The sequence below is a fragment of the Catharus ustulatus genome, chromosome 1 (assembly GCF_009819885.2).
Source record: "Catharus ustulatus isolate bCatUst1 chromosome 1, bCatUst1.pri.v2, whole genome shotgun sequence".
NCBI classification, from domain to species: domain Eukaryota; kingdom Metazoa; phylum Chordata; class Aves; order Passeriformes; family Turdidae; genus Catharus; species Catharus ustulatus.
The window spans coordinates 92,846,414-92,968,309 of NC_046221.1; the positions used below are offsets into that span (position 1 = coordinate 92,846,414).

The following is a 121,896-nucleotide window of genomic DNA, read 5'->3' on the forward strand; positions in this document are numbered from 1 at the left end:
AATATTATCAAAGTCAAATCTTATTTCCACCTTCACATACCTCCTCCTTCACAATGTATAGGAAATCAAGGCTGTAAGACAGTAATTAACCTCACTTCACTTATTTATTCTGAGAAACTAAGTCTGTCAAGCTGAATATATTTAAATTGATGGACTCCTATCTGGTTTTAATATTTTAAAATTTGCTAAATTGTTCTTAAATGGTAGATGAATTACTTACTTCAATCTTTATACAAATTCCTGTCTGACAAGAATGTGTTCACTGTGTGTCACAGGTGCTGTCACAGTCTCTAACTTGGTTAAAATTTGCAGAATTTCATGTCCCTATGTTTTATGGTAGGGCAGTTAATGGCACTTTTTGGGGGGTGGGGTTAAATATTCTTGTACATTATTACATTACCTAAATATCTCAAATCTGTTTAATGTTTCCTTATTTAAATTTTACTGAATGTTTTAAAATCAAATATGAAATAGTAATTGCACATTAGGGAAAATGCACAATCTTCTTTTACACTAAGAGAAAAAATGCCTTTTAAAAAGAAAATCTAGTTTATTTACATGGCCTTAACTATACTTTGCACTTGCATAGAAAACCTCTGAAGAAAGTTTAACTCTTCATGAAAGTCATATTTAACAGTATTTTTTCTTCCACACCCACATGTAAAAAACACATTCAATCTATTCACAAAAGTGTGACATGAAATGTTTTCAGATATTTTTTTTGGTTTTTTGCTTGGTTCGTTTTTGGGGTTGGTTTGTTGTTTGTTTGGTTTTTTTTTACTACAGTACTGCTTTTGAACCATTTCTCAGACTGAAGAACCTTGACATTTCATCAGGCAGCATGTGACTCTGTTATTTCCACAATAGCAAACTGCATTCTTATGCTCTAAAAATCTCAGCTCTTCATGACACTGATTCAGAGGGATGGTTAAAAATAACCAGTGGGAGGCACTAGCTGTGTTCACTGAAATGGAAAAATTTGCAGATGTTTGATAAACACACAGATGTAATTATCGCTTCAGATTTTTCAGCTAAAGCTAAATAAATTCTTTATTGTCTTTGCAACACAGGCACGCACAACAACTATTATATTTCTTTGGCACAGCCCTCCAGCTGCTTGCTCATCCAATACAAAAAATTACTTTCATCATTATCTTGGATTAACATAATTCATATTTATAAAATATTTTTGCATTTATTTCACTGGAAAGAATGCCCAAAAAACCCCATCTGACAACTGCTGTACTTATATCTCTTGCAGTAGGAAAGGCAAGAGGAAACCAAGACAAATTAACATGTAACTCAATGGGCTCCCCTTTCTCCTGCACCTCAGAGCACCCCCTTACAGAAGGACAGGCTGAATTCCATCTTTTCCAAAGCACTGTTGAGGCCTCAAGATTATCACACACAAAGGATGTATGCTATCAGCTCCAAGGCAGATCTCACAGGGCATAGCACACAGTTTCAGATAACAGCATCTAGCCTTCATGGGCTACGCTGAAAACAGTATTTAAAGGAGCCAGACTTTTGAAACTTTTACACTTTTAAAATAGAACTATTACAAAGTAAACCCAGTGGTTTCTTAACTTTTTTTCTTGTTAAAATAGAAATTAAAATGTCAAGTTTTAAGCATAAAACATTTATATTTCTGTGCTTTACTATGCATGAAAAAAATATTTTCCCCCTGTCTTTTCCAGAGGTGACACCTTAGGGCTTGAACACACAACTGAGTTACCTGGGTCCTATGAAACCAGCTGATGGACATGCTCTAGTACCAGGAAAAAGACAAAGGCAAGGCAACTCAGCTGGAACACATTTTATTAAATCAACTTCCCTTGCATTTCTCTGGGCTAAGTGCACAAACAGGGACAAGCAGAGCTGTAACTCAGTCCTGAGCCTGAATGTTGGCATTGACAGTACAACTATTAGAGAGCTCCATGTTAAAATTGGAGTGAGAGATTGAGGAGAATGGCAAATATCTCTGTCCCTGCACCCTCCACCTGAAACCCCACCATCAACTCCAACTAGAGCCTTTCTCTGCAGCTTAAAGTAGTTGTTAGAGACAAAAGCAGCAATCTGTAGCCTATGTCTACAGCAAAGGGCCTCACTACCTACCTGCAAAACTTCCCCTCTACTGCAAAGATCATGCCCAGGCCAGGGCTCTGCTCAGGGTTGGGAAAAGCAATGGCTGAAGAGCACTGCTGTCTCAAGGGGATCTTTCTTCAAGGATACATACATATAAACACACAGTCAGTGTTGTCTTTTATATTTCCATTTCGTAAATCCAACTGAATCACATTTAGACGTGGACAATCATGCTCTGACTTATTTATACTCTCTGGGTTCCTCACTTGTCTTCCTCAGGATGCAGCTAAGCTCTCCTAAGGTAGTCAGGTACTCAAAATGAGACTTTCCTGTACCATTTCAAAAATGTCTACATTTGTGTGCCTGCTCTCCTTTCTTTTGGCCAAAGACAAGACAGATGGTATAAAACAAAGGAGTAAAAAGTTACAGCAACACCTGAAAACTCCAGTGAAAACTTCAACAGCAAAGTACCCTTTCCTTGACAGACTTCAGAATGAAACTGGCAGCAATGTAATTTTCTATGAAAAATATGTAATTGAGGTAGAAATGTTCAGCTGTCAAGGGAACATTTATGAAAAGTTGTATAAGAGTTGCCTAAATGGCTGCCAGCTCTGTTATGTATGTAAAACCCATAGTTTGGATTTTAAAAATATTTCAAGACAAGAAATAAAAAATAATTCAAATGCATACCAGCATTAAATGTTAAATGCTAAAGCTTTTCAGTGACCTTTGCTTTCAGATGTTAATTATGCATCAGACAACACAGCCTTCCAAGGTCCTGCTAAGACAAAGCCAGTCAACAGATACCTTCCCCGAGGAAAAATAGCCTTACTGTACAACAGCGTAAATCTCTTGACAACACTGCATACAAAATTCAGAAATAATCCAATGGAAGTAGCAGTTTCTCCAGAACTGTTGGCTTAAGAGTTAGCCAGTAATTGCAGCTGATACAAAGCTGTTCCCAGGATGAAACTATTTGCTGACTCTGATGATCATGGGATTATTATTATTTATCAAGTGTCAATGAGATAAAACTGTAATATATGCAAATACCACACATCTCTCCCTAGGTATTTACAGTACATATTAGAAAGATAATACAATTTATCACACCACAGTGAGTAATTAGATAAACTCCCTGCAAATCAGGATCTCTTCCCTGGGAGTCACTGTTTTGATCCATTTAGACCAGGTTTGCAAACCACAGTTCTCCTGAACCAAAGGAACTACCTTTATTTCTTAAGGTCACCACTGAGTGCCTGTTTCACAAAATTGTTTGGATTACAGATTTCTATTGAGTATATAGTAGACTTGGAAATTTCTAACTTGGTAAACTACTGTTACAACAAAGACTACATTCTAGTCCATTTTCTTTTCCAAATAATCTATTTCTAAGCTAAGGATAGGATCAGTAGCAATGTCTTTATGCAAAAACACTCCTATTTACAAAGTTCAAAGCCTATTTGTTGCTTTGCTGATCGAGTTTCTTTTCCCTTGCAAGGATGCTGGTCTCCCCAGAAGCATTGTTCTTACAAGAAGAAAAGTATACCTCAGTTGTAAACTCGGGAACAATTTGCCAAGAAAGTGATAATATTGACTGGCAGTAATGACTGTGCATGTTAAACACAAGCCTTAAGAGAATTCTTATGACATCACTTCTATATGTTTTTATTTGCTGTAGTCTCTGCCTATTTCTCAAATACACATTTCTATAATCAAACATATTGCACTCTTTCCTATCAATTATTGCACTCATCACCTGCTGTGCCTACAAATTTACTTAAAAGTAACACATGTAACTATTCATATCTAATGTCTAATTACTGTTTTTGTTTGCCTAAATCTCTATTTAAGCTGCTGTTCCAAACTGGTCTGAAAAGGAAGGTAGTTGTGAATGAATTTGTGGGTTCACAATATGTAGGTGTTAGTTCCTGCTGCTCACCATGTTCCAGACCAGCATATTTTAACTCTTTCTTAACTTAACCACGCAGTCCAAATCACATTTATCAAGGTGGAGTAAAGGAAGCATAGAGGCTTGAAACTTCCTTCTTTCTCCAGAGTCTGCTTTAGGCTGTAATTTAAGTGTGAAGCTGCCTGCAGAGCATCTGTCTCTCCCATGGCCACCAGCCATGCAGCGATGTGCAGTAAAGCCCTGGGCTGGCATTAGGTTTTCAGGGGCATTCCACTGATGGAGTCATTGTAAGAAACACAAAGTACCTGCAGCTCAACAGACCCAACGCAATCCCTAGAGTGTTCCCTACCAGAAAGGACTTTTCAGAGCAAAATCAATGAGAGTTTTGAATTGCTGCTTCATTAAATGTGAAACAAGAAGCATACTGAGAAACATTCTTCCACATCTGTTCTTTAAGACATGATTAAATTTATATTTTAGTCTGGTGGGCCCCACAACATGCCAGCAGTAAATTTCTCTCTGCTGGACTTCTTTGGCTATTCTGCCATATCCTCTGAATCTGGGATAATCAAAATTTTTCCATAAGTAATATGCCTCTTAAAAATTTGTTAATGGATTTTTTTTTCTTTATAGGGACATGACAATTTCCAGCAAATATTTAAGATAACTGGTGAGGAATATCGCAGTGAAATGTATGGATTCAATGCAAATATTGCCCGGTATTCACCTTGGGAAAAGTAATTTGAAACTTGGTCAATGATAGATGAAAGAAACACTAAATTCAGTTTTCAGGAAAACCACATTTTAAATTTGCCATTTCAGGTGGGGAATACTTATATTTTCATTTTGTGCTATTTTCCTATGGTTTCACTTCCTGTTTTAATTGCAACTTAATTTAGAAACATCAAAATTCTTTGCAAGATAGTAATTTTTCTAAAGAACTGCAGCTTCTAAAAAGAACATGGTCATCAGCACACCTGCAAACAGTAATATCAAAACTTTCTAAACATAAAGATCTTGAGAAATTTCTATAATGTAAGCTGCCAAGTACTTCTTCACTTTTAACTCTGCAGTCTCACCCCAATCTAGGATGGTTTACTCCCCCATAAAAATGGGGTGCAGGACATAGCCAGCACTATGATGCCTTCACTTTTTGGTAAAATGCTTTTCCTTGGAAGAGCGGTGTCTGCATTTCACAAAGTTCTAATCCAATCAGGAATCTACTGAGAAGATGTTCTGGAAAAGGCAAGTTAAATGGCCAAGTCCTACAGAATTCAGAATCATACCCTTTTCCCTTCCATTTTCCTCCAACACAGACAGCCATACTCTGAGCACTGCATACTGGACATTTATGGCAAGGATATTTTGCATTCATCTTCACTGGTGCCTCTGCTGGCACTGTTGGGGCAACACATTTTGGCTTAGGACTGAAAGCTTGGTACCTCCTCCTAAAAGCATGTTTCTGATGGCCAAGAGCCGGGTATAATTCTTTTCTTAACAAGCAGCAAAAACTAAGAGGGTAGCATCCAGCCTGGTTTTTAGCCAACTTCCATGTGATTGAAAACCTCGCTGAGAGGGTTGAGCACTGTTTTCTGCCTAAGACATTGAAACATTACTCTTCCTTCCTAACTGCTTTCCCCACCTAGAGCTGGGAAGGGTTTCTTTGCTCAATTAAAGCTGTTCTGTTGCACACTGAATATTTAAGAACCTCTTAAAACGAAGTGAGCAGCAGCCTCTAGACTATGCATAAAAATAAATTCACCTACTTCACATGAAATTGTTACCGTAGCAGCAGCAAGGAATTAGCATCCCATTCTACAAAGGCTGCTTTCATGAAGAGGAGTAAGCTGATCTTGTATCCCCAATTATTGTTTAAACCACCAAGTTAACTTTAAAAATCCCATATCTAATGCTTATGTTGGCCCTGGTTTACAATACAGCATCAGTTACTTCTCTGTCGTGCCAAGCCCAAATTCAAATATGCAAAAGAGTGTGTGCAGCTACCAGAAGCAGAGGAACCACACCTAGTTACAGGTTTGGGAGAGCTCAGGTGTCTGATTCTGAACTTCACAGCTCTGCCAAGATTCATCTAAAGACAGCTTTTGGGGAACATAATAATAAAAAACAGTAATCCTACAAACGTTGGTTTCCTTGAGGATTAAAATGAACTCAGTAGTTCATCATAGCAATTGTGATACTGGGCATACAAATCCCAACTCCCTTTCCCCCACTTAGTGTCTGAGTGGATGTAGAGTAACATTCAAGTAACAGCTTCCCCTGCTTGTCTATATTTTACACAGAGAAGAAATGAGTTGCCTGGAAAGAAAAAGAAGAATGAAACCCAAAAGATAATTAACACTCTCAGTAGTCAGAATGTGAGTCCAAGAGCCTGAGGAAGCCCTGACACAGCCACACTGCCAAAACCATCAGCAGAGCCATGATTGCTTTTTAGCCTTTCAGCGGGGAAAAGGCAGCTGTAAATCCTCAGCAGGGAAAAGGCAGCTGTAAATCCAATCTGCAGCGGGCAACAAGAAGATTCAATAGCTTACAACCGGTGTGAACTTTAAACAAGTCCACAGAAGGTACAAGGGTGCCCACTGAGTCAAAGGATGGCTTCAGACCAGGTCCAGGAGGGGGGTGCCCATTGCCCTCAGGCTGCTCTTGCTTCAAAGAGCAGAATGTCACCAGGAAACAGGCAGCCACATGGTCTCACCCCTCCAGGACTTCCCTTCCTCTGGACCCCACCTGAGGCACTGGCTCTTCTAGTTACACCTGAAGGGCCCTTCCCCCCCAGCAACCCATCTCCCCACATCACTCAGTGTCACATTTACAAAACCCCGTGTTGGCTCCTGGTGAGGTAATATCCCAAAGCCTGTTTCAGATAAAGCAGCTTTGGTGGTAGCAGACACATGATGTAGTCTGAATACAGGTAGGACACATAGGAAGACAAAATCCTGATCTCTTCTACTGCTGTGCCAATGACTTTCTTCATCTTCAAAGTGAACTCTGCAGAGTGGGATTTTTCAAAATCAGTTAGTACATGGGCTTAACTCTGGTGCCTCTGAAGTATCTGATTAAACTCCTGCTGTTTGTAATGAAAGCAGTGACATCGACATTGTTTATCCCACCAAGAATTTCCCACTACCTCATTTTATCTGTGAATAATAAACACTCAACAACAGTCTCCTGCTTCTCAGTAGGCTGAGATCTGCTGTTAACAAGTTACCCAAATACCCTAATCTGGAAAGAGCTAAAGAAAAAAGAATTGTCTGGCAGTAGAAATATCCATTCTTTTTCCACAAAGGACTCCATGTATCAGCAAAAATGTTCCACTAGTTTTTTGCTTTGTTTTTTTTTTTTTTTTTTATTATGAGGGGGAAAATGTTTTTAAAGATAAAACTTAGTCATGAGGAAAACAGCACATGAAAAGGGTCTGTCTCTTTACAAAAATTGCACCACTGCCTCAGTATCACTTAGCTGTGATAAAGCAGCTGCTGCCAGCAACAGTTTACCCATTTCATCTTCTGAACTGGATTCCATGAGGATTAAAAAACAAAGCCAATGGTAAAAACAGCCAGTGCAGTGGGGCTTTCCTATACTTTTACCAACTCAGCAAATTTACAAGGTCATTCCTGTGTACCCTAGAGCACCATGGATTAGATTGATCCTTCACTAAGAAGCAATTAACACTTGGATGATAAGTACAGTAATTTCACGACTATAAGGCACACCCTTTTGACTAAAACTTTTCCCCAAACCCAGAAGTGCGCCTTATAGTCCAGTGTGCCTTATCTGATGTACAAAGTTCGGAAATTTGCGAACCCGGAAGTGCCATCTGCGAGCTGAGCCGGGACCGGAGGGAGCTGCGGCTGTGTGGGGGGAGTCGGGAACCGGCGTGGCTGCCGGCCCGGGAGAAGCGGGGGGAAGCGGCGTGGCTGTGGGGAAGCGCCAAGAAGCGCTGCGAGAAAGCGCCGAGAAGCAGTGAAAAAGCGCCCCAGGAAAGCGCTGAGAAGCAGCGAAAAAGCACCATGGAAAAGCGCCGAAAAGCGGCAAAAAAGCGCCGTGGGAAAGCGCTGAAAAGCGGCGAAAATCACTGCGGGAAAGCACTGAAAAAACGGTGAAAAAGCGCCAGGGGAAAGCATTGAGAAGTGACGAAAAAGTGCCGTGGAAAAGCGGCGAAAAAGTGCCGCGGGAATGCGCCGAAAAGTGACGAAAAAGCACCATGGGAAAGCGCTGAGAAGCAGCACCGCCACCGGCCGGGGGGAAGCCGGGACACAGCGCAGCTGTGCGGTGGGAGCCGGGAGCTGTGAGCCTTGCCAGCCGGCACCGGAGGCGGGCGGGAGTGCCGGGACCCGCTGCACGGGGAGGGTGCCTGGGGCTGCATTTAAAGGCTACACCGATCTTTGAAAAATGTTTGCAAATTGAGCACCTGCCAGTAATTCCTTACTTTGTTGCGCGCCGCACGGTTCCTCGCTGCAAAAAAACAAGTGCGCCTTATAGTCTGGTGTGCCTTATATGATCTACAAAGTTGCGAAAGTTGCCGACTCCCAGGGGGTGCGCCTTATAGTCCGTTGCGCCTTATGGTTGTGAAATTACTGTAATAACTACAGGCCATTCCAGAAAACATATTCTGAGGAAAATGAAGCAGCACCTAAACAAACCAGAAAACTTGACAGCATTTTCCAGCACTTGAAGCAGCAAATGTTGCTGTTAAGAGAGATCAAGGCAAGGCATCATTTTTTGAAAATGACAGAAAATACAGAATGCTTTTTTATTCAACATCACAGGTATTTATTTGGAAAACATGAAAGTCAACAAGCTAACATCAAAGTAAAACCATACAGAGCTGAAAAATTTATCTGGCTTCAGCATGACTCATGCAACCATTTCCATTCCTAAATCCCCAGCAAAAATGCCCTTGTGCAGCCACCATTTTTGTGTTATAATAAAAAGATACATTAAAGGACAGAGTTCAATAGCATGCAAGGAGCTATGTTGAAATTTCAGATGCTGATCTCACAGCTGCCAAGACAGCAGGCCTTGCTTATCTCTTCAGATAACTATGGACGCTTTAAATACAAGAGGGAATTTAACTGAATGAAACATTCCCTATTCTAAGCGTTCACAGAATTTTGTGATAAAGCGATTCTTCTAGGCCTTATTTTCCAGGCTACAAAACAGAGGCCATAAGACTTTGTTAATTCAGAAACTCAGTTGTCCCAGACAGTGCAATGAATGATTTTAAATCCTCAAAGATGATTAATACCTTCATTACTGAGATTTTTTTCATTGGTTAATTAGTGTTAAAACATGTGCCTTAACTTGAGTCCAAATTTGTTTGGAATCAACTTCCAGCTACATGATATTGACATTTTTTCCTACTTGAAAGGAGGCCCCTTTGATTTTTCAATTTGCTTTTCCCTAGACTTTGATCAATCCAACATCAATGACCTCTTTCTTGGCTAAACACCAAAATGAATTTTTTTTAATCTCACATTAGAAGAAAAAATTGTCAGGACTTAATCACCTTTTTTCTGATTTCAGATTATTTTTTACAATCCAACACCCTTTCCAGTGGGTGAGCCTCAGGACTAGCCTGAATATTTTCTCAGTTCCATTATTGCCATAGACATACGTGGTGCTATCTTTTTTTACACATCTATGGATCATATTTCACAGAATCAATTAGGTTGGACAAGACCTCTGAGATCACTGAGTCCAACCCATGATCCAATATCACTGTTTCCACCAGACCATGGCACTGAGTGCCATGTCCAGTCTTTCCTCAAACACCTGCAGGGATGGTGACTCCACCACCTCCTTGGGCAGTCCATTCCAGTATCTAATCAACTCTTCTGTGAAGCATTTCTTCCTAATATTCAACCTAAACTCCCTTGGTGCAGCTTAAGATTGTGTCCTCTTGCCCTGTTTTTCCTTACTGGGAGAAGAGGCTGACACCCATCTGGGTACACTCTCCTTTCAAGTGCTGGTAGAGAGCAATGAGTTCTCCTCCAGGCTAAACAACCCCAGATTCCTCAGCTGTTTTGGGCCTGTCCATCCAGCCACTTCCTAACGCAGCAAAGGTCCCACCTGTCCAAGCTGTGGGTCTCCAGCTTTTCCAGGAGTGCTGTGGGAGATGGTGTCAGAGGCTTTGCTGAACTCCAGGCGGACACATGCACAGCCTGTTCCTCATCCCCCAGGTGGGTCACCTGGTCATAAGAGGAGACCAGCTTGGTCAGGCAGGAGCCGCCTTTCCCAACCCAGTGCTGGTTGGATCTCATCCCTTGGCTGTCCTGTATGTGCTGTGGGATCAACTCAGGGGGATCTGTTCCATAGCTTTGCTGGGCACCAAGGTCAAGCTGACAGCAGCTCCCTGGATCCTCCTTTGGCCCTTCTTATGGATGGGTGTCCCATTGGCCACCCTCCAGTTATCTGGGACCTCTCCAGTGAGCCAGGGCTGATGGCAAATGACAGAGAGCAGCTTGGACAGTCCTTCCACAGCTCCCTCAGCACTCTGGGATGGATCCCCTCTGCTCCCATGGACTTGTGAGCATCTAAGGGCTCAGCAGGTCACTGCTTGCTCCCTCCTGGATTACAGGGGGTCCCTTCCCCTTCTTGTCCACCAGCTCAGTTGTTTGAGGATAAAAGTTTTACTGCTGAGAACTTAGGCAAAGAAGGTGTTAAGTACCTCAGCCTTCTCCTCATCTTTGGTGACTATATTCCCCGCCGACACTCAATAAAGAGTGGGGGTTTCCTTTGGCTCTCCTTTTGTTATTTACTGTATTTATAAAAACACTTTTTATTATCCTTTACAGAAGTGGTCAGGTTAAGTTCTAAATGACCTTTTGCCTCCCTAATTTTTTTTCTGTATGACATCCTTAAACACTTCCTGGCTTGCCTGTCCCTTTTCCTAAGGTGATACTCCATTTTATTCCCCCAAGTTTCTGCAAAAGCTCTCTACTCAGCCAGGCTGGTTTTCTTCCCTGCCAGCTCACCTTCCAGCACATAGGGACAGCCTGCTTCTGCACCTTCAAGATTTCTTTCTTGAACTACATCCAGGCTTCCTGAGCCCCTTTGTCTTTAAAGGCTCCTTCTAAAGGGCCTTTCCAAATCAATGTCCTCAATAGGCCAAAGTCCTATATCTGGAAGTCCAGAGGGTTTTGTTTACCCCTGCCCCCCAGCCCCTCTCTTCTCTAAGTATTGAAAATTTCAACATTTCATGGTCGCTGTGCCCAAGAGAGCCTCTGGCCATCACATCTCCCACCAACACTTCTCTGTCTGTAAAACACAGTTAAGGGGGGTATTTCCCCTGTAGGCTCATTTTCTACCAGCTGTGTGAGAAAGTTCTCTTCCACACCCTCCAGGAAGCTCCCAGACTGCCTCCTTGCTGCTGTGTTGAGCTTACAGGAGACATCCAGCAGGTTAAAGTATCCCACAAGAACAGGGGCTGGAGATGGTCAAACATCAGCCAGCCACCTATAGAATGATTTGTTTTAATGTAGGATGATTTGTTTTAATCATCATCCAACACCACTAGTTTTCACTCAGTTATTTATCTAAACTGAACCCTGAATGATTTAAGGGGGATGAGCTTTCAAAATATAATCCTCATAAAAGATGTGCAATTCTGAATGCATCACCCTGCATCTGGTTCTATTAATGAGATCAATTTGACAAGTAATCAAGATTTCTCAGAAATAATTTTTACCTGTCATTGCAAATCCTGAGAGTTATCACATTAAACCTTCGAGTAGTTACAATGATTCCTCCTACATCACAGTGTGTTCTAGAAGAAGTATTCCTATTTATTATTTCTATAGTCACTTGCTATTTTATAATTAAGTTTTCATGCATCTTACCAAATTTTATTCTTGATCTTATTTTGCCATGGTGTTTGTCAGGTCTCAGGGGTCCATGAGGTCAACAAAATTCTTCTCAGTCAATGCAAATGGAGCATTCCCTCAGGCAAAAGGGAAATGACTGCCCAGGAAACCCTTTAATCACTTAAATTTAGTAAAATAATTATTTTTCTATTTTATTTTATATTTATTTTCATATGAACATTTCATATGAAGATAGGACTTAGGTGTAGAAAACCAGCTGCTGTATCTAGGAAGAGGCTGGGGTCTGCTCTATGGCCATGGTGAATTTCTTACAGCTGGGAGAACTAATACTCAGAATAATTTTCTTCAAATATTTATTCCTGAGAGATAAGGAGAAGAGCAACGTTTGAAAATGCACAGGCAAATCAGATGTTGTCGTACAGATACTGAGAAAATTCTGGTTAGCTACTTAGTTGCTACCACTGCAAGGTAGTTCACTCTGGCTAGAAAATTAAATATATTGGAAGCTTTTGTCACCATAGGACATACATTTGCTCTCATAAAAGAGCAGAAGTGCATTGAAAGCAAGCTTTTAAATGCTTGTAAACCAGTGGTGATGGTAAGCAGAGAGTTCAAATTAACTGACACTTTCCCAGATAAATACGGCTAGGAAAACATATTGCACTCTATCAATTCACAGTAACTGGCAACACCTCAAAGAGAAATCAAATTTATTTCCTCTTTAATGAAAAAAAATCAGTTTAAATCTTCATGAAGAAATTGACTTTACAGTGTACAGGCAGCTTAAGTTTGTCAGGATGTATCAAAAAATGAGAGCAGAAAAACCATCACTGCAATAGTGCAGCAATGACAGTCTGGCTACACCCACCTACTAACTGTGTTTCATAAAGCAAAGAAATAACTGATTACATGTCAGTCACAGGCCACCAAGAAGCACAAGAAAAGGTTTGGCATTCCCAGAGTGTAAGTTTCTGAATTGCCCTGTCACTGACTCACTTCTTGAAAGCCTCCAGCAAAAGCAGCATTTGACAAAAGCCAGTAGCCTTTGCTCTACCCAGAACAGAATTTGTTTGAAAAACTCTGTGGAAGATTAACTTAAAAAAAAAAAAACAACACAAAACTAAAAAAAAACACAAAAACCAAAGCCACTAAAGAAAACCTGACACTGCTACCTCCTGAAGGGGATATAATAGGTTTTCCATCAGACATCTGAAGAGGACGCTGTGACTTTTACCAGGTTGAATTGAGATGAGCAGAATTGAACTGTCTTGACCAAGAAAAAGTTCCAGCACATCTCAGGGAAAGCTGACCTTTTTAGGACCTTTCTTTGACAGGCATCTAAGCAACCATTTGCTTTGATAAAAATCAGATCCAGATTCCCTTTCTGAAATGCACAGACTGGTTGGTTGGGGGTTTTTTTTGGAAATGTATCACATTTAAGCAAAATCGTATAACAAAAGTCCACACCAAAAGTCCTCCTGCAGCCTCACTTTGTTCTCACTCCAAGACTGATATCCCCATTGTCACAAAAAACCTGCAGCCACCTTTCAACCAGTAAACATAAAATAATTAATTTATCCTCTTACTGTCAATCTATATTATTCAATTGTTTCTATTTTTGGGGCTTGCAGCCAGTATGTGGATACTTAGTGAACTTGTGTCATCTTGACATTTACCATGTAAAGCCTCCAAATCACCAGTCCAGTGCCAAAATCCCTGGCTGGTGGAACTGCTATTTCCCAAGTTTGCCGTCATTAATTTGAGTTCTAAAGCTAATGAGAATAGTTCTTGAAAATACCTCTAGTTTGACACACCTACTTGGATATAAACCCTTGAATAGACATTATATATAATATATGTATTTTATATATATACACTATATATATAAACTAACTATATATAATAGTATATATATAATATCTATATAGTAATTATATATATATTCATCATTACACATCATTGTCTACACTGTCTTAGGGAAGATTAATTATTTAAACTCTGACAGGGCTGTTACTTATGTTGGTAAAATCAAGGTAGAAGAGAATTATATGGAAAAGCTTATTTTCCACAGTGCTTATTGTTAATCTGGTGATCATTAACCTGTTTCTACTATTGGTCACTGATTAATTTCTAACTCTCCATATCAAATGCTCCCAGACTTTCAATCCATAATCCCGGAGAGGGGGCAGCCAATTTAACTCAGCAGTAAAAGGGTGAATGTCCCAAGAAACTGTGGAACTGGTGAAGGGCCTTGAGGGGAAGCTGAATGAGAAGCAGCTGAGGTCACTTGGTCTGCTCAGCCTGGAGGAGACTGAAGGGAGACCTCACTGCAGTTACAAATTCCTCATGAGGGGAAGAGGAGGGGCAGACACTGATCTCTGCTCTGTGACAGGACCCAAGGGAATGGGCTGAAGTTGTGTCAGGGGAGGTTTAGGTTGGATATTAGAAAAAGGTTCTTCACCCAGAGGGTGGCTGGGCACTGGAACAGGCTCCCCAGGGAAACGGTTACAGAACCAAGCCACATAAAGTTCAAGAAGTGTTTGGACACTGATCCCAGGCAAATGTGTGACTCGGGGTGTCCTGCACAGGGGGAGGAGCTGGACTCAATGATCCTGATTCTGACACAGCATATGATATAATTCTATGGTAAGTTCAAACAAGCCAAAATTTACCAAAAGATCCCTTTCCTAAACAAGCTCAATTACATTCACGACCCTGAGAATGAATTTTTTTTAGTTTGGAAAACTGAGAAACACAATGTGCAAAGCCTTCAACCTGACTTCTCTCCAGTTCTCTGAGGAATCCAAGTGTGCAGCCAGCGGCGCTTTAAAAAGGATGTGCTCTGTTAAGTCATGCAAAGCTTCTAAACTAAACTTTTTTCTCTCCTATAAAACAAATGGAGGGCTTAAGTCAGGCCAGCCAAGATTATGTATGATTTTCCCTAAAACTTGTAAGACAACTTCAGCTGAAAGATACTTATCAACAAATTATGAAGGCACCAAAAGTTGTCCAAGTTTTATCACAATGGTCTTCTCTCTGCTGTTTGTCTTGTAAAGCAAAGAAAAGCAGGCATTCTCCCAAGATAATATTGGTTTTATTTTTATTAATAAAAAAGAACAGATTCTGGTAAGAAAGGCAAAATCAGAGCAGAGTCTATTTATCTAAGGCATCAGGATTTGATTCCACCTGTAAATCAAGAATGCAAGTATGTGCACAGCCGTAAGGCCACAAGGGAAAAAAAGGAAGAAAACCCAAGAAAACCACCCACACAGCTGTTGGTACATTCTTAGAACCCAGCCTCCACCTGTGTGTGTACCCTCAGTGTTTAAAACCAAGTTATGCTAAAGGAACAGGTGGAGATTTCTATAGTTATTATAATAACACAAAGAATGGTATAAAAATGGTGGAGGAGTCTAGCATGCCTGACCTGTTTCTTCCTTAAACTATCCTGCATCTGCCAGCTTTACCAGGACACTTGCAAGGGTGAATGCTTCAGGGAACCAGATCCTCAAAGAAGTTGTCAGGGCCCATCACAGCATGGGTAATGGCAGCATTAATACTCTAATTTCAAAGATTACCTCATATAAAACAAAGCCAAAAAAAGGAACTACTTGCAATGATGTGAAACATGACCTTCCTTGTAAAAAATAGTTTGCACAGAGTTAATTTCTGGTTTGACAAAGTAGAAGAAAGCTATGAATTGTTTGATATAAAGTTATGCCAACTGATAGAAACATCCTTCAGTCAAAAGTATGGAAGTTGAATTCTTCTTGCATTTGATATGATTACACACTATAATTCAGTGGCAGCAGGAAATTTTATACACAGCACGAGATACCATCTCAGTGCCTTTTTGAACAGCTTTCAGTTTTCTTTGTTATGATTCACCATGTGTTTGGATGTCAACTAGATGTATTTGAATGTCTAGGATATATTTTTTCTCAAAATGCCAATTGCTATTTTCTAAGTGGTAAAGCCAAAAGACTGCAATCTTTTAAATTGTATCTCTGGTCAAACTGAAAAGCACATTTTTTTCCTTGTTATCTGCCTGATAACTCCTTCATATTCCTTACCCTCCCACTCTCAAAATGTTAATTTACTATACTGGACATGTAACTCCTGAGCTATTTCAAAGAAACAGTTGAGACTGAGTAAATAGGTTGGTGCTACATCACTATAAAGCTTTATCTGAGATGGGTGTTGAACAGAACTCTTTATTTTCTTCAATAAAAACACTATTATGTACACAATAAAACGACTAGAAAGCCCATACAAGAGCTAAGGAGTTCTCACAGAAGTAGATATGTTTTGACTTGCCTGATTGCAGATGCATTTGGTTTGGCTGTAACTTAAAAGGAATTCTGAGCATTTTGGAAAATTTGCCTCAATTAAAAAAAAAATTAAATCATAACTATGTTACTAGTGTCAATTGTTAAACCCCCTCACTGTGCACTAAATAGGTTTGACCCCTTCAGAGAACTTAGCAGGTACCAGCTAAAACTGACTCTCCTGTAAGAAATACTTCAAGGCAACTGCTCCCAGAACAGTGAGAGGGATGGAAACTGGAACATCAGCCATATCTCATTTCAAAAGGTGAGCAGTCATGCACGAAGGATTTGATCACTTTTGCTTTATAGTCAATAGAATGATCTAAAACTCTGCTTAGGCACTAAACAACCATTTCCAGTTCAGAGAGCAGGCCATAATGGAAGCCATCTGAATTACCTACAGGTGCTGAGTGGGAGCTTTTGTAGGGTCTAGACATTGGCTGTGGTACTGCAGGCAGTGAAGCAACTTACCAGGTGCCAGCTGAGCCACAGTTACCCAGGAGGCTTTCCCATAGAAAATGTAAGGAAAAGTGAAGTATGGCTTCTCCCAGTGACATCAGCTACACACAGGGACTGCAGATCCAGCTTTGCCTCCAGCACACTGTTATTTCACAAGATTAACTGCTGCCTTTGTGGCTGATTCCAAAGAGCCCATCATTCAAACAAAATGCAGTTATCTTTATGTTAATGGAATTTTATTTCAAAATATATTAACCATTCTGTGCTTACAAAGGACTGCAGTGTGAATACGATACCAAGTTAAAAGCTTCTTAAACCTGCTACAAAACCCATTTTTATTAGGGTGAGGACTGGTGCATACAATCAAAATTATTTAGTTTAAATACCTCTGCAGTCTACACAAGTAGTTCTCAACCTTAACTTACACATTTTATTGGGCCACAGATGGACATAGGGGTTATATTGTCAGTATTATACATGCAAAACCAGGTACTGTACCAAACCCAATTATGATAACAAGTTTTGAACACAGTTCCATTCTGAAGATGCATCACATGTACAGACAAAATCTGTGTCAACATATAATAGAAGTTATTGCTCCAAATCCCCACAGGGCCTGGTAGGAACACACACTTTAGAGCAACCTGTGCTCTGTAATGCAAAATGTCTGCTGTTAGGTTTGAGTAGGTGTAGCCAGTCTTAGGATAGGATGACAAAAGTGTCTTTGGATTTGGTTTGGTGAAATTTCCCAAGGGGAAAAAAACCCCAACCCTCCCATATCTCCCTGTCTTTTGATCAAAACATCAAATGCTAGCTAGCACATATATATATATATAGTGCATACATAGATATATACACACATATATATATATAGGTAAGCACCTAGCTACTGATGTAAAATATTGGTTTTCAACCGTCCAACCATCACTGAAGCACAGAAAATCCATCTTTAAAGGCAACAATATGAACAAATTGAATGCTTGCTGAATACACTCATGATGACAGGTGGCAAGCTGAAAACACTGATCTACACAGACAGTAAGTTATGAACAACAACTACTACAAAAGTAGTTTTTATTGATACTTGAGAAAGATTCAGGTTTAGGTGAGACTCGCAGGAAGAGTAGCAAACACTGGGAGGTTTTTTCCCAACCTTATGGCCTAGATGCCAGTTCTTAAGCCTAATGAACTTCTGTAGCATGGCTACTTTTAGGCTTTGTGATGTTTCTTACATTTAATCTACATGAATACCATGAAACATTTCCCTGACTTTAGGTCCTCATTGTATCACTGTACATGACACTCTAGTGGGTAAAAAGTGAGGCCAGGAGAAGAAATCAACTTTTTGCTTTAAAAACATCACTCTAAAAATTCTTCATATATATATATAGATGCTAGACTTCTCACTCTGCTTTATCCATCCAGCTACAAGCAAATCTGCCCTGCTTCTCACTCAAACCTGGCACTGGTGTCACCAAATAGTATTTATATTTAAAAAACTATTCTTCAATTCAATGCAATCTGAATTATATTTGTCCATGTCCATCCATATGCAGAACAGATCAAGGATGCACTGACTTCCAATTAGCGGTTCCTTCCTGAATTTGACATAGTATTTCAGTATGGACATTCAAAGAAGGCCTTCAGGTCCTGGAATCAATTCCCAAAAGGGGATGGAAGCAATACTCCCATGTACTAAACCATATTCCAATCAAGACACCAGAGGACATGTGGATGAGTTTAAGAATCTGGGGAACTTAAGATTAATCAGACCTATTAATTTTGGCAGCTTTTTAGAGGATGTATGCAAATACTTCCAGGAACAGGAATCTCTCAGCAGTGCATTACTAGCAGCTTTTCCCTACTTTATATGAACTATGATAAAACAGTGGTAGTCACACTACCAGGATTTGCTTGGCTCTTCCTTTATCTGTATGAAGTAAACATGAATTGTAGAAATTGTTGCTTGTTTTCATTATATACAGGCACTATTTTGTTCTCAGGTATGTCAAAAAAAAAAAAAAAAGACAAAATTTCAGGTAAAGTCTGAATAGGACAGAGACTCCCAATGTTTATATAACACTACATACAAATATATACATTTACAAACCAAATGTAGAATCCCTGAACATGACTTCTAGCATTGTTTCTTGTTTCAAACCACCAAATTAATTTTCCACACTGTTGGTTTTTTTTTTTTTTTTTTGTATTTCCAATTTTATCACTTAAAAGCAATTTTAGAAAATTTTACCATAAAGCATTAAGGTACCTTAGTAAAACTGACAGATAGACAGTACCAGGTTAAAGATCAAGTCTCCCTAATACTTGTTAAGAGTTTTAAGTGATTCTAGCTCTGTACAAATAGGAATAATAACGAAATTGTCAAAGTTGGCTTCAGCAAAAAGTGCAGGAAATAATACTAAGAAGAAACTTTGAAATACAAGTCAATACAGAGTTCATAAAGATTATGCATCCATAGATTTAAGAGATGTCAGCTGGCACTCAATAAAGATTATCTGGCAAATCAATTTTCTCTTGTAAAATTGCAAACTTCAATGTAAGCAACTGCATCTGTAGAAGAATGCTACCTCTGCTATTAAACCTAATGAATGCTACCTCCAATCCCAACATCCTTCACTTCCTACAAAGGAAATCACAGCCATTTCCAGAGAAAGTATCCATGAAGGTGGCACTATCTACAGTGACAAATTTTAAATGGTAAAATATAAACACAACATTTGAATAAAGGCAGCTGTGTAAACACCCACTACCAATGATGCAAAGCTATAGAATCTCAGGAGAATAATGGTATTTTTCCATCCTCAGTGTATCAGGCCCATAGGAAAGGGAACACTGCAGTATTCCTAGTACTAAGGATCCAGCTGCTGCTTTTACTGGAGAACAATTTCACCCAGTTTTGTTTTTTCAGGCTTTCTGAAAAACAATGTTTAACATTGCAGCAATACACCTCTTTCAAAAGTTACACTTATACCCACAAGGATAATACTGGAGACAGCATCCAATTTTCCCTGAACAGTCCTTTTTTCTTATTTTAATTAAACAAATCATGGATTTCCTATTCCAATAATCACTGACAAAATACATATCCAGTACATCTTCCGACCCTGTGTGTTTAAGAGAAGCCACATAGAGCTTGAAATCAGACAAACCTAAGTGTACCACAGCTAACCCGCACACACAGAGAGCACTGGGCATGGAAGATCATATGGGTATCAACTTAACTTCTGAAAAATGTGCATCATGTGTATTATTATAACATTAAACTGTTCTTGTTTAAGCAACCTTTCAAAAGAAGTCATTTCTGCTCCCAACTGGTCACAGTGCACCTGTGCTGAAAGCCACCATATTGTAGTAAGGCTGGCAGAATGAATGTGTGCCAGATTCTTGTCCATTGCAGTTTGCTCCTTCATGGATCCAATTAAGCCAGTATTTACAGTGACCTGAAGCTAACATGCTAGGCTGTGAACTGGCATACAGCTCTGCTACAGTAGTGTTCAGCCAAGGTACAAAAAGGAAAGGCTAACTCAGACCTGAGTGCCAGAAACAATACCAGTCCTTTGGGCACTACACTTAATTGCAACAAGCCTGATTTCCCCAAGGAGAATTATAAAAACCAGCACAGCTGAATTTCACAATACCATTAAGACCACACTCTCTTGCATTACCATGAGCATTTCCTTCTGAACTCTTAAATTATTGAACACCAAATGTTTTAAATACACTTACTAAGTACCTGCTCCTGGAATGACTGGTTACAGTAAAGCTAAAGGCCATCAACTTCTTGCCTACAAGCATTACAGAAAAGATGGTCTCTCCTAAGAAAACTGCACTGCACAGAGTGGTGGGGCTTTTTTGTCTGTTGGTTGGTGATTGTTGTGTGGCATCTTGGAGGGGGAGTGGGTTGATTGGTTTTTTTTGAAAGCCACAATCCATATACTAAAAACTTATCCCATATAACTGTTGGTTTTGTGGTTTTTTAAAAATTTTTGTTTTGGTTTGGTTTTGTTTGTTTGTTTGGGTTTTTTTTGCAGATGAGGCAATATAACCATGAACTGGCACTTTTCAAAGACCAGAAGTCAAAACGACCAGTTTGATTATTTTCACATTAATGTGAGACTAATCTAAACTAAATTGTTTCGTTTCTGAGCCTTTGTAGAAAGACTCAGAAAATAATACATATTGCTAAATACCCAATGACCAGGTTGTCTATTTCTGCTGGTAATTAGACACTTGCTGTACATGGAACCCAAATAATTAATGTACACCCTTTCAAAAGGTGGTATTTTGTGGTTTTGGGGGTTTTTGTGTTATTTTTCTAAACATGGTGAAACACAGTAAATATTTCCCATTCTAAGACAGTGTTATTGGAAGTTTTGTTCCTTATTTTTCTTTTCTTTTTAGCAGTATATGTTACTACACCATTACTGAACCATACAGTTGGTTCCTCAATCAGGTAAAGCCTACAGCAAGAGCTCCTGAAGCTACATTTACTGAGTAAGGATGTACTATGGATGGTTCTTCATGGCAAGTCTGAGCTCAATTTGGAACACAAGGCATCAAAATGAAGCCTCATTTCAAAGGAGGACAAACTAAACAACATTCCATCAGATGTAAATTCTCTACATAAAATGATTTGGAAAAGGAACATTTCAAAACAGCAATGTTATCGTCTCAGGCGATTTTGCTCACTTGCATTACTGAAGTTAACAGTGTCTCAATCATGGCTTTGATCTTCATAGCAGAGACTCTTCTTTGAGCTAAGACAATCAGTTGAAGGGGAAGAAGAAAACTTAAAACCAAACAAAATAATGCTTTTTAATGACTCTTTAAAATTACTAAGTTGAGTACCACAGGAGTATGAAAGATTGTCTCAGAAAATGGGATCACAAATGTGATCAATAAACACGTTTTGACCAGTGAGCAAAGAGGTGCTTTAAATGCTGCCTACAAGAAGCTATAACAAGAACACAACATTTCAGTGCAAAACTGTGAACTAAACAAAAAGTAATGCAAGAAGGAAGTTGCCTAAATATCATGGTGATCTCATTCCAGCTGGTCAGAAAGTTGCAGGAATATTTTAGGAAAGTCTCAGATTTCCCCACATCCTCCACCCTAGCCAGCAACAATTATAAAAATGTTTTTCATTTAAGCCTTTTTGTAAGCCACAAAACCAAGGCGATAAAACAGATACTTGATTCAAGCAATGCAATCTTCTCCAGTTAGGTGAAAGTGATGTGTAGATTTTTAAGGATTTAAAATATTAAATGGGATGTTTCCATATTTTGATAAACCTGAGTCAACATACTAAATTAGGCCTCAAGCACATACCTGCAAGTGTGCACAAACAGTATATTCAACCCCTCACACTTAGAACATACAATATCATCAGTGAAACTGCAGAAGCTTATTTTGAGAATCTGAGGAGCAGATTATTTGTGTCTTCTTAGGCAGCCTGTTTATTGTGAACCTATAGCAGGACTTTCTTCTTTATTCACTACCAGAGTACCTTCAAATCACTTTACATGGCAATGTATTTTTCAAAACAATGTAAAAACACATACAATATCATGGAAAGAACCTTCCAAATCTGTCAGCACTCCCAGAACTCAAGTAAAACAGACATCTCAGTTACACCAAGCTGTTTGCGCACCCATCTTAGATATCCTTATTCCTGGATAAGATCCCTTTGTTTCAAGCATTGAATTACTGTCAGCAAGAAATACAAGGCATGCCTGTATTTTGTACAATTCATTATCAATCAAACTCTGAAATCAATTCAAGTTACTGGAAACTGAAGGGTGGTTCTTTGGTTAAGCAAGTGCATCTGCTACTTTGTACCTAGGGCCTCACTGGATTTGTGGAAAAGCCGTGCAAGTATGAAATATTTACCAAAAAAACCCCACTTCCCATTTACAAAAAGGATCCATTTATAAAGATCCATTGTGTCAAAATGCTTTGACAATCAATACAAAAGGCCTTAAATGTCACCAAAGCTGCAATTTAAGCAAAATTACACATGGAAGAAAAACACTAGAGGATCTGATGCTGTGACCTAGGCAATACATAATTTCAGAAATTTAAGATCTTTGTTTATTAATAAGACATACTTTAATATATTAAGATGTATCCTATATCTCAGTAAGACCTTTGGCCAGATGCTTACAAGGTTAAAAATAACCCCAACAAAACTCAACCAAAGTCCATGCTCTTTCCCCTTTCTTTCTGGTAGTAAAGTATGTTTAAACAGTGAATTGAACTCAACACAGCATCTGGAAACCAACATTAAACAATCCCCATTAAACTTCTTCCAATTACTGGAAGGAGATGCGATCATCCTACATTACTACTGTCTGAAAACACTTAAGGCCTTTGATTAAATTCAGTTGACAAGATGACTCCACTGGGAGGGTGGCTAAACAGCAAAATACTATCAGGTTTTGCTGCAAATGGGGACAAGATTTAAACTACTTAAATAAGTCCTCCTATGTCAGTAAGAGGAAAACCCACATTTAACAGTTTGCATTTCTGTTAGTATCAGGAAGGTATTAAAAATACCAGTCTTCAAAAACATTAAATTTCAGTGCATGTAAGAGAGTAATATTTAAGTGTTATTATGAGTTACAGATGATGGTTGAAGCTTAGAAAGAAACACCTTGAGGAGGAACAAATGATTATACTATACTTTCATTTCACAATGAGTGGTTTGCCCTTCTTTTGCCATCAAATTGCCGAAAAATAAATATTTTGGAATTACAGCTTTCTTTAAAGCTACTACAGTTTAATAAGACAAATAACCCAATAAATAAAAGCCAAGTTAGTAATTTCAGCAGATAAGATAATGACTCCAGTGGATGTACCTGTCCTCTTAACTATTCTTTTGATAAGACAGAAGGCCTTCAAAGTCTTCAACAAGGCAGCTGACTGTGTGATGGTATGCAAAGCCATGGGAAGTAGATAGACATTCTCTCTCGAAGAGGTAAAGTGCATTTTGCATACAAAATAATGTAAGGCCAGCAGATGTTCTGGTGCTTTCTCCTAAAACCTGATCTATGCTTCCCTGTGAGCTGGCCCAGGCACAGCTGGGAACAGACAGAAGGCCATGGTTGTTGTGAATCCAAGACAGAAAAGAGAGATTCCCTCAAGTTGTAGGTGCAGCCCAGCACCTCCATCACTCTGCAGACATTTTCATCTCCTCGGGACTCTCTCTAGGTGACCTGGGAGGTAGGGGGAGGAAAAGAAAAGTGAGAAGTGAGACACAAATCTGCGCAGTGATTACCAAACAATTGTCTCCTATAAAATAGAGGAGAACCAAACACATGTGAAGATTTTTTGTGTACTTGGAAGTTCTATCTGCGCCATACAGGGCAACAGAATGTAACTTTTACAAGCCAGAGACTACAGACAGGTCCAATTAGCTTTTTTTTTTCTCCTAAATTACTCAGATGAAAAAAGCAGTATTCATTGTGAATAAGGCAAATAATTATTTTTGACAAGCAGAGAATCCTCTTCAAGATATATGTATAATGAGCTAACCTATATAGCTTAACAAGACAGTAGAAACATTAAAATAGCTGCTATTGTTAATATTGTCACAATGGGATTTACAATTCTAAGTAGTTATTCAATTACGAGTTTATTCCTAACTGTATTATTATTATCCCATTCCTAACTGCATAGTTTAAAGATACATTTCTGTATTCCATAATTTCATAACTTCAATAATGACATTACTAAGCACCATAATTTAATGGGAAAATGGCATATAATGACATCACATTTTTCAAAATCTAGGTATGTTTATATTTTGCAGTATTGTACATTAAGACATAAAAATGAAGTATTTTGGGGCGGGTCCCTTTTTAAGGGCAATGAACTCTTAGATATCCATGAATAAGTGTTTAAAAATCATGTTCAATCATCTCTTCTCCTAGCACAGCACAACAGCAACATATAAATTATAGGACACAAAGGTATTACCAGTGAATTTTCTGAATGAGCCTTCTGTAAGTGGCTGAGCGACATTAAACAAACACTTCCAGTATACATGTTCCAGTGACTGTTTTATTTAGCCATACTTTTTATTTCTAGAACATGGGACAACTGAATCCTCTTCAAATATACAGTAATTTCACGAATACAAGCCGCACCAATTTGACCAAAATTTTGGTGGAAACCCGGAAGTGCGGCTAATATTCGAGGGCGGCTAATACATGAACAATATTCTAAAAGCTGCCAACACGGAAGTGAGAGCCCGCGGCAGCCCCAAGCCAAGCTGGAGCCCGGCCGGCCCCGGCTGAGGTGGGAAAGCCTGGCAGAGGCGGGGCCAGCAGTGTGGGGGGCGGGCGGCAGAGCCTGAGCCAGCAGGGCGGGGGAGCCCGGGAGAACTGGGGCTAGCAGTGCAGGGGAGCATGGCAGAAGCAGGAAGGCCGGCGGGTGGGGCTGCCTGGCAGCGGGGGAAGCCCAGCAGAATCGGGGCCAGCAGCGTGGGGGAGCCCGGCGGTGCGGGGGCCTGCAGTGCCGGCCAGGGCAAGCAAACGCGGTGGCGGTGCAGACGGGAGGGGGCGGCCGGCGAGCCTGGCGGCGGCGGCTGCCCCGCCGGCAGGGCGAGCAAACACGGCAGCGGGGCGGTGCTGACGGGAGAGGGGGGCCAGCGAGCCCAGCGGCGGTGGCAGCCCTCCGGCCGGGCGAGCAAACGCGGCAGCGAGGCGGTGCTGACGGGAGAGGGGGGCCAGCGAGCCCGGCGGCGGCGGCAGCACCACCCGGCCAGCCCCGCCGAGCCGTGGCGCTGAGCTGGGCCACCCGGCCCCGTCGGCAACCATGAGCGGGCCGAGCCTGCCTGGCCCCGCCCCGAGCCAGTAAACCCCGCTATGCCGCGATCCTGTTACTAATTGGCCAATTTGTGAAAGCTGCGCACGGATTCTCGCTATGAACGAAAGTGCGGCTAATATTCAGGGTGCGGCTTATCTATTGACAAAGACAGCAACATTGTCGAGGCACCGGGGGTGCGGCTTATAATCCGTGCGGCTTGTATTCGTGAAACTACTGTACAATATACAATACTCATGCAGATGTGAGTGCACAGTCTGATATAAAACACATATTCCCTACACCTGTGCACAGGTATACTGCTGTGTGTGAAAACATAATTCATACAAGTAAGACATTTACAGCTCACCGGTAAATCTGTAATGGCCACGTTGCTTGTGATGGAGTGGGCACAGAATTTGTTGGACTCACCAACATGGCACTATATATATTGGAAGCAACCACAAGTATGCAAAGTAGAATTGGTCCTATGATGGCCCCTTCCAGTCCCAGGTAATATGCTCCACCAGCTACTGCAAGGCCTGTCAGGTAAGGGTGACCACCTCTGACACAAGAACAATAAAATTAAATTAAGAAAAACAAACAAAGCATTATCAATTACAAAATATGAATTAACACTTTTATTAAGCTTAGGAAATGACCCAGCTAGCTGTTGCTACCCATATTTACACTATAAACTGCTGCACAAAGGTTCCAAGCTGTGTTCTGTGCTGTATTCCCATAGCACATCAAACACTATTGTAACATGGAATGCTGGTAAGATCCAGAGTGGAGTAGTTACTTTACAGACATCTGCTGAAGAATGTCTGAAGGACTTAATGGCAAACACTTCCATTTTGAGAACGGAAGTGACACAGACTGTTCATGCACTGTGGTCAAGAACTGTTGAAATTTAACACAATTAGCAACACGTACTATGAGGACCCCTGAACAAAACCATTCATTTACATGATGATAGCAACTTGCAGTGCATCTTTCAAAGAACAATTAGCATACAGTCTTTAAAGAAATAGCCATGTCTTCTCATTTTGTTATTAAAAAACCTCTCAAAAAAACCACTGAGTGTTTGTTATCATTAGCTTTTAACATTTTCAGATGAAAAACAAAACCGGATTTTAATGAACATGTTAATATTTACTGGAGAAGTTGGGGCCAGAAAACCTTTTTGATAAGAGTTCTTATCACAGCAAGTAAACCATGCCATTTTTATTTTCTGTGTCTCAAATTCACATTTTGCACGTGTTCAGCTGCAAAATGTGAATCCTACCAACAGCATTTACAGAAAACCCACTTGTTATTCTTCATTCTTTATATCTAAAATAATGACAGCAATATGGAATTGTGGAAAAAAAACTACAGTTGAAACTTGGCATGCAATTCCCCTAAATTCAGAGTGTAATACATAGAAAATACCAGCTAGTCAGTTCAGAGCTTCAGCAGCTCCTGAGGTTTCTACCATGGTCTTGATTTCTACTCAACTCCCAAATTTTAAGTCTTTGCCTTCAATAAAACTGTGTGCAAAACAAGGCCATGAAACATGACCTATTAAATCATACACACCTTAATCACGTCTCACCCAGATCAAACTTAACCTACTGGCAGGTTTTTCCTGAGGGGATAAATGTGGCCTAAAGTTTTATGTTTCTCCAACAACAGACATTATTAATTTCTAAACCTTTAAAAACTTCATTCTTTTCCCAGCATTTGCATCAGTTTAAACATTTCTTTGCCTAGCTTTCTAAATTAAACAACAGATCAGCTGATGAAATAGGACCCCAGTACAAATGTAAGCCATTTAGAATACCCTGCATAACCTAATTATAGCTATTTCAAATAGATTTAATCTAATCTGCAAGACATCATGATGCTTACTGTTCAATTTATTGGAAAGAATACAATTTTCCTCCACTGTCAGAAAATCTATTCCTCTCCCATGTATTTTCTGGGCAGCAAACTAAGTTTGCATCCTCTACAGTCAAAAAAATGTATTCTAGGAAGCAGAAGAATTATTAGCTATTTAAATAGCTACTAGCCTTAAATTTATCCATGACTTATTGTTGGAAAAAAATGTAATTTGATTATACCTCACTTGTTAGCTTTAATTAATTCCAAATAACTAGAGTCACAGTCTATGAAAATTAGCATTAATATTGGGCATATCATTACATACTCTGTGTTCAGTGTAATTATATTTAGTAAACAAAAATACTAATTCCTAACAACACAAAATTTAGCTACTTTATGTCATTATTCTACATTAATTCTATTTTTTGGTCCCTAAACAGCTCATGGTTTTATCTGCTCTGCAGCATCATCTGGCATTACTCAATAATTAGATAAACAGAAAACATGAACTAATTCTAAGAATCCCAACTGAAACAGTTCATTTTGCTGATGCTGAGTTCGCGACCTCTGAAGTGTCAAAGTTCACAGAAAAGAGACTGGGAAAATGAAGGCACTTAGGCCAGTAAAACTGTTTACTATGAGGTTATTCCTGTGCTTGAAGATACTGTTTTGAATGCTTCAGAACAATGAGTTTAATTAAAGGCATCAGTGACTGTCAATCATTTTTACAATGCTAATTTTAAAAAGTGTTCAATGTACTTACCCTGATATATCTGAATAAATTGCTGTATCTACAAAATAGGTTGGCAAGAGGTGAAAAACCAGGAGCAAAAGGGCTTTGCATCCCTGTCCTTGCACAAGCCACAAATCTAGGACTGCAGGGATTGCTGCCCAGTATGTCCCGAGAAATGGCACTGCTCCAAGGATTGCTGCTAACGCTAGAGCACACAGAAGCAGAAGTGAAAAAAAGATCACAGAAACATATTTCACAAATATATTTACAGTTACATTCTGACACTTTTGCCACACCTGTAAGTCCCACTTCCATCAACTGTTATAAATAAAGCATTGAAGAAGTGCCCAATGAGGCTCTTGGTGTTTTACAGCTGTGGTTTAGGAAAAAAAAAAATTACACCTTTCCCCACACAGAAGAGCTTCAGCAACTGACAGTCATAAAGAGTTAAGAGGCATCAGTTTAGAAAAACTTGAAGTTATACCAATCCTGTGCATTTCTTACTATGTAAGAAAGTAAGTCTCACTCTAACTTACTGCATCTCCTGCAATCATCATAATAGTGAGAAAGCAGACAAACATGAGATTTATGACTTCCATATTTCTGTATGCAGATGTGTGCACACAGGTGCATACCCTTCTGCTTAAAACAAAGACCTGTTGTAATCGAAAGCAACACAGTTCTCTTGCCACTATAATTTAATGCACCAGAAATGAACATAATACAAAGCGCAATGAAGTGGGGCATTTTTCTTCCTTTTTTTTTTCTTTCTTTTTTTGATCTCATTAACCAGAAAGCAAAAACATTTAAGATTTTGCATGTAGTTGAAAAATTAAGACTGATTACTTTCCAAGTAGGTATAGTGACAATCAAAGCCTTTAAGGCAGCTGCACTTAACAATACAGCCATTTCCCATTATATTGAGGTTTGTTGCTTTATAGTTTCCCCTTATGCTTCCTTGTAACCAAACATCTTGCAATTACTATCATTCTTTTTAGAGAAAGAAGGCAAAGAGGAACAGGGGAGAAAGTTTCTCTCTGAGAAGCTGTTCAGCCATTTCCAAAACTAAAATTAAATAATAAAAGAAAACTGTAGGTTGACAATAGTCAGATGATACTGAGAATAAGAAGCAGTCCTCTATCATGCATTTCCATTATGCCATATCTTCCTGCATTTAGGCATCTTGAAAAAACAGCACCTGTCAACTATGAAAGAAACAGAAGCCAAAACAGGTAGAATAAAGTTAAAACCTGAAAACACTTGGACTGAATACAAGGGAGAAGGAGTTGGATCCAGCAAACGAAACAGAAAGAGGTAAAATAGCTGGCAGGGAATGTGTTGTGATAACAAAAAAGGGCAAGGCTCAGAGGGAAGCCATCAGGACCTTCTCTCCACTCTTCCCACAGCCATAGTCTCCAAGACCAGACCTAAGCTTGTCAGCAACACTTAATATTTCTGATTTTGTACAATAAATAATTACATAATATAATTTATAAATATAATTGTTCAAATTCTTACCAGATGGTATGAAGACTATGTTAATCCCAAATATAGTGTGAGTCAGCCAAGTGTAGAGCCCATAGAACCCAGCCATTTTGAGGGAAGCATCAAACACACCTCTAAAACGACCAAAGAAATTCTGTTAATTTTTATCAGCAAAAGGATTTCAAGAACTATGAAGAACTACATGCAGGTTGCTTTGAATAACTGAAAAGCCATCAGTGCCACAAATAACACATCTCAAAATGTAACACTGAACCCTTTATACATCAGTTCCCTCTGAGAAGCATAAATATTCACCATATATGTAGTTAAAAACATTTAGACACAAAAAACAATGGGTTCCAGGGATAAATTCCTAGAAAGAAACTGCTCACGTATCAGACCACAATCTCTATCAAAAGCAACCTTTTTTCTATGAGAAGCAGTACCATTCTACATACAAACTACTTTTCTTTCCTCTTTTCCACTTCTAGGTGTTCATTCATTTTCTTTGTAAGCTTACATTTCTATACCTGCTCTTTTTCACTCGATCCCTGCAGCTTTTAGGCTGCTTACTAGGCCACTAGAAGTTGCTACTAGGCCATTACTAAAAACCAAAGAGTAAATCTAATTCACCTAATTCAATCCTGCTGAATCCACATCCAAAGTTCTCCTCCCTTAAGTGTCACCACAGCTTCATGAGACAGCGAACAGGCAGCTAAGTGCTGTGGCACTTTCACAGCACTAGGGCAGGTACACATGTGGAATATCCCATAACTGAACTGGAAACCCATGCCTTAAATCTACAGTCACAAAAACCATAATCTCAAACTGCTAAATCTCATTATTGTATTAGGTCAGTTTTTCACCCATATCCGAGAAGTGACGTTTTCTGAAATCACTATTTCAGCTGAATCCAAGTAACCAAGTCCCACAACAGTTCTAAAAGTTACATCACTGCACAAGTGGTGGCACATACACCCTCTTAGCAAAGATAAACATGAAGTTTCCTGATGTTAACTTCCCATTTATAATTTATGGTGATTGTGTCTTGGCAGTTTTGGGAACTCTGGGCAAAGAGGACAGGAAGAGATACAACAGGAATCCTTGAAGAGGAAAACAGTCTGCACAGAAAAACAGCCCTTTCTGGATCTGAAGTCTGTAATAGCACAGTTTCTTTTCTTCATTGAGTCTACAAAGCCTTGCAGCAAAGAAACCTTCTGTGACAGTAAAATACTAGGTAGAACCTTTCTAAGCTACCAAAAAGAATTCCAAGACTCCCAGTTTTTGCTTCTTTGGCCAATATCCACATTATTATTTCTGTAGACAGTGTGAAGATTTTTTTGCCCTTGTTTGCTACCTAAGGACTCACTTTTCAATTTCTACATTACTTCAGAAACAAAATTATCTTATTTAAAATTCATTCACTGGAAGCTAGGAGCACATAATAAACCTCACACATCAACACTACTATTCAAGATGTGAGACTCTCTTAACAAGCTAACCAGAAGCAACAGTTGAGAGCCATTCTCCCCTCTAAAAGAGGGAAAGGAAAAATAAAGGAAAAAAAGCAAGCTTTAAAGAATGACCTGAAGTAACAAGTCTAATCTTTGACAGGCGAGAATTACATAGTGCAAAAAGAAAGGCAGGGAACATTTACAAATGTGTGGTGGCATCAGTAAAAAAAAGCCTCAAGACTTCTCAGTTTAGATGAACTTTTATTATATTAAAATGGAAAGTCAGACCAAAATATATACAAGCTACAAATTTTGAAGTGACACACTCACTTATGTTTGAGTTATAAGAAAAGAAGTTTCAGACAAAAAAAAATTTGGCAAGGAGGCAACAAAATCCCAAAACTAAGGCCACAGTAACAATGCTAAATATGAGTTTGCATTAAATATTCAAGATACTTTCACACTTAAGCTACTCAAAATTCTTAATTTTTTGCATTTTTGTGCCATTTAACTCATGTCTGCTCTTTCTGAGGATATCATTGGAGCATAATATCTTTCTAAGAAGAACTTGTGCACTAATCTTCAAGCAAATTTTTTCTTATCCAACAGGAACTGTGGCACAAACACATCACAGTTGTCAAAAACATTTTATACAGTCCTTCAGTAGCTCCTTACTTTTTCCAAAAAGACGTTTTCTATACTGTAGTAAAATAACAAGGTCTTAACAATTTCTATATGTATGCACCAAAATTACATTTCAGTGTACAAGAGGTGAGACAGGCCTAGCTTGAGAAAAGTATCTGAAGCATCAACTTCCCTAGAAATTAAAATATCCACCTACAAGCAGTCATTTTAGATTTTCCCAGAGAGGTTACAAAAGAAGGGAAGACAGCACTATTAAGTTAACCAAAAGACAGACAGCAACCCAGGGAAAAAAAAAAAAGTTGAAGGTGTCCATAAAACAAGCTGGTTTCTTAGTCTCAACTCAAGGACTTTGCAGTCAGATGCACTGGTAGAACAACAGAAAAAATAGTCTGGGACTAACAGGTAGTCCTGGTCTGATGTCATTCTGCAAGCTGACACATAATATATTTCAATGGCCAAACAGTGCAAACCTCTGACAGACTGTAGAACAGCACAGCACCTCTCTGGCTCCGCGCTTCTAACACTCACAACAAATACACTGAGAGGAGAAGCCATCACACAGTGCCAGGAAGTTGGGAAGCGCCAGTGGTCACACAGGAAGAAAGACTAGGCTGAACCTAGTCTCATCCTCCTCCTCCTCTCCCTCCCCTTAGTTTGTGTCTGCCTGAACTGAAGTCATAAAATGTCACAATAAAGGCACAGGGGATACTGCTTTGTGGCAGGTGCGGACCACGAGAACCTTAATCTCTCTGAAAACTCATATTTGTTACTTTCTGGTAACTGTCACAAAAACTAAAGGCTGTATCTTAAAGTCAGGAAGTTCATATCTATTTTGCTTCATGGTTAAGGCAGTAAAAAAAAAAAAAAAAGTTCTGAAAATACTAACCAGAATTTTATCAGGCAGTTTGCTTCAGCTACTCTGCACCTGATACACCAGACCTTAAAGATGATGTGGGTGCGCTAGTGCTGCATCCATTTATTACCACCTGTAAAATGCATACCTTCCTGGTGTAATGATGACAGTAAGTTTCACCTCTTACTACATTATTGGCACACATACAGCTTCTTTTAATATACAAGAGTAAATGTATGAAGCAGAAATCAGAAAATCCAGTTGCTGCTCACGTCTCACTTTGGCACTGGATCTGGATGAAGCACTTTACCTGCAAGAGCTGTCATCTGTAAATTTGTAATTTATGAGCACTTCATGCCAATTTGGCATAAGGCATACTCAGACATACATATTCCATTTTACTAAGCTTTGAAAAGCAAGTAAAATAAAAAAAAATAAAAAACAGAGGACACAGGTCATGCTTCATATTATTCAGATTAAAAATGAGGAAATGTCTATGAAATGCTTCTGCACAGCTGGCCTATTTTTTTATTTTTTTTCTGGTAAAAGTTCCTTCCACTAAATTCTGTCCATAAGCTGGGGAATTTGCTTGTAGACTCTGCATGAGAAAGGGTCACCTTTTCAGGGTTTTGTGGATTTTTTTTTTTTCTCTTTTACTGATTGGCCATAAAAAGTCTAGAGCTTCCTTTTTGTTACTACTGTAGTTTATATCAAATATATGTCCACCTGAATTCAGATTCACTTCACAGAGCCTGCAGGTAAAGTCTGTTCACTGTTATCGACACAATGAGATTTCAAAAATTTCAACCTAATGCTGCAGCAACCCCAGCTGAAAAGAGCCCTTCAGCTCAGATCACAGATTTTTTGACCTTGGAGTTAATTTGATTTTCTAGATCTCTCTGTTCCCAGAGCACTGTAGGAAAGAAGAGCATATGAGCTGAAATAATGAGAATTTGAATTACCAGAAAGATTAGCGCAAGCATATCATAAGTTCAGAAGAGGGATTTTCTGGTTACTATACTAAATTTATATGAACAGGCATATGAAGCCTGGCTTGTGAATGGGCATAAGAGCAAAAACTAGACAAAAGTGGTATTCATCTTTGGAAAAGTTTGCAAGAAGTAACGTTTCTCTAAATTCCCTAGAAAACCTTTACAATCCATACAATAGTTTACAATCCAATTCAAATGCAAGCTAGGTAATGGGAACACCCTCAGCCAAAAATACTGTTAGAATGAGACAATTTCACTCTTTTGTCATCTTCCTCACACCACTGATGTTTGGTATTTTCCCATATTTCTCTTAGTCGACACTAAAAGGATTGTTGTAAACCTTTCTGTACAGAGAACTGACTAATTCAAAATCATGCTTTAAGAGACCTCAGCTATTCAGTTTCTTCTGAGAATACAACCATCACATTTTAAAAGAGAGTTCAAAGTATAAGTGAAATGCATTTAGAACTTCAGAGCACGGTTCTCAATTTATCTTGAGATCAGGTTTAGCTCAGAAGTGTCCCAGGAAAGGAACCTTTGCATTTCCCTGTCCAAAGATTCACTTCTGTCCCAGATGACCCCTCTTCTGTCTACCTGCCAGTAGAGTCTTCATTATCTACCATGACACTTTCTACAATGAATTCAGTTTTTCATTTGTACAATGAATTCATGACAATGGCTACATGATGGGTTAGTTTTAACAAAATAGCTCAGGTCTCCACTCCCCAGCCAACTGATAGGCAGTGGCCTGAATAGTTGCATCCCCACCAGGAAAGAAGCCAGTACACTCATGGCTGGAGAGCAAGAACACATCAGTGCTATCTTAGCCCAGTGGAAATTAACACTCACTGTCACCAGAACTTCAAAACCCAAGAAAGAACTCTTGGTGGTGTGTGAAGAACTTTCTTCACACACCACCAAGATCTGTTGCAAAAGACAAGTTGCCAGTGACAGCTATTATCTTTAAAACGACCAAAGTATTCTCCTTCTACAACGATCCCCCAAATTTCAAGTGATCACTTTGAGAACACTGAAGAATTAAACGACTCAAAGAAGTCCTTCTGAAAAAACCTCTTAAGCTGTTCTTTGACTCTCTTTAAGGATTCTGTTCTTTTAGAGATAAAAAATTACCCTCTCTATATTTCAGTTTCAAATTTAACATGAAAGTAAGCTAAGCGCACTAAGAAAAATTCCAGCTATGAATAAAGCAGAAGTGGCAGAAGTGTTTCTTGACAGATCATCTCAGGAGCAATATAAATATGCAAATTACTTTCAGAGATGACTCCATGACAAGATTTCAACAGGTTTGCTGCTGAAATTAATTTCTCCTCATGAATGATACAAGTGAACATAAACAGCTCCAACAGATGCAGGCTAGTAATGACACTAATCAGATAAAGTGATACAGTCTTCTATCAAAGCATCGTTCCTCCAGATGGTATAACTGATGCAAATATTCCATACACCTCCCAAGGCAGGACAAGGCTCCAATGACTTTATCAAAACATCATTAAAGAGTGGCCACCAGAAGGACACAGTGTTCCACAGACTTTATTCCCTAATGGAGAAATGTCTACATTCTGTGAAAAATAACAATTAACCTGTGAGATATTCTACATCTGATTATTTCTTTAAGATGCTTTTGTATTTGCAATAATGTTTTAATTACTACTTTGGTCTGTAATTGTAAGCTTACAGCTGTTCTGAGGAGCACATTTGAAAGGACCAGTTGTTTCTAAATCACTTATTTCTAACATTTCCAGATTTTTATCATGAGTAGATGATGTTTACTAAGTGCAATACCACACTGCTCTTAAAACTCATCTTGGAACATAACATCTAAAAAGGCAAACTTGTTCAAACCAAAGATCTGTCTAGCCAGGATCCCATCTCCAGTAGAATCCAGAGGCAGATGCTAAGGAAACAAAAGAAATAGACAAACCTCTTCAACAATCCCCACTCAGCATTCTTCCAAGCCCTACTTCCACCTCAGGGGATATTATGGCCCTCACGCAGGGTTTCTGTTAAATAATCTTCAATTAACGTATCTTCTTAGTCTTCATGTTCAATCCTGTAAGTTGATGCAACTTGAGAGTTCTTCTGCAAGATCTTACCCATTCCCTATTGCCTGCTGCATGAACCAACACATTTTTTGGAAGTGCTTGGTCACTTTTTGGTGATGCTAAGAATGTATCCTAGGAGACACCATAGGTAGTCCTTTTTCCACATTTTTCTGATTTTCTTTTTTTTCCTTTCCTTCTGATTTTTCCTTTTTCTGATTTTACAGACTTCAATTGTGTAAAATCTTTTTTTCCAGGCTGAAGAGTCCTAACGAGCTCAGTTATTCCTCACAGAGGAACTGATGCATGCCTTCATTTCTCTAACCAGTGTTGCACCCCTAGCTTTTTGAGATGCAAAATCCAGAATGGCACACAGTAACTCAGGGTCTAAGAAAATCATAGTTTCATACAATGGGAACACTATTCTGTGTTTCTGTTGTCTAGGTCTGTTGCAACAAAAGACAAGTTTGATATGCCTGGCAGAGGTTTTTTAAGTATTACCAAGCACTGAGCTAGCTTGTATATCAGAAAATATAGCTCCCAAGTGATAACACCCAGCACAGCAGTAATCAGTTTATGTGTGAAGTTAGGACTGGCTCTCCCCCACATGCACCACTTTCATCTACACTTCATTTCATCATTTTATTTCCCAGACACTGCTGTCTTTTAATCAAGTTTGTCTACAATCCTGCTGCATCCATGACTTCACTGGGAAACCCGTTCCAGTGCCTCACCACTCTCACAGTAAAGAATTTCTTCCTTGTATCTAATTTAAACCTATCCTCTTCCTGTATAAAGACAACACCCCTTATCCTTGAAAGTCTCAGGAAAGTGATACTGTAAAAACCCTTTATTAAATTTTGGTAGAACCACAGTAGACAGATGTAAGTTAATAAGTTAATACTTATTAAGGGACTTGCTTGCCCACACTTCAAAAAACATGAGGAATGAGACAGAATTTCCTTCTGTGAAAACTCCACTTATTCTTTGCAACTAAATCATATTCACCAGCTACTGGTATGTCCTTAAGTTCCAACTAAGCCTTACAGCACCAATACCAGCTGACAAGTTTGTAGTTCCTGGGTTTCCTGGAACTTATTTTGTTTTTATTTTGCCTTTGAGATTTCTGTAGTGAGTTATCATCAGTCACTCCCAACAATTTGCTATTGCTCATTCAATCTGTTTTTTTCTGGAAGCTCTTCTATAGTCACTGTAATTTCTGAGAGATTCTGCTTTAGCTCATCCATAAGAAGGGTTTTGCAATGTGACTCCCTCCATTTACCTTCAGAGCAACAAGCAAAACAGCATAAATCTACCTCCACTCTGCAACAACCTGCAGTAGCCTTGTGGTCGCTGAGTACCCCTTGCATCCCTCAGCCCTCTGACTGCTTGTTGTTCCTGCTGCATGTGAAAAATTATACTTTGGTTTAATAGCATTTTGTGGAGTTTTGAGTAAATGAATCGAACTCAGCACCACCTTCATGCTTTAGGTCTATTTCTGCCTGCTAAAATTTATGATCCTTTCATTTATTTAGCAAAAACTTCAGCTTTCAAGAGGGTAGTTTCTCATTTCCATGGCCTTTAATATTTTGTTGTTCAGATATGCACTCACTTCCCTTCAGCCTTACTCAGTTGTTAGCATGCACTGGCATTAATATTAATTGCTCTCCACACCACTTGTAAGGATGGAAATTCTTTAAGATTCCCATTTTAGCTTGAGAAGTTCATGAATGAGAGCAACAGATGGCTTGAGTCAATACTGCTTGAGGTCCATTGCAGTCTTATATGAAGAAACTCCCTAACAGTTCAGATTATTCCTATTATAAAATTATGAAACACAAGCATAAAGAAGGGAGTATATTCATTGCTTATCTTGGTGGAGACAATAAACAATGGATTGAACTTATAACTCGAAAGAGTGAAAAGCTAAAGCCATGATGTTAAATCTTTGAAATATCAGGAAATCCTGAAGTTTTATTTAAGACTCCATGCTGTCTTCTTATACTACAATAGAGCTGTATTTTAGATAGCAGAAATCTAACCAAGGTTTTAATAACACATACTACAACATTAAATCACACATAAAGAATTACCAGATGTGCAAACATAGAAACCTGCAACAAAAGTACAGTAAATTCACGAATATAAGCCGCACTGAGTATAAGCCGCATCTCTGGGTGTTGGCAAATATTTTGGTTTTTGTCCATAAATAAGCCGCACCCAAATATAAGTCGCTCTGTCGTTCGCAGCGAGGACCTGCGTGCAATTAGTAACAGAACCGCGGCATGGCAGGGTTTACTGGCTGAGCTAAGGCTGTGCAGGTTCGGCCCGCTAGGGGCTGCTGACGGGGCCAGGTGGCCCAGCCCAGTGCTGCAGCTCGGGGCCGGCCGCCGCTGCCACTGGGCTCGGTCACCCCGGGTCGGCGCTGCCCTGCGGTGGCAGGCAGGGACGGAGCTTCCCCCGCTCCTATGGCAGCGGCGGCGGGCGGGGATGGAGCTTTCCCGCGCCCGTGGCGCTGGCGGCGGGCACGGACAAAGCACCCCGCCTCCTCCCCGAGCCGCGGCAATGGCGGCGCGCACTTCCCGCCCTCTCCCCGGGCTGCGGCAATGGCTGCGCGGGGCTCCCGTCGGCTCCCGGAGCTGCGGCAATGACGGCGTCCCCCCCCCCCCCACCCCCGTCCTCCCCGAACCGCGGCAATGGCGGCGCGCCTCCCCACCCGTCCTCCCCTGGGCTGCGGTAGAGGAGGGAAGAAGAGAGCTCTCCCGCCTCTCTCCCCGCCCCTCGTGCTGCCTGCAGGGAGCCAGGGCAACACAGTAACACTGTAACAATTGCGAAATGCCGGCTTTTACTGGCAGGTGCTTGGCTCGGCACTCTGACTGGCACGTCTGGGGTTGTAAATGTCAGAAAATTATTCACATATTAGCCGCCCCCGACTATTAGCCGCCCTTCCGGGTTTCCACCAAAATTTTTGTCAAATTGCTGCGGCTTGTATTCGTGAAATTACTGTAATTTTAATACTATACTTTTATTCTTAGAAATACCTGATGGAACATCTTTTCTATATATTTAATTAAGTCTGTTTAATTAAATCTTTCAGCAACCTTTTTCTTTCCATCCTTTCCAGTTAGCCTGACTTAGAAGCAAAGAAAAAAACTGACTGACTGATCTAAATTCAGATGTAACTTAAGCATCACTCTCTTTACTGGTACAGTTTATGTCATTACCAATTAACCTTTCATTCAAATAGGTTTTGACATATAAATAACTTATAAAAAGTTACTGCTGTAGTAAAGAAAAGTGTATCTATATATAAAAGCCAAAGTGCAACACATAATTAAGGGACTAGTATCTAAAATGCAGTGTTCCTAAACATTACAGAGAAATCTGCTCATGTGTTTAAACGTGCTCCCACTCACACACGCACTAATCCACATCATCCACATGTTTATAGATATTTTCAGTCTTAAAAAACACTGGACAGCCAGAGAGTTGCATCCTAGAAATATGCACTAAGAAGAACTGCTGTTAGAACATACAGAACACGACATCTGGAATGTGAAAGAAGTCAATGGCAAAATATCAGCACTGTCTCTCAAAAAGCAAGGAGTCCTCAGTAGCCCCTCAATGTGTTTGATACCAGCCTGCAGGGCAGAGAGAACAGAACCGTTTCAGCACCAGATTATGCACTTGGAGAATCTTGTGAATTAGGGGTAGTAAACTGTAAAATTCAGATTAAATTTACAGACTGTGACATGCTTCACCAAAATTATGTGTATAATAATGAACATTTTTTCATAGTTTCAGGTAAATTTTGGAGTAAAGATTCAGTATGAGCAAATAAATTATTTTCTGAAATTTTCTTTGAAGATCTGTTTTTCTTTGAAACATCCTTTGAATGACTTATTGAAATCATGTGTACATAAAGTAATACACAGACAGCTTTTGTGTTTAAGAATAAGTATTTTCTATATAAAAGGAAGTATGGGTAAACACAAATCCTAGGGTTGTTCTTTTTGCAAATATGAGAATATTTAAGACTAAAAAAGTGGTGTGAGCAAGTCATGTGTTTATTGCTACTAAAATAAGCAGCTTAAAAATACTACTATCTACCGCACTAAGATAACCAGGTTATGGTTACTGTCAGTTTGGTTCAGCGTATGTACTGAAACTGTGGCATCTCTTTTAGATTTACAGACCACATTCTATTCTTTTTCCAATAACTCATCTGAAGCTTTCCTTTCTTCAATGTAATTAAAAACAAAACCTGTAAGTATCTGCTATTCACAGTTTTAGACTAGGCAATTATTTCATTAGAGAATCACACAATAATTTAAGTTGGAAAAGACCTCCAAGATCATCAAATCCAACCTTTGACCACAGCACTAAATGACCTATCTGTTTATTTTTTAAATACTTCTAGGAATGGTGATTTTACCACCTCCCTGGACGGTCCACTCCAACGCTTGACAACCCATTCAGTGAAGAAATTCTTCCTAATGCCCAACTTGAATCTTCAGTGGTGCCGCTTGAGGCCATTTTCTCTCATGCCTTGGAACCCCATCTGGCTACAGCCTTGTTTCAGGAGTCACAGAGAATGATAACGTTCCCGAGCCTCCTTTTCTCCAAGCTAAACAACCCCAGCTCCCTCAGCTGCTCCTAATAGCACTTGTGCTCCTCACCCTTCACCAGCTTCACCGCCCTTCTCTGGACTCGCTCCAGCACCTCAGTGTCCTTCCTAAACTGAGGGGCCCAGAACTGGACACAGAACTCAAGGTGTGGCCTCACCACCGCTCAGGAGACATCCCTGCCCTGGTCCCACTGGCCACACTATTCCTGATACAAGCAAGGATGCCACTGGTTTAATGATTAAGACAGAATCATTAAGACAATTGTACAATTCTATTCCCATCTCACAACATACACCTAAAGTAAAGCTTGAAAAATTTCAGTAAGATACTATTAAATACATTCCTGTGACAAAAGATTTTAGCAAGAAGTAACTCCTGCTACTAAAGAACATTCACTGCATGCAAAAATTCTGTCAAAACATAATCAGTTAACAGTTATCTTCGAAAAATTAATCTGGAAGAAGTTATTAATGTTGCAGTAAAATAAACAAGATCACACATTTTGCTTTTTCTAAGCATTAGCTTAACATGCTGGAAGATTATTGTTTTCTGTGGGAATTGTATCATTGTCTCATTTTCTCCATAATCACTATCAGGATGCTACAGCAAACCAATTAGATGTTTAAACAGCTGAGATGTTTGTTTGTTTGTTTACATGCTAGCTCTTTACAGATCTCTTTAGATGTTAATAAATAAAAGTTGAAATTTCATTAAGAACCTATTTCATCCATCAAGACACTATAGGTTTTTTTCACATCAAATCTTTGACTTTCCAACCAATTTCAATTAAGGATAAAAATTTCCTCTTTAGAAATTTGTAGTATTTTAAGTAACTTTTTTATAACCAATGAAACATCTGATCAAATTTGAGGTGTGTATGGCAAATGAAGAAAATGAAGCAAATAATGATAACCCTTCTCAAATTGAAAACAAACAGTACTCATCTTCCTGGCATTACAGAACAAACTTCCACTAACACATGTTTCAAGGCATCACTCAAAACACTGATGTGGGTTTAAGACCATTTCACAAGGTTAATTAGGCCCCCCCAAAACGGAAAGCTGCAGTAACTTTAAGCCACAGCCATACCCGTGTGCATGCACTCATGTGAAAGTATCGCACACACTAAATTGCACTGAGGCCGTGAGAACATGCAACTTAGTAATGTGCAATATCTCCACCAGAGCAAGCAGAATGGGAGCTTCAGGGAAGAAGGGTATGGTGCATTCAGGAAGAGAACGACATGCTGCTCAGGGAAAGGAAAATGGTTCAGGCAAAGGTGTGCATGCTACTACTTGGAAACCTGTGATTTGGAGATTTACTGCTTCATCCATTCAGGACAAAAACAAATCAAAAATAAAAATCCAGACAGGAACACCCCCTCCCTATTTCAGGGGTAAAGAATATAATTTTCCTACTTAAGCAGTAAAGTAGGTGACTCATAAACCAACTTGATTTTACAGAATCCTTACGAACAAAGCAAATCTTACATTGTTACGGGCAGTCAAGATAACGATTACTCTCAGCCTTCAAAATACTACATTATTATAATTCCAATGAAAAAATTCACTAACTACTATTGAGAATTAAAATTATCTAAATACAGTAAACTGGTCCAAGTGGTCCTCATGTTTCTAAAGCAAGTCATCTTCCTAAACCCGAGTGGTGCCTAAAGAATTCCTGCAGCTCAACCTACTCTGGCATAATCCTTCTGTCACAGTCATCATGCCCCTCCCTGTTTCCCTTTCTTCATTCCTGTGGCTGACTTTAAGTGGTTTCAGTGAAAGTAAATCATGCATTTACTATATTCACAGGCAACTAACCACCACTGTCAGTCAAGGGAGACTCTCACACATGATGAAATATTATCTCTGTAATACATCACATTTTTTGTCCTGACACCCACTTATGCAATATGGAAAACAGGCCAAAAAACAAAATAGAGAAAAAAACAAGACAGAACTGTGGAGGGATGAAACGCAAAGGACAAATGGAGAATCTATCAAGAAGAAAAAAAGAGTAATGAAATGTGGCCCCACCAAGAAAGAATCCGACTGAGAAATACCAGAGATTGCAAACCAAAGAAAAAGGAAAATGGAAAACAGATACACCAACTGGACTTGAAGGACCAAAACTCCTGGACAACAGAAGCACTTTTACTGCTGAGGCACTAGCAGTATTTGGGATTATTATAACTTTGCTAAATTTTTATTTCCCACCTCATTTACAGGCAATAGCACATGAAATTCCAGCATGGAATTTTGAATTAGTTGGTTGATTTGAAAGAGAACCAGTACTTCACACATCAGTCAGAAATCCCTGTGGTCACATATGCTATTGCTAGTCATCTTCCTCCCAGGTTTTTTACTGTGTTTTAGGGAATCATCACATACCTACTGATCTGTCCTTTTCCCTGTAGACTAAATGCTGCCTTCCACACAACACAAACAATGAGGAGAAGCAAATGCAATACACGAAAACAAAGCACACACAAGCGTTTAGTCTAAAATCATAGGAGGATTTTCATGATGAAAGTGACTCAAAATTGGTTTATGACCAATTTGCAAATCTGTGTTTGTTTCAAACACTGTCAGTTCCCATCTGGAGGGCTGCTTGGCCGCAGGCAGCACTGCCTGCAAGAACTCTGAAAACCCAATCAAAGGCAGATATCTGGGGTAAAGGCAAATGCCCAGCTTACAGAAACACTCAAAACATGGGAAAACATCACACTAGCAGCAGGTCATCATCCCTTAGGTTACCATTTGCCTTCCAGTCCCAAAACAGACCTAGAGTTCCTTCGTTGACTGTCAAGTGTTGCATGGCCCCTTCTTTCCCACTGCCCCTCATGAAAAGGTGCCATCTGTTTAATAGCACTGAGGCCTCAAGGACTGGGAAGAGGAGGACCTTCCTTCCATCAAGCTACTGCCTTCCCCACGTGGCAAGGGACATCGCCATCCCCAGATGGGAAGGAGCACCTATAGCCATGCAGAAGGTGACTTTCCCACCATCACCCAAGCCCTCACTCCTGACCATCACCAGCATCAGTCCCATCACTGCCCTGAGTCACACTACCAGCAGCAGCATCCCCAGAGCTGGATTTGTCCTGCTGAGCACACAGCAGTGCTCCCGCAGCCATCCCCTTCTGCTGCCCATGCTCACCCCAGATGGTTACTGTGGGAGGCTGTCACAAGCCTGGCTAAAGCCAGAGCAAGTGGCAGTCACTGCTGTCCCCTGGTCCTACTAGGACAGTCACTTCCTCAAAGCAAGCCTCATGCTTTTCCCAGCACAACTTGTCCTTGGTGGAGTTGTGCTGGCTGGTGCCTCCAAATGATCTTCGGTCTTGCACAGCTCTGCCTTTGTACCACTAGGTTTGCCAAACAAGCCCTTGGCTCAGGCATAGCATGATGCTCTTGTGAAATCCCTGCTTGATTCCACCACCTGATACATGCTACTGGCATTTTGCTTCTCTGGCATCCTGGATGAATAAATTTCCTATCAAAGGCCAGGAGGGCAATTCATCCCATGGTTTGCAGCTGGCAGTTCTTGGAGTACACTCAGCTTCTTCAAAACTCCAATAATGTCACCACAACTGCATCTATTTATTCCCACTACTCAAGTTCAAATTTATAATCTGTGGTATTTTGACAGAAACAGTGAGAGTACAATTAGCTCAAAGCAGCCTGGAAAACTGATCTTACCCCTATATAGCTCATAAATCTATTTGTGAGAACAGAGAACCGTCACTGTATTTGCAAACTCATCATTAAAGGAGTTAGAAAAGCATTTATAAAATTTATAGCTATTTATAGTCCATAAAATAAAAAACACAGCACCGTTCTGATGAGAGAAACTGAAATGGGATAGGGTCTCTGTTTAAGAGCTTGCTGGGTAATATCTTTAAATTAAGGGATTTCTTGAGCTACAGAAATGAGTTGCCAATTGCCCTCCTTTCCCCCTTGCTCTTTACCTCTGAAATAAATTACTAAGTACACAAGGGAACAGACTTCCTTATTACATTGAAGTTTCCTAATGCTTTTCACAAACACGTTTTAAGTAAAAGTGCACAGAAGTGACTGACAACATGGAGGATGATTATTTTTATGTCATTTTGTTTATGAGCAACAGAGATTAGGTCTATGTCTTGCACTCTAGACAGGACTAGTTAGATGCTGTCTTAGCTTTGTGCATGTGATATGTCCTGCTGAAGAGTGGTGGGAGCTAGAACACAGCTGGTAACTTTTGAGATTTATTAATCTAATCTTTTTGGTCAACTTGAAAGCATGGACATTTTGAGGGTGAATTCATATTGTGTAATGTTGTCATAGTCTAATGATGACAGCAGCTACAGATGTTTCATTATTTGACAATTCATAACACAGAGCCTCTTCCATCCTACTGCCAGGAACTAACATCCATTTTGCGTGCCATTTACAGATGAGGTGAAGAAGTCATTTTTAGGTTCCTACCCCTGCAGCAACAACTCATCTCCAAAAAGAAAGAATAGTTGCTACAAAAGAAAAGGGCTTGAAGTAGCAATTGTTTTTCATATGGCAACAGATTGGGCATGTATAAATTTATGAGAAATTGTTACTACACTCACCATATTTATGTACTGAAGATCACAGTACAATAGTTTCACGAATACAAGCTGCACGGAGTATAAGCCGCACTTCTGGTGCGTTGACAATGTTGCTGTCTTTGTCAATAAATAAGCCGCACCCCGAATATTAGCCGCACTTTCGTTCGTAGCGAGAATCCGTGCGCAGCTTTCACAAATTTACCAATTAGTAACAGGATCGCGGCATAGGGGGGTTTACTGGCTCGGGGCGGGGTCAGGCAAGCTCGGCCCGCTCATGGTTGCCGACAGGGGCGGGTGGCCCAGCTCGGCGCTACGGCTCGGCTGGGCCGGCCGGGTGGTGCTGCTGCCGCCGCCGCCGCCAGGCTCCCTGGCTCCCCGCTCCCGCGTTTGCTCGCCCTGCAGGTGGAGCCGCTGCTGCCGCCGCCGCCAGGCTCCCTGGCCCCCCGCTCCCGTCTGCACCGCCGCTGCCACATTTGCTCGCCCTGGCCGGCACTGCTCGCCCCCGCACCGCCGGGCTCTCCCCCGCTGCTGGCCCCGGTTCTCCTGGGCTCCAGTGGACTGCTAGCCCTGCTTCTGCCGGGCTTCTCCCCGCCGCCGGGCAGCCCCGCATCACTGGGCTTCCTGCTTCTGCTATCCTCCCCTATGCAGTTGGGATCCCGTGCACTGCCAGTCCTGCTTCTGCTGGGCTCCCCTGCCCTGCTGGCCTGGGCTCTTTTAGAAGAATCATTCCAAAGAATTCAAATGAAGCACCAAGTACAGGCTACTCCAATCAAATATGAGTGACTGATTCAGACTACCTTAGTGAACACAGGCTGAGGTCCCTTGTGTATGACACTGTTTCCCACTCCACATTCTCCAGACACTGGCTTTTTCCTCATATTTGCAGTTACTGATGCATGCTGGCTCTTTCCTACTCGTTTTCCTGTGGCTTGTCTAAAATTATTTTCTTTCTTTCCTCCATTCCAATTCTGAGAAATACCTTGGGTCACTTATGTCACACACCTGTAAACTTATTACTGCATTTAATACAATCCTCCTCACATAGTATCCATGATAAACCATATCCTACTTTTCCACACTATTCCCCTCTACCATGGGCTAACTTTGAGAACAATTTGTGAGACAAGTATTAGTTTCTAAATCCACTCACACTATTCAGAAAAGATAGAACTGAGATACTAACCATGTGATCAATGAAAACTTAATAGCAGTCACTCAAGAGAAAGGCTATTAACTTTTTGGCAGGATTCCAAATATGTTGCTTTCTACCTGAATTGCCCCTTCATTTCAAATGACTATAGCAGTTAGCATTCCTGTTCAAGATCCTACACAACATAATATAACCTTGCCACTGTTAAAATGAAAAAGCAGCTCTAATACCTCCGCAGTTTAAAGCCTACTCATGTATTGCATGCATGCACAAGATGACACAGAAAGCAGTATACAGAATTCAGCATGAAATCTGTTCACTTTGCCCAGACCATCAACTTCTTTGAAAAAGTACACTATGACTTAAATGCCTTATTTAAAATCCAGATTATTATATTACCAGCATGTTAGTGTGTCAAGCTGCTAACAGGTGAAAACTGATGATTTCATTCACCTGTGATGAATGAACTTAACTGCACTACCCCAAAAATAGCTTTACTGTGAAATCTTTGTGAACCATATTTAAAACCATGAAAAAATTTTCCTTTAATTACTGAAGTAGTTAAGGGCCAACACATGAAAATGGTGACTAAGCATGAAACACTGTGGATGCAACTCTGTAGGTGCAGCACAATAGTGTTCCCAGCGTGATAAGGAGAGCCCTCCCATGGTGCTCCCTTTGATGCAACTTGGTTTATGGAGATCATTAAATAGATTTCTTTCAGGTGAAACTGAACTGGAAAATATACCCCAGAAGCATATCTAATACATTCCAGGTACAAATGGGGACTTATTCTCCAATATTAGACAAAATACTTCAAACTAAATAATTCTGAAATGTGCACACACTAATGTCAGGTCCTCCATTTCTACTGTTTTGCTGCATGCATCTGCTTGTACTGAGCTGCACCAGCTGTTACTGCCAAGACAACTGCAAACACGGCTTCCTGATGAGTTAGGGATGTCCTGGGTATAGCAGTTCCACAAAACACTAGTATTCATCACAGCACAAATCTCTGAAAATTTTTAGCCAAGTACGATCAAATTGTTTTACTCACAATCAAAGGAGAAAAAAATCACCAATACCAATAAAATGTTTTTTGCAACTCAGCTTGGAAACACAAGTTGCTGCCATTGTTAATTATTTGCAACTGCACATCAAATTTAAAGAAGAATTTTCAAGAAAGGGCAAGAAATCAGCAATATACCTTATTGCTTCCTCCACAGATTGGCCAACTATATTTGAGGAAGGACCCGGCTGAGACAAAGGTGTCAGGCTTATCACCCATTTTACTGGCTTGTAATACTCATCGCTGGAGCTCAACAGGTAGAACAGTGTGGTCAGAAAAATCACCTGCAAAACAAATTGAAGTTTTAAATTACAAGGTAATAAATACTTCACAGAATTAGAGTATGCAGCTACACTTCAGATCTTGCATTTTACTGGAAAGGACCAAGATACTCTTACACAAGACTGGATTCAGAAAAACAGAGATGAAACAGTTATTTTCTCCCTTGCTCCCAAAAGGACTTAACATTTACAGCTAGACATTATAAAACAACTGCCTCTGTTCAGCCTCTTTCCAAAGTCACATCTAGACCAAACAACTAGAACGCTGATGAACATTCTAATTGTGGGGCTCTTTGGTTCTTTTTCAGCATGTTTAACAGATCAAAAAATTGCTGAATACTTATATCTATTCTCAAGACAAGCAAACAAAACCGTCAAACAAATTTGGGCTGTCTCAAGAGTCATTATGCAGCTGGGTATCAGATATGAATTATACAAAAATTTACAACCATAAATTTTACGTTAAGCTGGCAATCCTAAGTGAATATTCCTCCTGTGAGTTTGATGATGAGTCTCAGCAGAAGTGATGGCAGTTCCACTGTTGCAGTTAAAAGACAAAACAATTACAATCAGATTGGATTAGCTTCCTCTATGTTGCAGTCAACTATGTTTCTTTTATTTTCCTGTGAGCAGGCTCAGCAATTTCTTGGATAAGAATAAATCAGAGAATTGTGTCCATCTTGAAACAGAATACCTCAAACAAGAAAAATCCATTCTGTATGCTCCAAACGTAAGCTATGGCTTATACTTGCTTCATGTACAAGACTCAGATATTTTTTCTCTCCTCCCAAGATTAGAAAGAATTCTTTCACTTTCCCTGTTTCCAACCATTGTATTCTAGAATAAACCACATTTCTTATCTTTTTTTTTTATGAGCCAAACAGCCTGACCTCCATAAGTCTCTTACTTTCAAGCATTTTATCCAGCTTAGAAATACCTCTTGTTCTTTTCCTTCACTCCTTCTGAAGATGCTCAGAAAACAAAATGCAGACAGCATTACAATATTACCAATCTCAAAATGGCATCTGTCTCTGTTCCAAATTTCTTCATACTCAGTAAAATGCTACTACCATTTTCCCCCTACCCTGCTCTCCCAGGCTTTAACGTCACATTCAACTACTGACCTATAATGACCCCTGTCCAAAACGTCACATATTGGTTTAAGCTACATTTCATCCCCCCAGGTGTTTAGCTTCTGCCTTGGGAGATAAACCAATCTAGCTAATAAAACAAGTCATTATATTAGCAGATTTTAATAGCATGCTGTTAACATTCATTTTGAGTTTCAAAAAAATAATAACAATAATTAAGCCTTGCTTTAATTGGAAATAGTCTAGTGCCAGAAGCAGCATCAGTTATGTTTTGTTACACCTTCAAGTAAAAGAACCTTAAAACTTAAATCACATTTTAACACCCTTTGTAATTCTGCAATTATGCTTATTTTCCTTCCTTCATGGGCTCTGCCATTTCTAAGCTACTACAACATTTCCTGATTTCACTAGAAAATTCTATACTGAAGCAGGCACCCAGATGACGTTGCACCTTCCTTCCACTGAGCTCAGCCTACAGATCCTTCTGCATGTGCAGTTTTCAGTACAGAGAGCAGCATACTGCTCTAAGTACAGTAGTATAATATCTGCTTATCCTGACTGTTCTTCCCCAATGTTTACAAAAGAAACTCTTTCTTAAGCAGACACAAGACAAACATAGCCACCTGAAGGGCAAAAGCTAAAGCGATGGCTGGGAATGAACAGCAGTGGAATAAAATGGTGTTAAGCTGAACTACAAGCCAGGAGAATGTATAAACCTCACTCAATTTCTGCTAAAAGAAGATGGATGTAACCACAGCACCATACAAAATGAACTGTATTTTGGAATATGTGCCTTTTAGGAAACCAATGTATTTCCTTTATCACAATAGGTGTAGAAATGCAAAAAGAAGCTGTAGTCACAGAATATAATAATGTATTATCCAATGCCTTGCTGACTCCTCTAACACGTAGAATAACCTCTTTACTACATTCAGCAGCGAAAGACATGTACAATCTCAGAGCAACTGGAGGCTAAAAGCTTTCAGACCTCTTTTACAGGATATCTGAGATATCTACATTGTTTCCTAAGCAACAATTCAAGATCCTGCCATTGACTATGAGGAAGAATTTACTAAAAACAGAACAATAAGGCCTTTCCATAGTTAAATAACTGATGGGTTACTATTTCATGCTGTAGAATTTATCCTGTAGCTGAAAACACTAATACTCTAAGTTGAAGAGGGATAGACTGAATTCAAGGAAAAAATTCTGGGTAAACACTCTCTACACCAAAATGATAATTCAGCATTTCCACAGGTATCAAGAAACACACAACCTAATTACTTGTGCATCAGGTCCACTGATTCTGTAAATATTTTTTATCTGCTTTTCATACTCAATTTTCTGCTGAAAAGCTTCAGGGTTTTTGTGAGTTGGGAGCTTTTTGCTTGTTTTGGGTTTTCTGGTTGTTTGTTTAGCTGTGTGTTTAATAGCATCCAAAATCTGTACATTCCCTGCAGGTCTCTAGATGCCCATCAGCCAAATGGAGCTTTTTTCTCTTCCAGTCTTTGTAAGAGAATATGAGCAGAGTGAGTGACTGTGTGCATATATGAGTATACACACATGCACAATTATATAACCACGCAAAGGCATACATCCATGCGCAAACGTGTGCAGACAAACTTGCATTCAGAAGTGAAATACAAGTGACATTTCTGTAACTAAGGATCAGTTTTCAAAAGTCTGTTGAACACAGTCTAACTGGATCATGGATGGATGTGCTACACAGATTGACATTCCTATTTAGCATTTTGACAGAAGAGCTATTTTTCAAAATGGATGTTGCGAACAAAGTGTCCATTATTTCCATGCTTTAAAGAACAATTATTTAAACATAAAATAAAATTCTGTATTTTAATTTCTATCCAAGATGACTAAAACTGGACTGAAATTTAGTCAGTAGATAAGCTTGTTGGAAAATTTAAGTTAGTTTGTGCCACCCCAAACTAGTAAAAACTTTTCTGTAGCAACTAGGACCTAAAAAATTAAAAAATAGAAGTATGGTTCAAGCATCTAATCTTTAAAAGAACTCCAACACAGCAAGATCCCAGCTACCTCTGCTAAACCAGCTGACTGCACAGTGCCTCAGCAAGAGGCAGGACCCTGCTGGCAGAAAAAGTCAGGATCATGCATCAGAGCAACAGCATGCAATAAACTTGATGTAAGTCATTAGGCATCTAAAGATAAATTTGGTATCAGCCTGAGTACTTGAAATCATTGGCAATTAGTTTTCAAGCCTGCAATTTTTGTATACTAACTCTTTGGACACAGTTTTAAATGTGCCATCTTGGGTGAAGTTGTGGACTAAGGAAGCAATAAAATACTCTCATGCAATCTTTTTCATGGACGACAACTAGAGGACAAAATTGGTGATTTCGCTGCAAAAATTGTTTCCATCTCCTAAAAGCAATGGCTTGTATAGAGCTATGCCTATGCAGACATGCCATAATATTTCAGCAGTCATGTAGGATATTAAAAACTACAGCTTAGTACCTTAAAGGCCTGAAACAAAAATTTTCCACTAATAGAATGATGGGAAGACTTACTACCCCCTAATCTTTTCCTCCATCTAGAATGCCCCCAAACAGATAGTGAATCTGCAAAATCTTAAAGAATTTTTGTATTAGGTAAGTCTAGAAGATGTTTTCAGTACTTTAGGTTTGAATTTTCATTGTTACAATATGTGCAATTAGACTGCTCTAGTAAAATGGACCATGTAAATCAATGACATACTACTTACCACTGAAAGCACAAAATTGAGAAGAGCCGTCCCACTGTGGAAGAGGATTGTCACTAATGCTGTAACTGTAGAAAACAAGAGGCTCACGTTGCGACTCATCACTATCCACAGAGACTCCAGGATCTGAAAAAGGAGGGGGAAGAGAAGACAGAGTTAGACATTGGATGCTATTAGAAAGGACAAAGAATTGCTTGCTGTGTGATTCAGTTCCATCAAGCTATACAAAGAGGACTTTAAAAAAAAAAAAAAAATCTTCCCTCACTCCTATGCCACAGCAGGTAATATTAAGTGAAAATATCCATATTACCAAAGGTAAGTTTCTATGTAGCTGTTTATAATATTTTGGAATTTTTCTCTCAGTATTCAAAATTTTATTATGTAAAATTGCAAAGAAACTAGAAGTGGTGACACCTGTTTATTGTGATTAACATTGCTGTCAAGCAGATCTTGTCTTGTGAGAAAATATTCACCTTTTCAAAAGCAGAAACTTTAAGAACAAATAACAAGGAGTAACATCACTAGGTAGAAATAAATCTGACATTCCAAATTAAATAATAAAATTACTACTTCAATAAATTTGTTAAAAGTTTTCATTGTAATGAAATGCATGTTTTTAATAAAATTCACAGAGAAATGCAGAAGCTGTGGTTTTTAGTAAGGCTGCATCAGTTAGCAATTATTAAAAATAAATCAAACAATATTAGATAATCTATTAAAATTTGTACTGGCCCCGGGAACTGACTGCTTATGGTTACGTATAGTAAAGACTAGTTTTGATGCATCAAAAGAAGCATCCAATAGAAGCATCCTAAATGCAATGCACACTAGCTTCAAATAAATATTTCATTCAGAATGAATACAGTAAGAATGTGTAAGCTGAAGTGATTTTTAATATATAAAAGAAGCAAGATCACAAACAAATGTTCTTTCAGACTAACTAATGTAAGTGCAAAAACTGTAAAAGCTCTGACACAAAAGCCCTTCAGGTTCAAAGCTGTAAGTGAAGACTTCAAAACTAGCAACTGTTATTCTTGGTTTAACAAATAGCAATTAGACTGAATTAAAACAAAACCAACCAACCAAAAACTCTCTAAAACAAAACCAAAAAAATCTTCCTTAGCAGTCAGCATTTGTAAAGCAGACAAAGGAGTGTAAGCCATGTGATCACCTCTCCTTTAGGAGTGAGTGAATCACATTAAACATATTAAACATAGTTTATTAAGCATGAACTTGAGAGAGAATAAGTGCTAGAGAAAATGGCAGGGAATTACAACACAGAAAGACCTACTTATTTCATGCTTCCTACTATTTAATGTCAATTATGAATGTCAAAGCTCATTTTTTGTACAGATTGTATTAGTGTCTCTTGAGAATTCAACTGAAGTTAGAAGTGAAGAGGGCACTGCTGAAAAATGTTCTCCCACTGGTACCTGTCCCTTTGCTTCTTGCAATGGCCTATTATTCCATTCTAGGGGTGCAGCAGTGTTACAAATTCATGCAGCCCCCAAGTAACATTACCATATGCACATTATATTATGAAGACTGTAGACAGAGAGAACAGTGAATTCTGAGAGGATGGTTTGTAGCTAAAGCAGAGGCCTTCCAGGTGGTATTCAGGAAGGATAGTGCTATTGCTGCTAATAGCAGCCCTTCAGTTGTATGCAAGGTTCTCCTCCCAGATACTTAAGCTTGTTAATAGAACATGGTGAGTGAACAGGAGCTTCTGTGCCATAGGTGTTCTGTTATTCTGTGGAGTTTAATCACAGTATAGCAGCAAAAGCCTTGAAAATAGGGACACAGGTTGAAAACAAAGGCCCCTGAAACATGAGCAGGGCTTTGAGTAAGAAGGCATTGAAGATGAACAACTTTGTGTGTTAGGAAGATTGCTTTTCCTTCAAGAAAGGAGGCGGGGGGAATACAACAGGCTAACAAGAAAAGGCATCTGTCATGACCTGGAAAAATAACACTGTTCCCAACTATCACAGCATATAGTCCAGGGAAGAGGTCAAAGGACAGGAGTAGTCCAGAATAAAAACACCTTATAAAAGAAAAAGCTCCTTAATTTGAGGGAAGATGATGTCCTTTAAGTTCCAGATTTGCATACCTAAGAGCTCTTGAGCCAGTTCATTTAGACTCCTGTGACTCAGCCCATTGAGTACAACCTCTGTTGGTGCCAAACACACAGCACCATCATGCTGGTTTTTTAGCCTCACAGCTCATGCAGGACATGACTGTTGAGGACTGACCACTTTCAAAACACAATGATAATGATTAGGAGACTGGAAAGCAAAGCACTGGCATGAAGCATGAACTGGTCTAGTAAAGCTTTGCTCTAAAGAGTAAAACTAGCCTGATTTAACAGCCTTCTAACTAGTAATCACAACAATTTTTAAAACCCTCACTTTCAACACTTCAGCTGAGCTGATACCAGGCAGAGTTCACAAGGAGAGGGGCTTTTTCCATCTGCCAGAGGAGAGCACAGAACTGGTGGGACTGTGAAAGTTTTCTTCAAAATAACATGTTTCTCTTCTCAGTATAGGCAGGATTTATTAAACATTCCCCAGAAGCTTTAGCCTGAGGGCTGATAAGCAGGAGTATACAACTGCAGGTAGTTTGAATGTAGGTGTCAGGTTGTTCAGTCAACATCAGGAATGGCTCTCCTATGGCTGAAAATTGTTGTTTGGTGGAGTCATTGATTGGAACTGTTGAACTAGTTATCATCAGGATCTGCTTCAGAGTAAGTTCAGATAGTGCCTTTCTACAGCTTTGGTATGTCTTATGAAAGCAACTACATCTTTTAGGACTCATCTCCAACTACAGAGTAATTCCTCATTAGACGTATGTATCATTAAAATTTCAAGATACAAGCTTTTCATAGCTAAGGTGAGAAGACAGACATAGCAGACATTAATTATTACTGAATACAGTATCAGAATGTGCTCAAATACTTCCCTAACTCTCACAAAATCAAATTACATGCAGTTGCACCTAAGAGTTCATAATGCTGTTTGATTCCCAGAGCCTACTGCAGCTGAACTCACCTATTACACATAAAGAATTGCTAACAACTTGCCAGATGAGCTCTCCCCCAAAACACAACGAAGTCACAAGGAAGCGTAAATACTTATGCAATAATGTTACATTATTTTTAGTTACTGTTTTACTATCGAATAACAGAAAACCACACCTCTTTCCCCAAACCATTGTAAGCAGTCCTAGGGGATCAGTGTTTAAAAGAGCTGCAAAGCCGTACAGAACTCAGGACTCTTTTATGCATCACACTGCGCTGTGCCACCACCAGCATCAGTTACTGTGCCTTTCCAATCTGTTACAGGCAAGAAAGCAAAATTGCACAGAATGTCTCAGGCATCTAGGGTGTCCTCTTGGCCTTTTTTTAATTGGTCAACACCCGAAAATAAAGGTTAAAAGGAACTTGACCAAAACAGTAATTTGCTGAGAACTTCAAGTCAGCAAACTTCTGGAAGTGAGATAAAACTATATACCTAACTCAATTCTGTATAAGGGGAATAAAACTGAACGCAAAGATTTAAAATAAACAAAACCCTAACATGCTAGTTGATATATTACTGATAAATGGACTGAATTAGCTATAAACTTATGAGATTACTTGAAGAAATTACAAGAGCCAGAGAAAAATATTAGGTTATGTAGTAACTCAGTGAAATATTTGAGAAGTTGACTTGATTTAAAATGCACAGATCACTCATGCTAAAAGCATAGAAAGGGAAACCTAACTAAGCTGAAGCTTGCTGTGTATTATCTCTGAGATGGTCTTCTGTCTTCCTGTCTGGGAGGTCTCTGAATGAGATACCACCTGCTGGTGGAATGATGAGTATTCTTGTGCAAGGAGCCAAAAGATCATATTAAGAAGACATTAGCAATGTCTCATGTAACATCAAGTGAGTTCTGAGTCACTCCCAGATTTAGCCAGCAGCAATTCACTTTCTCAATGCTACAAACATACAAGAAACGGAGAAAAAGGGCTATGAATGGAAAACCAGATGAGTGAGAAAAGAACAAGTCTTTTTTATTTTTCAGAAATTAAATATTAATAGTCCAGCTACATGCTGCCTATTTCATCCATCTGATAAACTACCTTAGAGCGGAGTATGGGGTGCAAAATAAAAGGCATAAAGTGAGGATCCACTCTTGCTCTCTCTGACAAGAATGAGATTAATTAAACCCCACTTCAGAAACACATCACTGATTATATTATGCTGGTTTTTAACACTACTGCTTCTAATACTGGAAAAAGGCAGCAGTGCTGCTAACACCAAAGCTTTTAGAAAAAAAAAGACAACTGAAGACTTGGAAAAGCTTATCTTCATATTAAATCTTCAGCCAATTTACATGTTTATATAGCCAATTACTTTAAAATAATTAAGGTCTGTCTACATCAAACCACAGCTAAGTATATCTGCCATAATGAACAGCACATTTTGAGGGAGGTACAGAAGTCTTCAAGCTTTTCCTGCTTCTCAAAGTTGCAAAGTTGAATTCATGCACGTTGTTACAAATTAAATGAACACCAGCAATTCCCCAGTACACCTATATCAGTGATTTAATTATATGCTTTCAACTCTAAAATGAAAATTTCTTCCATTAGGGGAAAAGCCTGAAGTGAAACACTAGCATCTGTCTTCTCTTAACAGTTTTCTTACAGCAAACACTCCTTCTCATACTAAGGAGGAAGAATATTTCCTATGACTTCCATCACTGGAGAAGAGCTTATCTTCTTGTGGCTGTAATATGACATTGTCAAACAGCTGTATTTTCACAGAAAACTGTCATCTGTTCTATTCTGAAATACTTCAGAAAGCCAAGGGGCTAGCAAGACAGTTATTTTTAGGGACATTCAATCCATGCATAAATATTGTTACATGCAAATAGTGTAATCATACACATTTATTCTTTTCCAAAAGTGGAGGAAATCTCATTACAGCTGTATATCTGCTCCTTTACACAGTTCTTTACAGCTATCTCATTGTCTTTAAATTATCTGTATATCAAAAAACTGTCAACACAGCTTTGGGACTGTACTATGTCTTACTATATTCCTAAGAACTGCAAGCTAGCACTGATTTCAAGTGTTCAACCTCACTCTCCCCATTAACAACACACTCAACCAAAAAATAAAGATAGAAGAGTTTGGGTTGGAAGGGACCTTAAAGATCATCTGGTTCAAAACCCCCTGCCACAGGCAGGGCCACCCTTCCTTAGACCAAGTTACTCAAAGCCCCATCTAATCTGGTCTACATCCCACTCAAAGTTCCATAACATACGATAAAAGCAAAAAAACAAAAAGCCCAAACTAAAGAATCTAAGCAAAAGAAAAATTAAATCCCCAGAACACACACCCAAAAGCACTCACATAATTTAAAATATTAACACTTCCCAATTCAGTATACCATTCTAATAACCCATTGTTCCACTTCAAAATAGCAGCAGAAAGGTTTTCATGCTCTGGTAAGAACATGAATCCTGAATACAGTAAAGCTGCTGTGTAACTAAGGCTAGGTAAGGAACTTGCTTAAACATATCAGACTTAAACAAAAGTTGTTCTTATTTTCATATCTCCAAGTTTAATGACATAAACAAGAACAGAGACTGTATTTTCATCAATTTTAATTTAAAATTAGTGTGAGTAGTATTTATGCAATGCACTGTAGATGAGCAAGCCAGGAAAGAAAATGCTGCCCAGTAAGAATGTGAAATCAGGATTTAGAACTTTATACTAAGCTAACTGGTTTACAGTCTGCTATTAAGGACATGAGTGTATGGAGAAAAAAGACAGGTGTTTCCCCACAGCTGATGAGTAATGAGCTCCTGGAAATAAACAGGAAAGCAAGTCAATTGCCGGCACTATTTTCTTGGACTTCTACACCAGGTTTTAGAAGTAGAGCAAGCAAGTTAGCTAGATGAAAATTTTTAATATTAATGTTTTTCATTCTTAAATATTTATTCCATTTACACTTTTCTTTGCCTCTCTCTAGCCTGCTTAGATTACTGAAGCACACTTTACATCATGGTTTCTAAGCACTGTGCAGCAATGCTGCTACCTCTTATCAGGTAGTTTTTCCTCCTTCAGTGCCTCTTGCCTAGAGGGAAACTCCACATTAAATTTAAATCAAAATGTGCTTGCATTTTTAAACCCTCTGCCTCAAGCATGCATGGCCAACATTGAGAAATTATTAAGCAAATTTCATAATTAACTGAAGAAAGATTTACTGCAATGCAAACCTTCTCTCAAAAACCTTCTCTCAACTCTTGTTTGTCTCACATCTTCTTTGGCAGAAGCTGCAACAATTTAAGCAGCAATTGGGGGAGGACAGAAAAAGCACACAGGCCTATCAGTCTAAACCAAGAACTGCTTGGAGGTAAATATTATCTTTAGCTGCATCCACAGATCTGCTATAGTGCCAGTTAGGTATAAATAATAATTCTTCCAAAACTGAAGACTGACTCTGTAATAAACATTTTGGATTTAACATGATTTTTTTAGTGAAACACTTCAGTTTGGATTGCTTTCAATGGTTCCTCTTTTTCTGCTCATAAAGTGAAATATTTTTATTCAGGAACCCAGTGTGTAAATCATTCATTTAGTTCTCCACAGAACCTTCACAAAAGAAGAGAAAAATAAGCTGATTTCAAACCAACAAACAGTAATACTTTGAGACAAAAAAAAAAATATCCCCCCCACTTTTATTGTTTGGTTTTGTTTCCACAACCTCTTAGTCAATAGCTTCTTCAGTTATAACCTAAACCAAGTGGTTTCTTCCTCAAAGAGAAAAGACTACATAAAATAATGCACTGAAAATCAGCTTGCAGGTGACACAGTAACAATCTGCCTCAGGAAGACGTCTGGGACGCTGGCCTGAAGATGCTGAAAGCGCAAAAACTTCTTTATCGTAAACATTTCTGTTTGTTTTACAGTTGTATCTTGAATAGGGTAGCAACACTTAGGTAATTGTAAATTACACTAACAGCATTTCCATAATTTTCCATTTACTTGAATCCATAGCCTTAGTGGTACTCCAAGGAGAAACTGCTATCAGTTAAAAATTACACCAATTCCATTGTAAGTGCAAAGAATACGTACCGAGAGAAATGTTTCAATGTTATCGTGAACAAATGATGCAACATCCTGCCAGTCCAGAATATCTCCAAGCCAGCTGTTCTGACGGTTTATGTGCCACTTGTGCCCTTTGTGTCTTCCAGAATGTGTTACATTCTTAAAAACAAAGAAAATAGACATTCAAATAACATTTAGAGATTTGAGAACGCCAAAAGCTAATGCTTTAGAGTGATGTTATCTTAACGAGGAATAGATCAAACATGAATCTAAATATTTACAGTTGCTTTAACTGGCATCCCCAAAAATATCTGGAAATACTCTGTACACCAGAAAAATTACAATCTGACAGAAAACTGAAGTTAATTATTCCATTTAATTATAATTTAGTATGTTGTACTAATTCACTTCTGTTAAAAATTACAGTAATTTCACGATTATAAGCCGCACTTCCAGGTGTCGGCAACTTTTCGTTCTTTGTCCATATATAAGCCGCACCTGATTATAATTAATTTCCCTAGAAAAGAACTGTTATTCCTGATTCCCATATCTGCCTGAGAGCCCCTTGATTTCAAAATTATAATAATTTGGAGGGAGGGGTTTTACATTCTCCATTTCAAAGAGAAGTTCCTGCCTTTCTCAGCAGACACCTGTCCTCCAAACTAAAACAGCAACTTTTTGTTCTTTGTCCATATATAAGCCACACCCGATTATAAGCCGCACTTCTGGGTTCGGACCAAAATTTTAGTAAAATGTTGCGGCTTATATTGTATCTATTTTACTCGTAATGAAAGCACACAAGAAAGAGATAATGGTTTCAGTTATTGACTACATAATTCAGTTTGCAACATACAAGTTTTCCCAGTACAGCCCATAAAGAAAATGCAAGCAGAAGTCCAAACAACTAGTTTTCTCACTATTAGTTTCTATCTCTCCACAGCAATGTTCAATCACACTAAACCTAAAACTAAAACTGGATGCATGAGGATTTTTTCTGACTACACACCTTTGTAACTGCAACACAAGACAACAGGACATGGCCATAAAAACAACAGCTAATTCCTTAAGTGGCTCCTCCCAAATTATGAGGTTGCCTATTGCCCAGTGAATGTTACCTGTTTATCATCTTGAATGAGGCTATTTGATTCCATCTGGGACTGTGACAAGTGTTTCAGAGAAGGATGCCAAAACTCTCTGTAAGCAAGCTTAAGCAAACCTGCTGACTACAACCTCCTAGTCTTTAATAGATGGAGACTTCTCATGTTCTTAACTCTGATTTTTACAATAAGCATTCCACTACTTGTTAAAACTTTCTGCACAATTTTAGCCTTAGCAGTCTGCATTCAAAATAAAGCACCTATTTTGCCACACATGGCAAATAACATTCCAAGTGCAGCCCCTACACTGATTTATCTAAGAGCATTACATTTCCTGCTTATTACCAATTCTCTCTATATGCACTGTTACACTTTGTGATGCACATTTAGTAACCTTTTATAACAATCCACTGGCAACACAGAGACCTTTCTTCTGAGTTAGCAATTTATTTAGAGTAGATACATTTGAATAGTCAAAAATCAAGAACCTCCCTCCAACAGGCCTTGTGGAGACTGTATGGAAACCTATCATCTGTTCATCTAGTTCTACACAAAAACTGTATTTCTTTAATGCAGAGATAGATCTTCTTGGAAATTTAGAGTTACTTGAAGAATAACTGCATAAAGAAATAATTTAAATACACAGAAGTATTTCAGGAATATCACTTCTGGATTTGGTATCTCCATTGCACAATGGCTAATAATTGCTTTTTCCTTTAAAAGGCAAACAGCACTGGCAGCATAACAAATTTTAGGAACTTTTCAGGATTCAGTGTACAGAATCCATTATAATATGGCTGCAAAAATGCATTGTAAGAAACTTAATGAAAGGACAGTAACTTTCTCACAATTGCAAATTAACAAAAGTTACACAGATCATGTGGAAGACCAGTTGCATTTTCTCAAGACTTCAACAACACAAAAATTCAGCAGAAAGTGCTAAACTATGAAATACTAATTATAAAAAGTGAGAAAACTGTCAAATGGCACACACAAAAACACACTTAAGTGTAGGACACAGCTCTGGCTATACTAAAACTGTGACTCTAGAACTACGTGTCTTACACATTTGAAATTTTTACCTTTTTTTTACCAATCTTCACTCAACTTTCCAACTTTCTGCTAAATTCCTCCTGAGAAATGCATACTTAGCACAATTATCTCATAGTACTAAGTGATAGTTTACATGAATACCATTTAAATAAGTTACCCACCTTCACAAACCAAGAGTGATAAAGCCTGTCCCAGAGCTCCAGCACTTGTTTTTCAATCACAGCAGTGTTATTTACTTTTTCTCCTAAAATCTTATGGAGCTAAAACACATAAAAATCTTTTATTATACAGGACAGAACAAAGCAGGCATCTACTGATGAACTTCAAGCTGAGGAATAACATAAGATCCTCTGTAAAGGCACATTTCAAACCCAAGTTATTAGAAAAATTAGCATCAGTATGAAATACACACTTGAGACAACACAGTTCCCAATACAAAGACTTTGTTAGAAAAATATTCTGCTGCACTAAGGACTTCTTTCTGCACTGAAAAATGCTGTCTCTAAAATGCTTAATCCAAAACCCCAGATCATATCGAGTAAATATTTCAAATAGTTTGACAGGTGTGCTAGATATCACACATATAAATAAGAACCTTGGCAAATTCTTCTGAAGAAAGTTAGCTTAACCATACAAATGATGAAAAAAAAAAGTCCAGTGTAGCACACCCAGCCCACACAGAAATTAAGGGAGAGGGAGTGGCGGTGGTCGCAATAAAAGTCTACATTGTCTGTAACAGGACAACTAAATCTAGTTCAAAAAGAAAAATTACTCAATTTTATTTGATGTATTTTCACTAGGAATTATTAGAATGATGACGGATTATTCAGTTCCTAAAATTAAACTATCCTCTGAACAGAAAAGACTACTGAAATTACTCCTACTCTTCTTTCAAAAGTCCCAAACCAGAGTGGAAGGTATAGATCTGTCAACAACATAGTTATACACATGGAAAAGAACTACTGACAAACGTATTTTTATTTCTTTTTACTTTTATTAAATACAAGAAATGGAAAAAACCCAAGCAAACAAAGAATTGGGAGTTTTTCGACAGCTCACTCTTACCTTGTGTGTGATCCATTCTCGGCCATACTGGTACACATTGTTAGCTGCAGAATTGAGTGCCTTCTGAATGACCTGGGCTTCTGGGAGCCAGCTGGGGGGGATTTTAAAGAGGGAAAACAAAGTTAACTGCTATATATTATAATATATAATATATATATTATATATTATACCCACTTCATTACACCCAAAACACATTGCAAATTAAAATTCTGAAACAACAAATCACTACAGTTAAATACATATAAACTTCTTACAACTCGAATGTCTCCTTCTACATATCAAGGAATAGATTTTCCCATAAGCAAAGCACAATTAAATCTAGGACACGTCATTGCATTTAAAATCCTCCAAGGTTCCTGAAACCTTAATTCAATTGATATCTCAGCTTCTTCCAAAGAGATCTGCATTTGTGCTATTCACACGACATTCATTTTTGTTTTCTTCCAAGTTTCCTGAAAATACTGTATGAAGCAATCTCACCTAGCTGCAAACACAACCTTTTGAGTTACAAGCTGAATGCAAATTGTTAACATAGTTTCCATGAAAAAACAACCAGCTGACAAAAGGTTTAGACATCAGTTATTTCTAAGCCCTCACCAAACTACCTGCTTGTGATTTTCTTCAGGGACTCATGTCACTTTCAAGCAATATACTCTACTGAGTTGCCAGCATTTCACCACTTGTGAATACAGGGCACACAATCTCTGCTTGGACTTTCTTTTTACATCTTGATTCAATGGCATTTGTTGGAGCCCTTCCAAAACAAAATTAAAGCATTCAGGAGAATAGAACTGCTGTATTTGTTCACCTGACTGAAGATCAACATGAAAGCTCTTCTATCTGTATAATGGTTCAGAAACGTTCCAGACTGGAATTCCAAGACACTTCAGTCACTCACCTCTAAACATAATACGAGCATCAAGCTATAAAAGCTGGTAAAGCTTCAAGGACTTGGCAAAAGGTGTTTTTACTCTTAACGAACTAAAATACAGTGTTATGGATACCTCAAATTTGGATGCAAACACTGAAAGTAAAAAATTACGCTAGATTTCTGCAAATTATTTAACTAGCACTCCAGTAGTTACATTATGCAAATAAGCTTCTGACAGACAAATTTCCATTTTCATTATATTTCCATCTTATGGCACAACAGAAAGGCCAAACAACACAAGATGCCATGCAGAAATAAAACCGAGTGCTTTAAGTGCTTTTTGTTCTCATGATTGTGATTCCTTTAGTAATGCTAAAGCATGTATTACTACAGTAGTTATTAACTATACCTTTTTAATTCTGTTTTTGAAAAATTGTTTTGCTCTTATAATACAACATCTGCTTTCTTTCAATCTTCTTAGACCACCATCACTTTTATTTAGAATGTGTCTTTGAAAGAGTCAACTATTCTTATTCTGGAGAGATCTCTTTCTGGCATTAAATTGGTATCTCACATTCGCCCAAAGTCTGTTAAGGTGATGCAGAATGAAAGCCACCTGGAACTCACCCCATTAAAATACCACTTTTCAGTCTCACCTATTCCCCCTCTGGTGTTCATGCAATAACTCCTTTGCTCACCCATGTTCTTCTCTAGACACATTTACCTCAAATCCTTCTCTGTCCCTTACTACTTGTCTTGGTGCTTACTTTAGTCATTACACAGACTAAACGTTACATACTTCCAACTGCAGACACTATACACATCCACTAACAGGAATGGTCCTGCCCCAACTCCCCCCATCCACCATTCTTTCTACCCTTGAACTCTTCTTCAGTTCACTTCAGGAACAATGTCTTCAATTCCTATTCCTTCAAATGCACTCCACATCCATTTCTCTACATTTAAAAAATAATTTAGCTCTATCTTGAAACTTTCTAGAAAGAGCATTGCCAGCACTTTTCTTTCATAGGAAAAAGCCAAAAAGAACTACACAAGTTTCTTCTGCACAACTGTAGCTAGAAAAGTTCATGCAGCTGTCCTTCACCACCAAAATCCAACCAGTCCTCAAAAGAGATACCACCCTAACAGTCCTCCAGAGTGCTGCATAAACATCCCTGCTGTCTGAGAGTTTAGCTTTTATATCTGCCTGTGAGAGACACCCACATTTCAGTTCACCTAGGGGATTTTTTAAATTAAAAACTATGCATAAGAGCACCTGGAAGCTTGTTCATCCACCCTATACTACTCGCTTAACTTCAGCATTCTTACTTTGCCCATTCTGGGTGACTGGCTACTGTCTCATTGATCAAGCTGCTTGTGACTTGAATCATGTGAACACTCTCTTGATGTACCTAAATTAAAGACAGAGAAGAGAAATGTTATGCAATGCAAACTACAACTCTTCCTAGATTCAGAAAGAATTCTTTTATGGGGGGGAGGGGAGTGGTATTGGGAGGAAGAAGGTGGGGCAGTGGGGGGAAGATGAGAAGTTAGGCAGTAAGTAATTTTAAATTGTACATTTAAAATATAATTCTTCTAATGCCAACAGCCCACTATGAAGAAAGAAGTTCCATTAACCCAAGAAACACCTAGTCAACACAATAATAAATTCTGGTCATTACTAATAGCAAATGGAAATTTAAACCTTATCACATCAGTGGGAAAAAAATTCAACAATAATAGCTGTCAAGAGAAGCACTAAAACACAAAGCAAAGTTTCAGATACACCTTTTTAAGCCATGGATCAAAGAAGTGTAAAAATTAATGAATACTTAGCTCTAACATGACCAACCCTGCTATGAAATGCCTGACCAAATAAATTCTTCAGCAAGAATGATAAAATACACCTTTTATAAATATCTTAATGGTCCTTTTATGAATGTAAAGGAGTTTTAGGCAGAAATGTTTGCACAACTTCTAAAGTCTTCAATTTTAAGTACTCAACATTACATATGCCTACATTTTGGAAAATTGAGATTGACATCAGAACTCACTGATCTTTGTTCCATAACTGTATTCAAGTCAAATATTTAAATCTCCATTGACTGTTTCAAGTATGAGCACAGCTCCATTAAGGAACAAGCAAAAAAAAAAAAAGTACATGAGTGACCTCTTCTGGTGAGCAAAAAAAACCCCACCCAAACTCAACCATAAAGCAAAAATCAATTTCAGAGTATACCTGATCATGAATCCCAGTACATTTAACTCAGAAAAGGATACCACGAGTTTATTACAGGCAATTACACAAACAAATTGACAAACACACGTCAATTATTTTGCAAATGTTTCTGATGTGAGGTAAATTATAGAGAAAAAATTCTAAGTGGTTCTTCTGACGACAAGGAAAGTGTCAACAGGATGCAAAACAAATCTGTTCTTGCAATACATAAGCTAATAATTCTTTTACTAGAATAAATTTTGTATTTCCAAATGTCTACATATTAGCCTTGTTATATAGGTAAAAAACACAGAAATACAAAGAAATATAAATACTGAGATTTTGATATATTTTTTTATATTTTATAGTCTTGGAATGGGGACAAGTTCAAGTACAGAGCAATTAGTTCCTAAACATTTAGAAAAAATGCTTAAAGCTATACTGTCTTGTATAAATATCAGTAACCTTCACCAGCAATGAAAATGAGCTCTATGATTATATTCTTTAGCACACTGTACCTTTGCTGTAAGGAGAAGAGCTAGCAGAAGGGTTCCAATCACCAGCAAAAATATTATGAAAATGCTGATTATTTTATCTAGCATTTTCTCCAACCACACGATAATCTGTGCAGAAAAAAAAAAAGACAAAACAAATTATAGCACATAACTCAAACTTTAATGAAAGCAATGCCAGGTTATGTGACATTATTGTTATTTTTATTTACAATCACAATACAAAATCAGGCTCTAATCAAACAGCATTTATGCTCAAGCTTGGAAATGAACAATTAACAAGCGATGTTAGCATGATTAAGGTCATGGTATGACATGTGATTTTGCAAAAAACATGTACACATTACCACACAACATGGCAAGCTCTCTGCAAAGCAAGCAATAATTCAACAATTACTTACTAGACCTAGAGAAGTACCTAAAGAAGACATTCATGTCAACTAGAACCCAGAAATTTGTCTTTGTTTCTTCTTGTTCAGCAACTTGGAAACTTACAGATATTGTCTACACAGTAAAGGACTTCAAAGCTATAAAAGCATACTTTAAAGCACAACCATAACTTTCATATTTAAATAGCTAAGAGCCATCTAAATGACAGATGAGGTATTTTTCCAAGTAATAAAATTTTTAAAGCTGCCTCATCACCTTCTGTACTGAAATGGGACAGGTGGGTTCTACATTATTGAATATCAGGCCAATTATTCAGCACCAAGTATTTCTATCCACTTCCAGTCTCAGGAGGATGCTCAGCATTAAGCATGCATCAGCTAAACTGACTGATACAGGAAACAGGCACGTTTGTTGTTCTGCCAGTTTACAAAATGGCCCATTCTATACATGTCCGTAAGCAAATGGTGATGCCACATTTGAGTGGAGAAATTCTGATAACGTCATTCAAAACAATGAAACTGCTCAGTCACATGACTTTGCAGAGCGCTCTGGAACAGTGCAAGCTAAGCTTGATTTCATACACAAATTGACTGTTTACATAAAAAGCTGTGAAAGCACATGCAAGCATGACCAAATACATTTTCCTAGCCCTATGGTTCAAATACCAGGTCTATTTCTACTCCATTTAGCATTACTACAGGGAAAAGCAACAGCACAATTGTAAAATTTGTGATTCACGAGAAATGAGGTCAAAGCCAATGTGCAGTAAGCAAATATTATATATTCAAGTTATATATTCAACAATTAAGTTGGTAACTTTTAAGTTAGAGAGCTTATAAAACTACTAATATGCATGCTAATGGTTTACATTAGTTCTTTCTTCATTATTTACTCTATCCCTACACATGAAATTGCCCCTGGAACAATGAACTTCTCAGACTGCTTATAATGATTGAATTGGTCAGCACTGAAGTTAGTTCTCCTATGTGAAAAAAGTAAAGATTTTTTTTGTGTGCGTTTATCCAGTAGCAGTTGAGCAGTTTATGTACATCAAATAATTATTTTAAACTTCAAGTTTTTACAATCAGTTCCTTGTTTGATCTAAATTAACAAAAGTTCTTGTAACAGAGTCTGCACTACATTAACAACTGCAGTGAGGAACTCAGAAAACATGAGGGAGTGTGAAAAATCTTTTGTCTTAGGTATTTTATTTGGTTTTCAGCTTGCTAAAATATTTCAGCCATCAGAAATGCATAGTCAGTGCTGGAGGAAGGTGACCAGCCTGCAAAAGTACTGCAGCTCTGAAAAACTTTGAGTGGCCCCTACATAGGGTATATATATGGCATATATATAGGGGTTACCTCTTTGGAAATAAGGGATTTGCTGTGTCCTTCCAAGTCTCATGTACATCTAATGATTATGCAAAAGAAGCAAGAAATGAAAGTAATTGTTTCAAAGGACAAAAATAGAATATATCACCAAGAAAACACCACTGGATAGGGAGCGGGAAAAAATTTTATAGCACAGACTTCAAAATGAAGCAATTAAAAATTAAAGCTGCCCTTGTCATTTCAGACAAAGTTCAAATTGCTATTTACTTCCTAAGTCAGAGCTAAAAGAAATCCAGTAGTCTTACATATAGCACCTTAATCAGATTCACTGAATCCTTGTAATTGGAAGTACTGTCAGATTTCCAAAAACGCTCAATGATTGTGTGAAGGGTATCCAATAGGTGAAATCTCACTGGAGGTGAGGTTGAATGCTTTAGATGTTTTGCTATGTAGCAACTACTGGATGATCAAGCTCCAAAAGACCAGGATGAGGACTCTCTGAGATGGGACATGATGGACAAGGTATTTTTCCTGGACACTCATACTGAGGGTTCAAATATGCTTGGATTGCCATTAAGGTGCAGCTGCAGCACATGCAAATCCTGGATTACCTTTAATCTAGTTAGTAAAGTCATAGCACTACTGATGATGCACTGGTAGCAGCAGCAGCCTCAGCCATGCAAGCCCAGCTTGTCTCTATTTACTTGGGCAGGTAGCCCAAGGAAGCCTGATGAAAGCCAGCTTTGGCAAGCCTATGGGTACTGCAATTACATCTCTCAACATAGACTTAAGGGGATCCAAGTTATGGAAGTGGCACAGACATATCACAGCAGAAGACTGAATTGGACTGAGTATCATACAAGTAAAAGCAGATGGACAACATTCACTAAAGGTTATATTTACTCTTTTTTTCCCCTTCTATTAAAGCATACTTCCTTCCCCTACATTAACCCACAACACCTCCTTAGCAATCCCTCACCCTTTCACACTCATGTTAAATAATGCATAGTTGCAGGCAGGCTACTCACTGCAGGGAAGCTGCACTGTTAAATGCCTGTGTGGTTTACTTATCACCGAATCAGGTCCAGACTTCACTCTTACCCCAACCCTGCCAGACCTCCCATACACCTTTCCTGTAAACCATGGGCATGCACACAGAGACAAACATGTACTGACTAAATGCACTCATTAGCCAGAGGCCATGAAGTTTTATATTCAGTTCCAAGCTCCAAATCTAAAGGTTAGTCAACAGCAGAAAGCTGAGGCTGCAACAACATCTGAGATTATGCAAAGGTAAAGGAAAGCCAGGCTCCTAAGCTACAGAAGGTCACTCTTGTAAAACCAAACTGAAATGTTACTAATTTGTGATAGACTGCCCACAAAAAAAACCAACTATCTTTAACTGTCATAGTTTTAAAAGGAAAGGTTATCAAGGTTTTTATTTTAATCTAGCTCACAGTAAAAAGGTTTTTTTATTATTGAGTTACATTCTATTACAAAGCTCCTCAATAATTTCCAAGTACTTCCTCCTTTAATATTTGGATGATGACACAAGCCATATTACACTAAGCAGTAACAGAACTACGATCCATACTTAAAAATCAGAAATTCTACTATCTAGGCAAGTTCTCCATGTTATGCAGTATGATACATCATCTATGAATTAATATTTGCATGTGTCATACTGCACAGCCTTCAGAGCAGTAGTTTTTCTAGTACATTTAATTTACTACATTACCCAAACAGTGAAGCATACTAAGGCATCTACTTCATTTTTGAATAAATCTACATAAAATTACCAACATGGAATTTTATTTTTTCTGTAAAAAGCTCTGCTATTTATGAGGACTTTTTTTCCAAGACACTCCTTAGATTTCTCATTTCCCTTTAGTTAGTTAATATTTGAAGATACCATCTCATTAATACCATCTGCAGAGAATAAGGAAAAATAAAGGGAAGTCTGTAACCAGAACACATCCCAAGGTTATGTTGAAATGAGTCAGCTGAGTAGTTAAGCCAGAAAAGGTAGAGAACAGTCTCTGTGAGGTCTCAAGTCTACCTACATCAGTATCCCTCCAAAAGCAGCAGAACAATTCAGCAATTTCTTCTAGAAAGTCCTGACATAGACAATGTTATTAAGAACAAATTATGCCAGACTGGCTGAATCTATTCCATATTTTGGGTTACATATACCACGAACATGAAACAAAAAGCCAAGGTTTATCATTAGCAGTCATAATCAACCATCATTTCAAACTACCATATCCATATGACTTTTAATTTCCTGCTGGATTATCAGAAATTCATCTTTATGGCCTCTGAAGTACTTCCCTTCAAAGACAGGCAAAAAAAGAGAAAGGCACAAAAGGAATCACTTTTTAATTGCAACCAGTGTTAGGTAGTACAAATCTTGTCTTTTTTTGCCTCTGGTAGAGTGCGACTTTTTTTTAAATTTAAAAAAAAATCACCAAAAGACTATACACAACAAAATGAACCCACTGGTTGCACATTTTTTAAACTTTTTTAAAAATCTTGATTATAGTATTATTACTGTATGTTCATGCACAGAACTCAACACTATGTAATACTATAGGACTTCCAGGATTTCTACTTATGAAACTGTAAAGATAACTCCAAGGAACTAAAAAAACCACATTCTGTCAAGAAACTATATCCACAGGGTTTTGCCAAATAATGCAAATTTCTAAACTAAAAATAAAACACAGATTTTAGCATTTAAAGCTATAGTTGTTTTTGCAACCTACCAGTATTAAGGAAAAAAATAACATATGTACTCATGAATTTTCAAAGAAAATGAAAAATTCTTAGCCAGAAAAAAAGCAGTTGAGACTACACTTTCTCTTGTGGCTCATCAAACTCAGGTCTTCACCTGAACTCTGCTAACAAACCAGTCAGTATCTAATAAAATAAATTCATGACAGATTACAGTTGCACATATTTACTAATTACAAGTCACTCATCTAAGAAAAACATTTCAAAGTTGGAAAATAAAAATGTAACTTTAAAACAGGAAAAATACAGTCAAGGGCAAAGAACATTAAAAATGCCCCTCTTCATGGACAATTATAACTGAATCCTGAAAACATATCACACACTTTTAAAAGCTATATAATAGGAAAAAAATATTTTAGTTATAACAATTACAGTAAATTCACGAATACAAGCCGCACTGAGTATAAGCCGCATCTCTGGGTGTTGGCAAATATTTCGTTTTTTGTCCATAAATAAGCCGCACCCAAGTATAAGCCGCTCTGTCGTTCGCAGCGAGGACCCGCATGCAACAAAGTTGCCAAATAGTAACAGAACGGTGGCAGGGCGGGGTTTACTGGCTCGGCTCGGGTTGTGCAGGCTCGGCCCGCTAGGGGTTGCTGACGGGGCCAGGTAGCCCAGCCCGGCGGGGCCACTGGGATCGGTCACCACGGCCTGGCGCTGCCCTGTGGTGGCAGGCAGGGACGGAGCCGCTCGGCTCGGAACTCTGGCTGGCACTTCTGAGGTTGTAAATGTCAGAAAATTATTCACATATTAGCCACTCCTGATTATTAGCCGCATTTCCGGTTTAGGAGTAAAATCTTAGTCAAATTGGTGCGGTTTGTATTCGTGAAATTACTGTACTTAATTTTATTTTCTTTTAACTAGCCTTTTTCTTCCCTTCAGACTTGTTAAGATTGAGCAGTTCTGAGGCCATGCAAAGTCTCATTTTGTATGCATTCACTCCTGGTACACTACATATCATGCCTGTGTACACAGAAAAGTATGGCACTTCAAATGCAAAAGATTGACAGCACTCAGTGAAACAAGTCCATGCACTTTTTGCAAGCACTTACAGCTTTCTAACTGTGCTTCTCACATCCTCACCACTCCCCAGGTAATTCAGTTATTTGATCAGTTAACTGATGCTTTCTCTGAGCAGAGAACAGCTCTCCAGACTGGGAGAGAACTGGTTTTGTTAGGTGCACAAGTGGGGGCCAGGTGGAGATCAACTATTCTTAAATAAAAGTGCCTCTAAATCACTCTACCCCTTGAAAAGCTAATGCAATACTCTGCTGTGCTAAACATTTAACTATGTGCATTCACTGGAGTAGAAGAGATCAGACAGAATTATATGACCTTCAGTAGCTTATACCAAGAGCTGGAAAAGAGGCATTTGAGAGAGAGATCTATATGAAGCAAGGCATGTTAAGGAGTGTTCATGCTGCAAAATAAAAAAAAAAAATTAAAACAAAAATCAAACTCCCCAAAAGCACAGAATCCATTATTTGGAATCACAATTTTTCTGTTTATTTACCTTCTTATTAAGCCAGTGCCACAGCTTGTCAGTGGCAGGCGGAGATGGAAGAAAAGGGAAAAAACACAACACAGTGGAAAATTATTGAAAAATGCAGTAATAGGGAAAAAAAGCAATGAGAGGCAGGCAAAGTCATCCACAGAATGAAAATGAAATTGCTCTAGACACAAAGGTAAATTGCAATAGGAAGAAAAGATCATAAAAATTCTAATGCAAGAACCTGGGTTTTACTATTAACATGCATTTTTGAAACAAAAAGGGATATAACAAAATATGAACAACTTAAATGGTATTAACAGAGCTATCAGAACAATCTGGGCAATTCCAGTTTAATTATACTGAGAGCTACTATCAGATGGCAGAGCAGGACTCGTACTCCAAGAAGGGCATTTCAGCAAAACACCAAATCTTAACATGAGGTATTCATTTATGGCATTAGCACTCCCATTCAGGCATTCAAATACTCCTATTCTATGCATTTCACAACAACCCCATTATGTCAATTACTCTTGAATCGATTTCATATGTTTTTTTGGTACTATATTCATATTAAAGCATTCATATTCAATGGCACAACATCAAATACATAATTGTCTGATATACACACAACAGTAAAATGTAGCTCATATAAATGTACAGATTTCATGTAACCCTCTTTGCACTTCTCACTAGTCAATTTCTCCCTTTGCTCTAAAATTATTTTTGTTTACTGATGCTCACCCAGATGCTAAAGTATACCTGTTTCAGGACCCAGTTTATGTAGGACTATATTCTTAATTCTAACCATTACTAATCAATTAGTAGCATAACCACAATAGTGAAGAGCTTTAACATTGTTATTCATCTCCTTTAGAGACTGAGATCATGTCAGTGAAGTTTGTTTCTCCCTGAAAATAAAAGCAATGAATTCTCAGTAAATCTAGCATGTTCACCAGTTGCCAGAAATTACATTAGCTCCCAATGGAAACAAAAGGTAAGAATATTTCAAATTCATAAAAATTCCATAATGTTAAGTTAGAACCAGATTTACAAAGAAACATGAACATTAGGAAACATGAAAAAAAAACATGTCAACAAAGCACCCACATTTACTAGCTTTTGCTCATGGAAATAGTCAGAGAAATCTATTAGAGAGCTTCAAAAGCTTCAAACTGACACGGCAGAATTTATTTCTACTTTACCTCTTCACCAATGGAATAATTTGTCTGTAAAAAAGGGAAAGTTGTTTTCTGATTCAATTACATACTTTTTACTTCTGCACTTTAAAACCTACTATCTTACGTGAGGCTCATTTTGGAAAAAACATACATCTCCAGGCTGTATTGCTCCATTGTGCAATTCCATACAAAATAAAAGAGCCCTAAGACTTTAGTAGAATGTGAAAGGAAGTCTCTGGCATTTTTCTATAATTTCAGCCTCTGGGAATTGGATGACAAATACAGTAATTAGGAAAGAACATTATTATGACCAAAATAACAATATTTTTTATTAATGTTTAATATAATACCTAGGAGACTCTACCTGCCTACTAGTTTACCAATACTGGTGCTTAAATAGTTCTACAAACCTACATTTGAAATTGGGCCACAGTTTAATTCTAATTTTCAAGTCATCCAAAATTAGTAAGTCTATAGTGACTTTTCCAGTATTTTATTGGAAAACTATTAATCTAAGATTTTATATGTCTATGAAAGTATTTTCTATAATAATGTAAGTACTGGTAAAGATTCTGCTTGTTTTCTGTGCTTGGTTAAACTATGTGCTGAACTTGGTACCAGAAAAAAAAGAAGTTGACTTTTTCCAAAATTCAAACAACCTAAACAATCCACATATAAAATTCTAGTGCACTATATCTAGAAGAAGCATATAACTACATGATTCCCTCAAGTACATCAGAAAGCGTGCGTGTAAAATATTAGAATATTCCAACGAGTGAAACTCTAGTGCATGAAGCTGAGCCACTGCTAATGCTGCTAAACTCCCTCACAAATTCTATAATCAAACTGCAGTCATCATATTGTAAGACAACAGTCGTCTTTAATATTAAAAAAAAAATCAGTAAAGCAAATTGTTAATTCTCTACTGTTGATAATAACACACATGATAACTTATCTATTAAGCTTAGGATGGTTCGGTGGCTGACAACAGAAACCTTCCTACTCTCTGTTCCAGGACATCCCTCACATCTAGAGACTGCTGCCAACAGCTGTCTGTTGACTATCCATGAGACAAATGCACAGCCACGGACTAAAGAATACAGCAAGGACATCCTATTTTTATAGTCCATATTAATAGGGGACACATTCAGACAGAGACTAACCTACTGCTTATAAAAACAATAAAATGCAATGTTCTTTCTTTTGTCTTGACCAGAGTTTCTCTTAATTTCAAATCATTCTGCTCTTCCAGGAGAACCAGGGGTAAATGAGAATTGTGAAACAGAAGCAGTTATTCTCCTGATAGTTTTGTTTAAAAAAACAGATATAATCAGTAAAGCTCAGATTTGCATGCATGAGCAGTACTCACCCATTTCTCACAATGGGTTATTCTCCAGACTATCTACACAAGCCTCCTAAAATTTGTTTGGGAAAAAGACATGCCACTCTAAGATATGTTCCTCATTCTCACTACATTTCACTCAAATCTGGAACTATATCCTAATTGGGCATACCATGTTTGCCAGCCCAAGTAGTACCACTAAGTATTTGCATGAAACAGACCTTGTCAATGGCTTGTTGTACTTAGCTAAGAGTCTCAATACATTCTGATGCTAAGATTCGGTTTCCAATTAACTTAGCATACCAACAAAAAACTCAAACCAAACCAAATCCCTAAGCAGATTTAGAGTTCAAGAGGATAAACTAAAATCAAAATATTAAAAAAATTAAACTTCTAATGGTAAAGGAAATTATCCCTCGGTCTTGGTTTCTCACATACACCCATAGAAGGTAAGCTGTAACAATTTACTCCCCACCTGTCTATTTTGTGTTCGCGTAACAAAATAGCTCAACTTTCTCTTCAACAGTGCCTACTGAAGCCAAAACATTTGGTAATCCAACTAAAAAAATCTTGCAAGGATGTAATTTTCACTTCTGTTTCCCTGTCCCTACAAAAAATGTAACTGCCAACAGTCTGTGGCACTGCTTCTCAAATTCTGAGATACCATGCATCCATCATCCTACAATACACAGAATAAGCACAGTCAGTAGAACTTAAAAGATATGAAGTAGTAGTGTGATAAGCATTGAAAGACTACATATAATCCCAGCCACCCATGATAAATGCTGGTTGAAACAGAATTAGAATAGGCACAAATGAGGACAACAGAATCATGCAGATTTATCAAGTGCCCTTCTTGTAATGTCTGGGAAAGCTTAAACTGATTTAATATACAGAGTGGAGACTCAGGAGCTGTCATCTAAAAATGGAGGGGTGAAGGGAGAGGGGGAAATGAGTTGGCCAACGCTGTTCTTTTGCTTAGACAAAAACATGTAAATAAACTGACCTTAAGTACATTTAAGCTGAAGAGCCAGAGGTTCTGCTGCACATTAAAGCCCTACCTTCTTTAAGGAGAAAAGACTTAGGAATTAGGAAGGATACTGTATCATACAGTTATGCAACACAAGGATACCAAACTTGACAACTCATGAAACAGCAATACATTTAACACTGTGTCTAGAGAGTCTTCTTACATAACAAAATCTTTTTTGTATAGGTTTATATAGCATAAGCTTTTATCCCCATGTTAGTAATTTTCACTACCTTTGGAAAACCACTTAATTGTGTTTACAGCTGTATTTTGAAAGGCTTTTCCTTTTTCAAATTCCTCCTCAATGAACCCTGTGAAATCATTTTTTTCCTGGAGTTATTTTAATGTTTTTGTTGACCTTTTGTCATCCATTCACCCAATAGATCCAGGCTTAAGCTCCTCCCTCTCCTGTAGGAATTCAAAGCTACAAACTGCAAGACCAATCTGCCAAGGTACAGATGCTCAGACAAATGTACTTACAGGGTTCAGTTCTTCAGTTTATAGAAGTCCTAAGATGCTTTTTCCAGAGCAGAGAATAATTTAACAATGCAGTTACAGGAAACACATTCTTACACAGTGCCACAGCTATTACAAACCAAATAATTTGTTTACGTGAAAACTTACAATTCTTAATAAAAGAAACTTCATGAATATTCTGGAGCTTTCCAGCTCTACAATTTGTAATGCAGATGCAGGCATATTTTCCATGGGGAAGAAGGGATAGGAACATAGAAGCCTTATTCTATGGCATTTCCTAAATACTTTATCCCACATATTTCTGCACTTACAGAGGGAAGACTCATTTCTGTACCACCATACTACTGTGTGCAACAACTTTTGCTTCTACACAGTACAGACAAAAATATCTGAACTAACTTGGGCCCTACTTACCAAACACAGTGGTCTGCTTCCTAATTAAATCTTCACATAAGAAGTAGAAACATCCTTCAGATTAAAGCTCATTAAGTTTAAATTCAAAATCTTTGTTACCAGGTGAAGTGATTAAACCATGAGAACTTTGCCTTACTTACATGAGGAATCTAATAAATCTGATTCAACATTTTAAAAGTGACTTCTGTCAAGATTTGCAAGCAACCATTTAAAAAATTTAAATGTGCACTTAAGTGAGAATAGTGACAGAAGAGACATAATTTAAAATACACCATAAAACAGATACAGTTTTACATGAAAGACGTATCCATTAGTGACAGACATTTATTTTAGAATTAAAGCATCTCAGAATATGATGAACAGAGAATAAAACAAACTTTCAAGTTGCTTAAGGAAGTAAGTAGAAATACCTTACTGTCAAGCTTTAGCATAACACTTCCAAGTCCTCTGATGGGCCGTGGAGCAAGAGCTTCCTGACGTTCTTTCACAAAACTTTCAATGAGTTGCCACCAACTTTTGCAGTGGTTTGCCATGAAGTTCAAAACTCCAAAATGAACCACGAGTTTTTTAAGTGCCCAAACTGCAACCACAAGAAGGAAGTTAAGTATCAGAGATTTCAGAGGAGCACCACAAGCCTACTTATCTATTCTACTCTGGAAGACTGATGAAATAGAAAGAAAAAAGATTCTTGAGTTTTATTTCCCATTAAAAATTTCCGGAATTTTCCAGTGTTTTGTTTTTAGTATTAATCTCCTCACTGAGTTTGCAGCTGGGCTTATCCACATGGAACTTAGATGACAGCACAAGAAAAGTGACTGCACACTACACAATAATGCAGCTAACAGACTTAAGTAAGGCCTGGGATAAGAAGGTGCCCTCCATGATTCCAGTACAGTACATTTCTTACATATTCACACACACACCATGCCAAATGACTCCACATAAAGTACCACAATCAGAACTTAACAGCACTCTACACATACCAGAAAATTTTCAGCCCAAATTCTTATATTTTAGGCCTTCTAAGTTGTTAAAGTGTATCCTTCCTTTAAGGACTGCACCACATCATGCAGAATTTCTTAGTAAAGAAGCATCCATTTAAATCTTCTGAAATATTACTGATAGATTTTGCTCTTAAACATTAAAAAAAGCTATCTGAGATTAACATTTCATCTTGGCAACACAGGACATTGAACTTCCTACATGTAATTTTACATTTAATAAATATTTCATTATTATTATTAGTGACTATTCTCCAAACCAGATTTCATTACTTACTGCCATACACAAGCTCCACAACAGCTGGCAGTACACCACTTCATAAAATTCACGTCATGTTTCTACTTGGAGATGTGTAAAATGGCATACATAACCAAAAAGGTTAACTTTTACTGCCTACAGGGCATTTATCCAAGTTCCACAAGAGCCTATTCTCTGCAAGCCACACAGGTAATAGTTCATGTTCTTGTTCTGGAGAGTGCAACAATTTGCTAAGGTTTAGTTCACTTACCCTCTGGCACCACCATGTGGCAAATACGGGATTTATGCTCTTGAAGAAACAGAATAATCCAATAATATATCTAAGAAAATGAGTGGCAAAAATACAAAAAAGGAGAAAACACAGTGCAAGTTCCAGCACTGAACTTAAAGGCTGAAGTTTTGTATGATGAAAGGCAGCTCATGGTAACAACACGAACTGCTGATCAAAGCCAGGGAGGCTTGCATTTCAGAAGGTGAGCAACATACCTCAAATCGTGTTCTAATCTTCCACTATTATTATAGAGTAAGTGTTTACACGGTATCTTCTAAAATAAATGACTGTACACTCAGTGCAAAGGAGGTGCTACAGTCAATCAAACAGTTATATTAAGTTAAAAAGAGACAAGAGAGGAAAAGCTGAAGGACTGTTATTAGAAAGCAGTGAGCAAAACCAGAAAAAGTCTGCATAATAACACATTCCAAATATCTGCAGGAAGCAGAAATTTGCCTGAAGCAATAAAGCAAACAAATGAAAGATCGTAAAAAGAGACAATACCAGCATTTCCAGGCTCAAATCACTGAACAAAATGCTACAAGTGTTCCACAGTGTGGTTCACAGTTAGCTTTTCAAATCAAAGCAGTTCTTTCATCTTTTTATTTTACGGCATAATTATGGTATCATTTTCCCACCTTCTACACTAAGCAATTTTAAAAGACCATTTCATTCCAACTGAAGCAAAAATGCATTCCTTTTTTCCACATACTAGAAGCATCCTCTAAGGATTCAGAAGTGCCTCAAGTTATTATTAGTCTCTTTAAACTTGAACCATTGCAAGGAAACTTGCTCTATTAGCCTTCCTATTTTCCTAATATTTTTACTGTTACCTCTCTTTTAGCAATGTCACATCCTGACATTTAATGTAATCCACTGTTCTAAATCTGGGTCTGTTCATCATTATACTGCCTATGTATAGTATTTTTCTGATGATTCAATTCTATGCCATGAAAAAGCATTTCATGGCCCAGTGTCACTGCTAAGGCAACAAGTCATAAATATTCCCAAAAAGTAACTTCTCTTTTGGCATAAGTTTATTGTTTGGGTAATTATTTTAGACCTAATGACTGTCAGGAGCAGTATTCACCTGTTTCATTTATAGACACACACTTTAATCTAGACTTGTGTGGCTCAAGCTTAAAACCATTCACTGCTGCCTGCTGAACTGCAGAACGGATGCCTCCCTTTTCCCTCACATGTAGGCATTTCTGAACAGTGGTTAAGTTACTCTTTGACTTTTCAGTGAATTAGCCACATAAGTTTTGCTTCTAATCAGTTTAACGTTTATTTTCTAATTCCTTTTTCACTTGTGATTGCCATCTCCCATGGCACTCAGACACCAAAACTGGGAAGTTCCTTCTGTAGTATCTATACTGGAAAGAAACAAAGGTCAAAGCCCTCTCTGCTCTTGCCCTGCATTCAGCTATTTATATGTCTTGCCATCACGCTACCCTTTAGCTGCTGCTACAGCACCACAGCCAAAGGTGCAGCTGTTCCTTTCTCCATGCCTTGGAGTTCACAGCCCTTCAAATCTCTAAGTATGACTCCAAGTCACAATTTCCAGATGGTTTACAGCAGCTTTGTGTACTGCGCACAGATCAAAGTTTTGGTAAGCAGGGTGGCCTCCATGGGAAGAGACCAGGGCTTGCCTTGTGCCAGACACTTCCAGGTGGATCCACAACAGATCCATCACTGGGCAAAGCTGAGCCCATCAGCAGGGTGGTGCTTCAGTGGAAATGTACCTAAGCAAGGGCAGAAACCCCTGGGCAGGGAGAAGAGGAAGGAACCCAGAAAAAGTGACTAGAGAGGAAAAAGGAACAGAGGGAGGAAGAGAGGTAATGGAAAGGCCAGGCAAGCAGAAGTGCTCTGCGGTGGAGCACACACACCACTCAGAGGGACCATGGCCTCCAGAAGATCCATGCTGGAGCAGGTACATCTCTTGAAGGCACTGTGGCCTAGAGATAAGGAAAGCCTGTACCTCCCTAAAGGGAATGCAGCTCATGGATAAGTCCACATTCAAACACTGGAAGAATTATGGGTTTTGAGGGTATTTGGTCACTAGCTGGGGTCAACCCACCCACTCAGTAAGAAAATAGCTACATTCAAAAATTAAATGCATTTTAAAATGCTAAAAATTAGCATTTTAACTGAAGTTTAGTGAAAATCCAAGCAAACTAGGAAACTCTGTTTACAGTAGGGGGATGTGAAGAAATGCCTTCCAATTCATAGTAGTTCATACATACTCCTAAAATTCCCATCTTCCCTTTTCACTCCCCCAGAAGAGTAGAGGAAAAAGTGGCATCCAGTTTCTAAATAATATCTTTCAATAGCTATCATAACTACTCCAATTCTTGCCTGATATACAGGAGAACAGATGCACGTAGATGTGAAGCAAAAAAAGCTAATTAACCCCAGAGCTAAAATTGGAACCAAATTTATCTTGTGACTTGTCCACAGTGCCTAGCAACCCAATTTTACAGAAATTAAAAGTTAACATGCGCTCTACTTCACTATTGAAAAACAGCTTAAATATTCTTCATTTATAGGTGCAAAAATGTTAAAGAATTGACATCAGAAGGAAGAAAAACTAACTGGTCTAAACCACAAGTGTTCTTACTATGTAAGGCATGGCACTATAATTTTTCAAGTAACTACAACAGTCAATGGACAAAGCAATTTAACAGAGTTGTCCACTACACGGTAACAGACAGTGCACATCAATTCTCCTTTCTGAAGCACAGTTCATCTTTTATTAAGAAGTCTTGAAAAAGTTTTAAATAAAAACTCATACAAGCCTACAAGCCTTTCCTTGTATGTTATTTAACATGATGCCAAACATTTCTAGTAATCGGATTATTACCTGCAAAAGGCACTGGCAATAGCTGCACAATCCAAAAATTTAGCCAGATCTGAACAATGACAATGGCCCACACCAGAGTAACAAAGTAAATATCACTAGTTTTCTTTTTTCTAAGAAAAGATCCAATCTCAGGTCTTTGTCTGTTCCCAGATGCAGAGGAGGTGCTGAAAGATGATGAAACTCGTGGAGGTGGAGGCTGATCACCTTCTGCGATTGCTCCTAAAACAAACACATGCGAACAAAGAAGTGGAAATTACCACATTAATATTCACCACAAAATAGAGCATGTTCCCTAGTCCCAAAATATCTCATTTTTTTAGAAGGTGGGGGTGAAGGAAGGGACAGCAGCAGAAGGTTGCGTTTTCATTGTTTGTTTTGAGATTGTTTTTTTTTCTTTTAATTTCTCTAAAAGACTGAGACAGCCTTGACACTGATCTGTATTTTGAAAAGCTGGAAAAAGGCTCTGTAAACTCGCCCACATCCTGCATCACCATGCCAAGCAGTTCTGAGAGAAGGAGAGATGAAAAAATGCTACAGACTCTAAGAGGGTTCCCGTCACTGTAGGTAAATTACAAGCCAAATATTTTTTATCAAAGAACCATAAAACCATGAAAAACACAAAATATCATTAACTTCTAGAGGAAATATGAAGTCTTAAAATAAATCTTTCACTTTGGTTCACTTCAAGTGCTCAAAAAAGAATCTTAGATTTGCTAAAAACTCATTTAAACAGAACAAAAATTAGGCTGTACATTGAAGAGAAAGCTTGTTTCTTACCACTGTCTCACTACTATTCCAAATCACTCAAAACACTCACACTGTCATCCTAAATTCCTTGCTCTGTGTAATAAATATTAGTAACATCAAGCACAAGTTAGTGGATAATAAATTTTGTCAGTCTCTCACTCATAAGTTAGCAAACAAAAAATTAAATTAAAAAATGTAAACTGATGCATTAAAGACCCTATACATAAACAATAGTCTTTTCATGCAAAATATTACGTTCAAATTAAAATTCTTGGATGCAGAACATAGTGATTTATTTATTTAATCTTTAAGTTGCTGGATGATACCAAATCCATCTTCAGCCACTCTATGTAAAATCTGCCCCCTGAGAACACCAGTATTAACTTGGACTGAGGCTCTGTGCTGTTGTCAGTGCGTACACATTTCCCACACATCACTAACTGAAAAAAGTCTGCAGCCACAGTGGAAGAACGCACACACAGGAAAACCTGAAAAGTTACTCTGTGCTGAAGGATAAAAGGCAATTTAATATGCTGGTACATACCACACACCTGGTAAATGATGAACACAACTCTTTCACTGGACTTGTGCCACAGACATGTCTTCTCCCATGAAGAAAAACTGCATAAAATCTGTACTACAACATACTACACACACAACAGACAACTCATGTTCAACACACGTTTTTAGCTGCAGTGTGCCACTAAAGGTATTCCTAGTCTAAAGCATGACAGCTAAAACATTCAAAAAGTCAAGACTCATTTGTCATATAGTAGCAGTAAGTGACAAACTGCATCCTCACACAGTGGATGAACACTTCTCTTTGTTGCAGAAATCTGCACCGGTGTTCTACAGGTAAATGGAACTACTTGAACAGCTTATGAACACATCCCCCAACACATCAACACAACAGTGCAAATCATCTGATTCACCCCAGCGGGAACTGACCCTGGGATGATGACAGAAACATCAGCTGGATGTTGGTTATCTATTTGGTGGAACTCCAGAATATTCACAATGGAATTATGGCATGCAACCTGAAAAAAGGAATTCTGCAAGCAGCTAAGCACAGCAGAAGCCTCAGGTGGGGAGGCTCTCGGCAATTCAGTGTGTATCTCAATGGGATGATGGTCAGCCCTACTATACAAACTGCAAACAATTTTTTTGCAAGAGGACAGAAAAAGTTACCTGGAAACAGACATCTTCCCAAAAAGAAAAAGTATTTTTGTCATATAGAAGAGTGTCTATGATTCCCCTTTACTTCTCAGTCTGTATGTACTAAAGCAGAAGAGTACTAACAGAAACAAATGTATGCACTAAAGGAACACAAATTTGAAAACAGTATATACATAATAAAGAATTTTCCCCTTCAATTTATTCAACATTTCTTACTGTTTTGCTCCAAAATTAATACAACGGACATAAGAATTAACAACAGAACAAGTAGAAACTCAAATATTTATCAAACAAAACAAAGTACAGTAATTTCACGATTATAAGCCGCACCTGATTCTAAGCCACACGTTACAATACAGAGTGTGATAAAAGGTATCTATTCTATCACCATCTGTTGAGGGTGGGGACAGTGGTCCTTATCTCCGTGGGAGATATTCTGCTAATGGGCCATCCATTGAAACCAGGCAGGCCATTGTTCTTTATCTTTTCACAACCCATCCTTCCTCCAGCCAGTCATTTTCTGCTAATGGCCCATTGAGTCCCACTGTGGGACTGATAAAATTACTTCATCCCATTGGAAGTTGCTCCAGCCAGGGGGAAGAGCTCAACATTTCTTACCACGATAAAAACAGAGGTTTTGGGACACTAAGGTAGCCCCTTTCTCCAGCGGACTCCAGAGGAAAACCGGATTTCTCCACATCACCACTGGACCCCCGGAGGGAAACTGCACCTTGTACAGAACCACTGCTTCAACTGAATCACATCTGTCACTGCAGGAGGATGCAGCCACCATTGAATGGGACTGCTACCAACACCCTGCCTGACGGGGTGTCAGGTTGTACTCTGTCAGGGTTTGGAGTTTGTTCTTTGTAGTACTGTATTTCTATTTTAATTTCCTTAGTAAAGAACTGTTATTCCTAATTCCCATATCTTTGCCTGAGAGCCCCTTGATTTCAAAATTACAGTAATTTGGAGGGAGGGGGTTTACATTCTCCATTTCAAAGAGAAGTTCCTGCCTTTCTTAGCAGACACTTGTCCTCCAAACTAAAACAGCAACTTTTTGTTCTTTGTCCATATATAAGCCGCACCTGATTGTAAGCCGCACTTCGGGTTCGGACCAAAATTTTAGTCAAAATGGTGCGGTTTACAATCGTGAAATTACTGTACTAAAAGCCAAAACAGAATAGTAAGCTTAAGTCTGTGCCTAAGATTAAAGTTATACAATATTTTTTTCCCAAAAACTCCTTAGTAGAGTCACTTTTAGGAAATAAAAAAGAACACTGTCTTTTAGAAAAATTTGATTGACATATTTTTGCAATGAAGAAAGATTTCATTAAATAACAGCCACAGTAATATTAAAAGCAGTAACAATCAAACAGCCTTATTTCTTACAGTTTCCCTGTAAGCATACTGTACACAGAATACAAAACAGATGGCAAAACAGATCAAGGAATAAAAAAGGAAAAAGAAAAAAAAAAATTAAAAAAGTGGGGGGGGGAGAGTAAAAAAAAAAAAGAAAAAACTTCTAGGGGATCCTAAGGCAAGAAAGCTTTTTGAGAATGCAGTTCTCCAGCACTTTTAGCAAAACTAAATTGTCACTACCGATGATCAAGTATCCTCCTCATGACAAACACAGGCCCACATCAGAACTGCCATTTAGATTACAGTAGTTTCACGAATACAAGCCGCACGGATTATAAGCCGCACCCCCGGTGCCTCGACAATGTTGCTGTCTTTGTCAATAGATAAGCCGCACCCCGAATATTAGCCGCACTTTCTTTCGTCGCGAGAATCCGTGCGCAGCTTTCACAAATTGGCCAATTAGTAAGAGGATCGCGGCATAGCGGGCTTTACTGGCTCGGGGCGGGGCCAGGCAGGCTCGGCCCGCTCATGGTTGCCGACGGGGCCGGGTGGCCCAGCTCAGCGCCACGGCTCGGCGGGGCTGGCCGGGTGGTGCTGCCGCCGCCGCCGGGCTCGCTGGCCCCCCTCTCCCGTCAGCACCGCCCCGCTGCCGCGTTCGCTCGCCCGGCTGGCAGGGCTGCCGCCGCCGGGCTCGCCATCCGCCCCGCTGCCGCTTTCGCTCGCCCCGCTGCCGCTTTCGCTCGCCCCGCGCCGCGCCTCGCGAGCGCCGCGCCCGCCCCGCGCCGCGCCCGCGGCGCTTTCGCGGCTCGCGGCGGCGTTTTCGCGAGCGGCGCTTTCGCGGCTCGCGGCGGCGTTTTCGCGAGCGGCGCTTTCGCGGCTCGCGGCGGCGTTTTCGCGAGCGCCGCTTTCGCTCGCCCCGCCGGCAGGGCTGCCGCCGCCGCCACCAGGCTCGCCGGCCGCCCCCTCCCGTCTGCACCGCCGCCGCGTTTCCTCGCCCTGGCCGGCACTGCAGGCCCCCGCACCGCCGGGCTCCCCCACGCTGCTGGCCCCGATTATGCTGGGCTTCCCCCGCTGCCAGGCAGCCCCACCCGCCGGCCTTCCTGCTTCTGCCATGCTCCCCTGCACTGCTAGCCCCAGTTCTCCCGGGCTCCCCCGCCCTGCTGGCTCAGGCTCTGCCGCCCGCCCCCCACACTGCTGGCCCCGCCTCTGCCAGGCTTTCCCACCTCTGCCGGGGCCGGCCGGGCTCCAGCTTGGCTTGGGGCTGCCGCGGGCTCTCGCTTCCGTGTTGGCAGCTTTTAGAATTTTGTTAATAGATTAGCCGCCCCGGAATATTAGCCGCACTTCCGGGTTTCCACCAAAATTTTGGTCAAATTGGTGCGGCTTGTATTCGTGAAATTACTGTACACTCAAACCAGTTCACAAAGCTGATCCACCCAGATAAGAAGCAAAATTGCCAGTGAAGAGTCACCTTCTTCTGGCAAGATATATTCTGCAAACCAAGGCATGAGTGCCTTGTCAACAGAAACAGAAAAAACTGCCAGTACAGTGATTTTGAGTAACTTCAGTTTCTGAAAATCCCATTTAGTGTGCTTCATGACATTTTGAGAGATCAAACCTGTAAAACACCTTTCTATCTTCCAACTAATGAAAGTATGACAGTCTAAACAGCTAGCACAATACTCAGGAAAAATTCTAGTAAAATCAGAATGAATGGTACTTCTCTGAACAACAAAAAAAACTAGAGTAAATTTTCCAGGCTGTCTTATTAAGATCTGTTCTTTCATTAGGCAATATGATCTCTGTCACACCAATTTCTTGCTATCACAGAATTTTGAATTATTCTCCTCCCCAGGGAGAAGACAAAGAAACAGTAACAAACAGACAGGTGTCTGTATCTCTATGCAGGGCATAAGTCAGGAAAATTGTAATTTTATTACTATTAATGAATAAATCCTCAGAACATCAGGATGAAGGTACTCCCTCATGAAGAATCACATCTTTCTTTAATTTCACGTGAAAAACATTTCTTATGCTTTTTTTCTAAGAAAACAAAGAAGTGAGGGCAAAAGGGAACCTGAGAGTCGTGACTTCATTTAAGGATTTTTGTAGCTACCATATTTAAAGCCAACAAGACAAAAGAATCTTTTGTACAAAGTACTGCAGTGGTATCTGCTTCAGAAATTGCAGACAACTTCTTTGCTGTATGCACTGGAAACTTTTGGAAGATCAGAAACGACCACTTAGACCACATGAACTGGCACCATTAAACTCCTTACTGCCAGTACTAAAAGCCAGTATTCAACAATAAAATATGGAAAAACATGAGTGTTCAGAAAAAAATACAAAATCAAAAAAGCTTATAACCCCTCATGGTCTTCTAATAAACAATTTTAATCTTGGTTGATCTGTAATGGATTCAATACAGTGTCAGGAAAACAAAAAAAAGCTGTACGTTCTTAAGCCTGTAGGTAAAACTTTCTGCTGTGTAAGAATGTTTCATCACCATTCACAAAAGATCCAAATCAAAGATGGTCAAAATTATGCTCAATACATCACAGGACAGAATACTACAGTAATTTCATGACCATAAGGCACAACCCTTTGACTAAAATTTTGGCCTGAACCCGGAATTGTGCCTTATAGTCCGGTGCGCCTTATATAATGTAGAAAGTTCGGAAATTTGCCAAGCCGGAAGTGTGAGCCAAGAGGGGAGCCAGCAAGGCCACGGCTGCCAGGTGGAGGTGGGGCCGTGGGGCTGCGGCTGCCGGGTGCAGGGGGGCCCGGGGCGCCGCGGCTGCCGGGTTGAGGCAAGGCCTCGGCCAACAACCGCACGGGGGGAGCTGGCGGCGGATCCTCGCTGCAAAAAAAAATAAAAAAAGTGCGCCTTATAGTCCAGTGCGCCTTATATATCGGCAAAAGTTCGGAAATTTGCCGACACCTGGAAGCGTGCCTTATAATCCAGTGCACCTTATGGTCGTGAAATTACTGTAATTTTTATCAGATTGTTGGAAAATTATTTTAACTGTTGTCAGGAGTTAAAAGAAAACGTTTTTTTTCCTGCTGTGAAGGAAAACAACAGAATTCACAAGACAAACCCTCATTGGGTTAGCTGTTTCAAGAGAAGTCAAAAACCATAAAATATATAAAAGACACCTTCGAGAAATTCCTGTAGTTATCTCTTCTTGAAAACCGAAACAAAGTTGTCTTAAAGAAGTGAAAAACAAGAACTGGTAAGTTAAAAAAATAGCAACAAAAGAACACAACCACTTACATAGCCCATTTGTGGGTGTCTGTTACTTTTCCAGATTTTAAAACTCAGCTAAATTTTCATTTCCAAAATTAAAGATTAGACACAGAAATACAGGAGAACTGTAACCATAATGCTCTGATCTCAAATTTCAGGACATAATTCCATAGGTTTCTATGTTTATATTGATGATAGTCATGTAAAATATACAAAAAAAAGATATGAGTAAGTTGTCTAAAGCTGTCATCTTTAGATTTAAAAATTAGGTTTTGGAAGTTCACATTCTGTCAAGATGAATGATTCGTTTGGTTTGATTTGCAGGAAATGGATGAAACTTGGAAATTTCCAAAGATCTCAGTAACTGCTTAATTTTCTAGTATCACATTTCATCAAAGACCTACCCCAAAAAAAAAGATGGTAAAGTTCAAAATCAGTGATGGATATCTCAACACTTTGTCTGAACTCTTTTAAGCCAATTGCATTATTCCAAGTGAAAGTACTATGCGAATCAAGTCACAAAGTCAAGTAAACTCATTATAGGAAGGACTTTGAGCAGACCATATTTAAAGTGGTGGGGTTTTTTCTCACTGGAATGTACACAAAAATTCCTCCAGTCTGTCTCTAACATGTAACTGTCAACAAATCAAAAGGCCAGGAAAAATGGAATAATTAAAAATGAAGAACAGGGGAAAGAAAAAATAAATCACACCTTCATTCTAAAAAAACCCCACAAAGCAATATTACAGTAGTTTCACGAATACAAGCCGCACGGAGTATAAGCCACACCCCCGGTGCCTCGACAATGTTGCTGTCTTTGTCAATAGATAAGCCGCACCCCGAATATTAGCCGCACTTTCGTTCGTCGCGAGAATCCGTGCGCAGCTTTCACAAATTGGCCAATTAGCAACAGGATCGCGGCATAGCGGGCTTTACTGGCTCGGGGCGGGGCCAGGAAGGCTCGGCCCGCTCATGGTTGCCGATAGGGGTGGATGGCCCGGCTCGGCGCTACGGCTTGGCTGGGCCGGCCGGGCAGTGTTGCTGCCGCCGCCGCCGCCAGGCTCCCTGCTCCCGTCTGCACTGCCACTCACTGCTGCGTTTGCTTGCCCTGCGGGCGGTGCTGCTGCCGCCGCCGCTGCCAGACTCCCTGGCTCCCCGCTCCCGTCTGCACTGCCGCTGCCATGTTGGCTCGCCCTGGCCGGCACTGCTGGCCGCCGCACCGCCGGGCTCCCCCACGCTGCTAGCCCTGGTTCCCCTGGGCTCCCGTGCACTGCCAGCCCTGCTTCTGCGGGGCTTCTCCCCGCCGCCGGGCAGCCCTGCTCGCCGGGCTTCCTGCTTCTACTATCCTATCCTATGCAATGTGGCTCCCATGCACTGCCAGTCCTGCTTCTAGGGGGCTTTTCCCTGCCGCCGGGCTTCCTGCTTCTACTATCCTATCCTATGCAATGTGGCTCCCGTGCACTGCCAGCCCTGCTTCTAGGGGGCTTTTCCCTGCCGCCGGGCAGCGCCGCGCCGCCGGGCTTCCTGCTTCTACTATCCTATCCTATGCAATGTGGCTCCCGTGCACTGCCAGCCCTGCTTCTAGGGGGTTTTTCCCTGCCGCCGGGCAGCCCCGCGCCGCCGGGCTTCCTGCTTCTACTAGCCTATCCTATGCAATGTGGTTCCCGTGCACTGCCAGCCCTGCTTCTAGGGGGCTTTTCCCCGCCGCCGGGCTTCCTGCTTCTGCTATCTTCCCCTATGCAGTCGGGCTCCCCTGCACTGCTAGCCCCAGTTCTCCCGGGCTTCCCCGCCCTGCTGGCCCGGGCTCTGCCGCCCTCCCTGCCCCGCCCTGCTGGCGCAGGCTCTGCCGCCCGCCCCCCACACTGCTGGCCCCGCCTCTGCCCGGCTTTCCCACCTCAGCCGGGGCCGGCCGGGCTCCAACTTGGCTTGGGGCTGCCGCGGGCTCTCACTTCCGTGTTGGCAGCTTTTAGAATTTTGTTAATGTATTAGCCGCCCCGGAATATTGGCCGCACGTCCGGGTTTCCACCAAAATTTTGGTCAAATTGGTGCGGCTTGTATTCGTGAAATTACTGTAAATCCTTCTAGTCAGGCCTTCAAGAGCCACATAAACTATCCTTGGCCTGACAGCTTTTATAGCATCTTCTTGACATTTTTTTAAACAAATAAACCTGATTCACAGTTTGGACACTATTTTGCACAAAATGAAGAGGTTATGTACTATTTTTAAATTTTTTCTGAATTCCCTCCAGTTTCATGCCTTTAGAGCAAATTCAAATGTTTCTTACAGAGTATTCAGTCACCTGAGGGTTGGGAGGAATGTTCATTATTGGACTCATCTTCTGTCATTGAAATTGCCATGGCAATTGTTGAAGCAGCAATGGAAATCATCTGACCAGGAAGCTCTGCCCCTGTAAAATATATACATGTATGTAAGTAACAAAAAGCTTAATTCTTAAAATGTTTTATTTGGTGTTAGATATCCACTGGAACTGTCAGGCAGCAGAAATTATATGGATAGACACTGTTAGTGTTTAGTATATATTATACGTAGTCAATATGATCAGATAGGAATGAGTGCTATTAATTTTTAGTATTACAATACACCTGCAGCCAAAACTCAAAACCACTTATTTGCTTAGTGCTTTTCTTGATAATGAACTGCCATCAACCAAGGCATTCACAGTTGCTGGCAGTCTGATTATGAAAAAAAAACAACATTCTATTAGTTAATCAACTTTACTAACCAACTAAAATAGCCAGATAGCAAAAAGATTTCCTTCATCAGGAATATACAACACACCTTTGCTTTTTTCAAAATTGACTTGCAACAGGAAAAACTATTCTTCTCAAAATCTAAACACAAAACATATTTTTAAGAAACTATTTTAAAAACGAATTACTGGTTACTGGAAACTTGCTGGATGGAGTTGTCTTGGTTTCTCTCACAGTCAGTATTGTAGGAGCTACTAAACCCATACTGTTCATTTCTTTCAAAATTAGCCTCTGATTTCAAATGTCCTGGGCTACCTCTTCATTCCTTAAACTACATATTGAAATCCATAAATTCAAGGAATTTGGCTTAATAATGGGTTGCTACTTTACCACAGAAAAGAAACATACAGCCCATGGCAATAACTTTTTGTAAAGAATCCAAGATTCATTTCAGCATGAGCAAACCATTTTGAAACACACTAAACATCCCATAGTAAATTTTATTCCATGTAACTTAAGTGATTTTTTGCCTCCAACAATAAAAGAAACAGTGAGTTTTCCTTACCAGAAGACTCCTTTCCATTCTGCTGTTCATGCAACATGCCTACTGTCATCAGAACAACTATAACCAGAAACACAGGAATTCTCCAGGAACCTGCCACAGAAGCTGAAAGATACAGTGTTGGGATTTTTTTTTACAAGATTACACCATTAATAAACCCTACATTTAGCAAAACCAAGAAAGGTAGCACATGAACCAAAAAACAGTCATAAAACAAACAGGCTTTCTGCATTAAAGGAAAGGAAGAATAGAAAGTAAACGTGAACAAGTTTCTCAATGAACAAACCAAGTTGTTACTGTTCCTAACTTCAGTGACATTATGTTGATATAGAGAACAATTTTTAAAACAACATTCACAATCACATGAAAATCACACAAAATTAAAATGTTTTCCATATCGGAGAAAAATCATGTTCCCCCAAAAAATGTATATTTATGTTAGATCTCCACAGAATGGGACTTTTCTTGGATTTTGCCTATTCAGTCTGTACTTCCAGTAAATAAAAGACTGTCAAAATTTAAGCAAATGCAAAGCCACTACATACAGCTTAAACCTCAGGGAAGCATCTCCATATGGTCAGAACAACTCCTGAAACCTGCTGCTAAAGTAAAGTAAATAACGAGGTTCACTGTGAATCCTGTCATGGTAGTCTTCTATTAATTGCATAAGCCTTTCACCATAAACTCTGATATGAGAACATAAAGTGATAATCTATTATATTAAATGTGTAACATAAGTCTAAAAGATTACTATAATCTTATATTTGTATGAACATATAGATAACTGGTAAATGTATTTTATACTGCTGATATCATCTCAAAATTCTTGTTGACTACTGATAGAACTTTTTTTTTCTTCTATTACTACTATTAAATGCATTTTTTTAGCTTCAGCCTTGGTTAATGGCAGGTTTTCAACAAAATATCAACACAAATCAAAGTCTAAAGTCAGCCTCACGTAACCCCAGTCTTTCCTCTTTGTCAAAAAGTTCACATTTTCTGTGAACCAAATAAGGGGAAACCATGGGAAATACAAGGGCATGAGAAGTGGAAGACGCTGCTCAGCATCTTGATGCCTTCCCATTCCCTCCACCAGTGCTCCCTTCTGGACACATGCAGCCAGAATTACTATGCAAACAAAACAGTTTGTGTTTCAGCTAACACTCCATTTCACAGATTTAGCAGAAGAGCAAGCGAGGAGCTTGTTTACAGAACCCTCAGTTATCAGAATAATAACTTCTTGTTACTCACCTAAGTGAAAGAGCAGCATAATCCAGACAGGAACAGAGACTGCTTTTAAGTAACGTTCAGTGCTTACATTCCACTTGAATGAAACCATCAGCAGGTAACCAACTACCAGTGTCCATATCTTTAAGAAAAAGATACACATAGGTATGTATATGTACATCAAAAGAGAGCTCCATTGTACTCATGTGTATGTACACTCCTGCACACTCCCCTAACTGCCAGAGACAGCTTGTAAGTCTTTAGGAAGCCCACATTTCAATTAATTATACAACTTCATCAGTAGCACCTATGTGCCCACAGGGAGACAGAGCTGGCAGCACTCATTCCAGCATGGAGCAATTTGCCAGCTCCTGTGGTTCAGTCCAAAGAGACAAAAGGGAGCTTAAGCCAAAGAAGCCATTAGGAAGCACAACAAAAACTGCTGTTCCTCAGTGGTGATGGTTCACAAAACAGATGCCTTTATAGGACGTGTGACACAATTTCTTCGTTTTTTCAACTTAAACCAAGGACTGGAAGATGTTAGTGACAACTTGGGTTTGGTGCTTTAACTGCCTTCTGCTACTCATCAGATAAATCTCAACACAGATTTGGAGTTAAGAATCTTGAGATAAATTTGAGATTGAAAATGCTGAGAAGAAAGAAGAAGGAAGCAGAAACCGGAAGAGGTAACAGGAGCTGAAAATTTGCTAGTCAGGAGAGGATGTGAAATAAAAAGTATGAAAACCTGTAAAAATTAAAACCCACTGTACCATCCTAAAATAAACACCTACAGACATTTCTGGTCCAAATTCAGTGAACATTCCCTATCCATTACCAGTTAAGTACACCTTCAAATTTACACTTCTAAGTCCATCAACCCCAATAAAGTTTGAACAGAATTTCTATTAAGAGCATTTGCTGAATCGGGCATCGCTGTAAGAAGAAAGAATGCACAGGCAGAGACATGGAAAAAGTACATAGGCAGAACATATCAGAAGAGTTTTCACCTCTACTCTGCACTATACAACTCATGCTGAAAACTCAACAGTCCTTGTGAAAAGCAGATCTGTGTGACTACTGCTACGTATCTAACTGGTGTGGAAGAAATCTTAGCTGTACTAAGTTAAGCACACAAGCAGTAAGTGATGGTCCCTGGTAACTTCAGAGGGAATGACTGCATATGCAAGGCAATTTAAAATCACTTAAGATATTTGAACAAAGGTATACCTACCCTTTAATGCTCATCTAAGCAGATCACTCCAACTTTTCACTTATCTCTGCTGTTTTGCATCAACAGAGCTCCATGATGCTTATGGTCAAGTGTGGACTCAAAGAACAGTAATTTCATGACTATAAGGCGCACCCTTTTGACTAAAATTTTGGTCCGAACCCGGAAGAGCGGTTTATAGTCCAGTGCGCCTTATATGATGTACAAAGTTGTGAAATTTGCCAACCTGGAAGTGCGAGCCATGAGCCGAGCCGCGAGGGGGGGCGGGAGCGGGCGGCTGCAGTCAGCAGGAGCCGCATGGGGAGGGAGGGAGGAAGGGAGTGGGCAGCCCCACACTGTCCCGAGCCATGGGCAGTCTTGAGCCGCTGTGAGCCACGGGCAGCCCTGAGCTGCCCTGAACCGCACCAACCCCGAGGTGTGAGCCGGGGCCGCCCTGAACCGCAGCAGCCACAAGCCGTGGCCACCCCAAGCCCCGCCTCGCCAGCCAGAGGTGGGCAGGAGTGCTTGGGATGCTTGGGGCTGCGTTTAAAGGCAACACCAATCTGTGAAAAATGTTTGCAAATTGAGCACCTGCCAGTAAACTCCACACGGGACTCCATTACTAATTCGTTACTTTGTTGCGTGTGGCGCAGATCCTCGCTGCAAAAAAAAGGTGCGCCTTATAGTCCAGTGCGCCTTATATAAGGACAAAGTTCAGAAATTTGCCAACTCCCCGAGGCATGCCTTATAATCCAGTGTGCCTTATAGTTGTGAAATTACTGTAAATGTCTAAAACTAACACAACCCATGCACATCAAGACTGAAGTCACAAACAAAATTTTTACCAGAAATGCACAGTAGCACTCCTTTAACAGCTATAGGTTTGAAACATAAGGTACTTTACAGTACAGCTCTAATTGCAAGAGACAACTCATCAGAAAGATACTATCCTACTCCCTAACATCAGCCACACAGCATATTTGTATGATAAATATTCCAGTTCCAAGCCAATTTTCTCTTTAGCTTTTAAATTTAATGATAAATTACAACAGGAGACTCAGAACGTTCAGTGATTTAAACATTCTGTTTAAAAACAAGCCAAGAAGTAAGAGGTTAACAGGGTATAAGCCTATGTTTAACAGCCAACAAAGCAAAACACATTGCACTGCTTTCAGCCATGCATGTAGTTGAATATTATAGGGTTTGGGTATTTAATACTTTTTTTTGCATTTGAAGTTAGAATAATTAATCAGTTCCTATTTCTAAAATCTTAGCAAATGACCCAAGTTAAAGTATGTATTTCTATTGAATAGAGAGAAATAGCTTACTTTAAAATAAACCAGACACCTTGTTTCTGAAATGAAACAATAACCTTCACGAAGCCCTGTAAAAAGAACTGTGTAGTCAACTGACTCGGGCAAGAAGTTTAATTTCAGTGGCACCATGGAATAATCAGCTCTTTTTTGGTTAATGTTATGGCCAAGGACATCCCTACGCTGCAAGAGCCACTGCACAGGAACTAGGGTAGCCTACTTCCAACAATTCATAGCTGAAAGCAACTGACAAATCAAATTAACTTAAATTGACACGGACTAGGATTTCATCCCATACTAACTTGGCAACAGTATACTTTTTTTTTTCCCTTAACCCTTTAAAAGCACGTTACATAATCCTTCCCACTGTTTTTCTGGATGGTCTCCAAAGGTTTTGGCTTGAAAAGCACAGAGAATATTAACAGCTGCTCTACTATTATATGCCATTCTCAAGAACTGATGTAATTGAAACAAAGAATGAAAGACTGCCTACGTCCACTAAAATTAAGCTACTGCAATTACTACACTGAAACTGTAATTGATAAGATTCCATGCTAAGCCAAAATGCCTATAAATTTCATTTATACAAGTGTACAGCTAACCAGGTAACTTCAGATTTTGCAGAATGCATTAGCTATCATTAACTATTTATCAAGCTGAAATCAGTTGCAGATGTCTAACTTCCACCACGTACTCTGAGATCTCATATCACTACTCAATCACAATTATTATTTACAGACATGCACAACTTCCATATATTGCAACTCTGGGATAGTTTAACCCTGCAAGCTGCCCTTCTTCCTTCCCTTGTGTATCTTCACTTTCTTAACAGACAGCAAAGACCTCATTTTTCACATCTCCTCTGCATTTTGTAGCACCTCTCACAAACTGAGCTTACGTTGCTTTACTTTCAGACATGTAAAACTGCCTGCTTTTCTGAATATATAGTGCTAAGAGTGCAGAGTAACTTCTTGGATTTTAGCATCCATTTCTGTCTTAAAGCAGTAAATTTAAGAGGCAGATTTAGAGATGTCTAAGGCAACTATGAAGGGCTTTAGTTTTCTCTTTAAATTGCCAACTGGAGACAAAATTACACCATAGAAAGACGCAGTTTATATGTTAAACTCAAGCATCTGCTTCAGTGATTTTTCTTTGACACTTCAGTGTTGGAAAGTCAAGGATTTATGAGCATGAACTACCACCAACATTACTGAAAGTTTGTTTCCCATTCCTGTTAAAGTTGAAGGATTTGAAAATCTGAGACACTCTTCTGGCTTTGGCCCCATTTTTCAAGAACGAACTCTTACTACTCAACTTTTGACAATATTTATATTGATTTATGTTGAAGAGTAAAATTCTTTACTTACACAGTTCCCTCCCTTTTATCCTATCAACAAGTTAACCTCTACGGAGAAGGCTGGCAGATGAGCACATTCAATAACTCACTGCTACTGAAAATGGCAATTCATTGTCTCCTACTGCCAGCTGGGCAGTCCCACCTCTTCTGCACAACAGATTCAACATTCATCCAGCCAGCTCAAGCTCCCTAAGCTCATAAAAAACTACTTGTAATTCAATTATAGCAAAATAGGCTTACAGAAATATGGTGGGCACCAAGAACAGGGCAACAGAAGCATGTGTCAGAAGTGGAATAAGCAAGAAGAATCTATCTTCCCACTGTAGAAGATAGCAAAGCTGTTGGAATGATTTACTCTTCCTTGCAATGTTGCCCCAACATCCAGCAGCAAACACTTTTCCCATCTGCTTCATGTGCCTTCTCAAGCACATGCTGTGATTCTTGGGGTGGTCCTGTGCAGGGCCAGGAGTGGGGACTTCAGTGATCCTTCTGGGTCCCTTCCAACTTAGGATATTCCATTATTCTATGAACCATCCTTTCAAGTAAATACAACAGTGACAACTAAGATGAACCAACAGTTACTTCCTTTGATATATTATTCCCTGCCAACCAAAATTTTTCAGTTTTTAACAAGTCAACACCTACAAAACTGAGTGTATGAACTCCTTCCTTTTCTAATTGTAGCTCTATCCTCTATCCTAGCCATTGTGAAATGAAGTTTCTTCCCTGGGTGCTCTTTCACACTTGGAAATAATACATCAAGAATTTTCAGAGTTTGGTATATGTTTTGGTTTGTTTGGGGGATTTTAACTGAGCTTTAAATTTAAAACTGTTTGATAGAACTACAGAACTAATTCAATTGCTTTTTATCTTCCAGTCACAGTGTTTTGAACAAAAAAAGGTCTAACTACCTCATCAGTCTCCTTTAATATTTTAAAACAAAACCTTCATTTCAAAAGAGATTTTCATTAGTTTTTCTCAAAATAAAATTAAAACATTGACCAAGCACTAATACAGCAAACTTTTGCAAACTTTTAAAACAGCTCAGAAGAGCAAAAATGGTTTAAAGAAGTGATCTTATGACACCAGTTCTCTATTTCTGCATCTCCCTCCTCAGTGGTGATGCAGGCTGACAAAGGAAAATGAACCTACAACAAGAGCTGAGTTAGAGTGCTGGACTTGAAAAGTGAAGTGACATAAGGCATTAAATGCACTGCTAAAAGCCAAATTGTGTTTGCCTTTGGAAAAAATCAAGTGTTTTCTTTATCTGCCTGTTCATTTGAAAATGTTTTCCTAAACAATATAAAAGACAGTAAAGAGATAGGTGATAAATTATGAAAATGTCATTTTGACTCCAGTTCCAGAACCAAAATTAATTTAATGTAGCTTTAGTGCATTTTCATTAGTACACAAGAGAAAACATCCCATAACGTGCACAGTCTGGCAGAATAAGTGTGTGTAACTGCCTGTTCTTTAGCATGGAGACAGTCTACATCAAATATGTAAGAAAATACCCAAACTCCAATTAATCACACATGTAAGACTATTTTTCAGCTCAGAGCAAAGACAACCACCTCCTCCCTTCACTTAGGAAGCCTTCATTTACCTAAAGCAAGTCCACACTGAACACAAGGAAGTTATTCCTTGTCCCCAATGCAAAGGACTAGCACGGTGTGCCCATTCTGTTTCTTCTAGAAGCCCCAAATGTGACATATATCCATGTTGGTATTTCTGGCATTAAAACACAGAGTACTAAACCACATGAAACAGAAATGTGGTATTTAGTGAGATCACACTTTTTTGAAGGGATGAAAGTATGAACCTGTAACTGGAACCCTGGGGCAGGGGGGAACTGACACATGGACTAAAAAACTATTTTCAACGTGTACTGCAACATTTACTACATTGAATTTAAGAAAAAATCCATTAAATCTAAGATATCCAGAAGATTGCAGCAATGGATGTTGAGAATACTTCTCCTTTAGTTCACTTTTCCTGTCTTAATGCAAAAGCTACTCATGAGAAACTTGTAATGAAAGTGCTACTCAGAAATCAAATTCATCAAGATTGTCTTGCAAAAAGAGGATTCCCAGAGCACATCAAATTCTTTCCCTACAGACAGAGCACCATTCTCCTGACATACTTCATGGTAACACTTTTCAAGAGAAGGTTCCTCAACACACACAATTTCTTCACCATCTTCTTTCATTATACAGAGTACAGTCAAAATTTTGCTGGACAGTTCCATAATCATTCCTTTCAGAGGTGCTGGAAAAACAAACTGTGTTCAACCAACACATATAAATACCAATAAATATCTAACATTATGTGGCATATATCACTAGGCTTTAGGCTATTGCCAGCTTTGAGGTTGTAGCTCCTGCATACAAATCAGAACAAGCTCCTCAGCCTCTCCAAGAACGGCATCTCACTACAGGCTCTTCCAAAACTGAGGGTGGGTGTGGAAGGGAAAAACAACAGTAGAAAACACTATCAACATCCCAGGCTTTCCCTGCCTCTTCCCATCTTGTTTTGAAACAGGGCACCTGTGGGGTCTACATAGTTTATCTCTACCAAGCAAAGTTGTGAAAACAAACTAAAATCTGAGGTTTTGGTAAGATGTGTTTACACTCAGTACTTGGCTGTATGATTTATAAGCCAGGATACCATAATAAACAGCAGAAAGAATACTTAAGAGCTTGCTCAGGTGTTTGTTTTGAATTTCAGCTTTTTTTATGGTTGGCAGGTTTTAGATACCTGCAAGTCTGCTCTAAGAAAAAAGGGAAGAACAAAAAGCCCACCTAAACCCTCACAGAAATAGAAACTGTACATACATTAAAAATCAGAACTGTTCCCCTTCCTTCACTAGAAGAGAAAGTGCCCCATCAGGTGAACTTGACAAAACATAGATCCTTTTTTGCCCCCACAGGTGATATTCAATAGGACTGTGGAAGCCAAACATCTCAGAGCATGGGACCTAAAGCATTTGCCAAGAAGGACACTTGGAGAATTTCAGTCTGCAAGGGCTGCTGGAGGAGTGACATTTAGTGCCAACACAAATGGAGGATTCCCTGGTGGATGTCTTTCACAGAATCCCTGCTGGGGAACAGACTGTACACCAGCCAAAATAGGTAACATGCACTCTGACAATATTCCAATACAGCAGTCAAAGCAATGGTGGGCAATGGCCTTTCCAGATCTGCCCAGCACCCTGGGGAGGGTAAGACTGATTAAGTGCTCTAACTGCATGGAAACCCCCAGAACTACAGGAATTGTACCTAGCACAGTCAGAGATATAAAAATACACTGACACACATGTGACTAAACAGTTGTGAGCCTGACCAACAACCAAGGAAGAAAGACTGGCCAGAGAGAAAGATTTTGACAGTCCTGTAATCAAGTTCACTACAGAGAATGCTGCTCATTATGATTACATCAAATTTAATTTACTAAGATGAACCTCAGAGCCAACATAGAACAGCTGTATAATTCTTTACATCTGCTGGGATCTACGAACTGTTTTCCAAATAAATGTGAGCATGCAAATTCTTCTAAAAAAAAAAAGAAAATATAACGAATAGCTGGCATTGGGTATATATTAACTCAAGTGAAAAACATCAGCCTAAAGTAGTTTGAACTCTTGCCACATAGCAAAAGAATTTGGCTTTTAGACAGAGTGCTGGACACAGGCATAGCTCCCACAAAACTAGTTAAACTGTTGCAGCCCAAAAGCATGTAGGACTATACTCAGTCCACTACAGGACCAACTCCCATCCTTCCCAAGAAAAGAAACTATGAAAAACATTCCCCTTCCCTATTATATGAAACTGCTGTTTGTGCACAGCCTCTGCATACGAACTCTGCAAATAACCAAGAGAAAGCTGGAGTCAGAACAACCATTCAATCAAACAATCATGGGGGTATCCAAAGTCCTGAACTGCAGGTGTGACTTCAGAACCACGGATGGCAATACAGGCACTTCTGAATCTCGACTCATCAACGCCATGAATGGCTTTGCCAGATTTGAAGACAGCAGGACAGGAAAGCTCTTGAACATACTGGTGCCAAGATAACCTTACCATGTCATTGTCACACACAATTACTGCATTTGAAGGAACTGTCTTTTTTTTCCCCTAGAACTTAAAAGGAGAATTTCTGTCTCAGTATCATGGCCTAGTAGATGCCATAAAAATACCTTTAGTCAGAGAATAGTAAATCAGTATTTCAAATCCCCATAATTCTAACGATAGGCATCCACTCAGTTCCCTAGTACAGGAGAGGGAATCAGAAAGGGAGAAGACAATTGTGCACACAGAAGGAACCATGGAGGATTCAGAGGCCAGAGAAGAACAGGACAATGGAGAAACCAACTCATAATATCTCAAATTCCTGTGCAGCTAACAAGCAGAATATATGCATGCAAACAGAGTCCTGCAATATAACACAGCAATTAAAGGGTTTTAGAGTGTTGAAGTTAAAACTCACACTATTAACTGATCCAGCTCAGGGCTCCTCAGCAGCATGGATAAAATTAAATTATCCTGCTACAGCTCAGAGATAATACACATCAAGCAACTAGCAAGAAAAGAATGTAAAGTGTACAGATGATGCCAGACCAAGTTGCAGTTATTTACAAAGCAAAGCCCAAGAGTATTTTTCTCCTATAAAGCCCCAGAAAGAGACAGCTTGCTTAGAAAGCAACTTGTTTGTTTAAGCAACTCTGTGATCAGTTACCTTGAGTCAAACCCAAAATCTTCCCAAAAAACTCAAGTCTGAAGAGTTCTGGGAGCTGGCTATGTTTTGTGCAGTTAAAATCGCACCACAGTTCAGTGAACACAAGTGTTAAATCAGAAACACCAGAGCCAACCAGAAGGATCAGAGACTGCTAAACAAGTTTGCACTGAGCAGGCACAGACATTGTGCAGTGCATTACAGCCATAGTTATAAGCTTAAATAAGTGCAGTTTCCTTCAGTAGCCTTGTATTTACGGAGTGTTAAGTATGGCTTAATTAACAAACATCCAATGAAAGCCTAGACTTAGCCAGGTCAGTATAGCAATATTATAGATTTGTTAAAAATAAAACAGAGAGGTCAGTGCAAAGTTCTTTAAAAAATCCTTAGCTTACCAAGGAAGTTGTGTGGCAACAAGTCAAAGCTTCTCACTAGTACCAGGCCATGCCTCAGCTCTGCTACTACTCAGCTGAAAGTAAACCTCGTAGTATCTTGCCTCTTTATAAAGAGAGAATGTATCTCTGTCTATTCAGTCCTAAGTATACTTCTGAGGACAAAACAGATGTCCTCTGATCTTCCAGCACCAAATAAAGTCAAGAAAATCTTTTCCTCCAGTGTTTACTTTCAAGAGGCTAAACACATTCCTCTGTTCATTCTATTCACACCAGAGATAGTCTGTCAGAATATTCTCTGTCAGTCCACTCAGGAACACTGTTAGCTAGGGAAAGGGCATACTTTGTTTGTTTAAGAAATAGAGCAGCTTTTGAAAAAAGTCTTTGACACTAAGAAATCTGAGTAGGCCAGTTGTACATCAGTATTTCACAAGAGTACAACTTACTGATCTTTCACATATCCATTTGCTTCTGGTATGTGGCACTTCTTGTATTTTGAATTATTAGTAACAAAATGTGAAAGAGCTCTGCCAGAAGTTCTAACTATCCTACCTACTGAACAGAACACAGGGAAAAGTAGTCTGCCAGGATTTGTTACCATCAGCAACATCTGTGAGTTAAACAGCTTTACTTTTTGACGCTCAAATTGCGTTTGCACTCTGATATTCTAAGAAGAAAAAGAAAACCCTACACAGTACACTGAGAAAAAAGCCTTAGGGTGCCTTCCCCCAGTCCGGGTCACTGTGCTGCTATTTCACAACCCTTTAACACACACCTTAGACCTCAACAAGCTTCGATGTTTGCCCAAGAACCCGCCTGAATCACCTCTGACATAACAGCATCTCCAGAAGCGGGGCATGCCTGAAGCCGGCCGGGGAGCATGGACACTCCCTCCCTCCCTGCCTCACTCACCCACTGGCTGCTGAAGTAGTCGAGCCCCTGGCAGATGATGCGGGCGGCCTGTGCCAGCAGCACCTGCACGCCCAGGGAGCTGCCCAAGCAGTAGAGCCCGTAGAGCAGCGGCCCCCCGGCGCCCAGCAGCAGCAGGAGCCGCCGCCGCCGCAGCACCTGCTCGCCCAGCGCCTCCACGCTGTAGTTGGCGAAGCAGATGGGCAGCAGGAGGGCGGCCAGCAGCACCGGCGTGCGGGAGCGGTGCAGGCGGCCGAGCCAGCGCCGCCCCAGCGCCGTCAGCGAGGTCTTGAAGGGGTGCAGGAAGGTGCCGCAGAGCACGGCCCAGAGCAGCGGCCGCAGGAACGCCTCCAGGATGAAGTACACGAGCACGGCGGCGCCGCAGCACAGCCCCGCGAACAGCAGCGCCCCGGTGTTGTAGAAGGCCTGCTTGATCGGCTTCTCCAGCCGCGGCAGCGACATCCCCGCCGCCCCGCCCGGGCCGCCCAGCGGCAGCCGCGGCATGGCCGCACCCGCGCCGGGGGAGCCGCCCGCCCGCCGCTCCTGCGCCGGCGAGCCCGGAGGCGCCGCGGCGGGAGCCGCATCCGGAGCCGCGGCGGGAGCGGCTTCGGGAGCCGCGGGCTCTGCGCTGTCAGCCATGGCGGGCACGGGCACGGCCGCCGCTGGCGGGCGCGGAGCGGGGCCGGGCCGGTCGTGCCCGAGGGCGCGCAGGGGCCCTGGGCTGGAGTGCCGCCGCCGCGCGGCTCCGGGCGTGCGCCCAGCCCGGCGGGAAAGGGGCGGTGCCGGCCGGGAAGCGAGCTGGGAAATGTAGGAGCTCTGCTCCGGGAGGGCGCGGCCACGCTCCGTGCGCCCGGCAGGAGCTGCGGGGCTGTGCGGGGGCCCGGAGCCCGCCCGGCGCCTCCGTGGCGCTCGCTGGAGAAGGCGGCCAAAGGCTGGAGCATGGAAGAGCCCTGCAGCTTGCGGCGCAACCTCGTCCCCATCCCACAAGTGCAGCCCCGTCCCGCTTCGCTGAACACTCTCTACTGCTGCTGTAGTCTCGGGGAGAGGAAGAAATTCGGAGATCTGGAGTGTCATTGCATGGTGGAGAGCAAGACTGGTTAAACCAGCTGGCGGATTTTGTCTTGTCTGAACATGTTCTGGCGACAAATTATTTAACAAGGAGGAATCTGCTCTTTTACAGACTATCAGGCCCACTGAAGAAGTAGTTGTGCTGTGCGATTTTTTAGACCTGAAATTCAGGACACTGTAGCATTAAATGGTATTTATAAATAATCTAGAGGAGCTAATTTCCTGCAGTTGGCATACACCAAACACCTGAGTCCAGGCATAAAGACAACTGCTAACATTTTACCAGTGGTCTAAATGCATCTGTAATAAATACACTAGGTCCAAGCAAGTTTTGCAAGGGCTGAAATCCATGACATTTGAACTAGCTCAGTGCTGGCACTGTGCTGCTCAAAGTTTTCCTCCCATGGCTTAAGACAACTCTTCAGCAGCTACTAGAGCTACTGGTAATGCTGCCAAAAAACCCTCAAAGGGATCTTCCTCTTTCTTTTCAAGGGAATACAGCATATCATGTACATCATAATAAAGAGATCACGTACCACTCAACATACAAAAGTACACAGATATGAAAAAGAGGAAAATAATCAAATTCCTGTATTTTTTAGAATTCACATGCTAGATTAACCTTATGTAAGTTCATGTTAGATTGGAGTCCACAAGGACTTTAATGGAGCATTTCTTGCACGATGGAGATGTTAAAAAAGCTGAAATTATCCTGAGCACAACTGTCTTTAACTTGTAAAGCAGGAATACACTCATTCATTCCTAGCTTTTAAATGCAGAGCAATACCAAAATGACAGCTGGATGAGACCTATCCCTACATACCAAAGATACCATCCCGTACCAAAGATGAAAGGTAGAGGTTTTTCCACACACTTCCTGTGACTATGCTGCATCGTGAAGCTGTGGGTGGGGCTGGGCCCAAGCCAGTTTTTTGAGGTTTGGCACTGCAGTTCTGACTTGTCGCTGCAAAGCCTTTCCTGCCAGTTACACAGAAATTCACACTTGTAAAGGTTCCTCCGAGCTCCTGCAGCTCTTTGTTTTCGCTTTGCTAAATAGATCACATGTAGGTTCAACAAAGTACTTTAATTTTATGCCATGAAAGCACTTACAAACCTACAGGCACTTTGTTTGATCCTCATGATGATGAGGCATTACAAGCAGTTGTCCATACAAGAAGCTTTTACTGAACCTTAAACTGATACTGTCACTCACAGCTCTTTGATCAGATAGATCTGCCTCCTGGCAGGGTGCTGAAATAGGTAACAAGAATGCATCATTACCTGAACTTTTCTCTTTAGTTCAGAAGCCAAACTCTAATTGCTCATTACAATACCTTTATTGCATTAAAGTTCAATTAGCAAGTGTCAATTAAGATTTATGCAGGGGGAGAGCAGAGAGTTCTAATCCTTCTGTTAGCTAAACAGAGATGCCAGCAAATCAAATCTTCATAGGCACATCCTTATTACTTTAATTTTTTTTTAAGAGACTCAGTCAGCCATGTTCTGCAGGAACAGAAATTAATGCCACCTCCTTGACTTGAGTGAAGCTATAAATATTGATTTACATAAGCCAAGGATCTGGTCCCTACTATTTAAGACCTTTCCAATTATGTTTTTCACTATCCATTATGAACAACTAAATGTAATAGAAAGGGAAAAACCCAACAAAGCAATAAATAAAGATATCTAATTAACGTATGACCACAACAGGATCACTTAAGAACAGGGACATGACCCATAAACGTCAGAAAACAATCTCTGAATCTCTTTGACAGCTGAGGGAGGATGTGTGATCTTCACAAGACACACCCCAGCTTCTAAAGCTTAATTCCACAACAGATTTCAAATATCAGTTTAACAGCTAGTTTTGTCTAAGATTTGAAGTGGCAAGAGATTTTAGATTAGATGCCCATTTAGGTATAACTTGCACTGATACATTTGATTTAGGCATTTTTATGGTCAAAGATCTGTAGCACACCTCAGGCTGCTATACTGCCAGAAATTCTACAACAGTCTCTTTGACTGTACTTTTCCTATTAGAAATTCTTCAAGGGTGAAGAGGGCAGCAAAGGAATGCTTTTAACCATCAGTGGAGAAAATATGTATGCACCAAAAGTATATGAGATAAGTATTGACAGTCTTTGGTGCTCTCCTATGTAGAGGGAAGTACAAAATCAGGTATTAATTAGTAAAAGAGAAACTTGTAACTTCTGTTTGCTTCTGCTCTAGCATCCATGATTTTGTGCTCTGAACTGACACCTTTTGAGTCCTTTTGTTCAGGAGGTCAGAGACACCCCTAGCTCTTTATTCACTCATTGTGCAGTCAACACAGACCAAAGTTCCAAGCTCTCTTACACGATACCAAAATTCTGGGCACTGAGGCAGCCACAGAGCAGAGGAGATAGACAATGCCGACAACTGCAAGTTAATCATTATTTACAACCAAAATAACCACAGGGAGCTATGAAATAAGTCAGGAACGAAGCCACAAGGGGTCAGCACTGGCCTGTGTGTGCATTTAGAAAATAACTCTGTCCCTGTATAAGAGACTTTATTTGTTTTAATCTGGGTTACTGAACATTTGTGAACATTCAGTTGAGGTTAATCTCACTGAAGTTAAATTCACCTCCATTTAATGACAAAGTAATACTATCTTCAGTTCAATGAAAAATACTCAATGTAAACTATTATAGTGCCACTAGTACCAGAAGCAAAGAAAAAAATTTAACAAGATATAAACTTTGCATCTTCAGGTCATCTGCATATACCTTTGCATTTTGGGCTAATTGAAGAATTAATCTTTTATCCAGTTCAACTGCTAAAATGAGAAGGCTCCAAATCAAATGTCAATCACAAAATATTGGTGAAAATGAAATGAAAACCAATCCTTGGGAACACCACGTCCAATTGCACCCAGTGATTATAGCCTGACTTTATTGCAGAAACAACTTTGTTTAACATCTCAGTTAAAGTGTACAAAATTATCAGCAGAGTGACGCTTAAATGATTCACACAGAAGACTGTGAACCTTGTTCACTTAACAAGGGGAATGAAATGCATGGTTGTAAGGCAGAGCAGTCAATAGCACCGACACAAAAATGTTCAGTCACTGTAAAAAACATGCACAACAGCACCAGTAGGACCTGTGGATGGACAAAACCCAGAGCACTATCTTGCAGTGTTATCCCACATGATAACTGTGTGCACAGAACAAGAGTTGGATATACAGACATCTGAGTAACAGCCGAATGTTTGGGATTTATCAGGTCCGTGACAAATTCCTCAACAACCCATCAGCAGTCATTCTGCAAGCCAAACAATATAATTTAAATCTATTTGGTATATGTAATGCCTCTGCTGATCACGATGGCTTGGACAGTGCACAAGTAGCTGACAAGCACAAGATCCATCCTTTCTTGCAGCCTGCAGCTACACGCTTGCAATAATGCTACAAACAGCAAACAGACCATACAGTGTAGAAGCAATACATTTCTTGCTGCCGTGAGCCAACTCTTCTTCCCAGTCCACCAGTAAGGAGCTAAAATACCTGCTCAAACCTGAGAGATCTCAGAAACTGAAGCATCCCTCTTTGAGAGGCTTCTACAGCTGCTTTTGCTTGCTGAGTATCATGGCACTTCCTCATCTGTGTTGCTAATTTCTAATACAGTTTTTCTTCTTTCCTGCAAAAGCCTGTTCTGGCTGCTTCAGAAGCAGAACAGGGCATTGATGACACCCAATTTGAGAAAAGAGAGAAAAGAACACCCAAATTTGTAATATTGCAACTGGAACATATTTGTATCAGATTGCAAAAACAGAGCACAGAGGTCATCACAGGAACCTCTAAATTCTACATATGTATAGAAACTGACAACATGGCAAATACTTAGCTAAAATAGAGATGATCACATTTACTTACAGCTTCATTGTGATTCACATTGTGGAAAAAAAAAAAAAAAAAGGTGGTCTTCTCACATCTGTTAATTCACTAATGTGACCAGCCTCAGTGACTTAAATGGAATTAGTCAGGCTAATAAATTCAAGCCCATGGCATGGGAATGAATTATTAACATAGGCAGCAGCAGACACTTCTTTAACCTCATGGAGACATTTTTCCCACTTTATAAATGCCATACCACACATTTTCTTAGACTAAAAAGGCATTTATTGCAACAGTTTTATAAATATCATTGTCTGTCACTGTCAAATAGCTAACAAGGCTCACTTGAACACCAACATTTAGTATAAAACAGATGTTACAAAGCAATACTTTAGGGCATGCACTGATTGTAAAGTAGTCCCATAGGTCACTGTAATTTCATTATCTATTCACTCAGTGTTATTTTTTGCTGAAAAGACTAGAGCACAAATACAAAGAAGTTTGGCAAATTCTTCTGGACTACAAAACCTCCATTCTGCACTCCTATCCAACCAAATGTTCATTGACTTCACATGGCTGCTGGGTATTGGCACACAGAATGAAGCCTGGCATAGAGAATGCAGAACACCACTTAACACTATAGTTACAAGTTTCTTATTTGTATGTTTTATCTGTATATTACTCTTGACAACGCTGACATTTCAGGTTCGACCGTTACACTTCATGTAATAAGAAACAAGTGGCAAGAGTTCACACAGTTACAACAGCCTGCTTATTTGCAAAGAGGTTAAAGCAAACCAGTCCTCAAGATATATAATTCAGAAATACCAGGACATACTAGGCATCTTTTATAACCTAAACAGAAGTCAATATGCTAATAAAATATATATGCATAAATAAAGGCTGGGGACATCAAACACAAATGTCAAGGTCCCACTGTTTCATTTTTCTAATGAGTTAATAGGTTTGGAATTTCGTCTTTAAATCTCTATGTCAAGACTTGAATTATTCAATTCCAGTCTTAAAAATTCTATTGTAGCAGTTTTTTATATTTCAATATTTATCATTCATTTCATAACACCAATGGTAAAAAACCGGAAAAGGACCCATTGCTTTCTACCTGAGCAGTCGTGTATTTCAGAAGCCATATTCTGGAGTCAAATAACAAGATTCTTTTTTTCTCCTAGGTTTAAGTGTGGCATCTGTGCTTCCTTTCCTATTACCCTAATACTCTATATGACAACATTCTTTTGACTTATTGAACTTATTTTCACTTTAATTTGACTTATTGAAGCTTGTTTCAGTTTGCTTGTGGAAAAAGTGAAAATAACACTGCAATAAGTTTAAGACTGAGGTTAATTTTTATACTGAAGAAAGTGATAGAAGGTGTGTATATAAGAACTGCAAACATAATCTCCACATACATAATATCTCAGGTTTACGTACTTTTTCTCCTTGATCATTCTGTCTCCCCAAAAACAGCTAGGAGTCAGGGAACATGTAAGGTTCTGTGTTTTGTCTTGTCTCCAGAGCAGAATTTAGCCTTTAGTTTTTAGACTCTCTTGTATAATTCTCAATTTACATGCACACACAAATACCTTCAGCAAAACCACAGTGCCTAACCATAAATTCTGTGAAGAATACTTTTCATTATGTAAACCTTACAGATCATTGTTTTGAAAAATCAGCAGGAATATTTTTATTCCTTGGCACTAAACCTAAGTGAATTTTTAATTTATTTAGTCTTCTACCAATAATCACCATAGGAAATTGAACTGAACGACATCAAAAGTAAAAGAAAGATATGAAGCTAAATCACAAGTTACCATAAAATGTTTGCTTCCCTGAGTAAGCATTGGAGCCATAACAGATTTGCAGCTGTTCGGCACTTCTGAAAAATCCAATTACTTCTTCAAAAATGCAAATATGAATTTAAGAATAGTTCAGAAACAGCTCAGAAAAGTAATGGTAATTCTGTAATGCTCTAGTCTATAAAGAGTACAACACCTTTACAGAAAATGTCTTGAGAATGCCACATAAAAGTTCATCTTGTAAGGTCATTCTTAATTAGCCTCTAATTGCAGATCAGAAAGAGTCTATGTGGAACGGCAGCTGTCCTAAGATACAGGATGTGAAGTCCTGCACTTATTCCAACCTCACATTGGTTTGGAAGAACGTTCCTACTTCGCTAAGAAACACACAAAGAGGGAGAAAGCAACAGCCATGAATGACTATGGAACCATGTCAGGGGAAGTTCAGATGGGATCTTAGGAAAAGATTCTTCTCTAAGAGGATGCCCAGTCACTGGAAGAGGTTCTATAGGGAAGTTCAAGTAGCTTCTGGATAATGCTCTGAGTCCCGTGGATTAGTTTTAGGCAGTCCTGTGAGGAGCACAGTTTGTTGGGCTCTAAGAACCTTATGGATTCCTTCCAACCTGAGATAGTCTATGAGTTCTATTTAAAATAATTAGTAATCGAAAGCAAAAAAAACAAACCTATCTCTTTCTTTACAGTAGATTCATTGCTATTGCCAAGTCATAACACAGCTTTTCAAAGCAAATAGTATCTTTTAAGTCTGGATTTTCACACCTATCAACTCCATAAGCTGCACACATCCTCTCTGACATTTCAAAATTGCACTGCTTTTGCCTCACTATCTGAGCCCAAATTAGGCAAGTTAAATAACCATGTTTAAGCATATATAATTTTATCAAACCTGCTGTGAAAACAGAAAAAAGAAGTTACCAAAGTGATTAATTCATATTAATAAAAATGTTTAGAAAAGGAAGGCTTACCTAGATCTTACTAAGTATTTGCAAAAATCAGATACCTCCACATACAGACTGCATATAAATAGCTAAATAAGAAAAAAAATAAAAAGCTGGCATATGGTTAAAAAATTTTAATTTTTATTAATTTCTGTACACAGGGACTAGACATTTTCTTTAACATCCTCCTGTTGGATCCATCTCCATCCTGGGCAGGTTGAGGGAGAGCTGCCCAAACAGACTGCTACTGATAATGAAATTTTCATTAAAGCTGTTAAAATTTAGAGGCACCATCTTTTGATACTCAGACTGCAGCAAGCAGGGAGTACCTGCTCACTGGCCATTGTACAAACCGAGCAGTTGACTGCTGCTATTGCCTCTGGAGTCTTGTTGGGTTTTTGTACCTCTGAAGACCAGATCAAGCCTCCAGCTCTTACCCTGGGGCTTGACAGCAGAGGACATCTTGTGGCATAGTCTGACCTGATGCCCACACCAGCCCTTAAACAGCTGGGATCTGCCTAAACTCCAAAATCTCTTTCAAGTCAGACGCTGTTCTTTCCTAACCCTATGTCAAGTAATATTTGCTTGGATAAAGACTGCCAGACAGGCACTGTTACATGTAAATTTATACAAAAATAAAAAGTATGCTAAAGTAGCCCTTCCTTGTCATTTGTCCTTACTACTCCTCCACTCCTCTGTTCCAAACTGTTTGGAGTCACCAATGCCTCCCTGTGCAGCATTCAAGCAAACTGCTCTGCTGGTTTCATTACATGGGGTTGAAAAGGATCACACCAATTCATGTAAGCTATGAACATCCACAGCTCCATGAAGCACTGAAACACTGTAATATTTAAGAGTATTTCTGATTCTATCATAAATCTAAGGCGCTATGCAAAGTCATAGTTTGTAAAAAACACTAACACAGTAGTTACTTCTGAAAATAACTGGTATTAGTCCTTTTGCATTTCTCTGAAATACATATTTCCTTCTTGCTTTACTTATTACCAAATACTTTATTTTGGGAAAATTATTTGAAGGTGTTAAAACAAGAGGAGGGTGGGGGGCAGTACACCTGCTACACAACAGTGCACCAAACCAATGAAACCACAGAGTCACAAAATGCCACTTAAATGCTATTAAAGTTACATAATTTGCATATAAACTTTAATTCTGCCTGCGGGATACCAGAGGATACAACTTCCAATGGACCCAGACAGAGGGTGCATTCTCTAAAACAGGAATAATTTTCTTTTTTATAAGTGTCTGATGCATTGGAGGGATGAGAAAGGAAGACCAAAAAAAAAATAAAAAGGAAGGCCTGTGTCTTCCCTTGACTTACAGCAGTAACTAAGAAATAACTGCAAAGCTATTTAGTACATAGAGGCAGTTGCAGGGCTTTTTTTTTGCTTCAGACCAGGATATAGAGACCCAAGCAAGATTCAACACCATTGCCTGGGTGCCACGCTGATATACACCACACTCCAGTCCTTCTCTAATCCCCGTGCTGAAGATTGGGAAAGTCAGTGCCAAACATAGTTTTAATATAATTTAATCCAAAATTAGAATTTCTTCAGATTAGGGAGGCTACAAGTGTTTATTTTCTTACTATCCAAGTATTGCAAAATCCATCAAGACAAAGAAGGCCACAGAGGGAGTTCAAACTTTTCTATCAATATGTTCTCTTTCAAAACCAGAATATTACCCTTATAATAATAGGAGACAGCATCACCCATTACCCAATGACATTACCAAATCAGCTAGGTGCTTTTTTTGACAGGGGAAATCAATTAGTATCTCACCTATACCTAAAAATAACCTAGTTATTTGATACCAGAAATGAAGAAAAAAGCATTAAAAAAAGGTCTTTCTAATTAGTAACTACAGTCAAATTTCCAAACACCTTATTCTAAATATGCCCTCCCTAAACTAAACACCTCTGTATTAAGTCACTCTGCAGCAAGAAATTCTTAAAGTTAAAGCACTTAAGAAATTTGTTCTTTAAGAGTTGTTTGGTAGCAATCATGCTAAAGAAACAAAAAATTATTTGGAGAGGGAAATATCTGCCTCTTTTTCCAAAGCAGGCCTTTTCTTCTAGTTTGTATTGGTATCAGTCAATTAGAAAAAATAATAAAACAAAAAATCTTTGAAAGGCCATAATCAATTAAAAAATTACTTCAAAATCTGATACTTTATAGTAACTCGGTGGAACAGGGATAAATCCTGCTTTTCAGTATTAAAAAGAAAAACAAGACAAAATGTGAAAATCAAAATACTCTCCATGACAAATTGCTATCACCAGTCAAATGTTAAGACTTACCAAGTATCATACAAACTTACATATCATGTTTCCCTTATAACATTTTCTCCTCAGATTTCATCACAACTACCAATTTCTAGATACTTATACCTTCTTTGTTTGTCAACTTGAATTCCACATCCTAATTTTCCCAGTGTGAAGAGGAACTCTTAGATAAACTCAGTGCTAAACTCAACCATCCATTTAAATGCCAGATAATATATTGTTTTGCTGCTTCCTGTGGCCTTTTATTTCCTCCCCTTTGATTAGAAAATGCTTTATTAGGCTAATTAAGTACTGTGAAGCTTAAGTGAAAGATTTCTCAGAAGTGCACATTTCTGCTAGTACTTCAACAAGAGAAAAATATGATGACAAAAACACAGCACAGTAATGAAAAAGGAATAAAAAAAAATATAAAATACTTTGCTCTTGCTTCAAATCCTGAATTTTAACCACATCTAACTCCATATATGTAGAAAGCAGATTGACAGCTGTCACTCAATTTTACCTTAGTATTATTATTGTCATTCTATAACATACCTATGTGCTCAGATCCAACCAGGCCATCCTAAATCCAGAGTTCTATTAAAGAAGAAAAGAGGAGCCAAACTGGGTTTCATATCCAAGTTCAGTACCTTTAAATTATTAAATTAGCCCTTTAGTGGGTAATCAAGTAAATGGCTGAAACAGTAAAAACCAAGCCATAAACAAAAGTAGCCCTCAGGCTCTAAGCAATATCTCAGCTGCCTACAAATTAGCACAAAGAAGAAAGAATTCACCCTAATGATTTCTTCACTTCACCTGTTTGCTAAATGTAAAGCTCATTATCCAGGCTTCTGTTTATCTGCTCCAGCCAATCTTAAGGCTAAATTACACAGCTGTTGTGGGCCAAAGCAGACCTTATTAGGTGATCTCTACTTGATCAGATGATGAGTAAGTTAACCAACCTGAGAGAAGTAATTTATACGAAATAAAGTTACTGTATGCAATTTAAAAATTCGGTTCTGAATTTCTCTTCCCTTTCCAGTAATTTTAAGTGAACAAATCTTTAAAGGCATCAATGAAATTATAAAATATTAATCAATCTTTTGAAATAGGGATAAAGTGTTTGTTATGAAGATAAGTACATATTCAATCTAATTAATATAGGTTCTGAGCCTATAAAAACTTAGTGTACAAACATCAATCTGTGAATAATGGTGCAATCCCAGCCAAGCCAGTTAATCATTTTATATTCCATGCAGCAATGAGAAGAGAAAGGAGTTGCATTACATATACTTTACCAGATTCTATGTTAGAGTCCTCAAGTGTACCACATGAGATAAAACTTTGGCACTGTTTAGATTTTAATTCTACTTAAGTAGAATTTTAGTGTAAGTTGGAAAGTGAATCAGTAACCTTACCTAAGTATGTTTAACTGCTACATGTAAACATGTCATACACTTCCTATTATGTGAAGAACAAAAATTCTCCACTCAAAGTTTTTATAATATTCTGTGGCTCATAAATGCATTTTGACACTTTTCATCTCTGTAATATTTAGCTTTCCTCTTCTACTATTTATTAGTGATAAAAACAGCTATTTTTTTCCTTTTGAGCTCATCTTGTTCTACATTATCATATTTTAGCAGTGGTTTGATGAATGAAAGATACTGTTGTTCTTATTAATCCCTGTCTTTCCTTACAAGTAATCTCATTTATATTTCTTTGTAAGATAACACCAGATGCCCACAGTCACCCTTAACATGAACAGGATTTAGTGGCATACAACACAGAAAAAGAGATTACTTCATACTACTACACAATTACTTAAAAATATATTTACATGTCAGCAAAATTGCTGGTTTTTTTCATAAAAAGAGAAAAAAAATTATTTAATCTATTAGGAGGACTTCATATGGCTTGTTGGGAACTCTTATATTCTGCATGTTTTCCACCTGGTTTTCCTATGTATGAAGAATTTATATTGCTGTACTCTCCCTTCCCCTTGTTTAAATTACTTTATATCTCACTCTTAAAAGAAGTAGCCATTTCTTTCAAAGAGGCTATTGAAACACAATAAAGACATTCATCACCTCTTTCTGTTGAAAAAAAAAAAATCATGCTAATGCTTGAATATGCAAGTTTAGTTTTGGAAAGTACCACAGCAAGTACACTTTCATAAATATAAAAAATAAAGAAATAGGGAGAAATGTCCACTACTGAAGGGCAGGTTTTATACTGCTGTGTTGGTTTCCAGATCTTAAGATCAGAAATTGCACTTGGAGTTGTGCTCTCTGCTCCAGAAGTACCAAACAGCATTGCAGTATTTTCCCAAATTCGCTTTTTTGTAGCAATTTGGAAGGCAATTTTGTTATTTGATTACATGTCCATCCCTAAATTAACCTAAACACACATACAGGCACCCCTCCCAAACACACAAACACATGTACACACACACACATTGATTTTACAAAAGTCTCATTTTCCTTAAGCAAGTAATCACAACACTGAAGATATTCTCCTATGTGTTCACTGATTATTCTTAAATGATTTGTCACCACTCTGCCACTCAAGGGAGATGGTTATTTCACTCTTCTGAGAAGCTATGTTCAAAAGCAGCTAGATGAGGATGGTGATGTGATATAAATTCCAATAGAAAAATGCATTGTCCATCCATTCAGCCGTCCATCCTGAGAAACTTCCACTGCCAAATTCTTGCTGTTTTCCATTGGTCATGGGGTTCCCATCAATAAATAGAAGGTCAGTGCAACAATGAGGAGCAAGCAGAATGGAGAAGAGAAGGTCTGATAGGCAGCCGAAGGCATGAAAATATCTTCGTACTTGTAAATACTGACAACACGCTCTGACACGGGTGGAGAGTCTATATCATGACGAGTTATAGAACCTTTAGCAGGTAAGGGCAGAAAGAAAGAACATCAGATGCAATTTTTTCTATAACTCTGCTGAAGAAACAGGCAGGCAGACAGGTAATTTTCAAACCTATGGAAGCATGCAATATTACACTGTCAGGGAGTAAGCTCATTTCTTTGCTTTCTGAAATGAAATTTCTGAATAAAATAAATTAAATTCAAGTGAACAACAAGCATATTTCAAAGGAATGAAGAACTTTGGGTTATGAAGTTCTTCTAAATCCAGCTTTAGAAATTGGGGATAGTAGATATATAGCCAAGAAAACAAGACCTGTTGGACTCCTGTATTTATTTTTATCCATTTTTGAGCCTCATGCTGCCATAATTTTAGTTTATTTAAAAAAAAAGGGGGGGAGGGGGCGTGGAGAGGGAATGTCTAATAAGAATCATGTAACTGAAAGATATTTATCAGTTTTGGCACATCAACTCAGTTGGTAACACAGAGATCAACTTACCCTGGATTGCTGGACCCCAAGCAAACAGGTAGTACCAACTCAAGTGCAAATCTACAATGGTTTCTTCTCGGGGAACATACACAGGACGCTTGAATCGACATGTTACACGATTGTTTTCAAAAACCCCTTCCTCATCTCTAGCAGGATTTCTCTGGATTTCTTTAGCCCACTGACCAACATTATAGAAGTGCTGTATTCGGACTCTTCCGTTATCATCATGAACACAAGCCATGACATCATCTCCTCCCTACAAGGTTAAAAATAAATTGGAAGATGGAAAACAAAATGGTCATAAAACACTTCTTCATTTACTTATATAATTTTAATTATTCAAAATAAATTGAGACCTGGGATGCTCTTTCCTTCTTTCTAAGTTATATATAACACAAATATTTGTTCCCCAACCAGGTCTCTTCAGTAAAACTGAAAAGCACGTTAAGTGGGTAGCAACACTTACGATCTCTAAATTCTCTCTTGGATCTCTGAATTCTCTTTTGGATCTTTCTAAGAGTTAATTTGTAGGATATGATATCACTCTGACATCACATAATTAATGGATCTGTGGAAGGCTGTTTTCTTGTGTTATTTGCTTCATAAAATGTGGCAGTCTTGAATCCCTGATGTCTACAAAATCCACTGCATCAAATCATGGACAGAAAACTCATCTACTTTAGTGAGATAAAGGAAATAAACCTACGACATATGAGAAAATAATAGTATCAATTACAGTAATTATTTTCTAATCTCATATGTTCACTTAGGGAACATAATTTCTCATATATTTTTTATTTCTTATAAGAAATGGTCAGCATGTAATAACAGAATACAGTATATCACAAGATACAAAGACAAAAAGTAATCAACATGTGCTTCTTCACTTAGCATAAGCAGCCACCAAAGAACCAAGACAGAAGGAAGAAGGAGTCACTTATTTGTAGAGGTCATTCATTGAAATGCTAAAGCAGTTGCTCAAGGTGACTGACAGAGTGGTAGAGCACAGGGATGAGCATTAACTTCAGGAGTGCTGTCTCATAGAAACCTTAGCACCAAGAGCCATTAGAACACTATCTAAGCTGGATGAGTGCCACAGCTATCAGTGTTGTGTTAAACACAGGCCCTACTCCTCCCATACTCATCTTTCTGGTACGTCATATACTGATGAAAGAAAGACATGATGCTTGCCAGTGTGATCATCCCTCAGTACTTTACTACAGGGAAAAGAGATGAGAAGGGTGTATTTCAGCACTATGGGAATATTGCAATGTGCATTTGTGAGATGTGCCAGAAATGAGGGGGAAAAGGGGACAACTAGGTAAAACATATGCTTGAACAATTTCTGCACCTTGGTGCTGCTGCAGACAACCTTTCCATCCTCTGTCTTCACACTATCATCACTCTCCACAACTTATTTCCCAAGTTTTTATGCATCTAAGCACAAATCCCTCATTCTTAAGAACAAAGAGGCAAAAAATAAAGGTGTTTTCACACTGAAGGAAGAAAACTAAACAGGAAAGAAAAAAGCATTTTGAATCTCAGTTAAGGGAATGACATTTCAAAATCCTGCCAAGGCACAAAAGTCTGAAAGTGGAAAAACATAATGTTATTTGAGACAAAGAAATAGGTCATAGGACTTTAAAAAAAAATCTATTGAGGACACAATAACTTCTGAAGCTATCCAGGCCACACCATTTTGATTAGGGCCTCCAAAGCACAGCCCATTTCTCACAGCTAAGCTGTTTTTACCCAGAGCCATTTTGTCATCAAAGCCTGTGCATCCCAGGACACCAAAACATCCTGGAAGTTATAAAAAAGATGAAGTCAGCAGGGAAGCCACAGAAGAAGAGGGATGCTGGCTGGTTTAGCCCAGCTGACTTATGAGCATTACATGATATGTGGAGCAAATTTGGAAACAAAACCTTTTACTTTATACTTCCTTTATTCTTTTTACCAGAAGCTCAGACTTAACCTGCTGCTTGCTGTGACTGCTTTCCAAATGGCTGATAAGAGGAGGGCAGTGGGACCCTGGGGTCCACTGCAGATACCTCAGAGTTACAAACTGGTAACACAATCTGATAGCTTGGGTACAAATACTTAAAGGCACTGAGCTGCTTTGAAAACTCTGTTGAGTATCTGCATTGGCAAGCTTCAAAACTCTTCCCAAAATTTGGCTGTAAAGCTGTTCTTAAGATCAAGACCACAAACTGTTTCTTGTGACATGAATTGTTCTTTATGACACAAAACCCTCCTATTGTCATTGTGTTTATTTACAGTGTCATATTAAAACACGTTGTAATGACTGAGAAGCATTTGTCCTCACATTTTCTTTTTATTTCTTATTTTGGGTCTAGTAAAAATGCTGTTAAGTCAATGCAAGTCTTCCAAATAATTTTTTTGCAGGTCATAGCCCAGGACATCTAATTCCTGTATTTTTTCAAACTGCTACTTTGAACACTACAAGAAACAGTCCTTTCTTTGACTTGTGATTTAGGACATAGGTCCAATATTGTGCTATATGCTCAGGAGAGTTTCTGTACATTAACACCTATATTATAAACTACATTTTAATCTTAAACATTTTACCAAGGATCAGAGACAAAACATTTTTGCGTAAGTCACCTATTACCCAGGTTTTTTACAGTCCACACATTACATGCTTCTGTTTTGCTCATTGAAACTCAATGAAAAATGGAGCTTTTGAATGCAAAAGTTAAGTACAGGAATAAGCATTAAAAAGAACCCAAAAAAATCCAGAAGGGAGGGAAGAAATTTTAACGAGATTGCCTTCTTGAGTAAAAATGTTTAAATTAGCAGGAGTTTTCTCACAGATTTGCGGCTTCCCTGGAACAACAACAAAAATTTCCCAAGTTAAACAGTGAAATAAAAATTTATACTGCTAAAAGTCAGCTGATTTTCTGAAGAATAAAATTACTTGCTATTCAGTTTATGATGTGTCTTTTGCCCAAATTACACTGACATAAAGCACAACAGGACATTTCCATGTGAATTGGCTTCTCCCTGATGGCTTTTCTAATAAAAAGGCAAAAAGGCAGTGACATTCAAATATTCAGAGCTGATCTGAAATACTGTTGTAGTTCTCAGAGAAGAGGGGAAAGGAGATGTTAGGAAGGACGAAGCAGTTTTCTGTGAGTCAGTGCTCCCAGGGGGGCTACTGAATGGTGCTTTGTTTTCAGCAAGCCAGTATTACCTTATATGCCCTGTTTCTCACCAAACAAATATATAAATGTGTATAAACCATTTTTGTCCTAGCATATGAAAGTGTGTACATTGCCAACATGAAAAACTGTACATATCTTACCATTTTCTTGTCTGAGGAAAATCCCACTGCCACCCAGCCATCTGTGTCAGCACTCAACTCAAATTCCACATCAGCTCCTATTCTACGGTAACTCAGAAAGTAGTCACAAGTCTCTGCATTGCATCCAGGTTTACCATACCTAAATGGAGTTGAAAATATACATAACTTTTCCCTTGAAATTTCCTGCTATGGAACATAATTAAGGTTTTGCAAGAAAAAAATGTATTTTGGTATAATGGCATATATTCTTCTGGACATAAAGCAGCATTTACTGTTTGCAATTATTACTCTCAGTATAAGAATGTATAATATTCAAACAGTGCAGCAAATAACAACACAAAATATTACTCTGTTGACCTTCCTTGCTCTGTTTATTTAAGTGCTTCATGAAAATACAAGAACTGTAAGTCCATAACTATGACATGTATTCTTAAATAAACTAGTGTCCTCAAATAATATAGCTTGTATACTAGGAAATATGTTCTTAAATAACAAACATTTATTAAAATGGCTATGAAACAGTAGCCAAAGTCTCCAATATCATCAGTCAGCGTCTGCAAACATAAAGGTAACTGCACTCTTATCACAGACTGACCTGAAGCATCCCTTGGTTTTTCCACAGTCATCCACTCTGATTTTTGCAAATGGGTCCACAGGAGGAGCAGTAGGGAAAGGGTAACCTGTATGATCAGAATAAATCATTAATAAAATACAAGGACTAACAATCAATAATACCAAAGAGAAGGTGTTACAGTAGCATTTACTTTGCTGATAACTGAACTGTTCACATGAGTGAATACTTTGCCATGTACACAATCCACTGCTCAAATGGTCCTGGATCCAGGTACCAAAGTAGCCTGAATAACGGAAAACAAAACGTTTCTAAGGTTTCCTACATAAATCAAGGAGAGGGAAGAATGCTGGAGGGCAAAAGTTATATGTAAGGCAGCAGGACCATGGACTATGGCAGTCAACTAACAATTAGGAATCTCTGCTCAGCTCTCTCTTTGTGAGCTGGTAGTCCCCTCAGGAATTCCACAAGGGAACTGACTCCTTAAAACAGAAAGGACAAATGACAGCATTAGGTATAAATGCAGGCAGGGCACCAGATGCAGAGCTGTGGGAATTGATACTGAAAGGACCCTCCTTTATGAAATAAAAATAAAACACACATTGCAGTAAAAGGTAAGAGAGTATCAGGACAGGAACTGCCTGCGGTTACGGCCTGCAATCATTTGTGAAAGCAGACCCAGAAGAGCCAGACATGAGAGTTCCAAGCAATCCCATCTGCTGGACTATAATACCAAAGAGAACGTTTACTAGCAGACCTATTCAGTCTTGGCTTGTGGGAGCTGGCGTCTCTTGCATAAGCACAGACATTTTAATAGGATGTTCTTTTACTTCGCCAGATGAAAACCAAAGTTTTGGTTTCCTAGCTGTGGAACTAGAAAGTCCTCTGAACATGTGAGCAAGAAAAGCACTTCATTGAGTAGGAAATGAACACTGCAGTTAGTTGTGCGCTAGCACGCACACTTTTGGCCTACACAGCTTTGGGCATTTGGGAGCCCTGATTCACTTCCCTAGATTTCTGACAATGGCAATGGAGAAAGGATACTGTAAGCTGCAAATCATAGTTGCACAAACTGTAGCAAGGGACGGGTAAACAAACTACCCTGGATAAATAACTTTGAAGAATTTCACAGCAGCGTGTAGTGGCACAGTAGGAAAACATAGGTCACAGAACATGCAATTTTCTCACTCCTTATATCTTTTCAAATCCGTTGAACAAATGGTTTCCAATGCAGCCTAGCTGCAAAAGCAGAATTTTAACATTCCGCCATTTGTAAATTAAAAAAAAAAAACCCATACCAAAACCCACGACCACGCTGTTTGTTGACACTTTAGGGTATCACACGTCCTTTCGAAGCCCACACACCACAGGACTCCGTTTCACGCTACCATCCTGGGAAGCTTTGCAAGAGGGGAAGGCGACGGCTGCCGGCCTCAGCTCCCGCCCGGGGGGATGCCCGAGTCCGGGGATGCCGTGACCGGGGATGCTGTGACCGGGGATGCCGTGACCGGGGATGCCATGACCGGGGATGCCATGACCGGGGATGCCCATGGAGCGAGGCGGCGGCTCCGGAGAGCGCGCCAGGGCACCCGGTTCCCCTGCGGCCCCGCTGCCGAGCGGCAGCGCCGGCTGAGGCCCCCGGTCGGCGGAAGATGGCGGCGGGCGCTGGCCTTCGTGCTGAACGGCGCTGCCACAGCCTCCCGCCCGCCGCCCCGCGCCCGCCCGGCCCGGCGCTCCCTCCCGGCCCCGGCCGGGCCGTGCCCCCCGCCCGCCGCGCCCCTCCCGGCCCCGCCGCCCGGCCCGGCCGCCGCCGCACCCTCCTCGGAGAGGTAGCGCAGGTCGTAGAACTCGCTGGCGAAGGTGCCGTACGAGGAGTCGTGGTGCCGCGCCGCCTCCTCGCCGTGCTCCCCGCCGCCCGCCTCCCGCCGCCCGCCGCCCTCCTCCGCGGGGCTGGCGGCGGAGCCGGCCAGGAGCAGCAGCAGCAGCAGCAGCCGCCGCCGAGCGCCGCGGCTCCGCTCCGCCATGGCGGCGGCGGCGGGGCGGGGAGGCGGCGGCGCCCGAGCGCGGCTCGGCGGGGGAGCGGGGGCGGCGGCCGCGGGGATCCAGCCCCGGGGACGGGCGGTGCCGGAGGGAGCGCGGGGCTGAGCGAGGGGACGGCGTGGAAGGGTGTTGGGGGGGAAAGGGGTCGGGGTGGCTTGTGCGCGAGGATGTGCCAGGAGCGGGATGCGCCGGGAGCGGGATGCGCCGGGAGCGGGATGCGCTAAGAGAGGGATGCGCCGGGAGCGGGATGCGCTAAGAGAGGGATGCGCCGGGAGCGGGATGCGCTAAGAGAGGGATGCGCGGGCAGTCACAGGCGCAGCCCGGGCAGCACCGGGCTCTCCCGCAGGGACGGCCGCCGAAGGGTTGCGCGGTGGCCTTCTCTGGATCACTGATTTCCCGCATCCCACAGCGCGCTCCTCCCAGCAGAAACCCCGTCGCGGGGACGGCTCCCACCGGCCGGGCACGGCTGTCGAGGGGCAGTACCCAGCCATCCCTGGCTGCCCCCGTGGCCTCGATTCACTGAAACCTCCTGGCATGTGCTTCAAGAGGACGTGATAAATCCTGCTCAGTAATTGCCGGGCAAACTTAGTAGTTTTCCTTTTTTCTTTATTATCATTATTATTATTATTATTATTATTATTATTATTATTATTATTACTATTATTACTATTATTACTATTATTACTATTTTTAATGACTTCTGGGATGGGACTGGAGATGCAGCGTGACTGAACATTCTTTTCAGGTAAAACCCCATGGCAGTGAGCATTCACTATCTGATTGCATGGTCAGGCTTTGTATTTTATACAATGTAACTGAAGAAATACCAATATACTCCAAACCTGGTAGGACTGAGGGAAATCCCAGGTTGCCCCCAAAGTTAGTTGTCTTGGGCTCTGGTATCTGATGCTGGACTTGAAACTAGGCATTAAGCATGCAACTGCATTCTTGCTGTGCTCTGGTATCCATGAGTTGATGGAGGAACCATGGCCTTTCATCCTTTGCATTTGTAAAAGCGGCTATTATTCTTGGGTTTGGGTTGCTGTCTTTTGGTTATAACTGTAATTTAATTTTTATATTATAATGCATGATCACACTTCCTCCTCTGAGAGTCTCCGAGAATAAAATTCAGCAAAATATCAGGGGAGAGAGAGGGAGAAAGAAGAAGGCATAGCTGTCAAGAATATTCAGGAAATTAAAATAACCCTCAATTTTAAATTTTTTTTACCATAATGACTGTACTGACTTACATTTTGGTGGGGCACTGAGATTGCCCAAGACCTAGGCTGCCTTAGGGAAAAGTTCATTCCCTGGGGTAGAGCGGCTGCTTGGCATACCATAGTGTGCTCAGCTGAATCAAGTGGAGGCTGTTAATTCACATCTCCATAGCTTAGTCTGGTGGAGTAGCATGCTATTTCTCACTGAATATAGCCGCACAGAGGAAAAAAATAAGTTGTGAAAATAATACCAGTTGCAGGCAAATTCAACGTGTTCCACAGTAGCATATGGAAAAAGCTATAGGAGAGCAGCAGCAAGCTCAACTGCAAAATATTGAGCCCCCTTTTCCTACCTCAATGAGCTTGGCAAACTTCAGCAGGCTAGTAGAAAACAAGCAAACAAATGGCAATAGAAAAGCCCTTATAAATCAGGCTAACAGGAAAGTAAGGCTGCAGCTTATTCTTTCTGGCAATAATGAACTCTGATGAAGGCCCCCCATCTCCCTTTTTGAAATAGCTAGCCGAGGGTTGTGGTGCCTGTAAAGAAGCATTTGCTCAGCGAGGGAGCAGCTGTCAGCTGCATGCTGGTTTTTCCTCCCTGGGAACAG

The 121,896-nt window shown here is 39.6% G+C and overlaps 2 protein-coding genes across 3 annotated transcripts; both read right to left on the reverse strand.

The window, feature by feature from the left end:
* Window positions 1-16,842: 16,842 nt before the first annotated feature.
* On the reverse strand, window positions 16,843-101,288 carry TMEM245 (transmembrane protein 245). 2 transcript variants are annotated; one of them, XM_033051329.2, is made up of 18 exons: window positions 100,773-101,288; window positions 90,885-91,002; window positions 89,637-89,738; window positions 88,660-88,767; window positions 79,831-80,049; window positions 75,847-76,016; window positions 71,017-71,040; window positions 64,996-65,100; window positions 63,589-63,671; window positions 61,389-61,479; window positions 60,485-60,583; window positions 58,201-58,332; window positions 51,081-51,203; window positions 47,107-47,252; window positions 29,572-29,672; window positions 28,084-28,258; window positions 25,825-26,019; window positions 16,843-23,863 (listed from the first exon to the last, which is right to left on the reverse strand). In XM_033051329.2, the coding sequence occupies exons 1-18, from the start codon at window positions 101,271-101,273 to the stop codon at window positions 23,818-23,820; spliced, it is 2,538 nt and encodes an 845-aa protein (XP_032907220.1). In that variant the 5' UTR covers window positions 101,274-101,288; the 3' UTR covers window positions 16,843-23,817. The 2 variants fall into 2 exon arrangements, with proteins under 2 accessions (XP_032907220.1, XP_032907213.1); XM_033051322.2 differs by lacking the exon at window positions 71,017-71,040 and having other exon boundaries at window positions 100,773-101,254.
* A 3,451-nt stretch (window positions 101,289-104,739) lies between these two features.
* On the reverse strand, window positions 104,740-120,082 carry FRRS1L (ferric chelate reductase 1 like). The gene is made up of 5 exons (XM_033056317.2): window positions 119,848-120,082; window positions 118,056-118,140; window positions 117,461-117,599; window positions 114,145-114,391; window positions 104,740-113,664 (listed from the first exon to the last, which is right to left on the reverse strand). The coding sequence occupies exons 1-5, from the start codon at window positions 120,053-120,055 to the stop codon at window positions 113,492-113,494; spliced, it is 852 nt and encodes a 283-aa protein (XP_032912208.1). The 5' UTR covers window positions 120,056-120,082; the 3' UTR covers window positions 104,740-113,491.
* Window positions 120,083-121,896: the final 1,814 nt, after the last annotated feature.

What these genes read in the sequence shown, in the direction of transcription:
- FRRS1L (XM_033056317.2), bottom strand. Translation starts at nt 120,055, where the DNA reads ATGGCGGAGCGGAGCCGCGGCGCTCGGCGGCGGCTGCTGCTGCTGCTG. An exon ending in GCGCTACCTCTCCGAGGAGG is followed by an intron (nt 118,141 to 119,847) that starts GTGCGGCGGCGG and finishes CTGATCATACAG; the next exon opens with GTTACCCTTTCCCTACTGCT. An exon ending in TTGGGGTCCAGCAATCCAGG is followed by an intron (nt 113,665 to 114,144) that starts GTAAGTTGATCT and finishes TACCTGCTAAAG; the next exon opens with GTTCTATAACTCGTCATGAT.
- TMEM245 (XM_033051329.2), bottom strand. Translation starts at nt 101,273, where the DNA reads ATGCCGCGGCTGCCGCTGGGCGGCCCGGGCGGGGCGGCGGGGATGTCG. An exon ending in ACTACTTCAGCAGCCAGTGG is followed by an intron (nt 91,003 to 100,772) that starts GTGAGTGAGGCA and finishes TTTTTCTTAAAG; the next exon opens with ATATGGACACTGGTAGTTGG. An exon ending in ATCACTCTTGGTTTGTGAAG is followed by an intron (nt 58,333 to 60,484) that starts GTGGGTAACTTA and finishes TTTGTTTTTAAG; the next exon opens with AATGTAACACATTCTGGAAG.